Source organism: Excalfactoria chinensis, chromosome 1 (genome assembly GCF_039878825.1).
Source record: "Excalfactoria chinensis isolate bCotChi1 chromosome 1, bCotChi1.hap2, whole genome shotgun sequence".
NCBI lineage: Eukaryota > Metazoa > Chordata > Aves > Galliformes > Phasianidae > Excalfactoria > Excalfactoria chinensis.
In genome coordinates this window covers 54,840,094-54,984,272 of record NC_092825.1, presented here as the reverse complement: position 1 = coordinate 54,984,272, position 144,179 = coordinate 54,840,094, and the positions used below count along the sequence as shown (strand labels likewise).

At 37.1% G+C, this 144,179-nt stretch overlaps 1 protein-coding gene and 1 long non-coding RNA gene across 3 annotated transcripts; one reads left to right on the top strand and one right to left on the bottom strand.

Annotated features, from left to right (window-relative positions):
* Positions 1-28,869: 28,869 nt before the first annotated feature.
* On the bottom strand, positions 28,870-45,940 carry LOC140264040 (uncharacterized). Its single transcript, XR_011905992.1, has 3 exons — positions 45,524-45,940; positions 43,054-43,669; positions 28,870-30,731 (listed from the first exon to the last, which is right to left on the bottom strand). It is a non-coding gene; the product is annotated as an uncharacterized lncRNA (long non-coding RNA).
* On the top strand, positions 45,402-140,205 carry CHRM2 (cholinergic receptor muscarinic 2). 2 transcript variants are annotated; one of them, XM_072359474.1, is made up of 4 exons: positions 45,402-45,565; positions 46,024-46,176; positions 133,055-134,490; positions 139,355-140,205. In XM_072359474.1, exons 3-4 carry the CDS (start codon positions 133,094-133,096, stop codon positions 139,374-139,376), a joined length of 1,419 nt encoding a protein of 472 aa, XP_072215575.1. In that variant the 5' UTR covers positions 45,402-45,565; positions 46,024-46,176; positions 133,055-133,093; the 3' UTR covers positions 139,377-140,205. The 2 variants fall into 2 exon arrangements, with proteins under 2 accessions (XP_072215575.1, XP_072215583.1); XM_072359482.1 differs by lacking the exon at positions 139,355-140,205 and having other exon boundaries at positions 133,055-137,858.
* The last annotated feature ends 3,974 nt before the right edge of the window (positions 140,206-144,179 follow it).

Below are 144,179 nucleotides of genomic sequence, written 5' to 3'. Positions count from 1 at the left end.
GAAACTCATACACTGAGTATGATGACACTGGGTTCTACCATCTCTGTGTTTTGTTTACATTCAAAGTAGCAGTTTGTCCTTCTAATTATTTCTGTATTTGTACACAAATGTGGGTCAAAGAAAGTCACTACCTTGCAAATGAGTAAACAAGCTTGGTAGTTACTTGCATCAGATGTAAATATGCATGATCACATGATCTTCTTTCTGTACCAGCAACAGAGTCAATGACTCTCTTGCCACATACAAATAAAGTGGAATTTAATGACACTGCCCTCCTTGGAGAGGAGCTGCATTTGTAATAGCTTTGGAAGAAAGCAAGAAGGGTCTCTGAAATAACTGAACCACCATCACTCTGAATCAGATGCTGGAACAAAAATTTAATGCACTGAAAAACAGGAGAAAACACCCAAATGGATGGCTTGAACTTTTAGGAAGCAAGAAGTCACAACGAAGTTGCAAAAATGAATGTAAAAAGACAAACTATTAATAGATCTGAGAAAGACTGCATGCTCTGGTAAAGGCCTATGGCACATAGTTTTGAGATTTTGACATAGGTTGCCAAGAACAAGAAAGAAAATTGTTTCATTCTTTGAACGATGACAACCACAAACTGTTTCAAACAAATAACACGTTACTACCGCTATACTTCTGATATGTTTAGAGCAGATTTAGGAAGAAAGACCTTGTGGAACCATACTGCTCTCATTCTCTCATCTTGAGTTATCATTATAACTGGAGTGTGAGAATGTCAGTGGCTGTCTGTTGCTGAAGAAAGACCATCTGAATTCACATTGTTACATGACAGAGCACAGTATTTAAAGTGTTATTAGTATTATTATTATTATCATTATTATTATTTTCAAAGTGAAGCTGGTAGTCTGAGAAGAATATGCATGGTAGTGTTAATTTTTGTCAAATTCTACTCATAAATAACTGCCATACTGTGAATAAAAGCTTGGATGTCATCCAAGTATTAGAGATCAATAACAGTAATTATGCCAAGTGAGCAGAAATCCTGATACTGATTTAAATAAGGCAGAGATGTTATACATGACCGGAAGTAACAGTTTAGGAAGGACCTTTTTATACACACACATTCTACTGTATTGTAATCTTTCTTTTATGAAAGAACTCTTCATACATCACTACACTTTCTCAGTAAGGAAAGGACAGTACTTCAGGGTAAAGACACCATAGAAACCTAGTCCTCAAGCTAGGTGAGTTTTCATTATTTGCTGTTGAACAACATTATTTCATTCTTAATTTGATGACTTGTACTGATTCTCATTCCTCTATGTTGTAGAGTTATTTGAGGTCTGTTTGAACCTTTCTGCTTCTAACCATAGCTCAGCAACAAATATGAAAAACCTGGAAAATTAAGGAACCCCTACTATCAAAAAAGTATATGGTGTGCACTAACTAAATCTGAAGAAAAAAAATGAGTATGCCTTTCAATTTCAATAATAAATGTATTTTTGTAAAAAGAATGGGCCTGCCTGTGGGAGTATTCCACATGCCTTGCAGGATTGCTACACATATAATCTTATGACTATCTTATGTTAGACTATGAAAAAAAAAACTGTAGGCCTTATTATGTTACCCCTGTGATATAAAATAAAATTATGTAGTTTTAAAACTATTGTTGCTAATAAACATAAACTCCAGAGGGATCACAGATTATGTTGTTATTATACATAGCTGGATAGTTGGTTTCTCAGTCTATTCCAGTTTCTTATATTTGTCTTTGAGGAAATGCAAAGAGACAGTCACTCATGACATAAATCTTTGTTCTGAAAGACAGTAAATTTTCACAAAAGTCTGTACTACCCTGTGATCTTCCCATTTTCTTTCTCAAAGGGAAATACTGCAAAAGTAAATGATATTGCTCTCTTCCAAGATTTAAAAGTCCAGAACAAGACAGCAACCTGGCACGATGTTTAGCATACTAACCCTTTAGAAACCTGAGTATAAGCTGGTATCTATTAATCTTCTATATTTTGCTATTCTAAAATTGAATTATCCAAAATTTAAGGATGCCCTTCTAAATGTCTTCCCAAAACAGAGAGAGAGTTACAAATGAAATATTTCCTAGGCATTAGGTGTGGTCACATTTTCTGAGAAAGCAAATTGACATAATCTGTAAACAAATTTCAAACTGTTTTAAGACATTCTTTACCTCCATCACCTCCCATTCCTGCAGGATATTTCATTAGCAATCCATGCCCAGCTGAATATCTTAAGAATCATATACTGCAGTGCCAGTGCTACATTTCCCCAGAGAGGTAGTGAAATGAATGCAGATTCCAGATGCAATGGCATACAAAAATTGTATAGCTCACTCCCTTAAGGGCAAAGTTTGCTCACTTTTAAACACTTTTAGCTGAATCTGATTATTTATGAAAGAATAGGAATCAGTTACACATTTAGACAACAGAACTATAATCCCTAATATGTCAACTATGGGTTCCAAAATGCATCCTACCATTTCTTAAAAAAGCTGAATGCAATTAGTTCATTCCTGATCAAAATAACTTTCTGCTAAGACATCTGAGGGCAAACAAACACAAGGACAAAATATGCCAGCAAAATGGTTCAGAATTTATTTTTACCTTTTCACATTCTGCAGATGAAGGGCACCAAGTATCTTATCACCCTCCAGTAATAATCTTGAGACCTTGCTGACTCAATACTATTGCCATTCAATGGCAACTGAGCGACAGCTCATGAATAATGACATCCCATCAGCAGTTTACAAATATCCCACAAAGCAAACCACTGAATTCAGAGAGCATCAGGTATGCCTTCAGTCTTGGAAAATAATGTTCTTCCAAAAAATCTTGTGCATGTTTGCAATTCTTCTGATAATTAGTAATATGCTACGTAGAGACTGGAGGATATAGAATTAAGAACGTGGAAGTGTAGCTGACTTCAGCAAAATGATCATCTCCAAAATAAAAAATCTTATGAACAAAAGGTAGAGATATGAAATCATTGAAAATCCCATAATAAAATAAAATAAAATAAAATAAAATAAAATAAAATAAAATAAAATAAAATAAAATAAAATAAAATAAAATAAAAGTATTGTTAATAACGCTTTTTACACTAATGCTCTGCACATACAGCAAGCAACACCATGCTGCCTTAAAATCAGTCTGCAGAACCTGGTGATAAAATTCAGTTCACTTAATTCTTCATTACTGGATTCTACTGTCCTTTATAAACCATTTTCATCTTCTAAACTGTAAACTCAGTGATTTGCACTTTTGCCATCTCATGATCAGTTTTTACACTGGGTATATGCACTATACATTTATTTGATCTTGAGTCTGGTATCACTATTTTCTTCAAAAAACAGTGAGTTCTGGTGGATGTTCCAAACACCTCTGCACATATTTATTCAGTATGTAAGCTTGGCACAGTTTGATATCTTCCTGCAGTAAAATCAGAAGGTCCAGAAAGCCAAAGAATTCAGCTGCATGCAATCTAGTTACATATTAAAATATATGTATATATTGACCAGAGAAATAACAGTCCAGCAAGAGGGGGATTCAATTCCCTGGGCCAGTCCTCTGACCAACTTTACAATGTCCATGCCCTCCAAGAGTCTTCTGTGCAGTAGGTCATGGCTTTTTCCATGTTGGGGTAAAACTCAGTGGCTTTAAATCCTTTACAGCTGTGAGCCTTTGGTAATCTGTATGTTATATATGTACTTCCTAGAACAGACTTTTCAGAAAATGTCTTATCCCAAATAAACACAAATACTTGTACATATATTATTGTTGCTAACAAATTATTTTCTATTTATTCTCTTAAGAAAACTCCTTTTTCTTTCTACAGCATCTTCTTGACAAGCAAGGTGGGATAAGGATCTGCCCACAAATTGTCCCTAAATATTGTTTTTACACAACCAGTTATTACTAGTCCTTGGTTCTGCTAAAAGATATTTTGCAGAAAGCTCACAGAGAAATGTTGCCATATACTTTTGACATTCAAAGTAGTCCCTGACCTCTATAGAGAACACACATTTAGGAACAGAGCAAGGACACAAGGAGACAGGAACACTCAGGCACATTCCCATGTAGATCTGATTTTGTGTGGTGTCCTCCAACTGAAAGAAGGCCTGCTTTATAAAAGCATGATGTTCTTACCCAAAGTTTCATCCTGGTCTCTTTGTTGCAGTGGACTGTAGTTTGAAGGAAAAGGTCTACTTGGGGAGAACTTAAACAAGTATGATTCAGCTTAACTCTAGTTGTATCAGTGGTGCTGCATCAGCTCCTGGGGGATTATTTGAATTGGCTGGTTCTTTTCACTGGTAAATGGATGGAATAATCAATTATTTATGTTAACATGGCTTAATATTAACAGCTCTTCAAGAGACAAAAGTCTCCAAAGCTGACTCTGGCTTTGTTCAAAGAGGATATAGTTATGTGGACTCTGGAGGATGACTATGGTTGAACACAAAGGGGAAATCATCTTTTGCGAGGAAAACTTGTTTGTTTGTTTTTTTCCTCTTGAATAACTTCCATCTTATCCCTTGCAAAAACAGAAAAACATAATAAAAAATATTGTTTCATAATATTTCCCTCATATTTCATTCATTTCATATTTCCCTCACTTGACCCTGCAGACCCTGTAGCTAGTATGTAATTGACTACAGAAATAACTATTTTACTATTATGAAAAATATCACCAAACATCCTGTAAAAAGTTGTTTTGTAATCCAGGTTGTTCTGTGTATTTTTTATTTATTTGTATTATTTATTTATTTGTATCATTTATTTATTTATTAAGTTGTATTGCCTTTTGGCAGGCTGAGCTGTTCACCTGCCTTGCTGCTATTCTCTCTGTTCACTTCTCTCCATTCTTCTGTTCCACATATGCTATCAATTGCAAAGAGCTGGCATTATTTCATGGTTCTTGCTGGGCAGTACATCTTGTTAGCTTTTGCTTCAAATCACTTCTTGTATTGTTTCTCTTACACAATGCATGCAAACCACAGTGTCAAAGACAATTACATCACAGACTTAATAATAATGTTACGGTATTGGAGAGGGCAGTGATCCTTTTTTCCCTTGGATACAAAGTATTTGGCTTTGTCAACTTTTCTATTTAGAAGTTGGATTAGTATCCATAGAGGAGCTCCCTTGGGCCCTTCTCACTTAAGTATAGCTTACAGATGCTGAAAGTAATTCTACACAGAGCTCTGCAGTCATGTCAGCCATCTCTTACTGCTTCTCTTGTACAGAATTCAAAGCATTCATTCTATGTAGGAAGTCACAGTCATTCTGCAAATATGAAACCTGAGAAATTAAGAGATTAAATGACCTATTCTAGTGCATGAAGAATTTGTACAGTAGAAAACATAGTATGTTAGTCTTGGACATGGCCTATGGACTGCTGTCCATGGGCATGGCATGTGGTCCATGGACTTGGGCTCTGTACATGGTAGGTGGTGAGTGCAAATGAACATGGCACATGCTTTGTGGCTCATGGCCTATGGATGCGGCACATGGTCTGTGGTCATGAAGCACAGTCTGTGCACTTGGAAGTAATCTGCAGATGTGGCCTGTGGACATGATCACACTCTGCTGTTGGTGATATCCTGTGTGTGATGTTAGAATGCTGCTGTTTCTTTTTTTCCTTTGGAACCCTAGAGGTGACGTATGACTCTTACAGAGATTGTTGTACTGTGTGAAAGACAGAATTGTCCTGATGTTGGATGAGATATTTTTTGGAGCAAATGGTTTACAAGGAGAGCTGTCTCTTTCTAAGTGTCTTTTAGTTTACTCTCAAAGTGGCAGTTACTAATATATTGGAGATCTTTCCTAGGTTGCAGTAGTCACCCTACACACCTTACTGTTTCTTCTTGATTTTAGCATCAAATTTCATCTCCTTTTTCACTCCTGAGTACAGCTTCTGAATGAATCCATGTTCTACTTCCTCATCAAACTTATTGTCCTTGCCCTAATGTTTTCCTTCCACAATATATTGTTAGTTTCTCATTCTTTTCTCTTTGTTTTTGTCTTATCTTGATTTCCATTTACATTTTAGTAAAATCACACATCCTTCCTTATAACATCTTAGTAGCACATAAATGTTAATTCATAGTAAGAGGGTTAAAAAAAAAAGTTCATCATATATTAGTACATGAGAATTTAGTATGAATACTTTGCCACTGAAGACTTAAATGATGACTTAAAAGGTGAACTACTTCTGAATTTTCTTATTTTTTCCCTGCTGAATTATTAAGAAGAGGAGACAAACACTTAAACAAGAATATTCTAAGATTAAGTAATGATGAACTTGAGTGTCAAAATGATGCTCGAGTAGTTTGCTATTCTCCACTGCTTTTAACATTCACGGTGGTAATTTGTCCATATTATAAAAAGTGAGAAATACAGTGAAATGAAAACAGGATTGCAGTTTCAAATTATGTTCTAACTAATACTGGTAGCAGGTAGCTGAAAAGTGGTCTACCTACAGCCATGCAAAAAAAATAAAATTAGAATAATTAACATTTTTACTTTAAAAAATAAATAAATTATTTTTCTACTTTGAATGCAGGATACCAGAGTACAGATGGTAAGACAAAAATGTCAATCAACATGTCCCATCCTAATCAGTGGGTTGCAAGAGATGTGAATCTTTGGCATCCCCTGAGTATGGCATTCTTGACAGGCAAAGATCAGTTTCATTCCTCTTCTGCCTGCAACAATAGAAAAAAACTCAGTCCTTATTTGAACAAGTTTTCAAAATGAAGAACCTTATCAATAAATCTTTTGAATGTTCAGTGGGCCTCCTTAGATAAAACCACCATCAAGTCCCTGGCTCACCTACTGTGGGCAGCATGACAGGTTTCCCAACTAGGCATTCTCTGGCTGGCAAGCAATAGACAGTGCTTCCTTCCTGACCGTATCTCACGTCTCTGAGGGAGAACCCTTTCCAGAATCTTTCCATTTTTTTCTCTAATAATTGCAAGCTGGGGAAGGGTAAGCCATCATCAATATTCTAGGGATTTCTTTACCCAGATCTATCCAGAGCTGACTCCTAGCTTATCCTGAATTCTTCCCTTGTGGTCTGAGTTATCTATTTTCTGCCTCCAGTCTCTTGACTACAGCTTCTCCCTATTGATTCCCTCCTGATATCACACACAATGGTTGTAAGTAGTTCTAGAGAAATTTACCCACAAGTGAGAGTAAATTCCTCTTGGGTGTGTACCACCTGCCTACCCAAAGCTAACAATACCCTCAGGCAATCCTGAGTATGGATAGCATAGAACTTTAAAGGGTCAGGAAGGCCCCTTATGAAAGGAGTAATTTGATCCAGGTCAACTTTCAATATCAGGGACAACTGGTGGTATGCTGGATGTCTGTCATAAATAAATTGAAGGCAAATTGCTTTCTGTGCATTTTATTTGGTCTAATCCTGAAGTGGGGATGGCCACTGGATCCCCTTTCTCAAGTGGTCTATCTTTCCATCACAATATACCATTGCTAATTTAGAAACCTGAATCTTCATGTATCTTCCACAGTCAGGAATACAACAGGACCCCAATATTTCTGAACTTCATTATCATTTAGCCTTATCTTACCTCCTTCAGTGAGTGAGACTCTCCACGCGTACTCAGTCCCTGATTCTCTAGGGAGTCAGTTTTACTTTTCTTTCACTTTTTCCAATTCAATTGCACTGTAAGGTATTTTGATACAACTTCTGGCCCATCCTCCGTTTCAATCAGTGGCTGAATTTGAGGAGCAATATTGTCTCTGTAATGTCATTTTGCTTTCTCCCCAAGGGTAATGACAAGCCACTTCCCTATCAATTAAATTCTTCTCCTTAGGCATACTGCTAAAACCACAACCACTCTCAAGGTCTTCCTGCTGCAGCTCAGCTGGTCCCAGCCACAAATCTCATTCCTTAACAAAAGCACTGTGCAACTTTCTCTGCAAAATGTTCATTGTTATTTCTGCACACAGCTGTTTTTTTTCTGTTCCACTTCTTGCTCTGTTTTTAAACTCTTAACTAACTCTTGCAACAACTCATTCATTTCCCTCTCTGTTTGGTCCATGACACATTTATTTTGCTGTGCTGCTATTACCACTGCCCTTAAGATGCCACAGACTATTGCATTCCCTTTTCCAGCCCTCAGCCTACTTTCTTTTGCCAATTCTTCATCTGCCCCACAGCAACTAAGAGAGACTGCCAATTTTCCTCAGCCCAAAACTATGCCCTTTTGGATCTGAGCATGTTTTATAGCTCTTCAGCAACTCTAATGAGAGAGAACAGTAAAAATTAGGTTGAACACAGGAAGTCATGACCATCTGCCAGAGAAACTGAACACAGACAATTAAATCTTGGCCAATATCCCCTCTATGTTCCTTTTGTCCTCTTATTTCAGGGGATCCTGTTCATGACACCAAAGCAATGTCTCACCTGACTAGGTGAGTGATGACAGGTGAATACTTGGAATCCCTCAGATAAGATGCTCTCTGCTCAGCAGGGTTTCAAGAGCAATGAAGTCATGACAGTGGATCAAAGCAATTTATTGATCTTTTTAAAAACAATCAAACAACTTTTTTGAGATAATATTAGTTAACTTTCTAACATCAATTAATAAGTGTTGTGGATAAGAAAACCTTGATGCAGATGTTATCTCCTTATCAACTATTTTAAGGCAAAATTAGGCAATGGCTAACAAAGAAAAGGAAGTAAAAGTAGATCAAGAGGAAAGATATAGTTTAGTTGGTCCCCTGTGTCTGTATGGTTTTGTGTTCTAGAAGATTCAGAAGCTTTTATCAAGGGTCCACAGTGATAATGCATTCCCTTAGTGAGTTGTCCAGAGTTTGACTGGTCAATTCATTCAAGTTTGAACTGATGTTTTTCAGTCACCAGAGTTATTCAAACTTCTAGAAGTAGATGCATAGTCATAAGAGGAAGTAGAGCAACCATAACTGGAAGCAGAGGAAGGCTGTTCACCACTCTGCCTCTGCAGAACTCTAGATGTTTTTCTCTTAGCTTGTTTGAGACATGATAGGTTTCTCCTAGCTTCCTTCTTGCAATGCCTACTCCTTGAGTTGTCTGATACAAGAGAAGTCAAGTCTCTTGTCAGTGTTAGCACATTCACAGTGAGAGCTTTCCTGTCTCTTTCCTTAGACTAGTATGATTTTTCATTGGGTCACTATAGCTTTATTATGGCTGAGAATGGCATAAGTGGTATTTTTCTCCACAAATAGCCCTTTTAACAAGAATTCTGTGCTTACATCAGAATAAATACCAAGTGCACTCTAAATGTAAGTGCAGTGTTTCATGGTAAATGAGGAGTGAGTAGCAGCAGATCTCGTTCACACAGTGACACTTGTAACCTCCGTATTAGTATGTGAATTGGGTGCTAATCACTTAAACTTACAGTAATGATTGGTTGTTTACTTCTGAATACATTTTGATAGCAGTGCTACTGACCATTTTCTGCTTCAGAAGCTGTATTAGCCAAATACAAATTCTTGTCTTTTTTTATATATTTTAATTTAGCATAAATTTATGCAGCTCGTTGATTCATTTTATTGACGATCTTCAAAGAATTTGCAACTATTTTGAGATGCTGAGGGCTTTTCTGTTTGTTTCACTTAACACATGAATTAGAACTTTAGTTTTTATTTTAGTTTCAATTTTAAAATTATTTTAATTTAGAAAAATTACAGGTTAGAGATCATAAAGAAATAAGCTATCTTACAGAGTAGTCTTTTTTTCTTCTGCAGCAAAAAAATCTTGCTCTGCAAACTCTGTCATTGATAAAATTTCAGTCAATTGCATTGTATACTAAAATACACTATTTATCTATAAAATACCGTGGAATACTCCTGGCAGCCACTCTGTAAACCTTCCTTAGAATCACAGAATCCTTAGAGTTGGAAGGGACCTTTAAAAGTCATGTAGACTGACTCCCTTGCAATGAACAGGAGCATGCTCAGCTAGATCAGGTCCCTGTTCATTGCTGAGGAGTGTCTAAAGTTCATCTGTATCTGAAATTACATTCATCCAGCTTGAAAGGCAAGGCTACCATTTGGAGAGTGTGGAGAATTTTGCTTCTCTAAAGGTACAGTTTACAGGAATGACTTTATCAGAACTCACTGGATGTAGCTATTTCACGTGCCATCCTCATTCTGCTTATCACAAGGCACAAACTGGCTTCCATTAGCAGATCATAGTCACATGACAAAAACATGGACTGTTGCCAAAATAATGTACAAATGTTTTATTTGAAGTGAACACCTGCAGTCTAAGAGCTGGCTTGCAACCAGTGATTCATTCCTCAGTTCAATTCAATTTAATAATATCTAATTGGCTTAATAAGCTGTGCAAGTGCAGACAAAGGATCAAGCAGGCAGATCTTTCAGACACCTGTTATAGGCTGGATCTAATATGCTCATATGGGAATTATGAAGAGGTTTGTTCTCCAATATGTATTTTGCTATTAGAGCCCACTCCAAATCTGACAGGAAATTCACTTATGTTTGTTTTCTTTAGGCAACTCTTTGAGCAGTCTTCCCTGATTTTGTGTTTGTGTTTAGATAGATAGACAGATAAATAGATAGATAGATAGATAGATAGATAGATAGATAGATAGATAGATAGATATAGATGTGTATGCTTTGTTTCTAACTTCAGTAAAATATTTGTCCCTCATGGTCTGAACTTTGCAATGGAATTCACATTTTTGTCTTCCCAGGGTTATTTTGTTTATAAAGTCTGTAAAACTGGGTTGATGCTGTAGGTTTCCCCAACTCTTTGGAGAAGTCATGGTCCAGCTATTCATATTCAGAAGAGTAGAATTTTAAAAAGGCCTTGCTTTATATGACGACTTCGAGACATAGTATTTCTCTAAATAGTGTGTAGCATCTATCTTCTAAGAAGATCATTCCAAAGGAAATTTATTTATGAAGAAATAAACCTTAAAATTACATAATATGATTTTCTTTTTCAGTGTCTTTTTCTGAAGTGAATACCAGTTGTGATGTTAGGCCAGAGTCACTTGTATTACGGTTAAAACAAACAAATAAGTAAGCAACCACATAAACAAACTGAAGCACAGTTAGGAATGCATGGATCATGTATAACGTCATATGGGTCAAATGTCATTTTATTTTCTTCTCAGTGACAACTATAATTTTGGAATACTGTTCAGCAAAAGAAAAAAGATGAATGTGCCAAGAGTGTCTACATTTACAAATATTTGCCCTAAACTATTTTTCCCTTTTTTCACCTTTATTTTGTCTCTGATTACTTCAGCCACTTCAGAGAACAAACAAAAAAACAAACAAACAAAAAAAAAGAGAGAGAGAAAAGCAAAAAGAAAAAAAAAAGAAAAAAGAAAAAAAAAAACCAAAAAACAAAAAACCACTACCAAGTACATTTCTTAGTCTTTCCTCATAATAAAATATAATAAAATAATTTACACACTGAGTCAAATGCTTCCATTTTCTAAGCAAGAGATAAACTGTCTAACCAAATTGAAAAAGAGAAAGCCTAAGTAATGCTAGACGAGGAGCAACTATTTGAAATGAGTGCAAGCATATAAATGTCACATCAAACAAACTAAAATGCACGAGTACCATCCTCGTAGGGACCAGTAATGATAATTTGGAAACATCAAGACTTGAAAGAGACATCACAGACTTTGATTGTTCCCCCTCAGACTACTGGATATGGCAAATATCTGCTTTATTAGCATTCTGATAATAACTCCTGCATCTGCCTTGATAAGTACTATAGAGAGGGGACAGCTGTAAGATCTTATTGTATGCTGCTAAAGTGAATACTAATGAGATTCCTGAAGCAGCATTCCTAACTCCAATTGAGAATATTAAAGATATGAAGCCTTCTCTTTAAAAATAAAAATAAGAAAAAGAAAAATATAGAAAGAAAAATCAAGCAAAAGTCTTATTTAACAATCTTCTGCTATGAATTGTTAATAACTGTTTCCCAAGGTTCTACACCACCTGAAGTCTAGTCTAGCTTCCTAAATAATGATTCTAATGGAAGAACTGGCGTTTGTGGAGATATAGATGCTATAGAACCACACTTAGTGCTCTGTAACTCATACTGTTTCATAGACAGAAGTGTAGTTTTAGTTGAAGAAAAGAAATGACCTTCACCCTTGTATAACCACTAATAGCAACATATGTCTTCCTGCACAGATCCTTAAGAGTCATTTGATCATTTTTTATCTAGCCATTCACCCTTTGAGCTATGCTGTTGGAATGCCAAGCCCATTTTTTAAATATGTACAGTGCTTTTACTTATTAGAAGAAAGAAAAATAAATAAATAAATAAAAGTAGAATTAGAAGATCACAGGCCTTTAATACTAAACTAGTTGTCCAACATTCCTACTCCAGAAAGCCCAGAAAGCTTTCTATTTGATTTATATTATTATAAAGCCTGATGATTTACAGCACTGTATCCAAGTGAAGGAGATGCAAACGATAGGTAAATAATCATTATTTGCTATAAATTAGTCTGTGAAGATATATCACTATGTTAATGATTTCCAGAAGCTCAGAAAACTTTGTCAAAAAGAAATTCTTTTTATCGGAAGTGTAATAAGGCTTCAAGAATCCTGTTTGCCTTGAAGATAGTTATTTTCTTGTTTGGTCTGTTGGTTCTGGCTTATTTTTGTTTCTGCATCATCCTATGTAATGTCCTACTTTCCTTAACACATCTAGGAAATGCAGGTTTCTCTTTTATGGTAACATGAACCTTTACCTGCTCTCTAGAATGTGATATGGTGGACTCGATCTGGGAAGAGAACTAATCCACAGCATCATATGAATGGAGAGGAAAAACAAAACAAAACAAAACAAAAACTGGCATAAAGTCTTTCCAAAAGAAGCATCTGAATTGGGAAACTGATGTCCAGCTTTCACTATGTTAACACGAACATGTGTTAAAATTAGAACCAAACAATAATAGACGAAGGCATTCAATGTGTTTAACACTGTCATTTTTGGGACAGGAAGTCATTGCTACCTTAGATAAAGAACACTGGAAGAGATCACCAAGGGGTCTGTGCTCATGAGACACCATGAACACCATGTTGGATAAAAACTCTTTTCAGAGACAAGGAATCATCTCTTACATCCATATGGATACTTGTCTCTTCTCATCATAGGCTCAGCAATTGCAAAAGTTACACTATCAGCAGAGCTGGGATTAACCTGTGACTCCATTAGATCTTGAGTTCTGACACAATAGAGATAACTATTCAACACTTTGCTGTCTTACAGAAGATTTTTTATAAATGTCCTTCAGGGTTGTTTTTCCCCTAATGAATTTTTCTGCTCCTCCTTTGGCCAGGACCAGTAAGATCTTCAGGAAACAAGGACAATATCTCTGCTGAAATTACCCTGTGTAAACCCTTTATGGCTGTTTAGCCGGTTATGGCATGCTATCTCCAAACTTTCCTGGGAAATTACTGAAGAATCTTTGGGAGTGCTAGGTCCTTTGATGCACACAAATGTTGGCTGAACTTTCTTCCATAGATTGTGTGGTGGCCAATACTCATTAGTAATAGGGAAGAAGTTCTCTATCCCGAATAACGAAAATTTCAGTAATTGCTCATTTTCACCTGAGAATTGAAAGCCATCAGTGATGGCTGTAAGCATTGTTGCCATCAGCCCAGATGAGTGTGTTGATTTTCTATTACTGTCTTCCACGTGGCCCTTAAAGTACAACTTCAATTTGCCACATAGGTCCAGGGCTAAGCAGCCTTCTGAGAGCATGGCTGCTGAACAAGGACTGGAGAAGCCAAAAACTGGGAAAGTAATAGCCTGCAGGTGCATTCGTCATTCTATTTGCATCTCTCTAGATCTCCATCTGAACACACGTGTTCATGAGCTCAGGCAGCCTAATTTTGCATTGGTCATATAATTTGTGCTCTGATAAAAGATTATATTTATTATATGAATGTCATTAACTTGAAGGATGCTTATCTTCAATACTACTGGCAGTCAGCCTGTCTCAGGTGGCACTAAGCCATACCCAGCAGATCTGGCTGAATTTATTGTCCACAACCACTATTTTTGTCAGGATTTATCACACCTCACTGTGATTATTAGCATCCTTAATTACCTCTTCATTTTCACTAGCTTGAAACACAGGTTTGATGCATGAGATCTCCAAAAGCAAGGACATCTGGTGAATTTAATGTATAAGACATCCTTTCCAAAGGCAATGCTGAACAGTACACAAACTGTCTATGTCACATCAGTTTTTTTAAATACTCAAATTTTGTGGTGAGATTTCTACTCAGGTATTTGAATTTAATTTTAAGAATACTGATTGCTTGTTATTCTGATGACTACCCTGCTCCATTTAGTGTCCATCATTATGTGCCTGTGTTATATCCTTGACTTAGGATTTGTTTCTAGAGTTAGTGGTGTCTAAGTTCTAGCAGGAAAGAAAGAAAAAAAATCAAGAGTTTTGCCCTCTCCAACTGCAACGAGTGAAAAAATGTTGATGAGTTTTTGAACTGCAGATTTTTTCTTTGGTCTGTCTAGATGACCAGATCCAGTACAAAAGTCATAAAGAAAAAAAAAAAATAATAATAAAAAATGAAATAAATAATAAAGGGAGCAGAAGCTTACCTAGAAGCCAGATAATCTACTAATGTTTTAGATAAATTCATGTAAACATCCATTCAATCTCTTATATTTTGAAATGCCTATTCAGAAACATCTGCATATCTACCCCACAATCCTCCATTAGATCCCAAGTGAGCGACAGAAAAAAAGGCAGGCTTGCTCTGGTATATTGAGGTGACCTTTTTATGAGTCTCATGCAACTTTGTATCAGGCCTTCCTTGTCTGTCCAAATTTACCTGTTGGCTTATGTAGAAGTCTGCAAAATTTATAGAAGTAAATAAAATATTTAGACAATAACGGGTAAAAAATGAATCCTGAGCCATAGCTACATTTTCTATATCCATAACTAACATGACTATTTCTTTAAAGCATACTGTGGAATAAAAAAATGTCTTTTACTTAACTTTTCTCCTCTAGGAGAGTGTATTCCTATTGCAGAAGGCAGCAAACTTTCTTTGAAAGACCCTGAGAGAGTGAGGGCTTCTCTTCTCTATCTGGTGCTCATGGCAAGTAAGATGTTTCATAAGACTCCTACAGGATTTGTATTTGGATATTTCTGTTCTTGGGGAGTGTGATTCATTTCACTGCTATGCAGTGAAAATAATTTGTAAATCTGCAAACCTCCTCTGGAGCTACCAGAGAAAACAGACATCTCAGTCCCATTGCCTCAAAGAACTTGTCTTCCTGTTCATCATACCAAAAATATCACAATGACAGCTACACCTTGAACTAGCTGTGAGCATGGCTGCATGCAGACACATAGGAGAATATGGAAGAAGCACATTTCCCATCACTTTGCATGAAACATTATTTGGGACAAGAGGCAGCATTAGCAGAGGGTACTGCCTTGGTAAATCCACCTCTGGTTTGTCCAGGACCATGTAAGAAGCAAAACCAGTGTAGACAGGACATGATTTATCTTCCTATTATTTTCTTTTGAGCTGTTCCTCTCCAAGTACAGTAAGAATCAAAGGTTAAATAACTGTTGTTTGAGAACACTATTTATCTATTACGTCAATGTATATTTGTATGTACATATATGTGCAAAAGCAATATGAATATGTGAATACATCAATTGCATTTCTCCGCTGAATGGACAGTCCTTTTGAAAGTATCTCTCAATTTCTCATCTTGTGTGAGAAAACACATATATACATAAAAAATGTATTCCTATACATCATTACTCCTTACTCATTAGCTACCTTCTAAAACCTCTTTCCTTTATTGAAAATTTTTGGGGAAACCTCATAGTTTGTGTTATACTTTCTGCAGACTTTCAGCAATCACCACACTTCCAGACCCCATCTATTTATTGTTAAAATTACTAATTAATCCCAGCCAAGCCTGCTAAAGAAACAGGCAACAGAGCCATCCAGTTCTTATCAAGCTTTTGTGGAAGACTGGAAGTCCAAAAATAGCACCTTAATTAATGGGAACATACTCTTTACCCTCAATGACCATCTGGAAATAGAGTTACAAAGCAGAATGCAATTGAAGTTAAGACTTATTTATATGTAAGGATCCTCAGAGTGTTTTCTTTATCATCAGTTTATATCAGTTTATATTCTTAAAGCTTTACCTCCAACATGTGAAATCATTTCACTGCCATTCTGGGTACACTGACTAGTTTTGTTCCATTTTTTCCTTCCTCTCCTGGCAGTTTCTTACGTATGTGCCTTCCCCATAACTATAAATAGTCACATGGAAGAAGGCTGTAATGGCCACTGCCCTGTCAGACAGAATAAAAATTACAGCTGATGGATAAGGAAAAGATTCAAACAACAAAATTGTAGTAATGAGTCCATCCAGTAGCTTGCATTGTTTTAGTTCTCTTGCCACTTGGATCTTAACAGCTACCAGACCACCTGCTTTCTGTCACTGCAGCTCAGCTGTTGTTCACAAATTTCAGATGTTTGTGCCAGTAATTAAATTGTGCCAGCAAAGCAATATTAAATTTATTTATTACAGAAAGGAGCTAAAATAATTGATCAGATCTCAATGTGTTTTTGAATATAATGAAAATGAGAATTGGGTCAGGAGGAGGAAGAGTAGACATCAATTTAAAAATATATCTATACTGGAGTCTCAAAAACCATTAACATTGATTTCAGTCCAGGGCACAGGGTCTGGCTGGAAAAAAGTGTGGAAGAATAATTAAAGAGTTTTTTCCCCCCTGTGGCACAATACAATAACAGATCTGCAAGAAGTCAAAGAAAATAGGATGTAATTACTCCACAGAGCTATAAAGTGTTATGAGAAGCTATTGATGCTACTGCTTTTGTTTGGTATCCTTTTTGATCTTTGTTTGTGTGTTTAAGGCTGTTTAATAGAAAATAATTCAGTCTTGGAGCTGGAATTCTTTCTGTCTCCTCAAGCCACTCTCTCTACAGGTTCTAAATCATGGTGAGTTCCTGTTCCTGAAGATGGTTCAGTAAGACAGGTTCTTCACAGCTGGACCCTGCTCACACAGGACTAACTTGGATTAACTTTAGTTTGATGTTTGCAACATCATTGACACGAGTAATGTAAATGTTCTATTCCTGAATCATATGTGTCACTTCTGAGTCAGCTCATTCCATGGAGACACTGATGTATTTCTTTCATGTTCATGCAAGTTAGCCTTTTTTCCCTGATGTTTACTTTCACATATGTATGGTCCCTTTTAATGACTCAAACAGGATAGACTTATTAGGTAAAAACTAGTCACAGAATTAACAGACATTCTTAAGAGCTTCATTGTAGATTGAATTCAACAAGACTGTTAGTTTGCTAGGCACTGCCATAGAATAATAGAATACTCCCCATTGTAAGGGACCCACAGGGATCATCCAGTCCAACTGTTGGCTTCACATAGGAGTACCTGAAAGTTTAGCTATATCACTGAGAACATTTTCCAAACATTCCTTGAACTCCAGCAGGCTTGGAGCTGTGACCACTTTGCTGGGGAGCCTGTTCCAGTGCCTGACCAATATCTAAGTGAAGAACTTTTCCTAAAATCTAATCTGACTCTCCCCTGACACAGGTTTTACGCTTGTGTAGCATTACCTTAGACATTAGACAGATGTTTGGGCACCATAACATAAGTTGGACATAAACCTATTAAAGACTGTCCAAAGCAGGGCTACAAAGATAGAGAAGAATCTGAAGGGGAAGATACATGAGGAGCAGTTGAGGTCTCTTGTTTTGTTCAGATCAGAGCAGAGGAGGCTGAGGGGAGACTTCATGGCGACCTACAGCTCCTCACATGGGGAGGGCAGGCTCAGTCTCTCTCCCTCTCTCTTTTTATTTATTTATAGATATATATTTTTATTTTTATTTTTATTTTGTGACAGTGACAGTGACAGGACACTGCATATATCTGTGAGTAACTTTCAAAATTACAGATACACCACTTCCAAGGTTATTTTTTTCAGTGAAACATGGGAGTAAGAGTGAAGTTGCATGATACAAAACCAAAATGCAACTCTACCTCCCGAAAAAAGGAAAACAGTTATTTTTCCTTCCCTCTCCTCATATCCTTGAACACATACAGCTCCTCTTTTCCCTTTTGTTGGATCTTTTCTGATCTGAATCAACTCATGGTCCTGCAGAAAACCCCCAAGCTTGAGAGATTTGCTTGCTTGTTAATTTGCAGTATTTTTATTTTATTTAGAAAAAAAATATTTTGTCTAATGAGTTGAAACAGATCACTGAGAAATCCAACAACTGCTGAGTTGCCACAATGAAGACAATGATGTAGAGAGGCAGTAACAAATGTTTACTTTGTCCCAGAGATACTGTGCAATGTCTTCTTTAGTATTTGTGGCACTCTTTCTGACAACTTCTTTGCCTTCCTTGCAAACAAAACAATTCCTTTCATAAATACCTCTGAGGAATTCTGCAAATACCCTCAAGGTAACTCATATTTTTATATTAAAAATGTGTTTGTTTCATCTTTTACTGCTGTGCATTCAGTTTTTGTTACAGAGTTTTTGGACAGTGCTTTCCAAAGTGCTTTAGATATCATACTAGTTTAATTATCTCTGTGGAATATAGACATTCAGATGGGAAGGAACACTGAGAGCAATACTGTGATTTGTTCAAAATTCCATAGATCCTCTGAATTCTTCTCCAGTGTGCTGACCTGTTCTGCTCAACAGTAGTTTCCTTGTATTTTCATCACTGTAACAGTCTCTCTCCCTCTGTAGGAATAGTTCTGAAAATAATGACCTCAGAATACATAATTCATGCTTCTAAAACATTTGTAGTCCCTCAGAAATAGTGTAGGCATCACTTAGGTCTTTTTATATGCCACTTTAAGATTCTAACTGAACTTTAATCCATGTATTGGAATTTACAGTGTTACCTGTAGAGTAAAATTTAAAAGGATTTCTATTCTTCTTGTTGCAAACTTAGTAGAAAGATTAGGACAAAATAAACCCTTATATTCTCTAAGAACTGCCTTGATTTGCACCTTGTTACCCTTAATTTCACTAGTTAATGTAAACTAGCTGTCCAAGTGCTCAGAGTATTATGTTCTCCACTCACAGAACAACACTTGAAGGTCTTGAGCTATACCAGGTACATAGTTTAGTTAGTCTGTGTGTGTCAAATCAATTAAACATAAGAACTTTTCTAGGCTTCTTTTCTAAAAAACTGTTTACTTTGTTCAGATGAAAAATGCAATTTAAAGAGTTGCTTCCTCATGTTAAAATCGGTTATTGGAAGACCTCCACGTCTTGATCAGAGATGCCATTGGTCTAAAACCTCAGAGCTTATGGTCAGATTACTTCTAGGGGTCATTTTAATTTCTTCCATTTGTTTCTGCATTTGCCTGCTAGAATCCCAAGTCAAACAGCATTTAAGAAATGCTTCAAGGCTTGTATCTCCTGCCAGAGTGCTGATTGTAGGTATGGGAAGTCAGCTAGTTGTTATTTTTATGTCTAGTTATTTCATATGTGCAGTGAGAAAAATATATCCTTAGATACACATTCAGGTCATTTAGAAGAAACACAATGAAAATGCATATATAATTCTGCAGTGTGAGCATTCCATGACATGTCCCGGGTGGATATATTTTCCCCTGTGTATTATTCAAAGTATTTTCCCACACATGCATAAATCCTGCATCAGATACCTACCATACCTTTACCAATTTTGCTTAAAATACATGGGAAAAAATGACACACACTACTAAACACTTGTTGTTTCTTCTCTTTACTGGATAAAAATCAAATGTTGTATCACTACTCTCTTAATAATGAGTCAGTCCGTAACATTTTGCATGTAACTGTTAGACACTGTTTGGAAGAGAAACTTAGTGTTTATAAAATGGAAAATTGCAGCATAAAGAGTAAAAGAAGGAAGAGACTTTCAAGACATTACCATATTCTGTCTGTCTCTTTGGAAATATAGATATATTATATCTATATTAATATATAATAATATATAGATACATTATATCTATATATTATATTAAATATAAATGCTATCTGAGACTTTGGTGTTCCTTGGCAGCAAGGAAAATGTTGTCTACGGTCTCGTACTTGTTGTACCAAAGCAACCAGTTCATATCCTTCTGTTTCCAGAGGAATCCCCAAGCCTCCCATTCATCTCAGGCACCAGCTGTGAAATGTCTGCCTATTCCAAATCTTCTACTCCTCTCCCCCTCTCCTCCCTCTGCTTACTTAACACCAGCTTCCTCTCTGTCCCTGTATATAATCTCTTGCAATCTGGAACAGAGTTCCAGTATCTCTGTCTCATCAGTTCTCCCTCTTTTTTGACCTCATCTGCAAACATCTCTTCATTTCCCTGCCTGCACTTCTTAATTTCTTTCTACCTCTATTCTCTTCTCTATTGGCCTTTTTTCTCTTTAATATATTCTTCAGGCAGCATCTTTGTGCCAGTTTGTTTGTAATTTACACAAAGTAATATCCATAGCCTTGTATTATTTAAACTTCTAAAGCATTTTGGGACACAGTTCACAAGAAAGAAGCCACGAAAAATGAAGTTGCATTGTGTTATTGCATTATTGATAGACAATTTAGCTGAGTGTGTGCTATAGTCATCTTTTGATTGGTTTTTTATTTCTTTTTTTTCTTTTTCCCCCTTTTTATTTATTTATTTATTTTAGTAACTGCCCAGGATAAATCGCTCCTCAAAATATAGCAAAATATATATAGACTCGCATACACTTTCAGATTTCAGCTCACTTGCAGAGAATGCAGATGTTAACAACTCCATTTCTAATCAAGAATATTCAGTTGATTCATACTCCCCAGATGCTCCTTGCTGTTTAGTCTGCTAAAGCCTATCAAACATTCTAGAAATGTATTTTATCAGAGTTTGCAGCATGTGCTTTCTAGTAGTTGAACAGCTGTGACTTGACACATCTGTCATTTGGTAGTCTGAAAGAAGTCCTGTCCTGGCTACCTCAAAGAAAAGATGAAGCCTTGAAACAGAAGTTACCAAAAGGAAACAGGAAAAAGAATTCTAAGTAATTCTGAGAGTTTTATGGCCTCCAGGAATCAAAGTGCATTGTCACACTGTTGGGCACAGGGAAAGAACACTTGGAGGCACTGACAGTAAGATTTCTTAACTTGAACATATAATTGGACTGTAAACAGGCATCAGTGAAAGATGAGGAGGAAAAGTCCATTCACTCTTCTCGAAGATCATATTTAGGGGAAGTAGGTGTCTCCAGTGTCCAGTTCCAGTATCTCTAAAACAAAGTTTTCTCTTGGAAGATTTTATGTCTAGACTGCTGGCCAAAGTTGTATGGTTCCATTGATGTCTACAGCAGCACACAGTGCCTAGGCTCTAATAAGTTGACAAAGGGCCTTACAAAAATGGAGAAGAGGCCAGGTGAGAATGAAACTTGAGAATGACTTTTGTCCTTCTTGACAATTGAACAACCCAACTGAGTAATTACAAAGCAACAGAAAAATCAGACAGGCAGAATAATTTAAATATATATCTTAAAATGACTCTTTTCATTTCCCTTCCAATTCTTTTTTTTTTTTTTTTTTTTTTTTTTAAATAAGTTGCATAAGTCATCAATTAGGATAGAGGATCTTCAAAGCCTTTCATCAAATTCTAATTTAAATCTCTGTTTTCATTTCACCTTTCTGTTTCTTTTGTGCTCTCTCTTCTTTTTTTTCTTCTCATTCTGCTTGCAGCTGCTTGCATGAAGCTTATTTATATTTTTAATTTACTTTATGATTACAGGTATGTTCTCATGCTCTAGTAATTATTGCTGGGAGAGAATGTGGTTGGCATACATAACAACGGTTTGTCTTAACGAGAGTCTGAAGTATTCTCTCTTTCCTGAGAAATTCTGTACAGCATTTATCTGAACTTCACACACACACACAGACACACACACAAAAACAAACAAACAAAAAAACAGGAGAAAGGTCACTTTAGTCCCATAGGCCAGCTGTTACTGGTGACTGTAAGTCAGGTAATTGGTTGAAACAAGTCATTATAACTTTGGATAACTCTGAGTTACAATACCTGAAGCTCTGCTCCCTTGTACAGTCTTTCCTGTACTGTTAATACTGCAGAATATTTTATGGACATTTTGATAGTCTGAAAGTAAATTAGATAGTCTGAGGTGTGCAGGGAAGTTAGAAAAATACATCTGTCATCAAGGTAACTTTTTATAAAGAGGAGAATGTAAGAGTAAAGGTTAAAAAGGGGCAAGTTACTGCCAAAAATAACATCTCAGGAAACCATGACCTGAGATTTATTATTTTAATGTAAAGTGAGTCAAGAATTTCCCAGCTATTAAAAGTGGCTCCTTAGCTAAGGGTTGTTTAGTGAGTAGTAGCTGTACTACTTGTTACTAAGAGAGCAACATGAGAGGAGGGGCAGGGAGACAGAGAAGAAAGAGTCTGATATTTTGGAGCATGGGGTTTGCATCTCAAATCCAAACTCATCCAATTTAAGAGAGATGTCTTCATGAAGTGGTCAGTACTGGATCCAGATGTGTATAAGCAGACAGCCCAACAGAATTTCAAGTTGGGAAAACCATCTTCAGTAAAATCAGGTGTTTTTTTGTTTGTTTGTTTTTGTTGATGTTGTTTTGTTTTGTTTTGTTTTTGTGGTTTTTGTTTTGTTTTGCTTTGCTGTTTTTCCCAGTAAGGAATTATGTTTAGTAAATGACAGAATTGTAAGGGCAGGTGATCTGGGATTTGCATTAAAATTACTTGGGCAGTGGTGAAATAGATTGAGGAAGGCTCTTGTCTATACTTCCAAACAAAGCACAGCCTAACCAGCACTACACTGTCTGAGTTCGCATTCAAGTACACAGATGATGGTTCTTTTTTTAACAGTTCTTTAACAGAAGTAGTGATGCAACCAATAAGAAATAAGCTACACAATTGCTTATTATAGATGAACTACAGTGAGGACAAATTATTAGATGACATTTAACCTATGATGACAATTTTGTTTGCCCTTAGAACATCACATAATTAAATGTGTATTTATTCTGACAAGCCAGATGGTTCTGTGGTTAACGCACGGGAGTCGTGACATACCAGATGTATTCCCAGCTCTGCCATTCCATGGCCTCTGCAAATCACTTAACCTCTCCACACCTCCAAATTCCCCTTGTGATACGAGAAGAATAATGTGTTTTTCACGATGCAGAGGTTTTCTACAGTTCAGTGCATTAAGATCTCTAGCTGTTCTATACTTAATGAGAGGACAGCAGATTTAAGCTTGTAGAACTACATAATCAGCTGACATTAACTGGTCCACTTCTCCTGACTTAAATGGACTCTGACTAATTCTTTCTGTCTGAGGAATTGCCTTATTTTGTTAGTTTGAATAATTCATTAGTTACATTTTTTCCATTAAGGTCCTGCTTTTTATGGTTTTGTTAATAAATAATCTCTTAATAGTTTCTTAAGGGTTAATAAATTGCTGTGAAATTGAAATCATAAAAGTCAATAACTTACTTATTATCATTGCTAACAGAGTCCTCAAAATCCAGTAGTGTGTTTCCAAGTTGTTCCATTAAAAACTCTTGCTGCTGTGTCAATGCCCATCATATGCCCTTAAAATGCTTTAGAAAACAACACACATATTTTTACTAAAATATATGGACCTGAACCCTAATATGACTCTTGGATTAAAATTTTGCTGATATTCCACATGTAATTACTTTTAGTTAATAATTTACATTAACATTCACGTTGACTATATTGCTACATGTAATGTAGTTTGTTTTTAATCCCAGCAGAAGAAAAATCTCATACTGGCAAGGATTTTATTTAAAATTCTCCACTATTCAATTGTTCATAAAATGAACAGTGATCATTTGGAAATGAATAACACTTTAAAAAATGTGTTATTTCTAGTGAGAAGTTTTTCAGCTTGATGCCTTATTTTTTTTAATAATAACTTATGTTTTTCAAATTGAAGTAATTTTATTTTAATCCCATCCTTTTCATGAGGTGTATATATACCTTTTAAACTTATTTTTGCACTGGTGTTGTTGGTTTGGTTTGTTGTTTTTTGTTTGTTTGTTTGTTTGTTTTTGGTTGGTTTTTTGTTTGTTTGTTTGTGTTTGGTTGGTTTTTTGTTTGTTTGTTTGTTTGTTTGTTTGTTTGTTTGTTTTTGTTTTTGCTTCCATATTTGAGAGATTTCCCTTTCCAATCTGGGACATTTATCAGAACCAAGATAACATCAGAGCCGTTCCTTACACAGGTCACATAGTGTATTTTCCAAGAAACTTACTGACAAAATGAGTAAATTATATGTTGAGTGACAAACTATAGGTAATATAATCAGTATTTACTGAAAGCAAAATGTGCAAAGTAAATTTTTTTTTTTTTGAAGAAAATCTGAATGCAAAGCTATAGAAATTAAATTGTTCACGAACAGCATTTGACTTGAAAGTTCTCCTCATTTCTTCATTATCTGCTTTCTCTCGAACCACGGCCTCAGATATATTCCTCTGGTTTATATTAAATTAATCTTTCCAAATACGTGAAGTAACTACGCAAATAAATCAGAATTTATGGACTTTCAATCATCTCTACTTCTCTTATCTTCCTGTCTTGTATTTTTGTAATTTTTATATATTTCATAATTATGTTGCACATTTATAAATTATTCCTCTATTCCACAATTTTTAACAAATGACGAATCACCACCCCAGGAATAGATAAGTCTCTCAAAGTAATCTGTGTTTATTCATGAGCAGCCCTTCTGACAAAAATATATATAGACTGCAAAGTCAAGGCAACTCTTTTTTTTTTTTTTTTTTTTTTTTCCTCATGTTTTGCTGATGTTGGAAGCTTTTATTGTAAATTTAAAAAATAATAATTTTCAGATTTAATTATTGTCTTATATAGAGTCACAGAAAGGCCTGGGTTTCAAAGGACCTCAATGATCATTTAATTTCACACCCCTTTCTATTTGCAGGGTTGCCAGCCACTAGACCACTAGACACTTTCTATACATTTCCCTCTTTTCCCTCAGTTTAAGCTGCAGGTCCTTGTATGGCCCTGATGGTTGCCTGCTTTCTCCTCTTGACTTGTTCTCAGAAGGGTGTCCTTAGAGAGCTGCCAGCTCTGTTCTGTACTGATGCCCTTAAGGACAGTTTCCCACGGGATCCCACTCAGAAGTTCCTTGAGCAGCTGGAAGGTTGCTCTCCTAAAGCACAGGGTTCCTAGCTTTGTTTTTTGCCTGGCCCACATTCTTCAAGATCACAAAATCCACCAAGGCATGGTCACTACAGCCCAGGCTGCTTCCAGTCTTAACCTCTCTAATACTCTCCTCTGCATTAGTGACCAGTAGGTCCAGTAAGAAAATAGCTCAGTTTATAGTACATTGCATTGTAATTAGTTATTGGAACTTAAATTACATATAAATTGGCAGGACCAGTATTAGATTAGATGTTTCTATTGAAAACTTCTGTGCTTCATCAAGTGGACAGATGGTTGCATGTCTGCATGGGTCTAAGATTTACAACAGAGTATTAGTAATACCCCCAGGAATCCCAGTTTTAACAGACTGATTTAAAACTCTTGGAAGCAAGTCATTCCATCAACAGAACTTGGGCTTTCAATCAGTATGTGCATAGCTGTAGTAAGCCTTCGTTTACCCTGGGCATACTAATAATAATGAATCACTACACTAGATCACTGGCACTGAGCCTAGACGTTTGACTCTAGAACCAAATGTTGCACAGACTGTGGATGAGTAGATCTTGTGTTCTGACATGGACTCTTACTTGTTATTTCATTTCTTTTTATCTCTTAACTGAGATTTAAAATGACTGTAAGATAGCAATCCCATGATCTCCGTTCTTTTCATCAGCAACACTATAGAAGACTGTTCTAGTAACATAATGATGCTCCTTCTAGCATGTGACTTCTCCAACCCAACAGTCATACGGACTCCTGTTCCTTCAGAATTATGGGCATTACCCAACTTTATGCTTTTTGACAGCATTCTTCTGGCCTCTCAGAAGTCATTCTCAAGAGTTTCCTTTTTACAAGAAACATCCTTGAGGTTATAATATGTTTCTATTTTTTCTATATTGATGGTGACAGCCATTTTTCCTCCGGAAAATCATTGGGATTTATATGAAAGGTGTGGATTAAACTCTTGCATGCACCTGACAAGAAAACAAGTGATATATTGATGTAGTTAAACAAGTGACTGTTGATGTAGTCCATCTATACTTCAGCAAAGTCTTTGGCACTGTCTCCCACAGCATTCTCCTGGCAACCCATGGCTTAGACAGGTACAGGTACACTCTTTGCTGGGTAAAGAACTAGCTGGATGGCTGGGCCCAGAGTGTGATGGTGAATGGAGTTAAATCCAGCCAGTGACTGGTCACAAGTGGTGTTTCCCAAGGGTCAACAATGGAGCCTGTCCGGTTCAATATCTTTACTGATTATCTGGTTGAGGGGTTTGAGTGCATCCTCAGTAAATTTGCAGATGACAAAAAGTCAGGAGAAAGTATCAGTCTGCCTGGGATCTGGAAAGGCTGGATAGCTGGATTAAGATCAGAGGCTAAGCGCTGGGTCCTGAGCTTTGGCCACAACAACCTCAGGCAATGCTAGTTTTGAAGCAGAGTGGATGGAAGATTGTATAAGAGGAAATGGTCCTGAGGGTGTTGGTCAATGCTTGTCTGAACATGAGCCAGCAGTGTGTCCAGGTGGCCAAGAAGGCCAATGGCATCCTGGCTAGCATAACAAATAGTGTCACCAGCAGGTGTACAGAGGTGTACCTCTGTATTTAGGGCCACACCTCAAATACTGACCCTTCACTGCAGGAGAGACACTGAGGCCCTGGTGCATATTCATAGAAGGGCAGTGAAGCTGGTGAGGGGTCTGGAGTACAAGCCTTATGGGGAGCAGCTGAGGGAACTGAGATTAGTCTGAAGAAGAGGATGCTCAGGGAAGACATTATCACTCTCTACAGCTACCTGAAGGGAGGCTGTGGTGAGGTGAGGGGTTGGCCTCCTCTCCCATGAAACTAGCAATAAGACTAAAGGGAATGTCCTCAAGTTGTATCAGGAGAGATTTAGGCTCAACCTTAGGAAGATCTTCATCTCTGAAACAGTGGCCAGGTGCTGGAATGGGCTGCCTGGGAAGGCAGTGGATCCCTGGAGGTGTTCTAGTAACATTTAGATGTTGTACTGATGGACACTGTTTAGTGGGAAATAATGGTGATAGGCTGATTGCTGGACTGACGGTCTTTCCAATCCTGGTGATTCTATGATTCTATTAAAAAATACAACTACGTATGATGATGTCATATACTAGAATTTACTGATAGAAACTACTTGATGAGTGCTGCAATTAATAGGCAGTTGCAGTCTGCTTCCTAGACAGACCCAGGAGTAACTTCAATAAAATGAATACGGTTGATCAGTTTTTGTCATATTACACCCAGATTTACAAGAAATTATTTTCCCTTAGAAAGTTTCTCTGGAAATCTGAATTAGAGATTGAGACATTGCACTGAACAAATAAGAATAAAAATGTTGATATTGAAAAAATTTTATAAATGTTTAGACCACCAAATATGAATGATGTTCTCTGAGATTAGAGACAAATTGTTTGTTTTTGTTATATTTCAAAATATATTTATACAAAACAAAGGAACAAAAATACTACTGAGCTCACCTTAGTTTGAAAGAAAAACTATTTCCTCTGTTTGGAAACAGAATAAAAGTTAATCTTACTTTGAAACATAAAAATGAAGTGTCTTTTCCATGACTGTGGACCTAACCAAAGGTATGACACTTTCAAAATTCTCATTAACTTAGCCAGGATTTGACCTTAGGACCACAAGTCACAAACGTGTGTTGCAGATCTGTCATTGTTGCTGTATGGTATTTTTTTTTCTTTTACATTCAATATAAAAGAAAACAAACAACAACAACAAGCAAGAAAAAAGTCATATTAATTTTTTAGCATTTAAAATCTCTGGTTTTTCTCTGTCTCTGAACAGAACACCTTTTCTCTTTAGTTTCATTTCTGGACATGTTTTGAACATGAGTGAGATTCATTTCTCCCTATGAAAATGCAAAGTGAAAGAATTTTTGGGTGGGTAAATATAAAATTTCATTGTACTATACTGGATGCTAGATATTATTTTTGTGAACCTGCATAAAATGTTTAAGTTTGGCAAGAACATTCTTGCAAATCAAAGTAACAGTGGATACAATTAAGGAGAATCTAAAATGGAACAAAGTATGTCCTAGAAATTTGTTTGAACAGAGATAAAATATTTTGTATGGCAAGTATTCTGCACTTATTACAGTCTTGTCAGAATGAAGACTGTGATTCTTCCTTCATTTGTATTAATTATAATTGAAAATAATTTCTTTGAAATAAGTGGAGTTTCCTGGTGCAAAACCAATGTGATTAGCAGAGAAATCAAGTTGCATATATTTGTCTTCATTCCTTGATAATAAAACTGCTGTATTTTATTTCAAAGTTTTAGAATAAAATGACCTAAAACATTTCCTCAGACATTTGGATATGTGCTTCTTAATTTGATATACCCTTTGATACAAACTTCAGAAGCATTATCCTCATTCTCAACAAGACTTTGGGAATATTCAATAGCTATCTCAAACAAATTAATCCTTGGGGAGATAAGAATCTAATGGATTAGAAATAATTAAAATTTAAAATAAATAAATAAATAATCTTTCTCCACTACTTTCGTTCTCTGAGTAAGTTTATTTACAAAGGAGCTGCCCTTTAACCTGTTGCATTTTGGGTAATACGTTAGTGTATTTTCTGGTATTCCCAGGAAACTTCTTTAACTTTATGGAACAGTTAGTTCTAGTGCAACCTAATCACAGTTATGTGTGCTCATGTCAGGATTAATTAAGAAGGCACAGTGGGTACGAACAGCATCTTTATTCCTCTTAAACAACAAACCATTTTCAAATTCCCTCCTATTGCTTCTGCATGAGGTGTCATGGAATTTTCTACTGGTATACCTAATTAAGTGAAGTAAATACCATTTAAAACCCCTCTGGCTCCCTGAAATTAAAGCACATTTTTCCTAGGGAAAAGGCCACAAAAGATTTCCCTGATCCAGTCATGACTGTGGTTGCTGTGTTCAAGAAACTTCCCACATGCCTTTGGTCATCATAAGCAAAAGCAAAGTTTTCTGAACTGATGTAAGATTTACTGTCATTGAAATTATAGTTGTTGATACAGTTTTCTCAAGCAAAGATTTTAGGTGTATACTGGCTGGAACCATTAATTTCCAAATAGAAACTATTATATCTGTTTCATGGCCTGGAGATGCTCTGAGAGTCTGGGTGTTACCATGCTTCCCAGAAGGTCTTTGTACCCATTCACCAATGCCAGCAGTCAATCCATCAAGAATATGCTCGTGGGAACAGCAGTCCTCCAGAAGAACTTGTGCCTGATTGACTGATATATTTTCTTTTCTAAGGGTTGACTTCTTGACCTAATAAATTACTGTTTACACTTCAGCATTTTCAAAACACTTGCTAACACAAAGGATGAAGGCAGTAGGTCATGAAGCTCTATTAAATAGTATACTTTCAGTGCTCTACCACAAATGAAAGTAAAGATGATACATCAGATATGGAAACCACTTTCCTCTTCAGTTACTCATCTTTCATGCTTTTCCCTCACTGTAAGAGGCTATATCTTGTATTTTAGAAATATGCAAGAAAATAATTAATGTTTATTAGATGCAATTAAGCACTACCCAAATCCATACTTGTTCCAGTGAGTAAGAGCATCATACTAGGTAAGAATGGACTCTCTTAATGCTTTCTGAGTCTTCTTAGAAGATGAGAAGGCAAGACCTGGCTGGCAGTTGAAGAGGCATTGCTATTAGGAATACATTTTTGTCTTTCCTCTTCACTCATCTGAGTTGCTATAGTATCTGAATTAGATACTGCACAAAGAAAACTTAACCTAGAAATATCTAATATGCCAAGTTGAATATTTGAACAGCAAGAACATGTTCATAAGAGCCAGAGAAAATATGCCACTGCTATGACAGCATTCCAGTCACTGTGTGCCCTGGCAACTTCTTCCTCTCACCTGAAGAAGGAAATTAGTACAGTCTGCACTGCTGTCCCATAGATATTTTACCATTCTTTTGAAATTCAAAAGGCAATTTTAGACAAGGTCCAACTTTAGAATCATCTGCTGAAATGTTGAAAGCAATTCAGAAAAAGAAGTGTGTAGAAGACCTTAAGACATAAAATACACTTACTATTAGATGAAAATAGAGAGAGAGGAATGGATGATAGATCAATCTCTCCTTCCACATGCAGACACCTTAAGTTATACATGCATGCACAGACAGATTCTCCAATGATTTTACCCAAAGACCCCTCAGTTTGTCCATTTGCTCTTTTTAGTTTCCATTGAGGTGCAGTCATACTTAATCTTCTAGTGTCAACTCTTTCTGAAAAACAAATGCAAGTGATACTTTTATATATACAACATTTGCTAAAACATGAACAATAAAAACAGTCTTTTTCACAAATCTCTTCCACCTTGACAAAAGGGCATCTTCTGAGGGTGAGACAGTCACTGAATTATTTCTCAGCTGCTATTATCCTCTTGAGATCTATAAATCTGGAAAATAAATAAATAAATAAATGGATTACTATATGCTACATTAATCAAATGTAGTTTTTCAAACATTTAAAATGTTACATGTACAGCTGGGTGAAATATACGCTTTAAATTTCTTAAGGAAGTGCTGTAATGTAGACCAGACTTTTTCTTAAAATTCTGAGTCCTGAAGGGCTCCTTTTACCCTTTAATAAGAAAAAGGATTGTATATATTGTGCTACTGTTCACTGTCTACCTTGAGACATTGAGATTTGCTCCTGACATCTAAAAAAACTCTTATTACAAAAATAGTGTTTCTCTCTCTTTTAGTTGCATGTCAGACTGCATCCGTTCTCTTCTCCAAGATATGTTCTGCAGCAGTAATCTTATGTACAAGCAACCAGAACAGTCTTCTCAGATTCAAAAATCTCCTGCTCATTTAATATGCAAAATTTTCTTGACTATACAATTAAGGTACAGAAAAATCATCTTTTTTCCTCTGTTTTCCAGCTGCTGGTCCACAGCCCCCTGGAGATACTTTGGAGATACTCTTTCTAAAGAATTCAGAAATTAGGGCTATGAAGAACTAATCTGTTCTCACTAGTCTTATATTTGCAGTTCCATTAGGATTTTTATTTGGTTATTTATTTAGAATATATAAAATGCAAAAGGTCAAAAACTTTTGTACTAGGATCTTATTGTCTAGACACTAGGCATTAGGCATTCAGTAATACATGGAAAGAAGACAAGCTACAAGGGAAAGTGTTCTGTTTGATAGTGTATAAATAGAACTGGCAGAGAACATAACTATAGCTCTGTTGCTGCTCTCCCAGAGCTGAACTAATCCTAATAAAAACAATGGGTGATTGTTTCTTGCTGTCTTTCACTGTATATGAGAGAAAGCCATTGTAATGATACTGCCTATTAAAGAGGATGTAACTCAGGGAGGTAAACAGTAATTATACAACAAGAAAAGCAGACTGAATAGGTCTGAACATGTTCACAAATAGACTTTCTCTGTTGGAAAGCAGTGGTGAGCTCTGCCTCTGCCCCCCAAATACTCACATAGAAGCACAGAGTGCTTTATCACTGCGATTACTGCTATGTGTTGTGCTGCTGTTCCCAGAATTACCACTTTCTTTCAGCAGTGTTTGTGGGAATGATATCCTTGCTCAGTGTATCAGTAGTTAGAGGTTTTGACTCTGAATTGCCTTGTAGTTCTTTTCTAAGCATTGCATGGCTTGTCTAGCAGTGGTAAAAGGCGGTACACTCAGCATTAACAAGGTCAAGGACATAGTACAGTCATTAGCTAAAGCACCAGTCATCTGCCTGTTGACCATGGTTCCCAGAGCAAATGTATTTGCTATTTTGAGAAGTTTTATGGCCTAGTGGATTAAAGTTAGGAACAAATATTACTCACCTGGTTTCCACATCCAGTACAGTGGAGATGCAAATAACAGTTATCTGTTATTGAACTAAAAAAGGATAAATTCACTCTAGCACAGTTCTTTAAAACCATGCTTGAACCTACTTTTGAGAATATATCTTCTAGGAACTTGAGACTCTAACAATATCTTTGACGAAGTTATCTTGATTGATGTGTTTGATTAGAGATGTCCTCATATCATGGATGATCTGCCTAAATAAAGGCTACCCAGACAAAAGTACTACTCAGCAAAGGGGTCATTCAAACTCATTGCATGTAGTTTCATCATGCAGTGTAAGAGGAACTGAACCTTCATATGAGAAGATTATTTAACATACTCTGTGACCTCAGGGCCAAAGAAGCTGAAACAATGTCATTTAGCTGATCATGGTAAAATTAAGGAGAGCAAACACTCCACTTTCAGTTTAAGCTAATGAGTATTTTCTTTCTCCTGGAAACAAATTATGTCAAAATAGCAACTGTTCTTGATCTTTCTTTTCTGGGGTATTAATTACCCATATCTATGGAGTCAAGAACAAAGATAATGCATTTTCATATTGTGGTAATTACTCTGATTACACCATGCAGGGGACCAAGCAACAGGTAATATTTGTATGGTTTAGTGAAGGCAAATATTTATCTTCTATAGAGATGCTGTGGTTAAGCAGGTCATATGCTTTTTACACAAATCCCATTTCATGTCCACTTCTTGATCTACCATTTCACTTGCTATGGAATCAGAGTGCCAATTCTGAGAATCAGTTTCTAATTTGTTTAAGTAGGTAGTACTAAAATACCTACATTTATATACTCATGCATGTATGCATCAGAATTTATATATATATATCATTTATATATATTCATCAGATTTATACAACTGAAGATCAATAACAATACGAATTACTACAATTTTTCATTTCTTCACCCCTTTTTTTTTTTTTTTTTACTGTCCTTATCTATGTCTACTATTTAGACTCAGGGGATGTATTGTGTACTGGATACATACTGAAGAGCATGTTTATTTGTGTGCGTTTTCAAGGTAGATGGTTTTGAGAACTTAATTTCCCTTATCACTATTGATCAGAGTGAAAAGCCTTCCTCCTCCTCCCCCAGAATGGCTGATTTCTTAGAATCACAGTTGATGTTTTGACATAGATCTCTCAAAATAAGAAACCTACAGTGTCATCACCTTTCCAATGCAAAACAAAAATAAGTGATGGAACACTGATAGTACTCACCAAGCAAAATTGGCATTCTCTAGCCTGCTCTAATTTCCACAGTTGTCTCACAGATGAGAGTCACTTAGGTCTTTCTGAACACATCTGACTGTGACTCTCAACATAGTTCTTATGTCATGAACTGTCACAAACTGTTAGTTTCTCCTCAAATGGCTTCAATGAGGTTTACCTTCAGATATTTTGTCCAAGAGAAAGATAGCCCTTATTTAACTTTGTTTTCTCCAGTGGTAGCATCTTTGGATGAACAACGCTCTCTAATAACAACTTCAATTTTGCTAGATTCTGATAAATATATAAACATGAACATATATACAATAACACAGAGGAATAACTGAATTCAGACACTTTCCTGCTCATAGTCATTTCTACTTAAAAAAACTCAAGTCCCCTATGCAAAGTCTGGATGATCTGAAACCAGGGTATGAAGCACAGCACCAAATAGTTAAAGTTCAGTTGTTCCCCTCTGCATGGTGTTCACTACATCTAGAGTAGTTACTAATCACATAGATATAATCAGGAGTGATCTGCCAAAAGCACCAAATCCTTTCCCATAGACACACACAGACGTTGAAGCCTAATCTAGAGGTATAAAAATAACCAGAAAGATCAGGCACAATGTGTCATTATTCCTCTGTTTGTTTGTTGTTTGTTTTGTTTTGTTTTGTTTTGTTTTGCTTTAATGAAATTTACAGCTGCCCAAAGACTGAGCTATCTTCTGTGAATTTTATGTCTTAGGTTTCTACAAAAAGACTCAGAGCCATGAATTCTACAAGACAATATGGAACAAAATAAGTTTTGTAGGATTAGACCTTCCAGGTTATCCTTCAAAAGTCCGGAAGATGGTTTAGGATGATGAAATTTCTGTTCTGTCTATTCTGTAAATGCATATATATATATATGCATATGAACATACATAGTTTCCTTTATTATTATTATTATTATTATTATTATTATTATTATTATTATTATTATTATTATTATTATTATTATTATCTGGCATTGAAGAGAGTTTGGTCTTAGTTCTCCAACATATTATGTTAATTGTAGTGCAGATAAAAGACTGTTTTTATAAAGAACACTTAAAATAGAATAGTTCCAGTGCAAGGACACTTCAGAAATCTTTTGGTCCAATTGCCTGACCATCAGAGCTAACCAAACGTTAAAACATATTATTGAGGTTATTGCCCAAACATCTATTAAACATGGACAGTTTTGAGACACCAACCACCTCTGTAGAAAACCTCTTCCAAAACTTAACCATCCTCACTGTAAAGAATTTTTTCCTAATGTCCATTCTGGACTTCCAGTGGCTCAGCTTTTCTTCATGTCTTTGATTACCAAGAAGAGTCTGACACTTTCTTCTCCCCTTCAGGAAGAGGAATGTTGTAGCAAGTTTGCCTCTCAGCCTTCTCTTTTCCAGAATAGACAACCAAAATGTCCTCAACCTCTCCGTATAAAATGTACCTTCCAGCCCTTTTATCAACTTTGATGCCCTCCCCTTTACATTTTCAAGGATTTTTATTTCCTTTGCGTGTTGTGGAGACCAAAACTGTATTCAAGGTGAGCCTGTAGTAATGTTAAATATAATAGGATAATCAGCTCCTCTGACCAGCTGGCTATGCTGTGTTTAATGCATCCCATTTAATGCTGATTCATGTTGAGCCTATTGTCACCAGCATCCCCAGATTCCTTTCTGCAGAGCTGTTCTTAAAGCTACACATCACAGTTTGTAGCTGTGTCTGTCATTGATCTGTCCCAATTACAGTATACAGTATTTTCCTTTGTTGAACCTCATGGAACTGATGTTTGCCCAATACTCTAATATGTCTTGGAGGGATCCCCCTCCAAGGCCTTTTGTTCATCCAAGGAATCAAGAGCATCTCCCAGTTTACTGCCATCAGCAAAGTAGATGATTATGCATTACATCCCTGTTTCCAAATCGTTGCTGAAAAGTGGCCACAAACTGGAGCCTAGGGAAAACCTGACAGTGACCATCCGCTAGCAAGATGTAGTCCTATTAACTAGAATAGACTGAGCTCTGCTTTTGGGCCAGTTCATCACATAGCATAGTGTGAACCCGTTTGTCTCACAAATTGACAATTTGTCCAGAATGATGCCATGTAGATGATGATAGCAAAGACCTTTCTAAAATCCAGAAAGTTGATATCTACTACCTTCCATTTACCCTCCAATCAGGTGACCTTATCAAAGAAAGAGATCAGATAACTAAGATAGGACTTTATCTTGATGAACTCATGCTGACTACATCTGATAAGATCTTATTCTTTAACTAACTTTCAATAATCCCTAGGAAAGCCCTTTCGCTAATTTTTCTAGGAACTGAGATTAGGCTAAGAGATCTGTAGTTTCCTGAGTCTTCTCTAATTCTGTTTTGTAGATGGCTGTAACATTTGCTACCTTCTAGTCAGCAGGAAACTCACCATACTCCCACAGTCTTTGGTAAATTGGAGTTGAAGAGTCCCCAAAGTGTCTCTCTTTCTCCATAGAGACAACAAACACATAAGCAAAAAATACCCTTTACTTGCTACTCCTTTGAGGGCTTATATAAAGTTCCACTACATTTTCTGTAGGCTGTACAAATGGTGCAGTAAGAAATTGCTCTTAGTAAAGATCAGGAAATTGTATAAATTATGGTAATCTTATACTGCTGATAGAAAAGATTGTTTTATGAAAAGGCACTGTTTTTACCTAGCAGAATCCCACACTGACAACTTAGAAGGTGAAAGAACATATTTGAAGAAGTAGATTTTAGCTATTCCTCACTCTAAAAGTTCATACAAGAGAAAGGCACAATTAGATCAAGGTCTCCAACTCTGTATAAGATTAACACAGGTTTTGATCTGTAGTCTTGCTCAGTCACCAAACAATATTAAAAGTGTGCCTGAAACACACATTTCTAGAGTTCTTCAGAGCTTATTCAGTTTTCTTGGACACATAAGATTGATTGCTGTTAATAATCATTGCAGTAATGTAGTACTTCAGCTGAGACCTTGCCCCTTCTAATTTAAAAGGCATATTAGAGAGGTTGCTTATGCTTGATCTAACACTGACATGAACTACGAAGCCATTGTCATACCTTCTCAAGAGAGTTTATTCCTTTCAATGCAAAGTAATTCAGCCAATAGGTCACTGCACATAAATTTTGAAATAAGTAATTTCAAGAAGTATGTTATGCAAATTGTGCCAGAAGGTCAATACATAGATTGCTCTGGAAGTAATATCTACCTTTTTTTTTTTTTTTTTTTTTTTTTTTTTTTCCCCATGAAAATGACAACAGATACAAAGAGCATAAGAACATTATTTGATAAAGTAATTTCTCAGCTACTAAAAACCATTTTTCAACATAGTCATCACCATTTATTAAGCATATTTACCAGGGATGAACAAAAGTCTGCATGCGGTGCTGATAAAAAATCTTGGTTGTCCAGAACATGGCTTGTCTTTCACATCACTGTCATCACTGCTGGAACGCACTACCCACCACCTCACTGTGCTCAAATCCACTGTTTGGTATCCACAGATGTCCAAAAAATGTCAATGAATGTCACTGGGTGCCATTTTTTTCTGCACAGAGGAATTCAGTTACAATTTTTTCATAGAAGAAGAGAGAGAGAGAGAGAGAGAGAGAGAGAGAGACTAAAAAGAGTAAGAATAAAAAGAGTAAAGTTGTGAGTTGCAAAATATGTAAGAGTAACTTAATGATCTCATTATGATTCTTAAAGATTGAGAAGCTGTAGATACACAGATGATAAATGTCAATACAACTTCATTTCAAATGCTAGAAGCAAGGATGTCTGAATAACTGCATTTGGTGGAGGGGCTTTATTTATTTATTTATTTATTTACTTATTTAGTTTCAACAAATAAGTAGATAAAAAGAGGATTAATAATGTGCTAAAGGAAATATGAGTTAGAATACAGCACTTAACCATTAGGAATGAAAGTGTTTATAAATTAGTCCTGACAAAGGGGACTCAAAAGCAGTTTAGTGAATAGAGAAGAGGTTTTATGTTGGACTGAAAGCAATAGAAAAGGTAAGGAAAGGTGAATGCATTTAATAAGTTCAGTGGCTGAACAGCAGCACAGTAAATGAAGTTCGGTGATGATAAATACGTGGCAGTAGATGCTGGAAAAGGGGGGGAGGGGGGGGGGGGGGGAAATAATTTGCCGAAGATTTTCAGTTAAACACACCAGTGGCATGGATATAATTCCAGACAGGTTTGTGAGGATGTGCTTAGTGTTCAGTAGAGCAAAGGCAGTGGGAGCTTAAACAGTGAAGTCTACACTGATTTATAAAATAATATATGGCAATTATATTAGAACATAATACAAACCATCTATTTGTGTGGTGTGATTTCATCTGGAATTATGCATGCTATAAAATGACTTCATTTTGAGAAAGATGTTGAAGAAGTAGAGGAGGATCAGAGGGAAAAATAGCTGCCATGATACATTAATAATAATAATAATAATAATAATAGGAAAAAAAAAAAAAGAGAGAGAGAGAGAGAGTTCTTAATTTTAGAGAGAAAATGCATAGGAAATAATATGAATAAAGATCCAGTGAATAAACCCAATGTGTAGATGGAAAATTGTTCTTGCCTCTTGAGACACAAAAGCATGATGGAGGCCATCAAAGGTGAATTGAAAGGTATCAGCTTCAAAACTGATAAAAGAAAATACAGTTTTCACAAAGTTAATTGAACTGTAGAAGACATAATTGTACTGTAATTCTCAGGTCAAGGGTGACCTTGAGACTGAAAAATTCCATAAGGTAAAAGGAAGAACAGGACACTTCTAAGCACGCCAGAAATATTCTAAGTTGTAGTAATTAATGGTAAGACAAACAGTAGAAGAGATAAGAAAAACTGTGTAGGAGAACACACATCTGTAGTTCTCTGTTTAGAAGAAGACTTCATGGAGGAAGTAGATTATTTCACACTTACAGAAGCAACTACTTTGCTATTTCTATGGAAATACCTAATTCTGGCCATTATTGCCAGTCTACAGATTGGGAATTCTTTACTTCTCTACTTCTATTAGTATGAATAACACCAAAGACTTCAAAAGAAATTCCAACTGTAAAGCAGAAGAAGTAAACATTTTAGAGACAACAACTACGAAACTCAGTTTGAAGAGCAAAGGAAACAAATTTGAGATGTATTTCTAAAGCCACTTCTACAGAGAACAATGGAATGTGATGCAGAAATGTCCAGCTGACCCTTCGAGATATGACAGTGATTGGGGAGATACCAGTTCAGGTACTGAAAGCAGAGAGTTTCAACAGCCTCTGGAGGTTCAGGACTTTGTGCAGTGCAAAGCCCTGGCTAGTGTGTCATTTGTGTTATTACCAGTGGGTGAAGGGAGAAGCATAAGACAGAGCAGTATTGTTCCTGACCATGATGAGTGTTATCACTCACCCCAGCACACACAACAAATAGGATTTCTTTCATTCTGATTCAAATAAACAGTTCATTGGGCACTAAGAAGAAGGTGATATCCAGGATTATTAATGGATTGCTCTTGTTATATCTTCTTTAAAAGAAGTTTATTATTATTGTTACTATTTGAATACCCATCTCAGCTGAGTAGGCATCACAACCTTAAACCATTTAAACAGGCAATGAAGTTTCAAATTCTTCTCCTGTAACAGCCGCTGCTCCAGTAAGACACAAAGTAGAACAGTTTCAGGAGTAAAAAGTCAGAGAAAATGAGCATCCCAAGGCAAAACTGTCACTGGGAACACAGTGTGGACTGAAACTCCTGCACCCCCAGAAGGATTGTATTCATTTTCCTGTTTTAGCTGTCTGTCAGGATTGATTCAAGCTGCCTACAGAAGTAGAGTGATTTATACACACACAAACATATAGAGAGGGAATGAAATTTAGCAGTTCTGTATCAAGATTCCTATGCTTTGGAATACAGTTATTCACTATGTATGTGTGTTTAGGTAAGTAGTATCAGTACAAGAGTGACTTTGGACAAGCTTTATGGCAGAATTGCCAGTACCTAGGGAAAGTGCCTAGAGAGATACCCCAACGGAGTTCTTGGTTCATGGGCTTCAGTGCCTAAAGAGCACCCAAAGCCCTTGACTCCATACCTGATGAAGATGCATTCATGTACCTCTTCACAAAGTAATATTTGTGTGAAAACATTTCTCACAGAATGGTGGCCCTCTTTAAATCTCTCCACTAATCCAGCAGTCCTTGGTGCTCCTCTGGAGCCCCTAGAGCTCTGACAAGGATCTAGCTTCCCTGAGAAAAACTGACATTTGAAATGCCCCCAGTCATTTCCTAGGTAATTAAAATGAAAAGAAGCACATGATTTGCCTAACATCTGCCTTTCTATGACCAGACTTTAGCCCCATGTATAATGGGAGTGAAGTGAGTAGGTTTCTAGTGGCTGAGAATCTGTACAGAAAAGTTCCACAGACATTTTTGCAATAACATAGCCATTTGCTTGAAGCCTGGATGGAAATTACTTATTCATAATCCTGAGCTTCATATTACTCTATTCTTCAGGGTGTGTTCAAGCTTCCCTTACACTTTTAAAGGACATGACGAAATCTTCCTAATTTCAAGCCACTGACTCTGGTAAATGGGTATATGCAATGCACAGAACCAGCCCTCTCTGGCTTGCTGCAAACAGTCACCCTCCAAGGGGTGCATTAATAACAAAAGACATGGCCTCACAAAGAACAACACACCAGATGTGCAGTTGATTATTGGTTTCCGTTTACCTGAACAGCTGCAAGCAGGCACAAGAGCAACAACTTATGCTCACAGATGTATGTGTGAACTCACAGGCTTGTTAGTGAGCTCACCAACAAGCATACAAGCATACGAGCAAGCACAGACACACCAACAGATGCATCCAAAGGCGGGCCGGCTGCTCTCCAGGGTGCTGCATGGGGCTGCTCCGCGCTCCTCTGGAGGCTCCCTTAGATCTGCTTTATTTTGTTTTATTTTTTTCCCGATTAGAGGCACTTCAAACTAAAATGTCCAGAGATTTGGGTCAAGGATGTTATTTTCTTCTATGTTCAACGTTAAGAAAAGCTTTTCTGCAATAGAGCCCCCCTACACACATACAGAAACACTTTGTAGAAAATTTAATTCAACTCTTGGCCTTTTTAGAGCCTTACGTCACAGTTATAATACATATCTTTCTATAAGCATTATAGTACAGATGCTTGTTTCCTTTTTTTTTTTTTTTTTTTTTTTTTTCCACATTTTTTAACACCCAGATCACATAAACCAAGATCATATACCTTCAAGTACTTTCTTCTTTGCTTTCTCCTGAAAGTCACACTTCTGTCAGCACTCAGATGTATTTCTGTCAGCAGTGAACATATGCTCTACCGGGACCCTTCATTTTTAGTAGCTGCCTTTCCAAGACTGGACAAAGACTACAAAGGTTATCAGCAAATATATTTTGTAGATTGCTCTGAAACAGATTTCAGATCTGTCCCACTCTATAGTTACTCACTCACATGGAACCCCACAGCATTTGCAAATAACAATTAGTCCTACACACAGAAGTGCAGATCTGCATTTTCTGGGGCTTTATTGGTAGACAAACTATGTGCATGTTTGCATTAAAAATGCCTCCTCAGCTTTACAGTGCCGAGCAGGATGTTCTTCCAGATACTATGTTTATCCTTAATAAAAACAGGTTTGATTTTCTAGTTCACCACATACCGGCTTTGCACAAGAGGAGATCAGTTTGGCTTTGAACATTAGACTGATCCTCATCTCAGCCTGCTTGGAGTTTCAATTTCATCAGAGTGGTCTGTTTTAAATAATTTTTGTGTGACCCAGAAGACCCCATATTCATGTAGATCATAGGGAAAAAAAAAGTTAGTTAGTTTTCGTTGGTATGGCAGTGCTTAATGTTGCCGGCCAGTAAAAACAATGCTTGTCTTTGCTCTCTGTGTTGGAATGCTAAGAGATTTCACCAGGGAAAGAGAAATCAAGAAGTTCCTTTATCCCTAGCACTAGCAAGCTGGAAGCTGAGATATGTCAGTATTTCAGTGCCATCCCTCATCAGATTCTGTGTTTCATAATGCTCTTATGAACACACTACCCTGGGCACAGTTAAGTGATTACATGTCCTTTTCTGTTAAAGATTTGACCATCCTTTATTTTTTTATTTTTATTTTTAATTATTTAATGTCCACTGGTAAGTGGCGATTAATGATTTATTTGCATGGAGCCTTGTTCGCTGATGTCTTGGTTTGTATTTGTTACTTCTTCTCTTCTTACTCTGTGTTTCATACTGTTAGTATCGTTTTCTGGTTCATTGTCTCACTCACTCAGGTATTTTTCTGTCATCTGTCAAATGCCTGCCTCTCTCATGTGCAAAATCATTAAAATCATCTGTCTGGTGTAATGCTGGAGGTAAATGTGTGCAAAAGCCCCAGAGAGGACTAAATATCAGTGGAAGAGTGTGACAGATCCTCTCAGAGCAGTGGGGGCCCAAGGGGCAGGGTTTGGAACAGCATTTTCAGGGCCAGCACCCATCCCTGTCAGGAGTGATGTGCCCAGCTCTGCTAGGTGAGCCCTGGGTCCCCAGCTCTTGCTTCTCACCTTTACAAACTTTAGGGCAAATTCTCATTTTCAGAAACCTCCAACAGAGAGTTTAAGGCTTTTAATTTGTCTTCCCAAACCCATGGACCTAAAACAAGCTCAAAATCTTGAAGGAGAGAAATATCCTAAATACACATGGTGCTGGAATGGAAAGGAAGATAGCAGGAGGGATGCTTTCCTTTGCTCGTGTACCAGATGGATGTGAATTTCTCAAGAGACTGAAAAGGAAGCCTGAACTTTCTTCTGGGGCCTGCCCTTCCTTTATAACCCCTTATCCAACCCTCCAGAAAGGAGGTGAAGTAGGCATTGAGGTTGCTTATGAAGGGACTCCATGTTGTTTGAGAGCTGGGAGGACTTTTGTCTTGACATTTTATTCCAAGCCCTTGAAGGGACCTTTATCCCTACAGATGTTTCTATTGACTGTGGGTTCATGTGGGGGTTGAAAAGAAGAGGTACCACAACCCTGAGCATAATAGAAAAGCTCATCATGGAAGTGGTCCACAGGGACACCCCTCCTCCCTGTCTACCCTTTGACCACCCACGCTATGAAGCACTCAGGGCTTGTACTCTCAGGGCTCACCCCCAACAGGATAGCTCTATGCCAGAGGCAAGGAGATATCTGGGAGATGTGAAGATAAAAGCAGGACACAGTCTGTGGCTAAGTCTCACTACAGATCTGTTGGCAGCACTGGATATGGAAATAATTTCTTTTGGAAACCTCCTCTATGAAAGTTGTTATCTCAGCTTCCTTTCCCCTGGAGCATCTATCAATTCCTCTGCAAGGGGTGAAAATCATCGTTGGTAAATATTCTCATTCTCATGCATTTTTACTTTATTTTCTTATGAGCTAAGGGCTAAGTGTTTTTTTCTGTGATTTTCCCAATGGATTTGCCTATACAGATGCTTAGCCCACTGTAGATGCACATAAACGGGGTGGGGTGTGCATTTTAAATGTCTTCATCTTAGGAGCAACGTTTTTTTTCCCCCCTTAGGAGGTGTGTCTAACACGTAGTGATTTAAAGACAAGAGCTGCTAATAACAGAGTCTCTGTCAAACAAAAAAGCTCTGCTTACCACGGAGTTGCCGGGTGCCATCAAGATGTAGTGGCTGAGACAGATTACGAGCACGGCTATGCGGACACAGGGAGGCAGCTCTGCACACACAGCGCTTTTCCAGGAAAGCTGAAATTTCTCTTCTCCCCGGGAGGGCTGTAGACAAGGCAAGGGAGGGGGCTATTGTAGGCTTTCCATTATCGACCTCTTCTTTCCTTGGGAAATCACATTCCGGGAATACGTATGAGTAAGGGAGATGCTCCTCTGCGTGGAAGTCATGCTTGGGGGGAATGCCCTGCAGTCCTGCAGTCGAGATCCCATACGGTGCCGAGCAGCGCGGCATTGGGGAGCCCCCTGCAGCCGAGTAGAGCCGCGCCGAGCCACAGCCGCCTCCTGCCTGGCTGCGCCGTGGGAAGCAGCGAGCTTCTGGAGACTAGCAGGGCCGAGGCTTGAGCTCCTTTCCTGCCAAGGGAGGGATATCCCCAAAGGGTGCTGCCAGGGTGCTTGTGCTGCTGCCTAGTGATGTTGCACCCTCCCTCTTCCTCGCTTTGGGAAGGGCTGACCCATGCAGGATGTTACTGAGCTCTAATTAAATCTCTGGAAATCAGCATGCTCAGTCAAACACTCCACAGCGTTCCTGGGAGGGAAAAACAATAATAACAATAATAATAAGGGGAAGAGGGGGCAGGCATCGTCCCTTTTAAAGCTACTTTAAAGCCCTTTTAAATCTTGATTAATGAATGTTAAAATATTCATTCAAGTGCCAAGGTCTCGATCTTCATGGGAGGGTTGGCTTTGGGGTGGCTGTTCTCTGTCCCAGAGGAGCAGTACCCATGGCCACAGCATGCCCACAGCTTACTTCAGACCTTCCAGAGTCAAATCAGATATCCTTTTCTGGCAGTTCACCTGAGATGGACAGACAGCTAACTATTAAATCTGCTGTGAAACCCAGGAGAAATGTCCTGCATGTCCAGGAAAACAAACAAACAAATGAAAAGGTTCTCAGGCCAACTGACCTGATGCTCCTGAAGAGTTGCAGTTGCCCCAACAATTACACCTTGTGAAAGTACTCTCAGGTAAAGAAGCAGACTTGTATAGCACTGAAACATGAGTGCCTTCAAATCTCAGAGCTCCCTGCCTGTGGGTGAGTCCTACCACCCAGGGCAGGAAATGCACTGGGCCCAGCAGAGAATTCCAGAATCCTGGTACCCTAAAGGTACACCTCCCTTTTGGAGGCTAAAACCAATGGTGAGATCTATCCAGGAACAACAGCTTAGTATCTGCAAGTACTCTAGGCAGTTTCTCTGCTCAGAGCAAACCCATTACAAGAAATAACTTCTTCAAAGCGAAGGGGGGAGGTTGGAGAGGAGTTAGTGAGTAGTGCATCCAGTGGTCCTTCAAGAAGAGAGCTGGGTGAGAAAGACAGTTCATGCAGCACTCAGGCAGAAACTGGAGTCACCTTCATAGAGTGCTCCCTTCTTTCCTGTTTGTTCTGCACCTCTGTCCTCTCACTCTTCAGACTATAGATCAGATGAACTCCCTTCCTCTGTTTGCCACTCCAGCAGCCCTGAATCTTAGGGAAGAAAAACCACCATCCCAGCCCACAAATCCATTCTGGTCCAGATCGAAGATGAAACAAACCTGAAGATGTTTAGATCTAGATTACTTCCATGGAACCTGCAAGTTCCCTTAAGCAAAGTAAGTACTTTGCAGCCTAATGACTATTAATTAAAAGGGAGTGCTTTACATCCAAGGAGAATTAAGTGCTGTTCACAGAATGTATCTCTTCCTCCTAATTGTTTTGTCATTGTTCTGGGGAAGCAACATCCCATGAATATTTCAGCACAATAATCAGTTTAAAAAACTAAACTGGATTTAGTACATTTTCCCCACAGTGCACAGAGACTCCGGTGACTGAAATAATCTAAAACCCAGATCTCTTTTTTCTCCCATATATCAACTGAGAGAGACTTAGAGCCATCATGGAATAATAAAATAAAATAAAATAAAATAAAATAAAATAAAATAAAATAAAATAAAATAAAATAAAATAAAATAAAATAAAATAAAATAAAATAAAATAAAATAAAAATAATAATAAAAACAAATAAAGGGGGGGGGGGGGGTGAGCTGAAAAAAAATGGGGAAGAGGTAAAAAAAATCAGTTCAGATGTGCAAATTGTAGATAAAGACTTCTGATGAGGAAGAGGGGAGTGTCTGAAGAGGAAGAGTGTGTTGAAAGATAACAAGAATCAGTAATTTCTATTCAGCAAAGCCACCAAATCAGAGAGCAGTGTTGATCTTATTGGAGGAGAGCCTTCAACAGCAACTAATCCTGTCATATTGAAAGAAAATTGTAAATGTTCTCTGCAGAAATTGCCTGCCCATTGCAGCTAATCGAGCCCACTTGGCGCTCACACACCCACGCACAGCACACAGCACCCCACCCGGACCCACAGCCGCACAGCCACCAGCACTGTGAGATGCTTACCTGGGAGCCTGGATCCCCTCCTTGCTGCCAATCCTCATGAAGGTGGCAGCTTGTCCTCATTTCCTTAGGAGTACTGTGGGAAATACGAATTATAATCGGCTCACTTATGAGCCACAGTATCCTCTATTTTTAAATTCTCCAGTTTTGTCTAAACCTTTAAGCTACCTCTGATAGCTCTATGTATGTATGTGTGTATATTTATGTGTGTACATACATATATATGTATTTTAAAGCTGATCTTGGCTGAGCTGGAGCAGACTCCCAAGGGCCAGTGCCACGGAGAGAGTGCGGTGTGTGTGTGTGTGTATGTGTGTGTGTGCCTGCGCATGTGGGAGGGAGAGAGCGAGAGAGGGAGAGACAAAAACTCCATCAACCCGGACAATGCCACCTCTCGTTTAATGCTTTCCAACTGTTATTCTTTCCCCTCATTATCACGGCACCAAGTAATCTGTCTTCTCCCCCCCACCCCCCCTCCTAACCTCCCTCCCTCCTCTTGGAAGATATGGAAGAGAAAGATAAAGCGGCTGCCTGCGGGCGCTGATGCGCGCAGCTCGCATGCCTCTGCCGCCAGAGCCGGGGCCACTCCGCAGCCGCCGCTCTCAAAGAGCCGCTTGCAGCGGGATGGGATGCAACTTCTGGTGATTGGATCACAGGTAAGAAAGCTTCGCTTTTTCATTGATGTTTCCTCTCTCTCTCTCTCCCTCTCTCTCTCTCTTTATTTATTTTTTTTTTTATTCCCTTCCTCTTCCTTTTTTTTTTCTTGTTCTTTCAGTCTTTATTTTGGTATTTTTCCCCCCACCCTTTTCTTTCTCGCCTTCTACCCTCCTCCCCTTCCTCGCCGCACCTACAGTTTCATCTGCTGCCGTCATAGGAAAGCTCCCGCCAAGAAAATAATGTTCAAGAAACAACCTTACGTTTTGCTTCCTAATAGAAGGAGCAGATCAAAACATGGGAAAACTTTTGCTGAAAGGGTTCATCGCAGTGCGGTCATCGGGGGCTGGGAGCGAGGGGAGAGGAGGCAAAGCCCCAGCAGAGATTTCCTCTGCTGAGTTACAGCTGTGATACTCATCCCGGAACCGAGGCTAAATGGTAAAGCCAGGAAGGAGAGACGCGGTAACCCGATTTAGGGAAATCCTCCCATTTACCAAGCTCTTCTCAAGTTGGCTTTTCTGTTTGTTTGTCAGTTTTTGTTTTAAATAATGTAAATGTTGCGTTCCAACAAAGGGACGTCTCCCGGGCTACCTGTCCCAAATCCCACTGTGACATGTTTGCCCGTGAGTCCTGCAAAATGTCCTCGGAAGCTGGGAGCGTAGCCTGCCCTAGGGGTGAGGAGGGCAGGGACGGAGAGAGCAATAGGAAAAGGAGACTTCTTCCATGCCAGTGCGGTCCCTCCTAGGGACCGTGCATCTGTTCAGGGTCAGCGCCCATCCCCGTGGCCTCAGGTCTCAAGGGGGGGGATGAGGGTACGGAGGTCGTAGGGAGGCTGGAGACCGGACATGGGGTACCGCCAGAGGGGAGGAAGGCAGGGGGTTTCCCCGGTTCCGACTTCACTTCTCTGGGTAGGTGCCCCCTGGGCTCCGGTCACAGGTGGATCCGGGGGAGGCGGTGAGGATGCTAAAGGGTCGGGCTCAGCGCTACCGGCTACCACGTTCCGACTGATCTCCTGGGGGGAGGGGGGTAAGCCTGTGCCGGCTGCTGCGGCCGGGAGGAGCGAGCCTCGAGAGGGAGCTGCTCAGGCAGCGGGAACAAGAACGCCTCCCGGACTGCCCCGGGAGCTGTGGTGTCGGTTACCCCCTCAAAGTCCAGCCATTTTCGGAACTCAGTAGGGCCAAAGTGCTGCCCTGCCCCACCAGCGAGTTTCTTCCAAACCCTCCTTCACTCTCGACTGGGAGCTGCCGTTCACCTGGGGTCTCCGCAGAGCCACCAGGCATGTAGGTCCTTTCTAGGCTCCTCGGGGTGATCACTGCACCCCGTGGGTGAATGGACAGGGGACTTTCACCACACTGCAGAAAAGCTCTTTTTATCCATATTCTTTTCAAGTGCTTACAGTTCCTTTAGGCAAACTCTTTTTTCTTCAACTGGTACAGGAGGATGGAGAGAGGGGTATCTCTTGCTGAAAATTCAGCCAGAGAAGTACATCTCCTCACTTATGTGTCAACCAGTGTGGTTGCACATTTTTCTTTTGAGAAAAAGGTGAGAGGAAATAAAAATGAGGGTGAGTTTTAGCAGGGTTGTTGTTGTTATTTGTGGAGGTTTTTAAAGAGACTGTCAATGAGGAAGGTTAATAAGGGAGATTAGGAGTAGGCACTCTGTCTGCTTTTATGGTATTGCATTGCCTGCAATCCTAGCTCTGTCTAAATACGTGCCAGCCTCAATTACATAGTTTATGACACCAGCCGTTTTCAATGACTCGTCTATAAACTGTGTTATGCTGTGCAGAGCATACTCTCTCCTTTAGGCTCTTTTTGATTATAACTTTGGTCGAGCTTCCCCTTTGCAGGACCTCTGGATTGCAAAAGCAACCCTGTTTGCTCTTGCATCTGGAGAGTGAGAAGTCGTACCACAGGTTTGCCAGCTTGTCGAGCCCACAATCTTCTCTAATACAAAACCAAGATATTAGGAAATAACCGATCCACTTGTAACTGTGAACTTGGCCAGAGCTTGGGGAGATCTGAATAACCCATGGTCAGGGTGTCGTAAGGAGATGGAAGAGGTGGCAGTCATGCTGTTCCATTTCATTGCCTCAGAAGGAGGCCAAGTTGCAGAAAGGGAAAAATCAGCCACCGCTGAATAACTGCATCTATGAGTGAAAGTGTATTTTGTTTATTTGTTTTTGCCTGCATGCACCATTGTCATTTAGGTTTTTCTTTCCACCACTGAGCAGAGTTTCTGTGTATGTTTCATGGCTGTTAGTTGCTCCACATGCTTGGATCTTTCACCCATCATGTCTCCAGTTCAGTAGTCTTGTAAAGTGATCAACTACGAAATCCCCCACTGTTGTCAGTATAGTCCCAGATAATTACTCTGCCCCATTTTACTTCTGTAACCCACTCACCTATTCACCCAGGCTTCCTCTGCTCCAGTAATATCATGACCTACATGCAAAAGAGTTATGTTCTGGTCCTGTTTCCATAGCAATACAACATGGGAAATGCACACAAACAAGTAATAATGAAGCCGATTCCCTTCTTCTGAAATCAAAACCTCCTTGAAAGTTGAATGCCATTTAAAGGGAAGTAGGGATCTGCGAAGTGTTGGATTTCCATTCAAAGCCCAGATTTCTGCGCCCTCTAGTGCTAGAGGCAGGCAAAAGAGAGCATCTCCAGGCAGGAGGGATGTGAAGCATGGTGAAGAATAACAGAGGACAGAGAAAAAGAAATGACACAAAACAGGGGCATTTCACCCAATGTCTATTTCCAGCCTTTTATTCCATCTTCTAAGTTGCAACATCCATAATTAAATAATTAAATAATTAAATAAATAAATAAATAAATGGAAAGGCATGTTGGTGTACAGCTGACCCTGGTTCTATCATACCCAGCCTAACACTGAAGGTTCCACAGGGAGGGTTAAACTATAGAGGATTGGATAGGAAGAAGTTAGGGCCAAAACCATTAATTCACATATTTTGGACTGTTCTGAGTTTGATCTTCACAGCTTGCAGCAACTTGCAGCTAATGGTTGGAGAACTGAAGGCATGGAAAAGAATTACTCACTTGTGAAAGTACTGCCCTGACCTTGTATGGGCTCTTCGGATAGGTGGATGAGTGAGTAACTGTAATCAGTCTAAGAAAAGCTGAAGGGGCTTAAATCCAGCTCATATGAATGACAGGGATATTTTTTTTACAAATGCTTGTAGCCTTAAAAATGCTTACACTGGATGGTAGCATTTCAAGCCCTGTTAAATCTGAGTCTGGATTCCCTCCTCTAGGAGCCAAGCTACACAGAGGACCAAGCACAGAGAACTACAAAAAAAAGCTGTCACTAAATGAGACAATTAGCACCCTCCACCTCTGTCTTCAGCAGTTCAAATATTTTGACAGTGTTCAGTTTTGCCAGGATCTTCATAGTATTTTCTGAGTTCAATCTGCCCAAGATAAGCTGGGAGTTATCTACTTGCCTGTCCTTGTCCCACTAGCTGAATGCCAATCCCTTGTGCCTAGTAGGTTGCATTTCCAGTTCATACCAAACAGAATGAGGATTCACTTATCTCACTGACTTTCTATATCTCCCTAAAACAATGTGAAGAATTAAAAGATGAAGGCATTCTGAAATTGTATTAAAAGGCTGCATCCTTCTCCCATGGCCTCAGAGCTTGTTTCCACTTAAATGCTTTTAGACTGTGGAGCTACTGATTATTCTAACTTTAAAACTATATCATTACCTGTATCTAACACTGTCAATTCCCTGTGCAGAAAGATATGTATCAGCAGATGTTTCAAAGGGACATCTCTCATGTAATGCAATTTTAAATCCCAAGAGGGTGGGACAGAGTGAAGTGAGTTTTACCTCATTTTTATCAAACACTTCCCAATGAGTACCTGTCACTGAGACTTAAATACACAGTGGGATTTCAGCAGTTCATGTGCTTCATGTACTCATTTTTAAGAAAATGATAATGACAAAATGAAGAGTATCATCATTTGGGCCAGCTAATTAGCTGAGTGCCTTCTGCCTATTTTCTTTTTGACAAGAAGGTCTTTGGATCCTGGGCTTTCTGGAGTCTTGTTTGACTTCTTGGGCTAGATTCTGATCACGTTTATAGCCTTGCAAATCAAAGGTGGTTGCCTTAGCTCTAATTACTTTTGTTTTATGCTAGCACAACAGAGCTCAGAATTTAACTTTCATAGAAACATAGTAAATGTTGTAATTAGAATATGCCAATGTTTTGACATCTGTTCATACAGTTTGTGAGTTGTCAGACTCTGCTGAAAGGGAAATGCAGTGTGATAATGGACACTGGGAATAGGGTGGAACACCTCTGAAAATGTTGACAATTTAGATCTCCAGTATAAGCCACAACACAGAGAGGTGAGAATTTATGTAAACCTTGCATCTCCCAAGGTTTTCCCCACCCTCTTAAAAAGCAATGAACAAACTGTGGGCATGTGTAGGATTTTCTTTCTTTCTTTGTTTTTAGAGAGACCTTTCTTCTAAACCATTGCAAAAATTATTGTTGGAAACCAAGAAGCTAAAATAAACTTAGTCATGTAAAATAATTGTCTTTCTAATTTCTCTGGCTTAGGTAGTTTGGACATGTAAAGCTCTTTTGCTGTGATCTGCAAAACACAAAGATCAGTCCCTTCATTTTTAGAATTCACTCCAGCCTGGAAGAAAAAAACATAGCACAATTTATCCGTAAGAAATGAGTTTCTGTTGCAGTCAGCAGTTGCATTTTCACAGTTACTTGAGAAATTTTCCCTTAGCATTGCAATAATACGTAGATTGAAGTCTATTTTATACTCATCTATCTCATATTTAGACAATTAGAAACTAGAAAGGTCATATATTGAAAATGATACACAAATTTTTTCGTGAATAATGGCCACAAGCTCTTTCCACTCTGATTTCTGGGATCATTTTGTTCAAGCGGGTAACCAATGATTTATTCATGGAAATATTCATACATCTCAAAAGTTTCATGAACATTAGCATGAATAATTAATGGAGTTGAGTTATTTGTTATCATTACTTATTTTTGTTCTATTCAAAAATGCATCAGTCATTCAGTCAAAGAATATTAGAACATAATCATTTCAGTGTTGGATCAGGTAGGTGTTTTGTCTTGTCCAGTATTATGTCTCTGTCATGCCCTTTACCACATGTTTCAGAGCAAGACACAGAAAAAGCCACCCTAGATACATTTCCTGTCCTTAAGTTAAATGCTTTTTTAATACCTACCAATTTGTGGTTGCTTGCTGCTCAGAAACTGCTTCCAAATTAAAACTGATACCCACATTCCCCATCAAATGGAAGTCTCTACTAGTTCCAGACAAAGTGCAGATATTCTCACCAGACAAATGAACAGTTAATACAGTTTAATCTCCCAGTAAGCTTGCTACCTCAGTGATAGCATGCAGGAGTGAGTTCAGTAGGTTAATTGCTTGCTTACTTGGGAAAATCACACTCTAAGTAAATTTTGATCTATTTAAATTAGTTGTCCTTCAGTGCTATCATTACCTCTCTGTTATACAACGTTAAAATGCCAATCAGAGAACTCAGTTCATTGTTTAAGTGCCATTAATTTTCTCAGCCATGAATCTTCTAGCTCTTTTCTTCTCGCACTTAAACAGTTCCAAGCTTCCCAGTCACTTTGCATGTCTTAAAACTACCAGTTCTTCCATCTCCTTTTTCAGTGATGGATTAGCCAATGTGGGCATTGTTTTCCAGATCAGGACTATGCACTCACAGTTTTCATATTGGCATTTTTTACTCCATTTGTTTTTATTTGTTGACTTTTTGCCTTTTTTGACTGCTGCCATCAGTAAACAGATTTTGTCAGTGAGGTGTTCAAAGTTATGTCAGGATCCTTCCTTAAGTGATCAGAAAGTTTCTTGGTGTTTTACTCTACCCAAGACTGTTTTGAATCAGTCAATACTTATTTCTATCTGCTATCAGAATGACCAAGCTCACCCAGCTTAATTGGTGTACTCTGAATTGCTTCAGTCCTTACTTTATCTAACAGCAACAGTTTCAGTAAACATGATATGCTTGGTACAAAATCATGGACAGCCCATCTTCTAAAATCTATTGGAGTGAAAAATTAAAATACATATGTAGTTTCTCCTAGATGGTTTCTAAGTTGTAATAATAAACTACTAACTTTATAATAACTTAATTCCTTCAAAGGAAATTTCTGAAATAATTTAAGAAGGAATATATTCACATATATATTTATTTATTAGGTTGTATTTCCTTGTCTGTTCACTTGTTGTTTCAAAGAATGTACAGAAGATGCAATGTCTTATTGGAAACAAGCTAATATTTTCCTCTCCTGTATGTAATTCCAGTTTTTATTAGTTTCAGTAAATCTATCTGGGATTGAAATAAGACTTTTCATTATATAATACCTAGGATTTCTTGTCCTAAAGATAGGTGTGCTAGTTGATACACTCTAAACCTTCTGTAGCATATCTTTCTTCAAGGACAACTTGCATATTTGTGCTATCAGCTAATCCACTCCATTTTCAAATGCCTTCCAAACCTTTACATATATAACCATGAGATCCTTGTGGCATGCAGCTGTTTAGTTTATCAGTTTGTTCTCCTTTCAACATTTCACATTCTGACAGCTGATGTCCTTTTTTGTCTTAAAAAAAAAGTCCAGAGTGTACATTTGCACAGCACTGTTGGTGTGGAAGCTTATCCAAACTGATCATTTAGAATTTCTATAATGTCTTTTTGACCATTATATCTTCCCATTACCTCCTGAATTCCCAATAGAGTCCTTTGGCTCCCTCCCAAACTCAGTGAATTTAAGATCCTTCAGAAATGCCCTGCAGTTTTCCCCCTCTGCTAACTGTTGTCAATGCATCCTTAGACCTCTTCACTTACAGATGACATTTTGTTCATTTTTCATTATAATTTCTCTCTCTTTCTTATATGGGGACTCCACTAGAGCTGAAGGAAAACTATTTGCTTTGTTCAAACAACACCATAGATCTAAATATTTTATAATATTTTTTCCTTCTCTTGTCTTTCAGTTTGCTTTCAGCAAGACTTCCTTGAATCAGTAATTGGTTGTTAATTTCTGTGCTGATTTGAAACCATAGATTTTACTTTTCCATACTTTTCTTTTGTCTTTTTCCTTTCTTTCTATTTTGTTTTTGCCTTCAGTGCTCTTTTAAGTCATCCACTAATTATAATCAGTTTTAATGTCACTGTTAATATACTAATAAGTACATTACTATTTGGTGGCCTGACTGTATCATTTCTCCAGCTATTTAAGACTAATATAAGAATATTTACTATTAAGTACTGCAGCTATTCTAGAAATCACCTATAGATTTTTATTTTTTTATTTTTTTTTCTAATCTATTTGTACCAGTTGACCTACCTTGGTACAAATGAGTGAAGTCATCCATGATTACTACTTTATTGGACTTAGCTTCCTTTTTGATTTCTCTCCATAAATATCCCAGGCATATCCAGGAGAAAGTGTAATTATGCCTTGTGCAGGCATCAGAATTTATTTATTTGTTGTTGTTTGTTTTTTTTTTTTTTTAAAAAAAAGATATTTTATGTTTGTTTTTTTAATGAAATTTTAAGCATAGCACACTGGACTGAGACCAAGTCAACTGCCTGAGCTATGATATATTTCTATGGCCTGACACAAAGCCTATTCAAGTCAAAGATCAACTCTTACTTTGTGTAGACTTTGTCTCAGCTTCTTGCAGTGTGGAAAATAAGTCTTACTGGTTTCATGACAGTATTATGAGGATTCATTTGCTGAAGTCAGGTACAGAGGTTAGGTACTGATACATGAAAATTGAAGGAGATGCACAACATTCATATTCTTTGCTCTGAGATGTTAGAAAGTTAAACTTACAGGAGTTGATTGCCCAAAAGGTTTCTTGTCAGAACAGAGGACAAAGTAAAATGTTGAAAATCTTTAAAATAAAAACATCCTGAATACCCTAAGTTCATAGTATCATAGTATCATAGTATTGTGCGAGTTGGAAGGGACCTTAGAGATCACCGAGTCCAACTCCCGGGATTCGAGCCCTCTGTGTAGCAGAGCGGCACTTCTACCCCCTGCTCCACAGGGGGGGATTCGAACCCGGGCCCCCTGGTGTTGCAAACGGGAATTCTACCGCTGCGCCACCGGAGGCACACAAGTTCTTCAGATTTTGGTGAGAAGGAAAAGGATAAAATAACTAACAAGTTCAATTTTATGGTTGTATTTGTAGGAGAGAATGGGGAGAGAAAAAGAGAGAGTGAGACTGAGCCTGAAGGATCTGGGTCAGGGACTTTGCTCAGTTGTGTTTTCAACATAGTTGGTGTTTAAGTAAGGGTAAAATTGCCTAAGACAGAAATGCAATTATTATTTATATCATTTACTACAACAAAGTTGTTCACAAAAGCAATGTAGACCTGCTGGTTCTCTTTATACCCCTTAGCTCAATGTACATTTCTGTCATAAAATAGAGTTATTGGACTTTGAGACAGAACAAGTAGACTGAGCAACGTATGTATGAGGACAGAGGGGTGACACTTTTCTCCTCCACATAAGGTCCTTGAAAACTTTCATCTTCATTGGTGTGGTAGATTAAGAGCATTTCAACACACTTATGTCTAGGCCATACAATGTCTTAAAAACATTTGTGTCAAACTGTCACTTTTCAATGTTTCTAGCAGCATTCTTCCGTGGTGGACAATCCAGTTTACTCCATTTGATGCATAATATGGCATGACTGCAAATTAATATATGTGTGGAAAATGAAGGAAAGTGAAGGCTGGTGCTAGAAAACTCAGAGAGGATCTTGCTTTGGAGTAAGCATATGGACTATGTGACTCTCATTGAACTATGGAACTATTCAACATGAATGATGAGGGTGATACCTGTCCAGAAATTCAGGGCTGTCGACAATTAATCTAAATGCCTCAGCAGAGATTTTGGAAAGTTTTTGTTCCTAGATAAGGACAGTTGGATCCTAAAAAGAAGAGAGTAAGCACTCCACCAGCTTTGAGCCGGAGGTAAACTGTATCCTGAGCGGGTTGATAAGAGTGCCAAAACAAGTTAAAGTGCTAATTAAAAACTTAGCTAACAGTCATAGTTTTAGTAAATAAGTTTCTGAGCATATATGGGGCCTGGCTTATGTAACACATACCTTTTGCCTGGTTACAACCACCAGAGACCCCTCACCAAAACCCCAAATTAACACAGCAGAGTAGGATGATATTTTAGTGTGTATAGCAATTCTAGGGATAGGAAAGAACTTCATAGAAATTGTATGAATATTCATAGGTTAAAATTTATGAAATCTGTGTGCTTCCAATTGTGGGTGTACATGCTGGGAGGGAAGGATCCCCCATGCACCCAGCACTGCAGTAAAATAATGTCAGTTTTTTAACCTGTCATTTGGGTTGGTGAGCTTTATTCCCAAATTTTAGTGGCAAGCGAATTTTGGATTTTAGGGGAGGGGGGCTAGCAGTTAGAGGTCTTCTCTGCTATTTGCTTTTCCATGCTGATACTAAGCTGAAAAGTGATCTCCTGATTTGTTGCTGGCGTCTTTCACCCACAGTAATTTTACTTTTCTAACAATGAATTCTCAGCTGATGAAAGCTGTCAGAATATGAGTGACATGAAGAGAGACCATCATCAAGCAAAGTGCTATATTTAACCTGGCAATTCCATGACTACTCATATTGACCTTGAGCCCTATCAGTGAAGCTATGAACAGGGCACATTAGTTCTAAAGTTTCTTTCGTTAACTAAACATAAAAGGCTCTTAAATATATGGAAAAGTGGATAATAAAGAAGGTAACACTAGTTACCCTTCTGTTTTTTACATTTATGATAGCCAGTATACTTAGCTGTCACCAGAAGAAAAGAACATATGAAGGGCTCACTGCTAAATTCTCATTAAAAATGTCTGTTTGATGTTTGCAAGCCATTTTCACAATCTTATCCACTGGGAGTAAATGTAGAGATCTTTACTGAAAGATTTTGACATCAGAAACAGTTCCCTGCAAGGAGTATCTCAGTGTTATTATTCATTTTGCAATGCAACTCTGTAAAGTGGAAAAAAAAGAAAAAAAAAAAAAAGAAGAAGAAGAAAAAGCCCTTATATATACATATATACAATTAGAAAAAAGCAGGAAAGTAAAAAGAACAAAGATGAAGAAAACCATTTGGCCTTTTTGGCTGAGGAAAGCTTTTAACTTTCCTCCTTTAGCATGGAGGCTTTCTTTGGAGCACAGGGAAATGCAAAATATCTGGCTTCTTTTGAATGGCCAAACTGACAATAAATAGCCCACATTGTTTTCTTTATAGTCTCTTTTACAATTAAAGTGAGGAGTGTGAATGACACATAACAAGAAAGAGGAGGAGCAATTTTGTTGTTATATCTTTTTGGCAATGGTGACAATGCTGAATTCTTAGCTTCACTGTGGGTTGCTGATGTGGCCATGGACAAAGCCAGCAACCTTCTGTGCCTCAGATACTCAGGTGGAAATTGTATAAAATGACATCCACATTCTCCCATGTTTTGTCTGCCTTTCTTTAGACTTGTTTAATTTGGCAGCACTTATGTAATAGCATGCACTGGGGAACTTTACCCAAATCTGAGCATTCATAGAAATAATCTAAAGATAACACCTCTTTCAAACATTTTATTTCTTATCATCACTTAAAAATCATAAGCTTATAACACAGATCTAATATTCCTCTTCTGTGTGTAGCAAGATCCTTTCCACTCACACCCGCTGGTTCTTGGTACAAATAACTACACATGGAATATCCCTCTGCAGCCTCCATCTGGAGTGAGTACATAAATGATCACTTTAAACTCCTCAAGAGAAAAATTTTGCCCATTATACTGTCACAGGAGTACAGAGGAACTTGGTAAAATACACAGGAAGGTGGTACACATGAGAATTATTAGCCTTCAAAGATAAATTCAATAGACCAGGTCTTGTCATCCCAGAAATAATGTGACTGCCAAGAAACACGTAGGTCTAAGCATTTGTGAAAATAATGGAGAAGCTGAGTAAGGGACTGTTAAGCCTCTTTCACAGTACAAGACCCAGAACTCTCAGGTATAACTTAACAGGTGTGAGTTTAAAAATCAATGTGGTTGACCTGCAGTATTTTTCATCTTAAATTATTTTACAGATTTCTAAAATATGTGTTTAAAAAAAAAAAAAAAAAAAAAAAAAAAAAAAAAAGACTGGACAGGATACTGAAAAACACACCGCCATTATCAACTGCTTTGTGTGTGATGCAAATAAACCCAAACGATTGACAATTGTTTCAACTCAAATAAAGTATGCTGTAGTGGTTCCACTGTATGCTTTTTCCTTTCACAGGCTCTTTGCTGCTGGCCAGTTTTGAGAGGACATCGAGAAAGATGGCTTAGTGACAGCTGCTCTTGCATTCAAAGAATCACATCAAGTTTTCAGAGTAGATGTCTCCATTGGACAGTTCTCAAACTGTTTTACTTGTGCTGCTCACTAGAAATTCATTGCCTTTCTTGGCTAGGCACTTATCAAAACAAATACAAGACACAAGGAAGATTAGTTTAATTGACTCCTGGATACCTAGAAATACCTCTTACAAAAAAAAATAAAATAAATAAAAATTCAAAGACTTTTTTTTATTTGTCCATTGTAACAGCTGGAGAATTTTAATATACACATTGTTTCCAGGCAGATCTGAATGCTAGTTACAGAATGTGTTTTCCTACCCCACTGTCTGTAACTCTGATATAACAGACTGAGATCAATTTTTTGCAGACTCGATTCTTTCAGCTTAATGTCTTTGTTTTCCCTTTACACAGATTGCCTTTATAGGGGAACAGTGGGTTAGTAAAGGGAAAATGTGTTACAGCTCAGCTGATAATCTCTCTTCTCAATCACTTTTCAGTTTCCAGTAAGTAATCTGGAACAAACAGCTTTTCACACACCAAAAATTATAAAGGAAGTGATAAGCATAGAGACTTTTGCATCCATTTATACATAATAGGAGAATGTCTCCTTTGGCAATTGCATGTATATAGTTTTTTACTTCATTAGAGAAGGTGTAATGCCTCCCAAATGCCAAAAGAGAAATTATTTCTTCCTGTAATTTTTCACTTGAAAGATCCAAAATGAGCCTTCTCAAAACTCTGCATCGTGCTCTATGTTTTATCAACATTTAGACAATCATTTTTAATGAGAAAGTTTAAAAAAAAAAATCACAAAGATCACGGAACAGAAAATTAAGGCTATTGATGAAGGTGGTACTTCCTGAAGATGATCTCTCCTTTACTGTTATCTTCTATATATGAAAAAACAATAGGTCAGGGCTTTATTGCAAAAGTCTCTAGATTAGAGTTTTGTAACTATGGTCATGGTCCTGTGGGAATGAAAACACTACTCTTCTGCCTATATGGGCTTGCTCCATACTGCAACTAAGTGCCAGTTTAAAGGCATGAAATTAAAGGTGAGCTGAACAGCTTTGAAATGGGCAGAGAAGCCAAGATTTCTTTTTATGAAGAAACCCACAGAAACAGGCTTAAAATTAGATTTCCAAGCTCATAATAGCTTAGACCCCCACATTTGTCATTAAACAACTGTAAAAAATATTTCTGCATGCTTTACTAACTTAAAAATCAAGCTGTTACTGTGTGGTTTTGGCTATAGCTTTAGAAATCCGAGTTTAGGTACAATATTTTTAACTTTAAGCCAAAATCTTTAACAAGCAAAACAAAATAAATCTCTTAAGAAAAGCGTGGGCTTGGTTCCATTCTGGAACTGAATTTATTTTCTTGCTGCCCACAAGACTATAAAATACTGTAGCTCTGCTTGGGCTATGTTTCAGAGCTGTTTTATATACATAGAGATGACTGAAAAACACTGAAGGCAAAACACTGAGAGCTGGGCCCACACCACACAAATTAGCATTGCATTTTGTTCTGAAGGAAGTTTTTGTGAGTTTTAGAAGCTCATGGGCAACTTTATAGGCAGAAAACATATAACGCTACAGCAAGCTTCAGTGAGTTGGAATTTTTTTCTCTGGATGAATATTCCAACAGCATTCTCCACATCATTCTGAAAAAAAAAAAAAAAAAAAAAAAAAAAAAAAAAAAAAAAAAAAAGTTAGGCCTGGGGATATGCATCATTATTTTTCCAGACCTTGTTGGGGAAAACACCGCTTCTAGCAATTTAACACTGCTAAGCAATCTTTCCTTTCTGAAAGTTGACTGTGTCCATTATCTACCATCAAATCTAATTTATTTTTTTTTTTACTTTTCCTAACCTATTTCAGTTTTTGATTTCCTCAGCATACTTGTCGATAAGTTTATAAATCAAATCACTAATGTAAACCAATATACAATGAAGGTCAGCTTATGATAAATTCCCTCACAGTACAGCTAGTTTGCACAAGTGATGTTGAGATAGTTTTTTTTGCAGAAAGAAAGGAGATAGAAGAGAAAAAGGGAAACCTTAACTTATGTGGTGGCCAAGTTTCTCTAGCGTTCAGCAAACAAGACCAGTTGAAGATGTAATGATTCTGTGATGATAGGAAAACACATACCTACAGCACTACAGCAAACAAGAAATGCATTTCCTGAATTTTCTGATAGGTTTTAAATGCTTTGTTAAGTTTGACAGTGAGGGAGAACTAAAAATTCCTGATTGCAGATTCAGTTATGGTAGATAGAGCAACCACAGAAACTTCTTTATCCCTTTCCTTCAAGGGTAAATGTGGTTGTCATAGGGATTGCTTACTAACTCCATGACAAAGTTGTTAACACAGGAATGAAAACAAAGAGGAAAACACATAAATGCACTCTTGTTTTTGCTGATATTGTTGTTTGGTTTTCTTAAATTATTATATGTTTATTTCACAACAAGACCTCAGTATCAGTGCTCAATGTATTATATTCTACTGCTTCAGAAACCAAGAAAAAAACAAAAATGACATCCAGGAAAGAAGAAATGTTTGTATCTGAATATACAGTAGGAAAACATAGTAATTAAATAAAGATGAAGCAGTTTTACTATTTTGAAGGTCAATTGGGACTTCTGTGATAGGAATTGCACCAATTTTTTCATTTTTGTTGCATTTGCAAGCATCTCATCCCTTCAGCATATTGCTCTCTGCTACGAAGCTAGATCCTGCAGTGCAGCATTAAGAAATAATTATTGCCCTTTACTATGTAATGATTAGTTATTGCACAGGCCACATAGAAGACTTCTGCAGTTGTCATGCCAACTCCCTCCTGCATCCTGGTTTAACCCATTCTACCCTGCTGCAATGATCAGCCACAGGAATGTGTAGGGCAGACATTCAGTGTGCACATTCCACTCTAATTTAACTGCATTATGGTTACTAAAAGAGTGCATAGTTTCTTCTTGTGCATGCAGGCAAAAGCAATTTAAAGATAGTTATCTTTTGCTCAACCCGAACTTCCCTGCCGTGATCTGAGAGGATTAACATGCATCCTGAGTGCAAACCTCCTGTTGCTCTGGAGTGAACCCCTCTGGGTGCTTAAAGTGCAGCCTCAGGAGTCTAATCCAGTCCTTGTCAGTTGGCAACATGTTTCCTCTGATAGCAGGGCTTTGCAAGCTGGGTCTTAATGGATAGTTAGGAGAGATACATGAAAGGAGGGAGAAGAGAGGTGTTAGAACAAGACAGCTTCTCATCAGGAACCCATCTGCACTCAGTTGCTCCGGTATGATCTGATCACAGAATCATAGACTCCTTAGAGTTGGAAGGGACCTTTACAGGTCTTCTAGTCTAACTCCTATGCAATGAACACCATGGCTAGATCAGGTTGCCTAGGGCCTGATCCAGCCTTGACTTGTAAGTCATCAGAAACAGGGCATCGAACACATCTCTGGGCAACCTGTTTCAGTGCCTCACCAGCCCCACTGTAAAAGATTTTTTCCTTATGTCTAATCCAAATCTCCTCTCCTTAAGCCTGAAGCCATTTCCTCCTGTTCTATCACAACAGACCCTGCTAAAGAGTCTACCTTCTTCTTTCCTGTAGCTCCCCTTTAGATACTGAAAGGTCACTATTTGGGCTCCTCACAGACTAATCTCCAGGCTGAACAGCCCCAGGTCTCAGCCTGTCCTCACTGGGGTGGTGTTTCATCCCTGGGATCATTTTTGTGACCCCCCTCTAGACACACTCCAATGATTCTATGTCTCTCCCGTACTGAGGACTCCACATCTGGACACAGTACTCCAGGTGAAGTCTCACCAGTGCAGAACAGAGAGGCGGGATCACCTCCCTTTCCCTGCTGGCCATGCTTCTTTTGATGCAGCCAGGATGTGGTTGGCTTTCTGGCTCATGCCCAGCTTGCCATCCACCAGTACTCCCAGGTCTTTTTCAGTAGGGGTGTGCTGAAACTTTCTATCTTAAGACTTCTTTCTTGTATGTTAATCTTTTTTTTTTTTCTTTTTTTTTTCTTTTTTTTTTTCTTTTTTTTTTTAATTTTCTTCTCCATTCAGAATGAATCTGAAAATAAAGTGCTATTCTTCATTTCAGTTCTTGCTTTCTTTTTTACTGCTTCCTCTTCCATGCACTTCTTCTTTTCAATACGAACTTATCCTCATTCTTTGAAAAGGGACAGCCCAGACAAATCATCTGTTGCTCAGATCTTTGAGTCATTGGTTTAGAAGATCACCTGAAAATCCCAGTCACACTCAGAGGTACTGTTTTGCTCCTTGACAACCATTCTTGAGGCTATGCCCCCATACCACTCATCTCTGCTGTCACAAGTGCTCAGGCAACTGACAGGCAGGGCCGTGGAAACACTGGTGATGCTGTGGAATGGGTACCGAGATCTTCTGCCAGCAGCCCCACAGCACAACGCAACTAAGTCCTTATTCAGTGATCCAAGTCCTGCATATATGAGCGACTGGAGTCCAGGCAAAAGCCCACTCTGAACTCTGCTGGCAACCAAATTTTTATAGTGAAGGTCAGTGAGATTGCAGTCATTTCTCACTGATGTCACAGTCCCTTTGCCAGTGGTCTCACAGTCCATTGCTTTACATATTTGGGCACTAGCCCAAGCCTCCATCACCCTCTATCATTCAGTGGCTTTCCTTAGCAAAAATGATATATTTGAGAAAATAAAAATTGCATGTTTACTATTCCCACAGTAATCCATCTTCCATTAACTGTTTACACTTTCTGAAACTTAGAGAGACACTTTTTTGATTGTACCGATTTGGATGCACTGAGAAATCAGTGGCAACCTCTATGTCAGGCTTACTTTTTATACCAAGTGCTCACAATGAATTGTTGCAAACACAAGTTTTCCTGTGCAGCCTTACTCTAGGTGATCTACTTAAGCAGGATGCTGGACTAAACAATCTCCAGATGTCCCTTCCAACCACAATATTTTTGGGATTCTTTTGATCTGTAGTGAAGGAATCTGTTTGCAAGCAACTAATGCGATCAGGCTTGGTATGATGGAATGTAATGTCAAAATAAATGGTTTGTATGGGGACATAATTGGTAGGATTCTACATGGGAAAATGGAGGTAAATGATTGATTCCCATTTAACTGAAATATGGAGGGATGTTTTTAACTTCAAAACAGACAAGCTTTTCTGAGAACAGCTATTCTCTCTGTCCAAAGTGATAAGTGGACACTGCTACCATCAAATAGTTCATGGTGTCTTTTGTTTTCAGATCACTGGAAAGAAAAAAGAAAAAAAAAAAAAAAAAAAAAAAAAAAAAGGAAAAAAAAATATAAAACAATACTGAGCAATCTCTTAATTGTCAATAATTAGTCCAATGTATATTTTTCCCTTGTGTTTTGAATTGTCCATCTGCAAGTGTGCTAAATTTATCAGTCTGATTAATAGATTGAATGTGCATATCAAGGTCAAGAGAGTCTGTTAAGTATTTTGTGTTTGGCACTGAGAATTTAGTACCTTTGCATGGGCTTACTTTACTTAACTCATGTGACATATCTTCCCACCTTTAATTTTAATGATTTGGTATTTATGAGAAAAAGCCAGAGGTGCTCTAGATGGTGGGACAGGCAGATAAGCTGAACAAAAAATGATCCCTTCTGCACAAGAAAAAGCATAAGTGTGGCATAGTTGAAAGAACAGATAACAGGCCAGAAAGACCTTGGAGAAAGGAAAAAGCAAACAAACATAATAATGGGCTCTTAGCAGATGATGTATTTATTGTCCCTTTTTCTAAATCAGATAATTATTACAAACCTTTGATGTTCATATCTCAGCTTATTCTTGATGATGACTTGAAACAGGATGTTTGGTTTAGTTCTCTCTGTACATAATGCTAACATCATGTTAAAGGCTAGAGAGGCTTTATTTCACATCATGCACATCTTTTTTTTTTTTTTTTTTTTTTTTTAAATAAATCAGTTAAGGTAAATGCAGGTCTAAATGCAGGTCTAAGCTATAGCTGTCTCTTGTGCAATGGTGGTCAGTACTAGAAATTACTTTTGGAGATATTTTCATTGCTTACACCAGGAGTGCCGTGACTATCAGATAGAAGCTGTTCCATGCTGACTGCAGGTTCAGCCTTCTCCAGAAGTCCAGCCCTATGTGCAATTCTAAGACAATATGTCTGATCCCCAAACAACCCTTGCTTCCCTAGGACAATAGTTTCTGTCTCATGGTTTCTTTCATGTAAACATCTGTTGACTCCATCATTCTCCTTCTTGAATGATTTGCACCTGAAATGTGAGCAAAAGGGATTACCACCTCATGGCATTTCTGCTGTTTTAGCACCACTTTTTACACACACCCTCTGTCTCCTTGGTTTATTGCAGGCCAGATGCTACTGTTCTTATATTCATATTGAGTAGTAGATACTATTAAAGAAATGTCCAGAAATATTTGCCAAATCAGTTCCCATATCCTGTGATTGCAGGTCCTCAGATATGGTACAAAACACTGACAGAATGAAGCAGAATCCAGTCCGAGCAAAGACTGATCTATCTCTTGTGATCTATACTATCCACATTTTTTTAACAGTTCTCTCAAACGTGACATTTATTCACATATACTGAAAATACAGGACAGTACATTTGAAAATGTGTGCAGGGAATATTTTCCTGTTGCCAGATGGAAGATTATGTGTCGTTACTGAGCTAAGCAACATTATGTTTTTTTTTAAGAAGCACTGGTCAGCCACATGGAAATAAATTTCTCCTCCAGGTGTACTAATTTTTATGCACTCTGTGATTAAAACTCCTGCTGGTATCAGTACCTATGTGCTTGGCTTTACAATAATTATCAAGTCAGAGTTCAAAGAGGTATCCTTCTGCCTAAGACAGCTGATTAATAGGCCAAGTTCCTGATTTTCCCTTGAAGTATCAAATATAAATAATTATTGTATGTCAGCATGTATAAATACTACACTCACAGATAAGGGCATCAGTGATCTCTGTCTTCGTGAATACATGTGTTTTAAAATGTCTCAAACTTATAAATGAATGACTAAAAGGAGCATGGGATACACATGGGCCACCACTGACCTGTAAATTGACAGAAGAGATTCACAGCTATCACAATTAGGGAAATTCTGATTGAGACATCACTTTTAAACTGTCCATTCTTTAGTTGGCAAGCTTTGTTTGCAAAGCAGATATTATCAGAATTTACATCATCGTATCAGAGAGCATAAGGAAGAAAAAATATCTACTGTCTGGTCTCATGTTTATGCCACATGGATCAGAGCCTAGATGTCCCAACTCTAAATTCAGCACCATACTCTGCATATTGGACCATAATTTTCAATGAAGATTAATAACAATTATTATTAGTAATAATAACAACAATTCATTAGTAGTATTGGTAGCTCATGTTAGTTGGAACTGAAAGAGAAATATTTTGTAGAATTGCAGAGCCACACAGGCTAAACTACTACCTATCAGAATTATTTAATCTCTGATACTATTCTTTTTACTCACCTTTGTGTCAGTGCAGTTTCTCTCTACTTCAAATCCTTAGCTGTCAGGATGTGCAATAGCCAAAGCAGTATAAATCAAAGCCTAGAATTGGGAAAATTAGAATAGATTGGAAGTGCCAGCTCCTCAAGAGGGAAAAGAAAGAAACATGACTGTGGGACATCAGAAAAGTGATTGTAGCTTCATTACGAGGGCCATTGTGTCATCAGAACAGGTTATTGCCTGTCACAGGCTGGTTTTATTTTCCAGATCCTGACTGATGCAGAGCTTGATCTGAAATAAATACCACCTATCCACTTCCTTTATAAATCTCCTCACTGAACTTGCATTTAACATTTACAGTTCCTCACATTTTTCAAATAAAATGTAATTTTACAGTTGTTGTATCTTTACTGTAAATCAGCAACTGAAAGGTTGTGGGCTGCACAGGAGTCCTTACTGACACATATGGGGGTGGGAACAAACTCAAGTGCTCCAAAAGCCAGGATAAACTCTGGTGCAGTCTTCCATGTAGTGAGATCTCAGAATAAACTGCCTCTTTGTTTTGTCACATTTTCAGAGTAGCAAATCATATGAGTGGTCCAAACATTGCACTTCTGAATGTTTAACAGCTATCTTTCATCAACTAACTTAGCAGTTGAAAAAAATAGCTTCCCCCCCCCCCCCCCCCCGGCAATTCCCTGATATTATTTTTTCATAGCTGAAAGATTTCAACAGCGGATTGTTGTGAGCTTAGATTTCAAGACAGAAGTAACAAAATACATGGAGCAAAAGAGCTGTTTTTTGTTGTTGTTTTGTTTTGTTTTGTGTGCTTTTTAAATGGTGGCTGCCTCTTGATACTTATGTCCAAAACAATATTTTATATGCGTATTAGTAATGGTTATAATTGTTAGGCATGCTGCTTGTATGGCTAGCACAGTATACTTGTGTGTGTTATTTAAAAGCTGTGTTTGGTAATAACTGTAGCAACATTTGCAGTATAGCTCACAAATTAGTGTGATAGTTTATTCTCCCTATGCTCTGAAAAGTACAAAATGCTTCTGGTTATACTTATTGAGTAGCTGTAGTCTTTAGGGCAGCTTCGACATCCTTAGCCTGAAATACAGTGGTTATTTTTCTCCTGCTGAAAATTTTTACCATAATTCTCACAAGGGTTTCATGAATGTCAGCAGGAGACCTGCAAGAGTTTGCTTAAGCATTTGTTTAAGTGAGGACTGCAAAATTGGGCACCATATCTGGGAATGGAACTTCTTTTTATTAACAGTGACTACCTCCAAATGTCAAGGGGATGTTGCCGTGACCAAAAAACACACTTTTGTGGAGGAAGGCTGCAAATGACATTGCACAGAAATGTGTAGAAAATGTATAATCTTAGTGTGTGTGCATAAACATGAGAAAATCAACTAGTATTGATATTAGTTCACCGTAAAAATGGATAATGAGCAGACAAGCTAAGTTAGTTACATACTGCTGTGATGGCACTGTGGTTAACAGAGCTGTACTGTCTTACACTGATTCTGAAGTTTTGCGCTCTGGCCCCATTAGCCACAAGGTATTTACTCCATAGCTATTCTTTGAAGACAAATGTTAATTTTATATTTCAAAATAATAATAATAATATTAATTAAAATCAAAATGATTGTGTGAGATGAAAACAGTCTAATTTTGATACTTTAAGGCAGTGATACAGTGTTACTTCAGGACAATATGGCATTGACCTGGTAGTTGTTCTGAATGGATCCATCTAACCTCAGAGCTCATGGCAACCATCAATGGCAGCCAAAAAAATCATCAGGTTTTGTGCAAGTAATGTATGTCTTCTCACCCTCTCCATGGAAATAAAAAGTAAAGTATAAGACATGCTTATCACTGTTGAGTTTCCAGATTTTTAATTATGTTTTGTCACTGTAGTTCATTTTTTTATCCCTTTCTCTTTTTACTCTGATTCATTTTTAAGAATCTACACCAGTGATGCAGTGGTAAGGAGATTCTCACTTCAAATTCAGTTCTTTGTAAACAGCCAGTCTCCCTCTTTTTCAGACATTATAGTTTTTCTTTACACATTGCACTTACTTATTATTGTATGCATAATAGAATTATCGCTGTCTCTAATGAAAGAAAGTGTTTCAAAGCAAAGACACTTTATTTCCTTTCAGATATATTATTTTTTTATATATTAACACTAGACAGCACTTAAGAGGAAGATAAAAATTAAACAGACAATAACTTACTTATTTGTATAAGTAAACAATAAATGGTGTAAATACAGAAGTACAGAAAAGCGATTCCTTAATTTATTTTTAAAGACTTTTCAATAATATATTTCATTTTCTATTAGTTAAAAAATTGCAGTAGAAAATAACTGCCTTGATTTAAAAAAAATACGTATATTATGAATTGAAAGCAATGCTTTCTCTCATTCTTTGCCTTCTCACTACAGCTGTTTGATTTTAATTTCTCTACTTTTTTAACATTTTAAAATTAATGCTAATATTCTTAACATCATTTTGAGAAATGAATGTCAGCTTGAAAACATACTAGCTGTATGTGTAGACAACAAAAACATTGAAAGAACAAATGAGTAGAGGAAAGACAGAAGATAATAAAGTCATAGATGTTTTATTAGTAGTGGTAATTTTTTAAAATGTGTTCATTAGTACTATGATATAGCCCATTAAAGAGTAAGATTATGATCCAAACCCCTAATACGTTGATGAATAAAACACCCATTTTATTTGTCTGGATTAATTTACATCTAAAATTTAATTTCCTATGCAGTAGGTAATTTCCTTTTGTGTATGTGCTTGTATGAATAGGCCAATATGGAAATTAACTAGAACATACTGGACTGACTTGCTAAAATGATACTTCCTGAACCTGAAAATTGCGTCTTTAGCTTTGAACATTTTTTCAGTCTTCCATGGGGCAAACTCGATGTGCGGAAAACAAATGGTTTTAGCAAGCTATGCTCATAGATTAGGAATGGAACAAGTGCTTTAGGTCAGCATCTGATTTGCCTATAAAGCTCTGTTTAGATGCTAGACATTCTCTCTTCAGTTGTCTTCCTGTCTTTTCTTTCTCTAAAATAGTCCACACTTTTGGTTGGGATTCATATGCAAATTGCATGTGCTACCTAGATTATACTTCAGGTTGCCTTCTTTATTTTTATTCTTTCTTCTCTCACATTTCTGTTTTCTGTTTCTTTTCCATTCTTTTTTTCATTTTTCAGGAACTAGGATAGCCAAAAATACCTTAGGAGTGTTTATTTTTATTCCAGATTATTACCCTGAGATTGCTTGCAATCTTTTACCTGTTTGACATCAAGATGCTAAATATTAACAAACTCTGCAATGCACTTCTAGGAACTAATGTCACAGTGGTGGAAACTGTGAATCTTTCACTTTTATGTTACTGAAAACCAAAGCTGAGCTGTTCACAAAGTTTTTTGGTGATAAGATACATATTTCCAGGTCGTTCTACCCAATTACTTATGATATGCACAGGAGCATGTTCCAAAAACACTATATTCCTTGGGAGTGTCAGAAGTCAGAGAAGAAATACAGTTTTCATCCAGCTAGGGAACTTAGTTATCTTAAAATAATACTTCAACTGGAAGAAAGAATAATCATTTTCTGGAATCAAAAAATAATAAACTGTTTCTTCTTCCAGAGTTGTTTTAAATAGTTTCTTTTTAGTAGTTACTTTTTAATAGTTTATTTTACTTTTTGCTTTTTAGTCCTGCAACATGAGTCCTTTAATGCATTCTTTTACTCCATTTTAGTCAGCTATCCTCTAACTATCCCTCTAAAGTTCCTCTTCTGTCTGTCTTTTCCTTTTATCTTTAGAGAAAATTATTAAAAAATAGGAAAACTAAAAGAAAAACATTGCAAACCCAAGTTGGATTTCCAATTAAGGCCCCAGACAATTCTGACACTAAATGAGATCTCACAGGAGATTATTTAAAGAGCAAATTTCCCTTTTCGTGTTTCCTTTTCTATTTAGTGTGTATAGTACCACTAATGAGAAAATATCTTATTCAATAGATCCATTTTTCATTCCATGTCTTCTGTAGTAAGCAGCATATTGTTATTACTTAATAGGACAACTGTCCCTTGGTGTATTGGTTTTCTCCTAGTTAAGATGGTACCCTCTGTTTCTGAAGTGTTCTCTTTGCCACCTGTCAGAAATGATATATAGCATACTTAGAGACTTTAGGAGATTTTAGACATTGGTGAAGCAGCATGACCTCCTGCAAATTGACTTATTCCCTAATCTTGGCTAAACAGGAAATTCACAAGACTGTGACAAAACAGGCAGAGATGTGCTTTCTTACCTTCCTATCACTTTCACCAGTTTATTTCAGGCATCATGCCCTTTTGCACTGTTATAAATAAATAAATAAACAACAACAATAATAGTAGTAAAAAATAATCTAACTTCAAAAGTAGGGAAAAAAAAGATCAAATATCATTAATTTCATTAAGTCTTTCTAATATTCTTTAAGTTCTCTTTCTATGGATACATCTGGTGAGCAAAAGTTTCATAATAGTGCAGGTTTTATAATACATCTCAGCCTGGATAAGATTATTTCACACTTCCTTTTCCTCTTGTTTTCTATCACAGCGTTGCCATATATCTGCTTGGTTTCATAAGACAATTAAAACAATTACACCAAACAAATTATCTTTTCAGTATTGGTTATAACCGTTTGATGGAAGAGGTCATGTAGCATTATTTGGGCCAAGCAGTTTGCATGGTCAAGTTTTGTTATTGAAATGTCAAATTAGTATCTGAAATGATGACTTGCATTGTCACTTAAAAAGTGTTTAGTAGCATGTTGATCTCTATTGCTCTTTGGGAAAATGCTGTACCTTAGAAAAATCCTTTTATTTTTGATAAACTTCAAAAACTATGACTCATCATAGAGAAATGCCCTCTGAATACTATAACCATCAGCAACTATTCATTAGTTCAATAGTACGCACTACACGCTTTTCATTTGCTAAATTCTGGCTAGCTTTACTCTTCTGGGATCTGGATAAGCTTCACAAATGGACCCATGGGAACCTACTGAGATTCAACAAGGTCAAGTGTAAGGTGTTACAACTGGGTTGGGGCAATGCCAGGGTTGTTTATAGAATGGGAGAACACCTTGAGATCAACCCTGTGGAGAAGGACTTGGAGACTCCGGTGTGTCTAAAGCTTGACAAGAAATAGTAGCACATGCTTGTAGTCCAGAAGACCAACTGTATTCTGGGCTGCATCCAAAGAGGGGTGGCCAGCAGGGCAAGGGAGGTGATTGTTCCCCTCTGCTCTGCCCCCGTGAGGCCACACCTGGATTACTGCATCCAAGTCTGGGGCCACCAGCAGAAGACAGATGTGAAGCTGTTGGAGTGGATCCAGATGATGGCCACAGGATGTTCAAAGGGCTGGGGTACGTCTCTTGTGAAGAAAGCCTGAGGGGGCTGGACTCGTTCATCCTGGAGAAAACATAGCCAGGAGACTTCATTGTGCCATCTCACGACTTAAAGGGAGCTTACAAAAAGGAGGGAAACTGACGTTTTACACAGGCTGATAGTGACAAGATAGGGAGAAATGGTTTTAAACTTAATGAGGAGGATTTTAGGTTAGATATTAAGAATACTTTTTTTTACTCAAAGGGAAGAGGGGCACTGGCACAAGCTGCCTGGAGATGATGTAGATTCTCAGTCCCTGGAGGCATTCAAGGCCAGATAGGATGAAGCCCTGGTCAACCTAATCTAGTGGCTCTCAACCCTGCCCATGACAGTGGGGATGGAACTAAACGAACTTTAAGACCACTTCCAACCTTCCTTCTATGATTAAGATAGAAATCTCAGGTCAGAAACAACTTCCATAGGTGAAATCTTTTTTCCATACAGGTCAAAGCAGATCTTATTGTAATTCTGGTGGTCACAAGGTCTTCATCTAATGCATGTTTAGACAGATGATATTAGATATGTATTAGAGAACTCCAATATAAAATGAACAAGTAAAGAAACACATACAGAGATACTACAAGATATGGGATTTTTTCCCTGTTGTGAGGAGACTGTATTTTTATATTTTCATCAAGTTCCCCACAGAAATCAATGGAAAATCTTTAATATAGTTGACTAACTCAAATTCTACTCCAGCAAACAATTTAAAAAATTTATAATTTCCTTGAAGAGTCTCTGGGACTTGTTACTGTGAATAAGCAGGAAATGTTTTGACCTGGAGGGACTTTTTCACTTTGCATACATAAATTTCACAATGTAACTTACTCTTCTGGAGTGATAAAAAACAAAACAAAACAAAAAACAAAAACAAAAAAACAAAAACAAAAACAAAACACTACTATCCAAGAACTTCTTTTGTATTGTCTGTTTTTCATTCCCTCATATTACTAGCAATGATTAGAAAAAAGTCTTCAAAGCAGTATTTTAAGAAAGCATATGAGGTCAGTTTTCTGAGATTTGGGGAGTATCTTGATTTCATAGCCTTCACTTGGAGCTGTTAGAGCTCAACACTTCTCAAAACTCCATTATATTTTCTATTATGTTTAGTAGGGTGTTTCTGGGAATGGCTTACATGTTTATGCTTTACCCTAAGCAAATAATCAAATATATTATTCGTTGATTTGGACTGTGATATTTTTGAAACTCTCTGTTGCCTTTTATGCAGTAGACTTTTGGATTGAAAAGTGCTAGCTGGTCCAGAGTATGTAGAAAAATTAAGTTTTATCAAAGGATAGAAAACAGAACATGGTATCCCAGTGCAATATCAGGTAGAATTTAAAATATTAGAATTTAAATACCCAAGTTGTATTAGAGTAGCAATTCTCTATCTCCTTTAATTCAACAATTCAATCTCCTTTAATCCAGCAACTATCATTTGAGAGAAGAGACTTCTGAGTAGAGCACAGTTGTTAGTAATTAACTGCTGGTGATACTAGCTGTCTCTGGGGGCAGTTTTATTCAGTCTTTGTAGTGTTAGAAGAGAAAGACTCAAAACAGAACCATTTAAAAGAATAAGAAAGGCATAAAAAACCTACTTTGAAGGTCTTTCACATCACTTCAATTTCTGAAATGCTTTGCAATTACATAGTCTTCTGCAGACAAAAACATTTTGCAGCAGTGCAACAGTATACCTTAACATTCTACTTTGAAAGAGAAACCACTATCAGAATGCATATATTTTGAAAGAAGAAACTGTATTAAAATCATATTCATCTCCTGAGAAGGGGCATCCAGAATCTATTTTATCTTATGAGACCTACAAAAGATCTTTGACCCCTTCTTCATAACAGCAAATTCTGCAAAATTTGAGACAGACATCAATCAGTCAGCCAGAATTTGCTATACATAATTAGAAATGCTGAAGAAATTTTGTAGCAAAATTCCAGCCAGAATGTTTGACACGAGCAGAAATGAAATATAAATATTTTCCCTCACCTCTTTTGTTGACAGTCAGAAAATTCTTAACAAACTTTCTCTGGTGTTTCACTGGAATTTATGATTTTAGTGATAAAATTGTAAGAGAGAGTAACTGAATGCAAGAACCATTACCTTCCTTCCTTCAGGACTATAGTATCTTACTGTCAGTCATCACTGCAGTGTATTTGAAATATAGGTTTACAGTACTACAAGAGCAGTGAGGGAGGCAGAAGATCTAAGTGAAAATGAAAAGAGAACTGGAAAGTGGGAGCACAAATTCGATTTTTATATCTTACACTTTCTATTCATTAAAGATTTTCTCAGACCAAGTTCTTTATGAAAAAACAATGGTCATGCTTGCTGGAAATAGAACAGAGAAAAACAAACCTACAGTGCCATTGTATAATCAGTTGATCAAGAAACTGCTAATGCTTTATAGGAAACTTTTGGAAACTCGCAATGTGGTAGTAATTTAGTTGATCTACCAGATAGTGTTTTTTATTTGTTTGTTTTGTTTTGTTTTGTTTTTTGTTTGTTTTAACCATGCAGTCTGATTCTGTTACATTTTCTTTTTTCAGAGAAATACTCTTCTTCACATTAGATTCCCATATATTTTGGGGTTTACTTGACAGAAATCCATATATTCCTCTTGAGGAGTAATGTCTTAGCAAGAAGAAAACCCGTGTATTTCTGTACAGCAGCTCAGGAAGTAAAGTACTATTTAGTATATAAACTAAGTATACGTCATCACCATGACTGGAATTACTACGTATATATTTCCTTAAGGTTACTACTGAAATGTGAATAAAGACAAGAAATAAGAGTTTGTTCTCTGTGCTTATACAAGTTGTTTGCTTCTGTTCTGCAGCTGAAGTTAATGTCAAAAATAGCATTGTTATTTCAAATAAGAATAAGCAGCTAGAAAAATGCTACCCTAAAACCCTTATTTTTTTCTCACATAATTTGTCTTAGGCAAGTATTCATTGCAGCAAATTATCAAAGAAAATAAATTTCAAACACATCCATTGTAGATATGAAATATTTCTTCAAATCAAATACATTGCAACATTCATGTGAGACATCTTCAGAGCAATGCAGTGCAAGATGCAGCACTAATTTCTTTATTTAAAGTAGTACTTTCTTGATGCAGTGTAGTTTTCAGTGGTGTTTGTTTTGTTCTATATTTTTTGTTGCATTTAGTGTATTATCATTACTAAATGTTAGACCTTGGGTTTTTTGGTTTGTTTGTTTGTGTTGTGGGCTTTTTTGTTTGTTTGTTTGTTTTTCTGTAATTATAACACAACTCCCTTTTTATAGTTCTAGGGAAAAGAAAAAAGGAAAAAAAAAAAAAAAAGAGTAACTTTTGCTATGATGTTGATCAGGATTCTAAATAAGAGCAATATTTCCTCTTAACCTTTCCTGAGTTTTCCAATCTTTTGTAGAGTGATCTGGCTGTCTGTGTTTCTTTCTTATGACATGTTCATGTAAGGAATCTTGTCTCCACTACTCTACCCACTAGAAAAGCTGCCATGCTGTCTTTATGTATCAATAGTGAAAGATGAGTTCTTTGTTCACCACAAAGAGGGAAAAAAAAAAAAAAAAAAAAAAAAAAAAAAAAAAAAAAAAAAAAAAAAGATTATTAAGGTCAAAATCATGAATAGCAGATCTATCTGACCTCTAGGTATAAGGGCTTCCCAATAGTGCCTCATTTTCTCAATGTGTATTTGACTATTTTGAGCACAATTTTTTCTAAGCCTTTCTCTCAGGGTCTATCTCTGCAGACATGCATCCATAACTTCAGAATGAATCTGTGAGGCATGGTGTATCCAGGAACTATACCTTGGGGTAATATTATGGATAATATCAACCATAAGAAAACAGAAAATCCCTGTGTAAATCAATTAGTTTTGCAAAGAGTCTGAAAAAATTAGGAAACTTAGGCTGCAGATCAGTTGGGTAATAAGTTCTAAAGCAGATAACTGTCTGTTCAAAATGTCCTGCTATCTCTCCCCAGTGGAGCAAGTTAAAGGTTCTTGCCAAGAGTAGTATATCTCCACAAAATTTAATCAACATTGGTCACTTATTTGCATAAAAAAATAATGTGGCATTTAGTCTCTCTGTGAACCTCATTGTACCAATCTGTAAAATGCATAGCATGTTGTAAAATTCATATAATTCTTTGCAGGGGTTTTCTAAAGCTAAGCTAATTAATGTCAAGCAGTCAGCTAAAATTTGCTCTTTCAATGGAGTTAATTTATCTAAACCTTTACAGGAAGAAGATTTCTTAATATTTTTTTATAAAGCTCATATAGCCATCATGCTGCTTATTTATTACTTATACATCAAAACCAATCAGTAGGAAAGAAATGGGAAAGACTGAAAGCTGGAAAATAATAGCCATAGCTTGGGAAAGAGGTCTCATTAGAGACACAAAGACTGAATACAGAAAGCAGAACCAAAGAACAATTTGTGATTCTGTTCCTTTACATTGGGAAATGATAGGAAATGATACTGGACAACCATCATCACTTTGCCATAGAATCTGATCTTCTTAGGAAATAAATACATGATTTGCGTTTAGAAAGACTCTTACACAGCACAAAGGCAGGCACTCCAGAATCTGACAATCTCTGAGACAAACTATGAAGTCTCCTTCTTTTCTAAAGACTTCTTGCCCAACCAAGGACACCGCACATTATTTTTTCCTACTTTCTTCATCAACCCTGTAAAATAGAGCAGTCATCCTACAAGTTTAATCTGAGATGGTTAAGAAGTGAAAAGAATCAGAGATTTTGCAGTTTCTTCTGAGGGTCTCTGCCTTGATTTTCCAAACGACAGAGAAGCTAATGAGTATGGAAGGTGCAAAGTGATTACTACTCATTATATGCTAAAATGAAAGGCATATGTCACCTCTTGTCCATGTAAATTAAACTGTACAATGATTGAAGAGTTAGTAATAGAACCAAAGGATCTTGCCTGTCATGGAAGAAATGGAAAGGGATTCAGCAAGTCCTGGACTGTTTATCACAATGAGGATGAAGAGGAGCTCCCACACCCACTGGAGGCAGTGCTGTCTTCATAAGTTCATGGTTCGACACCATGGATCTCCAGGTGGGTCAAGATTATAGAGATACACCAACCTGGAGGACTCCATGCTGTTGAGCTGTTCACAAGCAGCGGAAGCCAATAACACCTCAGCTACCAGGTTATTTTCCCTGTATACCTCTGAAGCAGTTCTGTCTGCATTGTTTGCACTCACTTTGGAAGAAATTACTCATGGAGAAAAATAAAAGTCTTCCACAACTGTCAAGAAGGATCAAACCATCTCACTGTTGAGGACTAATGTACAATCAATATACATATACAGCTGATATACAGCTAAAGGAATTTCCAAGATGTTAGCAAGTGTGTGTATGTATATGTGCCAATGTGAACTTGCTGAACTTGCTTCTGCTATAGATTTTCTTTTTTTTATTATTATTATTTTTTTCTGTGAGTGCTGTAAATCTCCATTTGCTGTCAAAGGAAGAAGCTAAATGGGCAAACAACATCCTTTGTGACAAAATTATAATATAATGTGGATAGTTATCTAAAGCAAACTAAACAGGCATGTTCCAAAAGGGTATGCCTACACTATCAAAAAGTAATAGATACAAAACCTATTCTCAAACCCATACCTGCCTTCCATCCACAGAGATTAATCTTAAGGATGGTAGGGGCTCTTGATTGAGAATGATCAATGATTTTAGGTTTATCGTGGATTTAGACTGATTTATTAATGACTCAAAGCCCACTCCCAGATGCTGCACAGACTCAACTCTTGTTTAAGTGACATGGACAGACTAGGCTGTGGTGAGACCAAGCATACTACACTCCTACATCATCATCAGATGAATGAAGTACTGTTTTTTCCATGGATAATGTAGACCTCAGAGCTATAAAACCCAGTGTGAATGGAAAGCTTTGAAATTATGGGTATCTTTACATTCACTTTTGAAACTTCTTTTCACCTGGCTGTGTAGACATACCTATGAAGGATCATGTCTTCTGCTTGATAGCAACTATTTATCTGCATTGATATAATTTAATATTGATTCCTAGTTTGTACATTTGGGTAAAGGAAATTGTTTTTTTGGAAGAATGGAATTAGTTAAGAACAGAAGACAGCTGTTGAGTTAATCACATGTTGTGACTGGGGGCACTAAGTCACTTCAAGGAGGCTGACAGTGAACCTTAGCCAATCACTATTTCTCTCAGGAATGGTCATTGGTAAAACCTAAGCCCTGCTTACTGGATTTATTTACGTTTTGTATTCATTTTATGGCATTTCTATCTGAGGGGTTGAGTAGGAGGTTGCAGGAGAATAAACATGAGCAAGAAACCTATAATGCAGCATGTATTATTGCATACTCTGAACAGACCTGCAATTTAAGCATATCTGGGTTGCCACTGACAAACAATATAAAAGCAACGGATTTTTAACAGATTTCTTTTGCTTTCCATGAGGTTACTCTCTTATCCTTATGGAAACAAACAAAACAAACAAAACAAAACTGAAAGGGGGTTGGGGGGTGGAAGAGAGGAGCAAGCAAGAAGAAGAAAAATAAATGAAAGAAAAAATGACTTTTACAAGTGAACAGTGCATATACAATATATGATACTCACTGTGACATGGTTGTGAATTATACTGAATTGTAAGCTGCCTTGCTCTCTGTTTTCCTAAGGCTATTCCTTGTGTTATATATTGGTATGTGACCCACAATGGAGTGGCCATTTCTTTTATTCTTCTACCTGAGCCCTTAAGGCTCTTGGTGGTGTTTGTAAAGAGGAAGGAGCTGATAACCAGGGAGATGGAGACAGCATATTTCTCACTATCAAGTGTCATATTAGCATACCGCTGAGTTAACAGAGGGTTAAGATCCCTCTCCAAAGCAATCTCAAGTAGTTCCACTTGCCAGTGGCAGATGGAGAGCAAAAAAGCACACAGAGAATCGTGTTTTTGCTGGTGACCTCATGTCATAAAGTAAACATAGGCTCCAAAGTGGCTGGCAGTCTCTAGATTATTGTTATTAAGTAAAGTTTTGTTGTTTTTTTTTTTTAATCAAAAACAAAGTGCTCACATTTATTCAAAAGAACATTGTGTCGAGCATATTAAATTCTGACTGTATGAATGGGTTATGATCAAGTAGATCCCTGATGCTTTGAAAATAATGTTCATGCGCTATGTTTCTTTCACTGTTCTCAGATCTCTTCAGAGAAGAGTATGATCTTATTGAGGCAGAGGGGCTCAGGTCTGTCCGTATCTCTCTGTACAGATCTGTTAAAGAGTGAGCAAAGATTATTTTTCTCTTGCCTTCTAAAGAAGAAAATGCACTCCTTTAAGAAACTGCTCTAACGTTCATGGGCTAAGGTCTTTTATTTCCTCTTATTTATGGTTTTTATTTTTAGACAGATTGGTTGTGAATTACAATACACTGTGACAGCTGATATTCACTTGTTATAGCTGTAGCTTTAGCTCCAGTTGTTCTCCATTTCATTTCAACAATCTCTTAAAAGTTGTCATACTTAAAAAAGTAGTTACATTTTGATCCAAAGTGGAAAAAAGACAACTATTTTCATTGTTTATGAGATATTGTAGCATATGGGTATTTGACAGCAAGCTATACAGCTCCAGCTGGTGTGTTTATTTTGCTAAGTGTGAGGCATACTAAAAAATGACTAATCAAGTTGCCCTTTTCAACTTGCTGATCTTATAAAGTTTATAAATCCATCCTTTCCATTCTGATATTGCTGAATAAACAATATACTAACAGTTTGAAACTGGTACAAAACTGGCTGGCTACACCAAATACTAAAAATGATCTGTCAGACTGTCAGTTCAATATGGCAAGAGGAAAGCTCCTAAATCTTTTCAGAATAATGAATCTTAATAGAGGTTAGAATTCCCTTTTTCTCTTCTTTCTTTTTCTTGTAGAAGGACGTAGAGATGACTGAAATCTTGTCATCTTCTAGCATGTAAGGTAAAGGTTTTAAGTTATGCCACAGGAATGTTTGGTAACTTTCTTCTCTAGATATTTACCTAATGATGCTTTTTTAATTCCTCTTTACAAACATAAATATAAAAACAGCTTTTCCTCAGTCCCAGGAGCCTCTCAGAATCATTCTTGAAGTTGATCCCTCACCAAGGGATTTTAAAATAAAACATTTTGGTTCTTCTTATTTCCTACCAGATGTTGGAATGCTTTGAAATAGCAGGATGTACGGGAAATATTCTTTCAAAATATTAAATGCTATTATTAACTAATTACAGAACCGGGGTTTGAAGAGTGGGGTAAGGGAAGAGTGAGTATATGTGAGTATATGTGAATATACGTGAGTGAATATATGACTCACGTTAGAATTGCAAAATCTGAAAGTACTAGATTGTGCATCTGATTTATAAAGATTTATTTATCTATTTATTTATTTTTCTTGCTGTATTATTATTATCGTTTTTAGAAGGGAAAGGAAAAATATAAATACAGATGACTTCTCAGTAATGACTTCTTCCAGCAGACAAATCTCTTGAGAAGATTAAAATTCTATTTGTTGCTCAATATTGCTTTATTGGATGAGATAATTAATAGTTTTTTTGAAGGGGTTCAGTAAGACGAAATGTCAGTTTTCAATAGGAATGGAATACATTCACAAGGTAGATTAATACTCTGCCTTTCTTTCTATAGTTTCATGAGAGATGTAACCATTTCTTTGCACTCTCAGCATTTTCTTCTCATAGAACAACTGTAATCATTATGCATGTTCCTTTCTACTTCATGTTGTTGCATCCATGACACAAATCATTCTTTTGAAGGTTGGGTGACAGGAGAGATCCTACACTAAATTCACCCTCTGAGATTATACCTGTCCATTCACATTTACTGCCTTCCTGAAGTTGTACAGGAGAAGGTTTCTTGCTTCCTTGTTTCAAAGATTTTATTATAATGATTCCCCAGTGCTTTTGATATGCTGTGATGAAGCAGTACCATTACCAGTAGATAGCACAAGTCAACACAGTTAAAATTTTCTAAAGTGTGAAAAAGGCATTTTTTGATCCTTGTTATGTAAATGTCCTTGAAGATATCTGCTTCATGTACTGACCAAACCAAGATTTTCTATTGTTAGCAATGCAGAGCTATTGCAATCTGAAAGAATGAGCTATGTTCTGTTCTGATGCATGCATCATCAGCAAAATTGTCAGCTACTTCTTAGTCATTGCACTTCTATTATGGGAACTTTTAGAAGCGAGGCTGGGTTTGCAGGGCTTGCAGACACTCAGACCGTCTTTTTACTTGTATGCTGAGCAGGCATGGCATGCAAATACACATAAACCAGCAAACACTGAATAGAACTCTCCTCATGTTACTTTTATAGTACGAATCTTGTAGTTATTACCAACCTTTGGAATGAGGAGGAAAGGTCCCATTATTACTTTGCTTTGTTTCCAGAGATGTCTGCCATTTCATTTCTGTTGCGCATACATAATCCTTTGCTTGAAAGCTTTCTAATCGCAGGCTTTGAGGATCGACATTTTACATGATAATGGCCAAGTAAATCTGTGTGCTATAAGAACCTTTGCTAACGTAAAAGAAAATGAATAATATATTTACTGTTTAATAAGTGCCAAGACTTTCATAACACAATTGTGTTATGATTGTAGTGTCTCTTGATGTTGTCTCCTGATTTTAGTGCGAAGCCTCACAATCGAAAGCTAATTGGTTCGTGGATAGCCTGACTGCCTGGGGCTTTCTAATGTAAGGAAATAACAGGACCTGCATCCCTGTAACTTTATTAGGTTATTGTTTCCAAATAACTGTCCCTGCTGACACCTGAAAGTGATTTCCTTGCTTCAGAAAACTATGAATATTGAGAGGAGTGGAGAAGAAAAATAGTTTACTTCCAAAAACCTTTTATTTTTCACCTTAGAGATGTCAGTGCACACTGACTGAGTGGACAAAGTAAACTGGAGTATGCATCATAGGAATTTTATTGCCAAGTAGCTGTGAGATGTTTCTCTTACACTGATATTAACATAAAGCAGTACCCAGCTACGTGACGCACATGGGTTCCTGAGGAAGATTTGTTCTGCCTATCTGCTTAGATTCTCAGAAGGAACTGTATTCTACACAGAAAAGAAGGACTATTAGAAACAAGTGAGGATGAGCACTTTCTACTGTATCTTAAAGTAGGTATGTTTGTTTCAATAGGATATTGTCAGAGAAACAGTTGTTCTGGTGAAGGATATACACCTGTCCCTTAGTAACTAGTGTGGAGATATCATTCTGGCTTATCTCTCTCGCCACCTGGAGACTTTAGATTGTTCAGTTGAAGTTTTTTGGAGGTGATTTGTTGATTTCAACAGGAGTTCTATCAACAAGGCGAGGTGTATCTGCAAAGAACTTTTATGCTTTTGCACAGTGGAAAGCATTTCAGTAACTTCTGCTTTTGAAAGTGTCTATGACCTGGGGCAGTGATTGTGGAAAACATCCAAACCCTCTGCACAACTCTATCTCAGCTGTGAGACACAGAGCAAGGTGCTTATTTGTATTAATTTTTGTTTGTTAATGTTCCATTTGAAGTTCCAACAAAAAATTCCCATGTACTAGATGCTGAACTGATAGTTCCAGCTCAGCTCCAGACAGCTTGATTGCCTGGACATTAAAAATCCACATGGAAATTACTTTCAGAAATAAGCAGATAACTGATGTCCCACTGAGACAGTGCTGTTGGTGAACTTGGTCCTCCTTTCTAACTTAATGGTCCCTGTGTCTCTGAGATGTTTAACGTGGAAACTGATCTCCAGAGATGGAAGAAGTGGTGATGCTGGTGATTTTTTTTACTTCTTTCCTAACTCATAATTTTATAAAATGAAATATGATGCATTGCATTTGCATTTTTTATCAGGTATAATTATAGTTACCTATGTATAAAATTCACACATGTTAAAAAAGACTACTTTTCCCAACAGAGGAGTTATTTTTCAAATTATTAAGTATCATATGATGATTTCATTTATGTATTAATTTTAAAATAAAATCAAGAACAAGATTTCTACTTTTTTTTTTTTTTTTCTTTCCTGATAACAGGCACTAAATGAGTCATGAGAAAATGACTTCTGAAATTTACAGATTTTTAAAAAATACTATTGATTTGGGCCAGTAGTCTGCATAGCTCCATTTTTATCAATTCCTCCTCTTGAGATAGCTAAAGCTCACCTCAGTACTAAGACTTCAGGCCATGTTGTCTCCATGTGGATTTAGGTTATAGTACTAAAGAATACTAAAGAATTACTATAGCTTACAAAATGATTTTTCTCCATAATTCACAACAGGTGAGTTCTGTCCTACAAAGTCAGACAGATGTGATTCTATAGTGCAGTTAATTTTCCATACTGACAGTTTCTGGAGTTCATAGTTTTTCTCCTGCTCTAAAGATTGTTTTGAATTTTTAATGTTCCCTATAGCCTACCCAAAAAGGGTATATATTTGAATGTAATGCCCATATGCATATGGTTTTAGATGTTCTATCAGCAAAAATTTGAATTCTATCAGCAAAAAAAGAAATTACTGGTGGATTTCGCTTTAGCCTGAAGTCATTCATTTTGTCATGTCCTATGGCATTTTGCAAGTATTGGAATTGGCATTTGGCTTTGGATTCCAAAGATCTATGCAGGAAGATTTAGACTGTTTTCTTCACCCTTTAACTCTCTAAGCTCTATATTTTATACTGGCAAAAATATTAAGGGATCCAAGTAAAAGTACAAAGGAACTTGATTTAAAACCATAAGTAAATGAATGCCTGTACTTCTAGATTTTATGTAAAGATAAATGACCAAAAGGAGAAATAATGTTAAGTCAAAAGACATTATGTATTCAGCCAGACCTAATGTTGATCTCAGGAACTGTTACGTGACATAGTTTCATACAATCAGTAGAATGATGATTTGCTGCAGTCAAGATACTACCATAACATTTTTAGCAGATCAGAAACTACAGGAACCCCTGCACAGACTTTTTTTCAGTGACATCAAGTCATTGTAGTTAATTTTTAGGAGATGAAAATGGTGCAACAACTAACTTCCCCAAAATACTTCAACATGAATATCAAACTTGATCATACCCACACAATATTTTGTCACCGTTCTCCTCGCTTTTATAGATGCCACCATCAACACATATAAACAGAACAAAATTAATCTTTTCATGCGGCAGCTTTTTAGTTCTTACTAATATCCAGATCTTCTCTGTCACTAAACCATTACTCTCTATTTTCTATTTTCATTTCCTCTGTGTAACACTTCTTTCTTGTCTTTATTAAATCTTACCTTATTGATTTCAGATTTTTTTCAGCCTATTGGATCTTTTAAATTCTGATTCTTATTCTAAGTGCTGATTATTGTTACACAAATTGCAAACATTGTTAAACACTGTAAATGATCTTTCACCTCATAAAACACTAAACAAAAATTTTAAATACATCCCAAGTAGCTTCTGTTTCATACGCCCTTCCTGGTTTGGTAAGAGGCTGCTCTAAGAATACATAGTTTCCAATTCTCTTTGTTTCATCCCATTCCCTCAGTTTAGTCATACTAGTCCATTCCTTGGTATGTGCAGGACGAGTTCAATTTTATCATATAGATATCATCCTAGTCATCTAGGATTATGAAGCAGGTATGATTAATTCTTTGTAATAGTTAGATGAAAAGAATGCCACCACAAATGTATATTAATATGCATTGATGCAGACATCTTTTTACTTCTTTCTTTTAGTAATGAATATCTGACTACTGTCATGAACAACTCCAGGATTGTGGGGTAGAGACATAGCCATTTTCAATAATTTTTCTCCATCCATTCCTCTGAGAGAAATTCACCAGTTCATGTGGTGTTTTTTCTCACAGTAGTGTGGGAGGACTAATACTGATTTTTCCTTGGTAAATCATCTTTCTAAGGAGAGTGTTAAATCACACTGTTCCTTGATATCTATACTACAGTGCAGTATACTATGCCAGTAAGTTTGCTGACTGATCAAACCCCTCCTAATACATTCTTTTCCTCCTCTTCATTGTGCCTTTGTATTCCAACTACTTTTCTTCAGATTTGAACACTGATACAGTTTTTCTCGTCTTCTTCCAAATCTCTTGAGAACCCAACTAATGAAAGTAGCCCACCAAAAAAAAGTGTTTAAATAGATGTTTAATAGTAATCTCAAGATTGAAGTCTAAATTACAGCATCATATTTCACAGCTAATAGGAAAGTAGCTCCACCCATCCCCTCACTCCTTTGCATGCACGAGGAGACTTGACAAAACACTGTAATAACAGAAATGTTATCCTCAATTGCAGTCTTTTGTTTTTGTGTAGTCCATTTTCAAGTGATCATATTTAATTCAGATGGAGCTTCTGGAGAGAAAAATATTTCATAGGAATCTGCTTTGGGTACTTTAGCAACATCTGCCTTCACTTTGGAGAATTGTTTGATATTATCTCTCCTAGAGCATTACATGCAAAATTAATGTGTAGATAGAGCATTTGATATGAATGGAAATAAGAAAAATGTTATATATCTTTCATTTACCTTTCAGTACCTGTAGAAACACTAAAGTTCTCACACAACTGGCAAAACATAGCATCCTAGTAGCATTGATGTGATGTGCTCTAGAAGGCTGGGAATGTGCCGTCAGCGTCATTCCAGACTAAACATCAGAAGCTACCTCTCAGCTCAGGCTATGGAGGTGATAAGACAGCATACCAGGTCTATTTTTAACTGTAACCTTTAGAGCATTATTTTCAGAACTAAGCTAAACATGATAACACCATCAGGCTACATCTCAGTGCTGGGGTGGTGATGTAGCACAGTGACACAGTGGTGTGGTATAACGCCATGCTCTCATGTCATATGCTGGCTCGTATCAGTTACAGACAGTAAACAATACCACTAAGTGCTCTAGGGGAATGATGCAGTCTCCTCTTAGAGTTAATATCTGATATTAAATTGATACTACACTCAATTGTATTTAAAAGCATCAGGATGAGAAGAAACATCCTGAAGCACAGTGAGAAAGTAAGTTTTTAATGGTATTTCATTCTTCCATCACTACCTTCTATCAAGATCTACTGTCTATTTTTCCTGAGGTAGAGCTGATGTTGATCGGATGAAAGTGTAGATGACAGAGCTCAGTTGTTTGTGTACCTGCAACAGAAATTTTTGTCTTTAATTTTTGTTATTTTGAAAAAAGGCAAAGGAAAAAAAAAATCATTAGATTTCTATCAAAGGGTGGAAGGCTTTCTTCCCACACATGAGAAGAACAAGGATTTTCACTAATCATAGACTGCTTCCAGCAATTGTATTGCCAGAAATGAACTGAAACTTTTAAACATGGGATAAATTACCAACTGCAATTGCTGTATAAATCCTCCAGGAAAAAACTGTGCTAATGATATAAAAGCTACAGAACATCTCATTTTCCAGTTTTCCTAATTTTTAACTTTTCTCACCATTTTCTCATGTATTTCATCCTCTTCTTTTTTCCTCCCTTTTTCTATATTCCTTCTCTCCTTTTTTTTCTTTTTTTTTTTTCTTTTTCTTTTTTTTTTTTTTTTTCTTTTCTCAGTTCTCTGTTAGCACACAATGTCCGTTGCCTTCACTCTTTCGTGTGAAAGCTTCTGTTCTTTGACAGTAACGGAGTATATGCTCTCAATAGAAGGTACTCAAAACATCTTAGACATCCAGCATACTACATGGCAAAATCATTCAGTTGTCAGTATCCAGTCAGAACAGGTGCGCTACTCACTGCAGTTCAGTACCCATGCCCCCAGAGACCCTCAGGGACTTCAGTACATGTACCTGTGGTGGGAACCAATCAAGATGCAATCAGAGACCTTATCAGATTGCACTTAATTCTTCATAGAAACTTCCTGAGATGTTTTTACTAAATGAAGTTCCACCTGTTGGAGGAAACTATGTGTTCAAACCTGACAGGAGCTAGAGAAAGTTTTCAACAAGAGTGTTTTTATGCTGCAAGTAGATTTGTATTCATTACATAGCTCTGGGACCACAGGTCCACACTAATAAGTGTTTTGATAAAAGAGATCATGACACCAAAGGTTGTCTGATTGCAATGTATCACTTATCCTATGAAAGACGGCTACAATAGGCACTGATTATCTTCTAATGTTCTTAAGGTGACTTTTAACTTTTTTTTTTAACTAAAGAAAAGACATTTCTCCAAGGTTGTTCAGTGCTTATAGAATTTGTTAGACTGCTGACTGAAGAACAGTTGTTGTGTATGTACTGTCATTGTAAAGAGATTTTGCATGCTTAGCAACACTTTGTGACAGCAATGGTTCAAATCCTGCCCAGACACAGTACTCAAATCTGAGGGCAATATAACTTCTGGTTCTTCTAATCCAGATAATATAAGGATTCACTGCCACGATGCTGCATATACTTGCAGTCCATGAACTCCGAATAGCTTTTTAAATAATCATGTCTTTCTGTTTCGATTCTCTTTGCAGAAAGGATGCAAACATGTTTGTTAGCTATGTTGAATATCCCCATCAGTAAGCAGACAACCTATCTTTAAGCACAGACTGAAGGACAGCCTTCCTTAGCAATCCTAATCAAATAAACATTTATCAAGGAAACAAGCTTTTAATTGAGTTGCTGTCTAGAAGCATCCTTTCAAGTTTGAGTGAGTAATATAAGTCAGTTAGTGCAAGGGTCATACAGCTGATTCAAAGTGATAAACCTGGTATGTTTGTCTTGAGCTAGACAGATTAAAAGAGAGTCTCTTCAGAAACATTGGCCTGATGCTGTCAGTAAGAAAGGAAGGGCTGAAACATAAGAGAACACTGTATACAGGAGACATATAAGGATTGCTCAAAAAATAATGCCTCCTATTTTATGATGTTGGATCAAAACATCAGAGATGGATGTTGATTTGTGGCAGAGGAAGCTGAGCCTTCCCACCAATATTCCATTACATTTTGTTGCCATGCAACAGATGGCAGCAGAAGGGCAGTCTGACAAAATGGCATCTGGCATAGTAATGCATCTAAAGCAAAAGTGTGTAACCAAATTCCACCTTGCAGAAAATAAATAAATAAATAAATAAATAAAATAAAATTGCAGTCTTTTTCATCACTGTTGAAAATGCACATCTCATGGTGATAACTATGTTGAAAAAAGGTGTTCTATAGATTAGAATTTGCTCTATCAAATAGAGCTATTGTGCTCTTCATATCTGCTGTGGTTTCCACAGATATAAACAGAAGCATTACTTTTGGAGTAATCTACTTTATCGTTAAATGAGTATTGTTATTCCAGACACCATCTTACTGGTGACACTAGGCTTGCAGAAGGTGCCATGCCATTTACTGACACTAAGAGAGGCCTCATCACAGTCCTGCAGCCAGAAATTTCAAAGTACCTTTGAAAAGACCAAGTCCAGATTTCCCTGCAACAAAGCTTAGCTTCACATCTGCCAACACTGCTAAAATTTTATTGCTTATTTCCATCCCTCTCCTTTTAGATGACATAATGAAATAAAAGTGTAGGAGAAGAGGCTCCTAGACTGTATCTTCTTGAAGATGTCTCCTTAGGTTTGCAGACACTCAACTTCTTTATTGCATTTTGATATTGAAAAAGATTATACTGCTAAATGATTAATTTGCTTAGTGGTACAGATGAAATTATTGCTGACATTTCAGCTGAATTTAACACAGAAATTTTTATTTCAACATATGTGGACCTAATAGAAGGACTTCTTTCTCATGCATACAGCATTTCTGCTTTTAAGAAGGACATTTTCAAAATCTTAGCACAATAGCTAATGTTTCCCTCCCTCTCCCTCTGGAAAGGTCTCCTTTTCCAGTCCTAGTTCAAGAAATTAAAAGTTTTGCACCCTTTTTTTCCTCCTGACTATCTATAATAGGCAAAAGATTTTAAAACTAACTAAAACAGCAATTTTATTTCTAGTGCTGTACTTTGATAACCTTCCTCACCCTAGGCAAACCTCTGAAATTGCAATTACATCTGTTTATGACTGGGGATTATGATCCAAGCTTTCTGCTCATACAACCCATGGATTTCTCCAGCTGCATAATGGAATTTTGCCAAAAGAAGATTTGGCAGAGAGTCAGGTTGCTTCATCTAGAGAGAAGTCATAATGGAATTTAAAAAAAAAACAAAACAAAAACAGAAACAAAAACTTCTCTTGTATTTATTGTCAGAGAAGAGGGGAGGAGAAAAATATATGCTATAAGATTCAATTTCATCTCACTCACAATCTCTCAGATGAAAACCTAAACTTATTTCCTTTCTGAGAATCAATTTCCCAAGAAAGGGCAATGCAAATTCCACATCCAGCTCATCCTACCAACCTTTTACCTTGAATTTCATGTCGCCTTGAAGCAATGACATTGGTGGTGAAGAGAATTTGCAGCATACTAGTTACTGCTAAGATATTTTGTTCCCTGTGCTTTCACAGTAGCATCTTAGATTCACCCACCTCATTCTTAACCCACAGCTTACAATCAGTTTGTCACTCACATCACATCTACCTGCCTCTGGCAAGAGGAAAGAATGTTTTCTTTCAAAAAATTCTACAGAACTGATGCCAAATTTAAATTAGCTGGGACAGACATTCTTCATTTCCTTAAACAAATTAGTCTTCTAATGTCAGGTCAGGGCATACTGACTAAGCATATGGAAAACAATGTAATTAGATATTTAATCACCCAGATTTCCTGAGAAAGGAACCTGTGACCACAAACATTAGGCTCAGTTATGATGCAGTAGAAGGCATTTACTCAGGGAATACCTAAAAGCCACCTTATCTATGTGTTGTTATTCATTAAAAATGAAAGTTTTTGCTCTCTTTAGTGCTTGTATTAATTGCAGTCACAATTTCTTTGATGACTTTGAATACACCTAAGGGGAAGGAGTGGACTAACTACTTATAATGAAGCCTAATCTTTGAAATGCTCTTTCTTTATCTTTATGTAAGACATACGTACTGCAGCATAAATACTGTTTTGTCACCTGAGGTTTAGTGTGCAGGGATTTGCACAGAGGTAGCCTTCAGTCTCCTACATGAGGACAAGAAGGCTGAGTGTCTCAGATGCAGCCCATCTGCATATTACAGCTGGGATAAGCTGTCAAGATTATACTAGAATCTGTAAGATAAACTTGGTTTGAAACATTCTAACCTGGTCAAATTTAATGATTTTAGGAACAAGTTAGTAATTGAAAAGGATGCACACAAACAAAGTGTGTTGGACCATAACCACAAAAGAATCACTGAGTATCACATGTTCCCACATCAATCTATTTGTTGTCATCCTCTGTAGCACAAAGCACAAAGAATAAATTGTACCTGATTTCTTCCTTGGTTTCAGTATACAACTTCAACCTAGTAAACCACTGCATGAGTTTAGTACATGACAGTTAAAAATGAGGCTTTTAGTATTGGAAAAATAGCCTTCACAAGATACATTATGTATCCTTACAACTCTTTATTATACATATATTATCTGGAAGGAGGTTCCTGATACCCAGGCCTAAAACAACAAACTGACGTCAACATCTTGCATTAGGGAAAAATATATAAATAAAATAATAATTCAATTTACATCAAATTCTGATTTTCCTCTGAAGTTTTGCTTTGTATGGTCAATTTTCTTTTCAAATACATATATATATTTCAAAATAGAAAGATTGGGTTTGTTGGGAAGTTATTTTTTGTTTGCTTTTTAATGAGGTATTGGTATGATAATTCTGTTAATTCTTACACATATTTAAAACATTAAATTAAACTCTCTAATAATTCCTAAATGAAAATGACTTCAAAGTATTTTCTGATTTTTCAGATAAATTTGTCATAGTATAATACAGGTTTTTATTTTTTTCTTCTTTTATTCCTATGTTCTTTGATCTTTAATATCCAATGATTATTTTGGACAGTCATTTATTGCAAGATAGTAATCCTTCTAAAATGAACATAAATTATGCAAAAATTTCAATAATTATATTCATTTTTTCTGAAGACAAGACAACCTGCAAAATATCTCTTAAGTAGCTGCAGGCACGTAATTATTTCAAATGTTAAAGTTTTTTCCATTTGGAAACAAATTGGAAGTTTGCTGTGAATAATGAGATTAACATGAATGCATCAATGATATGGGATGCATGCAACTTCTCAATTTCTCTAATGCTGACAAGGATCAAAGAAATATATTTTCTACCAGATACACTGTCCGACACTGAACTGATTTTTATAATTCAAATTATTTTGGCCAGTTCCCTATAAGCACAGTACTGACCATAAATAGTGTTAAGAAATTGTCTTCAAGAAATCCAAGAGTATGAAAGAGTGGCTAAGTATTTTGCATCTTGAATAATCAGTATAATGGCATGGAAACACTTTTGGCTAATAAAATAGCTTTTAGTTTGGTGCCATAAAGCTTCTTATGAGTGAAGGTATGCCCTTGGGTGATTTAAAGTGTAAGCCTTATGTAGGAGGTTATGTCCTTCCACTGTGTTAGATTCAAAGTTTTGTTAGTACCATGTTGCATCGTAAAATATAATTTTTGTACTGAATATATAATGCAGAGAGTCTAAACTTTTATTCTTATTCTCTGATTGTACTCGACAGTTTCCTAATTTTAAAAAGCAGATAGACTTTTAAGTGTCTATGCAAGTAATGTTTATTATCGACAAACAATGATGGTAATTAACTCTGGCATTGTCCCATGCCTCTAAGTGTAGAATTTTCTCTGAGCAGATTATAGATGAATCATCCAACCAACCTCACTTAATCAGTTCTCTTTAACATCCTTTGTAATTATATCACCTGTGCTGCTGAGCTTGGGAATTTCCATTTTTCTTTCTGTCCTCTTTATTTCTCCCCAGGGGAGTGGCAGTTTAACAGAGATTTCCAATGATTCATGTAGTTGAAACAGGCAGTGCCACAGGGTTATCTTTCATTGCAATTACTCCAGAGTGGTGACATGTTCTTCTTGGGAGGAATTCATCTTCCAAACTAAGCTATTTGGGAACAGTGGAAGAACTCATCCCTTCCCTGCAAATATGAATCAGAAGGTTGTCCAGGGAGGTACATGGCTTGTGCTTCTTTCTGTGTTCATCTGGTGGACCCAACCTGTCCTTCAGAAAGTTCAGCATCAGGACTGCTCAACAGATGGTAGAATGTATCCAGAATATTGCTCCTGGTTATGCAGGCCATAAGCCCTCAAATGCTTTGATTTTGAAATTTCCAAGTCTCTGCTGATCTTTTAAAGGGAACGTTGCAAATCAGAAACTCCAATTTTACAAGGAATATCTGCACATGGTTCAGGTAGTCTGACAAAATAGTGTTGCAGTTCTCGTAGTCGTCAACACTTGAAAAGAAGTACCTTGTTTTTTATCTCTGAGTCCACATATTATCCCCCATAGTTTCATTAACTGAGATTATAATAGAAAAAAAAAAAAAATAGTTAACGTGTTTAGAAGGCTTCCTGAATCAAATGTATCCAGCTTTGATAATAGATATTTAGCACTGTTTCATTTTTATAGGAATGTCTTAAGAGCCTTAGTTTGGTTTCAGTGCAGAATAAGAGACAGTACTGAGACCTTCAAAACTGCCCTCGGACAGAAATATTTTCATCTGACAGTTGTAAAATAACATGCCTGGCACAAGCCATATGAACAGTAAATGAAAGCAAGTAAACTAAAATTCAGAAAGAGTGAAGAATACATTTATCAATTACTGAAGTGAGATTATTGGATGACTGGAGTCAGTGACTGAAAGTAGAGGGGAAAAGAGAAGGCGAGAAGAAATTTAAAAGAGGAAATATAGAGAAGAGGCAAAGTCCTTTAAATATAAAGAGACAAAACCAACCAAGAGATTAATAAAAACTATTATGCAGTGGAATTAAAATCTATGTCCCTGTGCTCTCAACTGAAGAAAAGCTACAATGAAGAATATCAGTATGCAAAGGCAACAGTAACTAAAAAATCTCTAAATGTGTTATGGATTTTTTTCTTGCAACATCTGGTTCTTTTACTCTAGTTGATTCTGACTGACAAAATGTTCTCAGGTGTTTTTTGATTTTGAAGTAAACTTTCTGGGAAATTAAATGTTACTCCCATAGTCAAGATCAAAGACATAAGAAATACAACAAAGAGGAAGTCCAATTACATGTCAGGAGTGTTAGATTCAAGTTTAAAATGATGTTCAAATCTGTACTCTTTCATCAACTTCATATGTTTTTCTTTGGAAAAAGAACTTGAGTGAAGTTTTCTTATTTTTATTTCACTTCACACCACCAGTTTTAAAGACATGTGTCCTTGCTTCTCATGCCCCAAGGGAATTCGTCAGTGTAAATTAACTGCAATGGGATTTTGCATCTGTCACCTTCCTTCTCCACTTCAAGGAGAAAGTACAGACAACATATGTCTTTTATGCCAGCCTTCCGGCCACAGAAAGTCCTCTAGGACACTCCAAGTGCAAGAACTAAAATACAACTTGTCTGTGAATGATCATGTAAATTAGTGTACTATAATCATCTCCCTTCCATTTTCAGCAACAGTCCCACAGAGAATTCATGGTGAAGAGGAAAATCTTTCACTGTAGAACTTTATCCCTTACCTACTTGCAATTGGCAAGGTATATTATGTACAGTTAGTTACATTTTTACTTTCTTCCACCTCAGGGAGATGAAAGCAATGGAAGATATGGAGCAGATTGCTTAGAGTTGTGGAAAAGTGCAAATATCCTCTTTGGAGATATTCAATGTCTGGACATGTTCCTGGGCAACCTGTTCCACCAGACCCTTGAATAGAGAGTGATCTCTAGAATTTGCTCAGGAACTGTAATGAGGTTAAAGACAGAAAGAAATACATAGAGATACTGGAGCAGGTACAGAGAAGGGCAACGAGGCTCGTGAAGGGCTTGGAGAATCAGCCCTACGAGGAGAGGCTAAGGAAGCTGGGTCTGCTTAGTCTGGGGAAGAGGAGGCTGAGGGGAGACCTTATCTCCCTCTTCCAGTACCTGAAAGGTGCCTACAGTGAGAGTGGGACAAGTCTCTTAGATTGGATATTAGGAAGCACTTCTTTACAGAAGGGGTAGTTAAGTACTGGAATAGGCTCCCCAGGGAGGTGGTTGAATTGCCATCCCTGGATGTGTCTAAGAGCCGTTTGGATGTGGTGCTCAGGGATATGATTTAGCAGAGGGATTTTAGAGTTAGGGTACTATGGTTAGGCTGTGGTTGGACTTGATGATCTTCAAGGTCTTTTCCAACCTGGGTAATTCTATGATTGTATGATTCTATGATTCTATACTGCTTTATATTAGCTGATGATTTTGTCTTGCAGATCTTAAAGGTTGGCTATTTTGTTTCTTTAGACATCCTTTTCCTACTGGATCTCTTATCCCAAAGAGAGGAAGGGAATACCTGCCCTGAAACTGATTTTAGATGTAACACCATCACCTTAGACAAGCAATATGTTGAAAACTGCCCTCTCCTGATTCTTGATGTGTTTAATATAATCTTCTGCAGTTAACCTACAATTCTTCACCTTGTTGCTTTCCATTATGTTCTGAAAAGGTAATAACACTTCCAGTACAATCATGAAGTTTCTAGACATGTCAGTTCCTGTGCTTTTCCCCTACCTTGCTTCACTTTTGAAACAAGATTACTGTTGATATGCATTGAAGATTTAATTTAAACTCTCACTAGAATCATTGTTTAGCTTTGAGCTGTATTACCTGTGGGTAACTGAGATTTGTATAAAGTTGTGATTGTGAATGCAGGAGAATGCTAATGAACTGCAATTCCTTCTCAATCTCCAACAAATAATTACAAAAAAGACTCTCTGAGAAGTAACTCTTACTGAGGAAAAAGCTCAAATTCAGATTAGGCTTTGGCTCAGGCTAAGATCAGTGTTTGATTAGTAGAAATAAGCTGTTTAACTAAAATGAGAAATGACCTTAATATTAACCTGAAGCTCAAACTAAATCCATTTTCAATTATGACAAAAAAATTGGTTTGTGTGTACATTTGTCCTTTGGGCATGTACACATACATAAAAACATTCACAGAGCAAAACAATGGCTGTTCTCTCCAGAAATTATTTTAAACAAGTCTTAGAAATGAGAAAAAGTAGTTAAAATTTCAAAGAATAAAGTCAGTACCATTTCAAATTGTGTTAAACAAAAAGAAAAGCTACTCAGTAAATGAATTTGGTTTATAGTAATAATGAAAGAAATTTTCATGAGATTTTCTGTAGGGTTTGTTTTCCAGCATTCAAATACCTTTGATTTCTATTTAGGAATAATTCTGAACACTTGGATGTTTGTTTAAATGTGGTTAAGCACTCTGAGGGTAACCTGAAAATTCAGCTCAAAACAAGTGTTCAAATGGGTCACCTGCTCTGCATGACCTTACTTGAACAGGATGGGTGGACCAGATGACCTCCAAAGGTCCCTCCCAGTCTCTAGAATTCTGTGATACAATGTTTATGGTTTTTAAAACTAGTACCCTAAGCTCTCAACAGTCTTACAAAAAACAAAAAACAAAACAACAGCAACAAAAAAACCATAAACAACAACAAAAACAAACAAAAAAAAGCAAACAAATGAAGAAATAAATAAACCAAAAGAGAAGGGAAAAAATAAAAAATAAAATAAAATAAAAGCAACCGTATTTTATCTTTTTTGTTCAGATGTGAGCATCAAAAATTAAAGAACTTGATCCACTTATCTGGCACCTTTCCAGGTGATACATATGTCAAATATGAAAATAATTACACTCAACCTAAAAGAGAGGAAGATAGGGGAAAAATATTATGGTGTCATCTCAAACAAATGGACCCAACAGAGTAAAAACAATTAAAAATATTTTATAATGGGATTGTGCAAGGTTTAACATCAGCATATTTTTTTCTCCCACATAAAGTATTCCAAATCAAAAAACATAAAATAATGCATAAAATCAAAGACAAATACATAAAGATGCTTGTATGTATTCACATACTAACATACCTGAAGGGCAGATATGACTGTGTTGAGTTAAAAAGTATGAAGTCTGGCTCACCAGTGTTTCGTTACAGCATTATGCTGCTGAAACATAATCTATTTTCGTGAAGATATATCACTATAAAAGCAGGTTAGTATAAATAATGTGTATTTGTTATATGCCATAGATGCAAAGACAGACTATGGCTGTAGTAGAGTTCTCTTCTGGAATCTGAATATCTTAATATCTGTCTCTGGATTTTTTGTTAGGAATTTGGAGTGACAGGGACACTCATGGAACTGACAGACCTCCACAACACATATCACAGCACTGGTCAGGGCTAGGAGGCAGGATCACTGTACCTACTGTAAGCTTAGACTGTAGACAATGGGAGCAGCATAAATTTGTTTTCAGTATGGCCCTTGACTAAAGACAGTTCAGATATTGAAGTACGTTATTTAGAATTAGGAATCTGTATTGCTCTCTCCTTAATCAAGATGAGACACAAGACACTTCATTGGACGCTGCAGTAGTTTCTCATTTACATAGCAGAAAACTCAAGAGCTTAGTAAAGAATTTTAATCAAACTTCTTAATCTGAATAACTGCTGAAGAGAAACTGCAGTAATAGAGTTAGACGATAGAACTGCTGCCAGAAAAATGTAAACAGGTTTTAAAAAGAGCAATACTAGGAGCAGAAAGACATCTATGGAGGGAACTATATTGTACCAGCCTTCCTTTGTGGGATTTTAGCAATTCAATTAGACATTCTTACAAGTTTAGTACTTGTTGTTTGAAATACACCTCCATCCTCCAATGTCTGCTGTTGATTCTTAACATCTGATTTAGTATAATTAGACTTTCTCTGTGGCTCTGTGAGACTCTGTGAGTCTCTCACATCTGCTGAAGAGAACTTGAGGTTTAAAAAGTGGAGCAAGTATAACATGTGAGAGTGAAATGATGAAAATCAGCATCTACTCCTAGTAGGGAAAAAGAGAAGAAAAACAAATGTGCATTGGAGGTAAAACTGAAGGGCCTGCCTCCAAATAAACTGCCCCCTCGGGGCATACTTTTGAATTTCTGTGTATAGGTTGTCTCAGAACTTTCTTAGCCTTTGTCGTGCAATATGTGGAACTGTAGGAAAGTAAGACAGAAGGAGACAGTGGGAGAGGCAGAGGCTTGGAAATTAAATAGTTGCACAGTCCAACAGATGGCCAACTTGCAATGTTTTTCATCAAGCAAAGGAAATATTCCATAAAGGAAAATTTACCCTGAGTTTTAATCGTAATAAAAAGTATAAGTGCATTCCTGATTCAGAGAGCTGGAGTACATTACTTGTTTCTAATGTATCCAGAGCTTTTATCTGTGCTGCTGAAGTTGAAAATTCTCTGGTGACAAATCTCTCAGAGATATGATTATTTATCAGAAAGGAGTTGCAAATAACAAGAATTTGGGACTTGGGACTTGAGAGTTGATGAAGTTTTCAATGGCAATCCACAGTAATCTTGTCAGTTTGCATTTAATCTGACTTTGATTCTGAATGTTAAAGTTAAATATCCTAGAATATCTGTTTTCACTGGAAAGCATACGTTGTTTGGAACAAGTTCCAAATTTGCCAAAAAGAGATATGAGAGATAATGGGTAGGAAACCATCTTCAAATATCCTATGAAACTTGAAGTCAGAGGTATGCTGCATGGGTAGAGTTTTGCAGAGAAATGCTTACGCTGTTGTGGAAAATATTTTTCTAACCCATTCTGGGATGCCATAACTTTCACCAACTCCCATAACATAGCTGCAGAATGTGTAATTTTAAACAAATCTGTCCCACACAATTAGAGAAGAACTTTTAGAACTGATATTTGTGAAAGGCAATTGTATACAAGTGATTTTCTAAACCACAATATATAGCAATATTCTACCTAGTCAGCAGTAAGAACAACAAAGACTGAACCTCAAAAGTACCACTGTACTTATTCTCTTCAATTACACAAATAATGGAGGATGATGGAAAGAAGGCAAATGTGTAACAAGATAAACCTGTAATATTGGGCTGGATAACCCAAGAGAATGGAAAAGAGAGTGAAAGACCAAGGCCAACTTTAAAATGAAAAGTCTCCTTAATGGTCTTCCCCTCTGCAAACTGGTAACATCTAAAAGTGAAGTAACTGCAGTAGAAGGAAAGAGAGAAAGAGAGAGAGAGAGAAGGAGGACGAGGAAGAGAGGAAGAAGGCAAGACAAGGCAAGGCAGGAAGGCAGGAAGGAAGAAAGGAAGGAGGGAAGAAAAGAAGAAAGGAAGGAAGGTTGCCAAATTCTTCAGTTACATGTGATCTTTTTACCCTAATCTGACATTTTATAATTTCTTCACAACAAACTGAAAAACAATACCTTTTCATTATGTCAGAGGGCTCCATTGACTCAATAGTGTGGAGTAATCCTCGTGCCTCATGCCTGGTGCTTTTAATTCCAGTATTAGGTATCAGCATAAAACTGCTGCTTCAAAGATAAGTGAAAAATTGCAGACCCCTCAGGAACATTTACAGAACATATTTAGAGGAGGTAAAAAGATTGGAGGTAAAATTTCTTAAAGTATTATTTTTTGTTATATGCATATGGTTAGTGAAATTAAACCAGAACATATACATTTGTACCCACTGCTGGTATCAAACACCAAATCACAGGGAGAAAGTCTATCACTTCTTGGTCAAGAAGACACATGACATGTCTTCCAAAACCCTACTTTCTGTTTTGTGTGAGCACAATGTCCAAAGAAAGCATTTGTAGTGGATTTGGCTGGCTATTCCTCTTAATGGCATGTGATCAAAGACTCAGAGTAAGCGTGCATAATTTATACGCTCAAAGCCACATCTCAGAGGCTTCCCTTTCACTATGTCTAAAGAATACCACAGCAATGAGCCAGATAAATCATGTGTCACAAACTGAAAAAAAAGAATCTCCCTCCTCCCCTTCCACGTCTCTTTGCTTATATACCATCGTATTTTCTCAGGGAACATTGCTAGTGCAGGGTTAACTCAGGTTACTAAAGATGGAGATATGCAATTAAAAGCAATAAAATCTCTGTGCCTTATTGAGTTATAGCTCATCAACTGATTGGAGGCAACTTGTTAAGTCTCAATAACTCAATTGACTCCAGTCATGTGACCTTAGCCTTACTGGCAGCTTGATTCCTTTGGAGCTGACCGCCCTTGGGCAGATATGGTTATGTTGCAATCACTGAAGCTGTAAAGAGACAGTGTCTAGTGACATCCTCTGTTCAGGGATTAACCGCAAAATGTTGGATTCCCCCTCAGTTCTTTGAAATTAAGCATTACTCAGCTTTTTGCCTAGGCCTGCACTAAACCAGCTTTCAACTCTGATGCAGTACAGCAGACTACAAGTCAGCAAGTAGCAAGCCACTACATCTAGATATGCAAGACACCAGACACTACATTTGGTATACTGGTACAGATGCAAAACACAATAAAGAAATTCTAATCACTTCTTAATTCAAGCAAGGGACTGCTGTTTGTGTGCAGGAGTTCAGCCAGTAACAATGCTAGAGTTATGCCTTATTCTAACACTTCAATGATGAGAAGCTCTCTTCAGAGAAAGTTTGAACTGCAGTGACATACAGCATCTTGACTATTGAATGAGAATGCTTGCATAATTTTAATGCACATAAATGTACACTGTTAGCTGATTCAGTTTGCCTTTGGTACATGCCTCCAGGCCTGAAGTGAAGCGTTAGTGCATGATGAGCTACATGCCTGCAGTGGCCAAGATGAGAGAAATACCTCTTGAAATTTGGACTGTGGCATGTATTTTGCCACAGAACTCTCCCACTTAGGTAAACCAATGTAATCAGAACAAACAAATTCTGTTTGTTTGTTTTCTTGCTTTTTAATCCTTCGCTTGTTTTTTGTTTTTGTTTCAAAATATTGCAGATATTTACCTGAACTCAAAACCAAAATTTAATTTCAATTACCAGGATAATAGACTCCATTTCCAAATCTAAACACAATTTTCTTCTCAGTTAATCCCCCAACATTAAATTAACAACAACAACAACAAATAAAGACAGCACCATCATAATTTAACTGAAGTATTTTAATGAAAATGAAAACTAGGTACAGTTAAGGAAAACTGCCATCAATAATCCTTAGTCTAAGATGAATAACTAAATGAAATTAAGGGAATTTATGAGTTAACGTCGAAAGATACTGTACTTCTCTGTAATGGACATCATCTCTTTAAAATACCCCTACCCTGGCACACTGAAAGAACTTTGCTTGCAGGAATGTGTTATATACTAGCAGGAAACCAAGTGAGAGTCCTCTCTAAGAAGTTTCTTTCTCTTTATTTCTGCTAGGAAAGAAAAAAAAAAAAAAAAAAAAAAAAAAAAAAAAAAAAAAAAAGGAGAAGAAAAAAGAAAAGATAAGAAAAATAGAAGGGGGGTCGATGGGGTTGAGGGTGTGGTGTGTGTGAAAGAATTTTTTCCCTTAAAAATTATTGAATATCAAAGAAAAAAAAAAAAGAAAAAAATATATTTTCCTATAACAACAATTGTAGGACTTTTCCAGAACATTTCAAATAAATCTTGCATACAACCAAATTAAATAATAATAATAATAATAACAATTTTTTAAAAAATGGTATTTCAAGCATTGGTGCTTTCATTTATCAGAAATGTTGTATATATTTTCAAATATCAAATATATCAAGATTTTGAGATTAATATTCTTCTATTTGATAAAAAAACTAAACATTTTGCAGTGCAATATTTATAAATTTAGATTGTTTTCAGAGTTCTTTTATGTGAAAATAGTTAAGATGTCAAAATTTCATCAGTGTGGGTTGAAAACACGTTGTAAATATTCCCCACAGGATGGCAATTTAATTTTCCTTATTTCTTTGTCTGAGAAGTTATTCAGGCTACTGTGTGGTTTTACAGCATTCATTCTTTAGAGTACTAAAGTATCTGCACATCATATTAAGACTTGATTTATGCATGTCCTGGATAAACAGAGGACTTTTAGTATCCATTCTTCAGCTCTCCTTAGTGCTCATTCTTGCAATGAAAATATGGCCTAAAGAGACAGGAAGCCAGCAGAAATAACATACTGTCAAAACTATAAGTAAGGTTGGACTCATAAGTGGACTGCCACCTGGATCAGTTGCTCTTAGTTACAGCTATTAGCAACCAAAAAATCAATAGGCTAGACAGAAGTGTTGAGTTTGCAAAATTATCAAATGACAATGATTAGATTACCTAAGACAGTATATGTAGGATTACGAGGTACTCCAAATGAATTGTATTGTATTCCAGGATGGTAAATATACAGATTTGGAAAACAGGGTTATCTTTCTAGGAAAAACAAACAAACAAACAAACAAGTAAACAAATAAAAGACCCTGAAGGATCTCTAATTTATCTAGCAGGGAGCAAAACTGGGAAGAAGGAGGAAATAAATAAATTTTAATGTGAAGTGTTTCAACAACAGCAGTTTTGGCCCTATCATTTCTGCTTTCAGCTTTCTTAGGGAAGAAAATATAGTAGTAGGAAACATTACTATGGTCACGTGCTTCTCTTCTCGTTTCCTGGCAGATTGCAGGGCTTTGTGGCAACAGGGAGTTTGGATCAGCATTTTCTCGCCCCATGCAGCCCCCTCCTGCATTGGGACAGGGTCAGTGTGGAATAGTATGAGCAGTTTTATTTGCTTGCTCAGGCTTTTTACAATCCCTCTGTAGATGACCAGGCTCCCCACAATTGTAGCACACTATCATGTCGTAAATCAAGCATGCTATCACGTCGGGGTCACCACTTGACGTATTGACCAATTAACCCAACTTATCCCAGAACATTGACTGTCCGGGGGAGAGACACAAACATGGATGCCATGATGTCTTCTCTCAATTTATTGCTGCGTCACATTCCTTATATATCCCGCGCAGACATGTACACCCACTGTGCAAAACCCGATGCACATGAGAGAACCTGTACACACACCTACCTAAACCCCCCGCCTACTAACTCTTAACCTACAGGCCTAACTCAGCTATTCTAAAACACTCCATCTACTCAGAACTACTGTATGCACTCATAGATCCTTACAAAGACAACTTAGTACCCCAGCAACTATCTAGAGTCTAAGGTCACTGTGGGAACATGACAGTTTAAGAAGGAAGTGAAGAGGCTGGGAGAGATGAGTCTAAAAGGAAAGAGCTGAATCAGTCATTGCCAGTATTATAAAAGCAAATGAACTGCCTAGAGGACACCAAAGAGATGTCTGTTTACCTTGAGTTCAATAATACACAATGCATTAATAGGCAGCAAATGTACAACAGGGAAAAAGAAATATAGTTTTATGCAGTATTTAATTAAATTGAAGCTTCTCACTGCAGGGAGTTTTAATGATTCTAAAAGCTTGGCAAGATTTAAAAAAGGATTCTATTTGCACGAATTGCGTGTGGTGTCCATTCCTATTTTGGAAACTCACCAATTGCAGAAAGTATATTATTGTTGAAAAAGATACCATGGTGGAAACCTAGGGCATGATCCTATTATCCGCAGAGTGTGTGGAGAGCTTTTAGGGTGGCAAGATTTTCATTCCACTGTCCCACCATGACTGCACTACAATAAATGCCAAGAGTATTTTGTTATAGACTTTAAATGGCAACAGAATAAATCAAATTCAAAGTACTTTTTGGAAGTGCCTTATTTAATTCCCATTCTGAGGTATTCAGTGCCACCTAAGGTGGCAAACAAGCTGTTGACCTTTTCCAGCACACACCAAAGACTAGTTAAATGCTTCTTATCTTTATTCCTTCAATGGAATTCACTTTAGCAGTATCAGAACTCCACAGTCTACAACATAAATTGCAAATAAAATAAAATAAAATAAAATAAAATAAAATAAAATAAAACACAATATTGTTCAAATTGCATACATCAGTTTGCTACCAGGGATTGTAACAGGACATACCATGATGTACTGTTAGGAGATTAAAAAGTATCACTTGTATAATAGCACAACTTTGCAGTGGAAATACAGTAGCTCTTACAACCTTCTGCAAGTGCTATTTCGTGCCACGCAACAAAAATGATTGTAGAATCATAGAATCATGAAAAAGCATCTGAATTTAGAGAGCTTGCATTCAACCCAAATAAGGTTGATTTATAACAAAACACTTTAATTTTGTCAGAAGCCACGTTTCTCCATTCTTAATCCATATCATGTGACTTTCAATTTTGTCTTCAGATGCTTGTCCTTTAGAAATGCATTTTGTGGAAGATGGGGAGGGATATCTAGAGAATATCTATCAATGGAAAGTTTTTCTGCAATGATGTAAGAGTCCAGTTTAACCTCAAACAATGAATGTCTTCCCTGTGATCACTACATCCATTCCATTTTTTCTTCAAATTAATAAGTGTTGTCTCTGATCTCTCACTCGGTCAAACAAAATAAATAAATAAATAAATTAGTGGATATAAAAGAGGTGTAAGAAATTTCAATATGAAATGTTTAGGGAGAAAAATATTAACAGTGTGGCCAATGTGTAGCTTTTAAACAATTTCTTAGAGTACTTAGTAGTGAATATTTTGATGAAGCTTTTTTCCTTCTTGTGAAATTAGTTATTCTCTTATTTAATCACTAAATTTTGAGTTAGTGAACACCATAATTCAAAAGAAGTTTGAAATGTAAGCTGCACTTGAATCTTTCATGATTCAACAGACAAACAAGAAGCAGAAAAACATATTCTGTAGTAAAGAGGAAAAACTTCTACCTGCTATTGTGTCAGGATTAGAAAATGTAGATATCATGATGTTTCAGAAATATATGCTTTAGAATTTGAGATTAGGCAGATGATTTGATTTGGGTTTCTGAAATATATTCACAAGAAAGGTTTATTAACTTTAGTAGAAGTTGTCAACTGGAGGGCAGTTTTTTCTTCATGTCATAAGATGGTAAAGGGCAAATTCACTTTGCTGCTGATGGTAATAGATACTGAACTTGTATCATGGCAGCCATCACTCTTTATACTGTCTTTTGCCTCAGTTTGACTCAGGATGAGAACTTGAATGTTTACTTTCTTAGAAACTTCCAATATTATCCTCTAAAGTGTTGTGCTTTTCTCATTTCATTGTTCCTCCACTTCTCACAAAGCACATGAACATATGTTTCTCCCTCCCAGGTGAAAGTTATCATCCTACTGAAGTACCAGCAAATGTACTCTGCTCTCTTTAGCAGTGACACTTTTCCCCATGTCTATCATTAACTATGTTACCGCTGCACAATGTTTAGATATTACCACAGTTTTTATTTCTTACCAAGTCCCCCTGCTATTGTTCTACCATCTGAAGCATCTGCCTGACATGACCAGGCAATGCATCAAAAGAACATCTAGTTGAAATTGTCTTTTCTGGAGCAACAAAATCAAAAATTGGAAGAATAAGTTACAGAGAACCTGTTATGGTTTAACAACTGTGTATCTGTGATGAGTTGGACACTGCTAGGCCTCTTAAATCCCAACAGAGCATGGGTGCTTGCAGATTTGATTTGTAACCCAGCACAAGACTGGGCTGCATTAGGGAAACAATACTTGCAACTGAGCATAATAAAAACCATTTCACAAGGGAAGCTTTCTGGCCAGGCTCATTGTCATGCAGTTTACTTCACTCATTCCAAAATATTTATGACATACCTGATTGACTGTCTGTTTTCTCTACACAAGGTTGCACATTAAGCTGTGAAGTAGAGATGAGACAAAGATGAGATACTGAAATACTCTCTAGAATTAAAATGGATAGCAGAGATTAGACAACACGGTTGTTTTTTGTTGTTTTTTGTTTTGTTTTGTTTTGTTTTTTGTTTTTTCTGGTTTTTCTGGTTTTGTTACAGTAGAGATTCATGTTTTTGATCCAGGCACACCCAGCTGAGATCCTTGGGTTAGGAACATAAGACAGTGGAGACAAGGACTTTAAAGGCTGACTATTCTGAAGAAACAAATCACTGTGAAAGGACCTCTCTATCTTCAATCATTATTAAGCTGAAGATAAGGCTGCTAACTTCAGTACCATAAATAAACATCAGTCAGTTTTGGTATGAAACTTCTCTCTTTCACTTTTCTTTTGTTCCGCAGTAACTAACTGACAGCTATTGCTGGCAGACAGATATTGAACAGCATACTGGCATATTAGTATTAGTTTTAGAGAAAAAGTGTAACAATTTGGTTTTCAGGCAGCAGTCAAATAGTTTTAGAATATGTAATATAAAATCATGATTGTCCGAAGCAAATCTTGAAACCCTAAAAATATATCAAAGCTGTGAACAAGCTTAGTATGAACAGGACCACAGTCTCTTCAAGGTAAAGAGCACAATGAAGAGACAATCTGGTTCAAATCCTTCTCACTTACCAAGTAGTAAAAAAACAAAAGGTAAACAGTGAATGTATTGAGGACTTTCATCTAGTAGACTTCCGACACAGTCTAGCAGTCCGGTGAGTAATAAATAGAAGAAGAGCAAGGGATGGTAGGGGCCCTGCTTATACAATACCTGAAAGGCCTACAGAGGAGTAAAGAGGAAAACCTGGGGTTTTCTATCAAATATGTGGCAAAGATTTAATGGAGTGGGGCAGTGATCAGAGAACAATATTTTTACTGCTGAGTGCTGCTGCCATGTGCTCACAGATTATTTAGAATTAGAAGTGTTTGATTTCCTCAGATATCTGGTGCTCAGTTTACGTGTTTCAGTAAAAGATGGAGAGTGTTTGAATAGGACTGGCATGATGACAAATGCTCTCAAACCAGAGAACCCAAGACATTTGACAAAACAATTCTTAAACATCTTCTAAGCACCACAGTTATTCAAGTCTCAAAACTGTCCTTTTCATTTCCTGAATATCTAAGAAATTGGAAGTAGAGACTCAGAGAAAAAGCAAATATCAGGCAGAATGTGCTTCAGAAGTTTGCTCCAGAAAGATTTTTCTTGTAAGTAGGAAAGTGTCAATGAAAAATAAAACAAAACAAAACAACAACAAGTGTAGAATATTACTTTAAAAGTAGCCCTGTGGAGTCTTCAAATCCTAAATGAGATATCCAGGGAGGACGGCAAATGACAGAACAGTGAGAGACGGTGCACAGCTTGGTGGGTACAAAGGAAGGAAAACACTGTCATGTGTATAAAACAATCTGTAGGGAAGCAAATGCTTTTGGAATATTTTCAGCAGTTTTCTTTCTAACAACATCAGAGGATCAGTTATGAAAATGGATGAATCAATGGGTGAGAAAGTATAGAGATTCATGGGAGTTTTTTCTGTGACGTGATTCCTTGCAGGATTTTAAAAAGAAAAAGAGAGGTGTTTATGATGACAGTCTAGCTGGTATTCATGTTAAAAAGTACTAAACAATTGATGTCAAAATATATTACAGTTGATCAAGAAGAGCAGAAATACTTTGATATATATTTTTGTTCTCCTTCTACGTGGTGCTTTATGCTTTTCAGTATCTTCTAAAAAGGACAGCAAATGTTGTGAATGAATAATGATCCTTCTTCACTGCAAGCATCATACTTTATATGGTACTGGAGCTTTGCTACATGAAGACCAGATATTGTCTCAGTACGAATTCCTTCACACTTACATTTTGACCTCTTGAGATTACTCTGTTCCTCAGTGTGAACATACAGGAAATCTACATGAAACAGTATCACTGTCTATGTAAAGTCTGATTTGACGGCATGTAGGTAGATTTTATTGCAGACATTCTTGACTTATTTAATTAACATTGCAATCTTGATCATCATAACACAGTTTAAGGGTTTGGGATTAAATTTAAAATTAAAAAAAAAAAAAAAATTGCAAAGAGATAGTAAACATTTACTCACATTTACTCATCTTTGCAACTACCATCTACTACCCTTACTATAATCAGAAACAGCAGCATATCTTTCTTGCTGTACAACCTGACCATGAAGCACTAACAGTTTAAAAATCTGGGTCACAGCTTTGTCTCACTCTATATCCTCTTCCCTACCTATCTCCTCTGTTCTGTGTATCACAAGGTCCTCCTCTGTTTTTTAGCTCTAATTTACTGGGCTTTTCCTTCCATTTCTTTTCCTTCTTTCATTTCTTTGTCTTCTTCTATATTTCTACTTCTGTTCTGCTCTCCAACATTTCCTTACCATTTCTTTCATCTTTTGTCTAAAGACAATTGTGCTTTACCTCTTTACCATACCTGTGCTCCCCTCCTCCAGAAAGTTCAGACTCTTAGGTGCAGATCTGGTAGTGAATCATACAAAACCTCTCTCTGTGCCATGGAGGCATAATCATTCTTCACATTCCTTCCAGCAGGTTTTTATGTCCAACTTTTGTGCCAGTCTTTGATCACCAATGACTGCTTGACACATACAGTATGCATATTGTCTAAAGACTTAATTTTGTCAGGAAGAAAGTGAAAGAACAAACATGAGTTAAAAAAAAAAATTTCAGTATACACTAGACCACTCCCACCAAATATGTTTTATGAGCAACCAATTCAGTGATAAAAAGTACAGCATTGTGTGCCCCGGTGGCGCAGCGGTAGAATTGCCGCTTGCAACACCAAAGGGCCCGGGTTCGAATCCCCCCTGTGGCGTAAGGGGTAGAAGTGCCGCTCTGCTACACAGAGGGCTCGAATCCCGGGAGTTGGACTCGATGATCTCTAAGGTCCCTTCCAACTCACACAATACTATGATACTATGATACTATGATCAAGACAAGCAAAATGTGTACAAGATGCTGTAGGAAAGCAAATTACCAGTACAAGCCATGGTTGTAGATAATACCTAAGGTCATAGAAAGACACTTTTTTCCACAGAAGCTGCCCTGCACAGACTACCTTCTCAAAATAAATGAGACCTGGTAAATCTGAGATAGTGTAGCAAATGGCAAGATTGATTTTTTGAAGTGCAAAGTCTGTAAGCCTCCTGTGGTATGTGGGGGAGAATGGCATGATACACGCATATCATGGCTGATGACAGAAGCCGCCCTTATACATTGCTGTCTACCTTAGAAAGAGTGCAGTTCTTCCGGAAGTAATGACCTTTACCTTTCTTCAGAACTGGAATAAAACATTAGATTTTCTTAACTGGAACATTCAAACTGCACTTGCACAGTTCTTCAGTGAAAAATTACAGGCACTGTCATTTTATGGAAAGATTGTTCGCATGCTCTTGGTATAAATATCCATCACCTGCCTTGATGCTTTTCTTTTTTCTTGTTCATATTAATACCCCATGCAATTTTTAAACTCTTTAGTGAAATATGAGATTTAGCTAGAAACATATTAGCAATTTTGACAAGGACTGGAAGTGTAATGGAAAGACTTTTAGAAGAAACTGCATTTTAAAACATCACACAGAGTTACTGGTGAATATGTAATTAAAAATTATTTAAATCCTTGTTTTCATCAATGCTACCTTTTAGAGCATTCATGAAAATAGTATCAGAAAGGCACAAAGTTATGAGGACTTTTGGTAAAACAGGAGCTGACCTCCTAAAACAGTCTGAGATGTGCCATCATCAGAGAACAAAATCTTCTCTGGATTTGTTAGTACAATAGTATTCCAGTGGCCCTCATAATGAATTTTTAATAATTATGTAGCCTAATTCTGCAAATGCTTAGAAGTAATCATTTCTCAGCATTCAGAAGTTGAATACTAATATTTTTTTGCATGATCTGCAGTTTAAAGAGTTAAAATACTAAAAAAGACAATTAAACCAACAATATGCAGTTATGTGTACAAGCCTTTAGTTAGAATCTGAACAGAAAAAGGAGGAAAAGTTTCCAGTCTGTTTTTATCCATAACATCCTCCTTGTGATATTTCCCGGCATTTATTGACTGGAAGATACTGATCCAGAAAACTTCCAGTTTACACTTTAGTATATACTAGTTTACACAAGTCCAGCGGGACCATCTGAGCTCCAACTTTGCTCATAAGCAGTCCTGTGTTTGTTTTCAGGCTTAAGCACTGTGTTTGTTTTCAGGCTTAGCACCAGGTATTATTTAATTACTCGTATGTCTAAAGGTGTATGCTGTCTTTTAATGATGCTTGCAAAAATACCTAAGCAGGATAGGCATCTAACACAGAAAAGCTAAGAGATACTAAAATCTGGCTCTGGGACAGACGTTCATCTTTAAAAGCAGAACTTGATGAGATTCCATATTCCAGCGAATTAATCACTCATGTCACTGGCCTAGTTTTGCCCTCACAAGAGAGGAAAGAGACAACCCTGCAGGAGGCTAAGTTCCTTTTGTTGTGATTCATCAGGAATTAAATTTCTTCAGAAGTTACAAAGCTGTATATTGGCTGAGGGTGCAAGGGTGCTTAATGAGGCTACAGAGAACATCAGCGTTAGTCCATTTATCAAAGTACTAGTGGCTCCAGTGTCATGACAGATGAGGCAATAATAAATAAACTAAAGAGAGAAAGGTGATGGCTGCTGGAGGCTTCTTGGACTTTGTTGCTTTTCTTTTTGGAAAAACACTGCAAACCTGTCAGGCCCTTGCCAATTCTTGTTAGTACAGCTGGAGCTCAACACTTCCTTCTTCAGTGTTTCACTGAACACAGCAATATGGAATAAGGGTTAACTTACATTCAGTTCATAAAGATGAAGGAGAGTAGGAATGATATGCAAGAAGCATTTATTATTTAAGCCTTATTTGGGACAGTTCTGCGAGGCTCACATTAACTTCATGGTATCATTTCAAGACTTTGATCCAGGTTTTGTCTCAGCTCCATTGCATTCAATGAATCTTCTTATCTTCTTTTACAGCCTTCTCAAGCCTTGATTTTTCATTTCTTTTTGAGCATTGTTCTTGCCTTCCCTTAGTGTCTATGTGTACAGAAATATCTGCCATGAGTGACATGCTCAAAAATCTCACCAGATCTCAGCAAGAACAGGCTCTGTGTACCACAGAGCTAGAAATAAAACCAGTCTATGTACATTTCACTGCATGTTCTGTCTGAAAGCAAACTAGAATGCAAAACTGCATGCAGTGCAGTTTTGTACTTTCTATAGTGTCTATTCTTCCTGGCTTTGTGCAACTTTGAGTGAGATACTCCTCATGCCTTGTTGCAAGAGAAACTTGGAGCAGAAGCAACAGATAAAATGTAAAGATAGAAGAATGTAATAGAAAAACAGGTTGTCATAACCTTTACTATTTGGGCGACACGTGTACATTTGTTGTTGGGCGTGATGTGTTGCACCTGCATTTTTCAGAATCAGAAATTGAGTCCAAATCCAAATTCAATTGTCTTTGATTTTTACTGTAAAACTCTTTTTCCTTCAAAGTTTTATGTCACTGTCTGTAATGGCATCACCCCTCTAGTATAGTGTTTCTGCCCTGATGCATCCTGCAAGTTCTTTCATATGCAAGTATTCTGCAAGTTATACTTGGTCCACTTCTGGAGGTAACTATTTACTGGATATCAGTATTATTTTTTGGACTACAATTTAAATTGAGTGAATTGTTACTCCATCATACAATTCAATTATAAATGAAAATTGGGAGCACTACGTTGACAGCTCGCATCATAGTACAAACCTAGCTATTTTCCTGTAAGCCTCTCTGGTTAAACTCTAGCCAGTGTTTCTGATGATTATGTACTGACTTTTTATACTGGAAAATGGAACTAAGCATAATGACTATTGCAGACTACATTCATGTAAATGCCGTTCTACTTAATGTGGAAAAAGCTGATACTTCAAGTCCTGTATGATTGAGATCAGAGATGAGCAGCTGTCATTGCTACTGGTAAAAGCAAAGAGGAGGGAAGGGAAAACATGCACATCATACAATACAGATGGAGAGGTTTGCCTCCATGTGATGCCATTAACTAGCATTCTATGTGTCGGCTAGAACTGCTAATATACCTATTTCTCCAGCTTATATGTAAGCTAGTGCTTGTTTGGAAGATTAAGTAGAGTGTGGGATCTTCTTATTTGCTTTATTACAGTAGTTATGTTAATCTGTGGTAGGTCAAAGAAAGAAGATAGGGCTAAGGGCAAACCTGTGGCCATAATAAACTGTTTAAAAAATCTTTTACTCTATTGCAATCTGAGAGTTTACCTGGAGAAACACGCTTATGGTTGATTATCAACAGCACACAGCTTCACTTCCATCACAGATATCCTGCTCATATTACGCTTTGAAAATTGGAAGTGGGACAGATCTGTGAGTCTGATCAGTGCTCCATAAAATCACACTCCATGGGCCTTTCCATCTATCCTTGGGGTTCCACTCTTTCAGACTGGTCACAATAGGTAACTGGTGATCAACCACAGATCAGGGCTAAGGAAATGAGGACACAGGCATTCTTTCTGATCTTATGGGGGAATCTCTTAGTTCCAGGCCTGAGGAACTAGTATACATTCTGTAATGGAGGCTACAGGCCAGTGAATCCCCCTGAGTAAATCTGATGGCAATTTGTTCATACACAGTCCAAATGCTATGGAAGCCTTAACTTCTATAGATTCCTTCTGAGTAAGAAGCCGAGGATCTGCATTACGCTGATTCCTTTTTCTCACTAGCATGCTTTCATCAGACTCCCAAACTACTTTATGCACAATCATGTAGGTTTTGTTCGTATTAACTAACATCTTATTACTAAGAGAAAATGTGTTCCTGCTTCCCTGACCCTTAGTAACAGTGAATTTCAAGGCATATACTAGCATCACATAACTGCAGAAGCTCCAAATAGTTCAAACAGAAGGAGTCTGCAAATATCTCTGTTCCAACTTCCTCTTCAAAGAAACTCAGTGTCAAGTTCAGAGCAGATGCTCGTTTAAGCTTGAAAAACTCCAAGAATGGAGGCTTTAAAACACCTCTGAACAACCTGATACACTGCTTTACGTTCCACATGTTGAAATAATTTCTCCTTAAATCTCATCAAAACCATATCCTGTTTTCTTTCGACACTCCACCATGTACCACTGTGAGAAGTCTGTCTCCATCTTATCTGTAACTTCCCTGAAGGAGGGCAGGCTGCTGTCAGGTCATCATAAAGCCACCTCTCCTCCAGGCCAATCAAACACATTACCCTTAATCTCCCCACACAGGCAATGTACTTGAGGATATCTAATGGACTCATGACTTGCTCTCAGATTGCTTTCCAAGATGAATCCATCTCTAGACAAAAGCATTTTTGGATTTCAGATCTCTTCTAGATTACAGATATTTCTGCTTTGCTGAGTATAGCACTCCCTGGACATAATGTCTGTCTCATAGCTGATGGGAAATAAAGAGGTATTGAAAGTTACTGCCCATTGAACAGGTGTCTAATTGCAGCCCCCAACACTGCAGTGATAACTCCCCTAAAGTTGTACAGAACAGTGTGAGCTGAAGGAAGAAACACCAGATTTCTCCCAGTGGTGATTTTTTTCCCTCTGCACCTTTCAGAGTGCTGGTGCCACTGAGAATACTGCATTATATCTTCCACTCCGTGTGTGTTCAGCGACTGAACTGTAAAAACCAATCTCTAATTCATCAGGTGTCTTTAAAATTTCCTGTAGTTTCCATTGATTTTTTTTGGAGAAAGAGTGAAACACAGAACTCCCCTTTGCTTTTCCTTTTACACAGAGAGGTCTTTAATTAGTGCCCTTTGTGTTAAACTATTAGAAGTGGCCACCTGTGGAGCCTTGAAGTTAATCACATTTTTAAGTGTTTTTAAATGTTGAGTCTAAGCCACCCAGAGATTTTTCAGCAGGGAGAGAATATTTAGTTTCCTGGTAGCTTTTCTATTACCTTTTTCCACAGAATTGGCATAAGGGAGCTAAAGATGACTCAGAATCTTGTACTAAGGTTTCTGCAAGGGCTGCTTTGAAAGTAATTCCTTCTGTTTTATTATGTTGGACTATGACATCAAAGGCAGATGGTGGTGGTATGGCGGTAGAACCTTCCTGGGAATATTCTGTTACATTTTGCTGCCTTGTGATAGATGGCAGCAGAGGGGCAGTCTGATAAACGGTGCCTGTTGTGGAAGTGCATATGAATCATAGAATGGCTTAGATTGAAGGGGACTTTAAACATCATTTTGTTCCAACTCTCTTGCCATGGGCAGGGTTACCAAACACTAGATCAGGCTTCCCTGGGTCCCATCCAATTTGACCTTGAATGCTTCCAGGGATGTGGCATCTATAGCATCTTTAGGCAGTCCATATCTATCCTCTTCTAGTTTGAAGCCACTTTCCCTTGTTCTATCACTATCAGACCATGTAAAAATTTGTCCCCCTGCTTGTAAGCTTCAAGTGCTGTGAGCCTGCAATGAGATCTCCCCAGTGATTTCTCCAGGCTAAACAGGTCCGGCTCCTTCAACCTTTCTCCATGAGAGGTGTTCCAGCCCTTTGAACATCTTTGTGGCTCTTCTCCAGATCCACTCCAGCAGCTTTATGTCTGTCTTGTACTGCAGGCCCCAGGCCTGGATGCAATACTACAGATGGGGCTTCACAAGGGCTGAATAGAAGGGGAGCTCCCTCACCCTGTAGGATGCTACAGGATACTGTTGGCCTTCTGGGCTGTACGTGCCCACTGCTGGCTCATGTCAGGCTTTTCACCCACCAGAATCTCCAAGTGCTTCTCAACAGGACTGCCCTCAACGACTTCTTCTCCCAGTCTATACTCATATCTGGGATTGCACCTACCCACGTGCAGCATCTTTCACTTGGCATTAGTAAACCTCATTAATTTCTTGTGTAAGTACTTTTTGAGTCTTTCAGGTCCATTTGGATGGCATCCCTCCCTTCTATTGTGTCAACTGCATCACTCGCCTTCATGTCATCTGCAAGCTTGTTGAGAGTAAACTCAATCCCACTAACTATGTTGCTGATAAAGATGTTGAAGAGATAATGAAGCGAAGCAAAGATGAGGAACTGAATTCCTCCAGATGGAAAGAATTTCACCCACCAAAATTCATTCATACTTGCTGAACTATTATGGAGATCACAAACATCTTTTATGGGTGGTGCAGTTCAGCAGGGGTGGCAGTGACAGTGGATCACCTCTGCTGGTGCAAATTTTTACAAGTACAGCATGAAGGTTCTTGTTCATTACTGTCAAAAAATGCACAAGTAATGGTGGTAACTATGTCCAAAAATAGTGTTTTATGGCTGTGAATTTGCTCTATCAAATAGTTTCATTGCACTCTTTGCAACTGTTATACTTTCCATGGAAATAAATAGGAGGCATTACTTTTGGAACAACCTCCATATTACAGGAAATAATTATTTACCTTATTTTGGAGGTATCAGGGGGCTTGAAAGAGGGTGTGCAGCAGTTCAATGCATTTTTCTCTTGTTTATTATTTTGCCCAATTCACCCAGTATCAAGAGATGAATAGGTATGATGATGATGATTTGCATTTATTTAGTTTTTTTATTTATTTTTTAATTCAGGGAAACACCCATGGTAGGCATATCATTTCTTTCCTCTCCTTCCATTTGCAGTATGATGACCCTGTCTCACCGTGACATCCTCTGTTTCATTCCAGTAGCTGCTATTTCCTCAGTTTTAATTTCCAGATTATAAAGGAATGTCTGTTATCTCTATCTTCTCCATAGAAAAGATGAATGATAAAGATGATATTTTATGCTTTAGTTGTTTTGCTGCTTATCGTGAGTGTTCATGTTCTTATTACTATGTCCTTTGTTATGAAGTTTTTTTATTCTCTGTCATTCACGAAGGGTTTTTATCAGCTAAAGATCCCACTTTATGACTTAAACTAACTATTATACAGGGATCCAGAAATCTATTTGACTATAAACAAAATGCAGTTGACTGATGGGTGATCTGCAGCAGGTGCTCAAAAGCAGGGAAGCACTGAGAAAACAAAACCTACAACAGACTGCATCTCCATATTTGGGCTATACAGGAGCACATTAGAGCCCAAATATAATCTCAGTATTCTATTTTGCAGATTTGTTTAGCATGAAGTTATGTGTGACAGCTGCTTGGCAATGGTCATAGCCCTAGGTAGGTTTGCATGACCTTATGTAAAGGAGAGAAAAAGGAGTTCAGTCTTTTGGAAGAAGGAAACGCTTGGTTAGACACAATGAATTTTACAAAGGGGCTACTAGAGAAAGACTTTCCCCCTGAGTGATGAATAGCAAACACAGTCCTGGGACATTTTACAGCAAGGTACACAGAAATATAATTATGTATCCAAAACAACAACAACAACAAACAACAAAACCAAACCAAACCAAAACAAAACCAATGAACCTTTTATTTCCTTTTCTTTTTTTCTCTTATTTCCTTTTCTTTTTTTCTCTTATTTCCTTTTCTTTCCTTTTCAGTAAAGTTGTGAACATACCAAGAGCAACAGAAGTTTTGTCATTGGTGTATGCAGAGCTTTTGACCTATCAATTATTTTCAGAGCAATTTACCACAGGACTTTAGACTCTGAAATTGGAGTTCAGATGAGTAATGTAGCCTACACTGTAGACCCCTGCTCTCAGCACTCTGTGAGGGAGACTTCATTGCCTACACAGATGTGTGGAAATTCACAATTCACTTTGTGAAAATTAAGTAACATCTTCCTTGTGACTGCTGGTTTCATGAGTACTCTCATATTTAATTCATTCTTAAGAACATGAACCTGCACAAAAGTGGTATGTTTGCAGGTTAGATTAAATGAATATAATGCAAGCAAATAGTACCTGTTCATTTTTGTCTGCTGGGTACAAACAAAACTCAGATTAATTATGTGAATCTGAAAAACAAACAACACAGAGAAACAGACATCGGAGATGCTGCAACAGGCATGCATTTTCTAAAGGGAACACTGGTTATTGTTAATTAGCCTGTATCATTTGTACCATATTGGATTTACTGTTGTTTGTCTAATATTCAGCATTCTGTCCAAGTTTTATCATATACATAATGACAAGAAGATAAATGCTAATACAATTCATTACAGATAAACTTTATCAAGAAATATATCCAGTAAAGGACAAAAAAGATGGGAAATGTTGCAACAAAAATATGCATTCCACACATGCACTGATAGACAGATCATATTTTGGGTTTCTGATTTTCAATCTGTTGCAGAATAAGTTTTCATAAGGAAGCAGGAAAAAATAATTGTTTGAATAGCAATAAGCTCTAAATGCCTTTACTATATTCTGGGGTAGCTATTGCCAGTATTGGTGTTATAAAAGCTCCTTGAATAAAAATATAAAGATAAGACAACAGAATAGGAAAATATAAGAAGTTGTAAAAAGGGAGGAAAAGAGGGAAGGATGGAGAGAGGAAGTGAAGGGAAAAAAAAAAAAAAAAAAAAAAAAAAAAAAAAAAAAAAAAAGGGAAGGGATCCCAGCTGAAACTCACTCATAAACTGAATAAAACTGCAGTGGCCCATATCACATATTGATTCATGTTAAGAGCTAGCAAGTATGGATGCCACAGTTCAGAAGGATGCCACAGTCCAGAAGATGCCTATTGGCTCCAAAGTTTGTGACAAACCATGTTAATGCTAAAAGAGATGGAACAAAACCTCTAAAATTCAGTAGATGGAGCACAGGAGACTATATCGTTAGTGTGGCCTTCCTCAAGACTCTTTACAGAGTACCTAGGACAAAAATCTATGACCTCAAGCACTTCTCTATATATAGCCTCAAGAGGTGAGCTGATGAGGGGAGTCTGTGTCTGGATTGCAGGTAGGTGTAGACTGATGATCACTTCAGCATGATTTTCATGGAAACAAAGGAGAGGGTTTCTGGTGCACAGAAGTCCCTTCAAGGTGACTGCCAGGAACTTTGTTAGTGCTCCTGTTAGCTCCAGCATGGGAAATAGAAAGGTCTCCTACAAATAAGGAAAATGTCAGCAGCAAGCACTTACCTTGTATCACCAGTGTCTCACACTGAAGGAAATAGTCCTGTCAGAGTAAGAACATGCTTAACCACTCAGACTGGTAAGACAAAATAATGTGGGCTGATTCTTTCATAGCCAAAAAAAAAGAATTTAGAAAAAAATCTTCCAAAAATTCAAAACACTTCTTAAACTTCAATCTTCATTTTAACTTGCCTGGACAGGGGGAGATAAATATACGTTATTCATGACAAGCTATAATTCAAGTTGTTCTTTGATGTTCTGGATGAAATAAAATTTTCATCTAGCTTTTCTCCTAGGGCACTTTCCACTGTTCTTTCCTGAGCTCCAAGCAGAAGCCCTAAAGAGTGTGTTTTGGTTGTCCACAAGGAAGAAATGCCATATTCCTATGAGAGGTCTTGAATGCATAGGCTTAAGACAGCCATACACGAGCATTCTAACTATGAACTGTTCATAAGAAAAATGAAACACTAAACTTTTTGGTATTAATCATTATTAATACTAATACCCTTGTCAGTTTGCTTGTAAGTCTCAAAAATGTTGTGACCTCCATTTTCAGAAAGAGTAAAATCTCAATTACCTCTTGCCACTTCCTGTAATCATCTCTGTAAAACAAAGTCTTCTGCCCCACCCATCCACATTCACAGTATGAGCTTGAATTTTATACTGATAATAACAAATGCAGGTAGATTGAACCATTTTCTGACCACAGAAGATTGCAAAAGATGGAAAGTATGAGTTTTTCCTCTTTCTACTATGTTGTCTAATCTTAGCCAAATACCAGTACGCTCGTTTCATCAGAATACACTGGATCACTATTTACTTGGTCTCCCAAATCACCCTGTTTCCCAGTGTTTAATGAACAGAATGTATTGCAAGCTGTGGGCAACAGCGCTATGACAAATTCCAAAGAATGTCCAAAACTCAAATTTCTATTTGTGTTTGAAGTCCGTGTGTATTTACACGGGAGTTTAAAGAACACTGGCTCTACTTCATTCAGGATAAATTGCATCAGTTTCTTGGTATCTAGAGAATCAATTCAGTGAATTGATGTAAAGTGTCAAACCTCCTTCAGCTGTGAAGACAACAAGGAAGTGAGGAGAGATTCTCCCAGGAATAACGTAAGAGTTAATTCTATTCATGTCTTTGCCAAATTGGTAGCTGAAAATAATCATGATTTCTGTTACTATGTTTGGTTTCAGATTGTGCGGAAGTAGCAAAAGCTTAGGCTACAAACATAGTAAATGACAAGACCGCTGAGGAGTAGCTACAAAATACATTTATCTTATTAGTAGGAATAATAATGTTATTTTGAGAGACACTTTTTGGATGTGTGACCTTATCTAAGTAGGTAATGCAATAAATATATGATATCTTTGATCTAAATGGATTACTTATTTGTAATACCTGCCTTGAACAGAATGAATGCACTTCTGTGTAATATGTAAGTAAGTAATTGTGCTGTTTTTTCCACATCCTTTACATTATTTGTCCGCTGTTTCCAGCTGATTCAAATAAAAAGAAAGCCCTAGGTCCCCAAGAGGCTTTTCATTCCTGTGTTAAGGAACATTTCATTCTTGTAAGAAGGAATGTGAGAATTATGAAGTTATCTGGTAGTTGTTGGTGTGGGTTTTTTTTCACCTCGTTATTCTGCCTTTCTCTGCTGATGACAATAGTCATCCTGGACAGTAAGCTGGAAACCTGAGTCAGGGTGTTAGATACTATACTGATAAATGCTTTCTTGCCATCCATTCCTAGAGGGTCTATCCTTATCACATATTTAAAACAATATTGTTTTCATGTTTCTGTTGCAACTATTTATAATAACAGCAGTCCCTCACAATATCCCCCACAAAAAATAAAAATAAAAATAAAGAAAAATAGTAAAAAATTCTAAGCCTGCTCTTCCAAACATCTGAGAAAATGATATGACAGGTGCCACCAAAGATATTTTGTACCTTATGTAGAATCCACATTAAGTTACTTTCTTAGATTTCTATTTTTCAAAGCATTTATAAGAATATAATTTGAGCTAATCTTAGACCTTTTTATTATTATTTTTTTTAAATTTTTTTTCCTTGAATAATTAATTTCATGGGACAATGTAGCACATTCCTAAACAGCTACTGAGATTTGTACTACTTGTTTTACTAAAAAACTCATCATATAGCTGAAAAGCCATCATATGTTAAGATCTGAATTATTTCTGTTTTCTAACATATGGAGGGGTAAAGGAGAAAGTACATTATCCCTTGGACTACACGGTCTGAGGTATGCAAACCTCAAACAATTAAGGGAATAAATGATTCTCTCAGTGGCACTGTGGCTGTGTGGTATTTACCTAGAATGACCAGCATCATTACGAGTGGTACAAAATTATTATAGATGTCTGTGAAGAGGGATGACTGACATTTTGAAATGCTCATTTGTGAAACAGTAAATGTAAAGAAGCAGATAATTAAGTTTAAAGGGCATTTTCCAACCACAACATTAGAAAGACTAAGAGGTTAAACATTAACCTGACTGTAAACCTCTCCATTATGACTCCGTACAAACAAGAGTGTCTGTGTTTTAACTGTTCAGTGTCATTCTGTACATCAACCATTTGATGTCATGGTATTGTATATCACAGACTAGAACAAAAACAAACTCAAAACTTGATTAAAAACATTAGAAAATCTAATCCTACTGTATGTAGGATTACATACCTACCTCCAGCCTAAGTGATACACTTCAGACACTTCATGAAAGTCACCCACTAGGACCTCTGCATGGAGATCATCAGTATTTCAGATAACATCTTTACAAACTTAAAATTGACTGAACTTAGGACTGAACCTCATTTGTACCCGTATTAGTGATGTCACCTATAGGCTGACCTACCATCACAGACTTTTCTCAATTATTTTATGTTTGGATATGCAGCAGGGAGAAGGACACGCTTTTTTGTATACCACTATTGAGAGACCTTATATGAAAAAGCCTGGGAGTCACTATTTTGGATGTCATCCCAGCTTGACCATAGGAGACCTCTTGGAAGGGGATACTTACCTATCTGTACTTTGAGAAGTCCAACTTCAGCTTGTGGATTGGGATCACTCAGCTCTTTTTTCCCTGTCAATTTCTTTTTGAGTTCTTTTTAAAGTAAGAAAATTTTTTTAAAAACAAACAAACAAACAAAAAACCTACTGAGTAACAGTTATACAAAGGTATCCTAAGCCTGTTATATAATGGACCAGAGGGGAAAAAAAGATAGAGGGGAGGGAAGATACAAGCAGAAAATCTTTCTCTTTTTTTCTCCAAACATTTCCTTTCAGACGTCCCTTTGAAGTCACGGGCTTATACTGTGAGCAACTGAGAGAAGCTGTGAAATGTGCCTTTGAGCCACAGTCTTCTCAAAGATTATCACGAGGCATATATGACTGTGGAACATGACATCTGCAAATCAGCATGGCATTACTGAGGCTTTGTTCAGCCTCAGACTCTGAGAGCAGCATAGAACCAAAAACTTCTGCAAGGAAAAATTAGATAGAGACATTCCTCTCATTCTTCCTATTCAGACAGTGCCCTCCCACCTGGGAGTCTCACTGCTAACAAGGACAGCAGTTGTGTTAGCATAACTTGCTTTTGAGGATACTGCTGAACACACACACACACACTCTATATAAAATAATTACTTATTATTTATACATAAATTAGGTGAGGTTACCACCTTATGTTCCTTTCAGCCCAGTCACTATATATCTTTCTATGCTCCACTCACAGATCTTCTGTATTTCTCATCCTGGCAATTTTTTGCTCTTTACAATAACCAGAAAGGAGGCTGTAGTGCGGTGGGGGATGACTCCTCCTTCCAGGTAACAGCAATAGGGTGAGAGGGAATGGCCCGAAGTTGTGCCATGGGTGGTTCAGGCTGGATGCTAGGAAACATTTCTGCTCAGAAAAAGTGATGATGTACTGCAACAGGCTCCTAAGGAGGTGGTGGAATCACCATCCCTGGAGGTGTTAAAGAAACTCGTGGATGTGGCACTCAGGGACATGGTTTAGTGAGCAATATTGGTGGTAGGACGAAGGTTGGACTAGATGATCTTAGTGGTCTTTTCCAATCATAACGATTCTATGCTTCTTACAAAAAGGATATTGTATATAGGATACTGTGCCCTAATGCTAATGTGAAATAGGTACTTGCAATTTTGGAATAAACAGTGTTGAAATTTCTTATGAACTTTGAAGAAAAGTTCATCAAGATTAGGATAGTTTCTGTAAGCTAAATGGTTCAACTATCATTCAGCACTCATCTTGAGTGAAAGGGCAGCACTGTGGCATTCAGTCTCAGGTTCACTTCCTGCTAGACACCTCTATGAGGTTACTATAGAGTGCATGAAAGATTTTTTATGCATTTGAAAGTGTTCATAGAAATGGGAGCTGAGCTCTGGGAAGAAAACAGGGAAAGATGAGAATATGAGGAAAACAGTCTAACTTAAGAAAACATGATAGCAAAGAAGCTGATCTGAGCAGCAAGAGACTGCAGAACTAGATGAGAAAGGCAATAGAGGTTAAAGGTGCTTCACTAGGCAGAAAGGAAAAAGAAAAGGAAAGCCAGCAGGAGTGATGTGCGCCTATCTCAGTCCATAAGCCACAGTTCAGATCTGAGGGAGGGGTGTTGTTAAGGAGAAGAGATGCATTGGCAGCAGTTAGTAGTACAGCAAGGAGGGAAGAGTGCTGAGGAAGACACAATGACAACTGAAATCCCCAGGATGTGATTCCACAGAAAGCTGCAGCTGTTCCATGGTGTTGAACTGTGCCTCTGCCAACTCATCTGATATATCAGGGACTTGATGTTCCAGACTCTAGGCTACAGGGATCCCAGGAGTTCGGATACACTTCCCTTATGCTGTTTACTTTTTCCCATTGTAGTTTTGTACAATTTACCAGGGATCACAGGCAAAGATACAGAAATCCTAAGAGAAATGCAATTTGTGATGGTTTCAGATCCTATGAAACAGGCTTTATCTGGACATAAATATCTGAATCCCTCTTGATTATCTGAATCTCACGCCTTTTAGAGACAGTCCTATCAAAGAACTGATTGCCAAAGGTTCCAAATCCAAGATCACGACTTTGCTGATGAACCGAGTAAGAAAAGAATGACAGGGCAAGAGGGAAATAGGTTCATATCCATGCCATAAATAGCAGCAAAGGAAACAGCAACATAAATTTGCAGAGGAAAAATTCATCTCTATAGAAAAAAAAAAAAAATATATATATATATATATACTGATATATATATATATATATATATATATACTGGAATGAATAATAACTTCCAAAAATCATTTCAACTTCCTTCACCAATGAGGTTATGGAGGCCATATCTCAATAGATCACAACAGGATTGAAGAAAATAAATGTTTGAATGACACTTGGAGGTTAGATTTTGAATCTGCAAATCACTCAATGCTTTGAGACTTTATTCAGTATGCAAGAAACATAAGGGACTGCTAGCCAGTGTCTCCATGGGCTGTCATGGAAAAACATAGGCACTGAAAATAGACTCAGTAAGGAATTTCTTATGAAAGCAGAGAATAAGAGACAGAAATTAAAGTAAACCATTTTTTAATCTACAAAACAATTTTTATAAAGGTTCTTGCTATTTTTCTGAAGTGTTCCACTGTTTCAAAGAAACAGCTCAAAATAAATTGTAAATTGACCTAATTTAACAGACAAAACTGAAGGGATTTTGTTTAGGAGGTTTTGATCCTATGTTTGTTTGTTAGAATGGACACCGGTGTTCAAAAACATCTGTAGAAATATTCACCTCATTGCAAAATTCACTTCTAGCAAAACAGATGAAAATTGTTTATTTGAAAAACAGGAAATGTCAGGAGAACTGAAAAACATAAAATCCCATTTAATCCAGGTTGCTGAAATACATTTGTACATTTTCATGGAGAATTCATGGTGAATGCTCTTTCATAACTCTACGTTACTCTTGCAGTCACTTTTCCTTAGTTCTCCTCGTTTAGTTCCTTCTTTCTTCACTCACGTCTGTTTTTTTGTCTGGTTTTTTGATTTTGTTTTGTTTTGTTTTGTTTTGTTTTTTCTTTCTATAATTTCTTCTTGCTTTCAACTCATTTATTTTCTCTTTTCTCTTCCTCAGCATCTCCTGATGGGCCTTTCTTTAGGTATGTGCTGGTGCCCATCAGATAGGTTTGTGCTACACAGAGGCACGTTGCAATGCAGCAGTTGCTGCTGAGAGATTCTGCTGTGGCACAGCAGAGTGGGAGGGATTTAATCTCAGGCATGACAACCAAGAGACTCTGCAGTTTGATGGAGAAGATTGTTCCCAAAGTACTTTACTAGATGGCACTCCTATCTAGATAGTATTTCACCTCTCATCAGCTTGCTTTACCATCAAATATCAATTTAAAGTTGTTTGGTTTTTTTGGTTGTTTTTGTTTGTTTGTTTGTTTGTTTTTGTTTTGTTTTGTTTTGTTTTGTTTTTGTAAAGAAGGAACTAGGTTGAGAGAACTGGGCCCTGTAAGTGACATTGTAGAAGATGAGGACAAACTAAACGTCAGAAAACAGAAGTTAGTAGTAGTCTTCCACAGATATGTTTGCTGTAGTCTGAGGTAAGGAAGCAGAGATCACAAGCACGTAAAAAAACGACAACAGATAAGCCTGCCAAATGAAGGGAGTGAATAATCTACAGCACAATTATGAAATTTCAGGAAAATAGTAAAACAGTATCAGAAATGAGATAAAAGCTGACTTGATACAAGACAAGTCATTCTAGCAACAGCCTTGGTGAAGCTGATATAGTGATTCTGTCATGAAAGTAAAATATGCAGTAAAATGCAACAGTGTTTGAATCTCAAAATCAAATCATTTGTGTCAGAAGATTTTGTGTGTGTGTGTTTGTTTGTTTTTTAACTCATTTTAGAATCAGAATGAAATTTTAAAGGGACATAATATATTTATCACGACTCTTTGGCAGCTTTGTATCTCATAGTCCTCCTTGTAGAAGTGATAAGAGCAATTTGCAATTCCTATGCGGAAAAGCAGCATTTTTTTTCTACATATTTGTTTTCAAACAGTTCCTGTGAAAAGAGGTTAGAGTGTAACCTATGCTTAGCAGTCATTGACTGATGCTTCCTATGACAGAGAGGATGACCTGAAGCCATGGCACCTAGGAACATTTTCTTCTGTAGCCTTTTCATGCTTTACAGTACAAATCTATTTATAAAATAATTGCTATATTTTTTTCTATACCATATCAGTATTAATCCTCAGGCCTTTAACAGTTTTGATTTCAAATAATCCCATTTAGCATGCTTAAAAGCTTGCATTTCAAACATTCCTTTTTTCCTTTTTTTCTTTTTAGATTTTACAAGCATGCAAGAGAGGTCAGAGTATGAAGTGTTCAAGCTCTGAAACATCTCATCTCTCTAAAACTCAAAATAAATAGAAAGCTTGAAATTATTTGCTTATACTCTACAGTCTTACTGGCCTAGTGATGTTAAATATAATTCTAATAGAAGGTACACGGTCAGAGACAAGTTCCCCAGTTTCCTGCTATTAAGTTCACCTTATTAAATGTTGTATTATTGTTTAACATAGGATAGGGGTTTCTCTTAATGCCATGATGAATTATTCATAGGCTAAGCTAAGCTATTTTACCTTGTTCAGTGTAACTGCAGTGTGTTGAGACCAATATCTGGAGCTATGCATCAGAGACAGAATTAGACATGGATTTCTTAAACCTGCAGTGGAATAAAAATTATATTAGTTTGCTACTACAGCTTCTGCAATTAAAGTAGGCAACAGACATTCCGTGAAATGTGACAGTCAGGTTTAGAGAGCCCATTATAATGTACCAGTTGTATATAAATGCCTCAGAAATAATATTGCTAGATAAACATTTTCTGCCTTGTCAAGGAATATGCAATCTTCAAGATTCTCTGTCCATGAAAGGGGAGATGATTGTGTACTTACTGTAAACATATGTAGCTGTAATTAATTACGCTTGTAATTAGCTATAGAAAGCACTTTTCTGAGATTTTAAAACATCTTAAAAGTGTGAGTATTGCTAACACCTTTCCAGAAAAACAGAGAACACAAACTTGTCTATGTTTTGGATCTTATATCCATCCTTTGAAAAAAAAAGAGAAAATATTTCAGACTTCAAAATGGGCATGGAAATGAAGATTTTGTTCCAGGTATTTAGGTACCATTCTTTTCTAGTAAGGTAAAGAACTAAGTTCTTTCACTATTTCTTTACAATTACCTTAGATTGGTCTGCAGAAATAACGACATAAAGAAAGATTTTGTTACCCTCTTAGAAACAAATGTGAACTTGGGCATCACATATGCTTAACTTCTTGCAAAGAATTAGGGCCAAATCCTTTTTTATATGAGTCAGTTTTCTTCTCTATGCTTCTAATCTGTGTCTAAGGCAAGTGATTATGAAAAAAGGAAGATGTGTAAAAATTGCCCCAGATTAGTGGACACAGAAATGGAAGGGTTCCAATTTTAAAGCCCTAAAGGATTTCATGCAAGAGTGACCACAATGGGCTGATAAGATAAATATTTACTGAGTAAAGATGCCTTCCAATTTGAGTGTGCTAGATCATAAGTGAGTCAATAAGGAAATCTTTGATAAAAGGCAGTGGGCTAGCACATATTCCAATCAAGGAAAAAGGAAAGACTTTTGTTTTTAACTACAATAAGAGTCTTTTTGGGCCTACAGTTTATTAATTTTTCTGTCAGCAACACTGCTGTATGTTACAAAATCTCCGAGGAGCAATGAGAGCCTCCATAGACTTATTCAGGGTCCCACAAGGACAACCACAACTTGAAGGGATTTGCAGAGATTCACTGAAATGTCACAGAGTCTTTACCGGTCTCATTGTCAGGAAGAGGGACTTAGTAGATCCTTGCAAGATCCCCTGTACTGTTGTATAGCCCTTTACTATTATTTCATCAACAATATTCTCACTCGCCTTGTCAGAAAAACAGAAATCAAACTAGGAAAAAATATAAGTAATGTGCAAGTTTTCTTTTATTACATTTTAAGTCTACAAGTATGTATCTTAAATAAGAGATGTATTAATTCCAGGTATTCAGAAAAAATTACAAGCTGGTTTCACTCAGCCTTCTGAATGCCCTCCTCTTTCCCCAGCTTTATCACCTGTCACCTGGAGACTATGAGTAGCTCTTAAAAGGTTTTTCTATTTAATAGCACAGGCATGATGGCTGATATGAGGATAATGAAGTGCTGTGCCTCTGATTCAAACTGGGCTGCAGAAGGAGTACTTACCTATCACAGCTCTGTTCCTTCAGATAATATATCCTGGAATCTAATGATCTTCAATTCAGTCTTAACAGAAGCTTAAATAACTCTTCTGCTGAGGGAACATTTATCAGGGCGGCAGATATATATAATTTTAGACTCAGTTCTGGGATGGATATTTTAACAAAGTGCTTGAAGAAGATAGCTGGAGTCAGATAAAACTTATCTTGTTCAGGTAGACTTGTGTGATGAACTTCAGTCAGCTTCCAACTACAGCGGCACATTACAGGGTAGGGAAAGGAAGCAACTTGCTGAAATCTGTTGTTTTGATCTCCTTTTGCCAGCAAGCCTCTGCAAGTGGAAATAAGCATAGGCCCAATGATGAAATGTGTGTGAGGTGTAAGGAGGGCCCTAGCTCTGTTGCCTTTTGACAACACCAGTCACTCTTCTGACCCTTTTACAACTTACTCTGCGACAATAATTTGAGTTGAAACATAAGCAAAATGATGAGGAAACAGAACTGCTTGCTCAGACGTGCAGTGAATATCACAGTCTAAATATACCGCAGTAGTCAGCCTGTTTGCTACTAATAAATCAAAATCTAATCATTTACCAATTTAATCAAATTATAGTTATGCTCCTTAATTATAATTACACGTAAATTTTAATAAAATGTAAATTATAATAAAATGTGGAGTTCTTCCACCTAAATGGTGCTTCAGCTGCAAGCAAATCTCCAGTGTGTTTTTGAGGCCGTTCTATCTCTGGGAATGTCTGTTTTGAGTGGTAACTGCCATTGTATGCCTCTAGGTGGAGATCCTACCCATTTAGTTCAGCCTTCCACAGGGTGGAAGTGACTGAGTAGGATGATTCAGAAGATGTGTGGTTCTCTTCATGCACTGGATAGAATATTAAGGCACTCGCTTCAAAACAAATTTGTCACAAATTACATGAGGAAAATGGATGGATTGCATTAAAAAATGTAACATTTTTCTAATATTTGCAAATGCTTATTGATATTTAACATTTATTGCACAATCCATCCATGTCAGAAATTTCTTTCCATGCTTGTGCGTAGTACATATTCTGCTCTATTTTATTCATATTTCCAGCTGAGCTTCTGTGGAACCCAAATACCCAGAACCTAGGAGTACAAAAGAGAAGAAGCCACTTAACAGCAGAGTGATTGCACGATTTCCACTCTAAGAGTTGGCTAATATGACCTATGATACACTGTCATATTTCTTAAATTTAGGCTTTTTTATTATGCTTTCATTTTTTTTCTTCCTTAGTCAGTGATTAAAGGGACAAGTGGTGACATCTTACTGCAAGGACACTGCAGGGTGCTAGTCTTGTTAGATGTTTCTAAATGGGTTATGAAGGAGCCATGACTATCATTGATGCTTTATTCATAAAATATACTTAGTTGGGTAACATTTTCTCAAATCTATATATTATTCCATCTGATAAATTAAGATGTCTGAAACCTCCTAAAATCTCTAAGATCTCTTAACTTGCATTGCTGATGTCTATTTCCCCATTTATTATAATAGGTATTGGACACCTAAGTCTCTGCAGAATATTTCAGTTTCAGCTCTATACTCCTTATACTTAACATTTGTATTAAAAAACTGTTACTGTCTGCAGAAACATTTTGAACACTGTCTTTAACTTGTGAACCGCGGTACTGTAGTTAATTGGCAGTGTGCACTGGGGATGTAGATTGGGCTATACATGGATATAATACAGACAGGGATTAAAAATAATTTTTAGGAATAGATCATTGTGATACAACAATATATCGTATTTTTCCGCAGACCAGTATTACATATTGTGAGATTTCCACAATATCTGTCCCATTCTCAGTTGACATGACATCTGGTAGCTCTCCAGGGGCTTCTGCTTCCCTATCTAACCTTCTAAAGGAGCTTGAAAACTAATATTTATAATGCTCCCAATTAGTTTCCCTATTCTTTCTCTTCATTTATGTTTTCATTCCTTACTCCACCTTTGACATGCACACAGGAGATGGACTGACATCCATTTGGATGCACTGAGGTGTCAGCCTCATTTTACAGGATCCAGTACTTTCAGCCGGTGTAAATGTCAGGTGAAATGCCACAGAAACCAGTCAATGTTGAGTACTTGAGAATAACAACAGTAACTTCTTCCTTTCCCCTTAATAACCACCTCCTTTTACATTTCATGTGCAATGATTTCATTCTCTCATTTCTGGGTTATAAAATTATATTGATTGTAGCAACTACATTTCTAGTCTCAACTCTGCAGCTTACTTGCAAAAGAAAACAAAAGGCTATTCTACCCTTGTTAGGTTTCCAAAGCTAAAAGGACTTGAGCTATTTACTGTCTTTGATATGCAGAGGTCAAATACTCTGTATTTTTCAATTGTCATTATGCAAATTCCCTCTAGTGTGTAAATATTCTTCCATGCTGAGCTGCAGAGTACTGTAGGTGGCACTTAAAGGGAATTACTATCCTATTTCATTCCTCTTACTATACCAGTGACTGTATTATACGTGAGTACTTTGCTATGGTTCCACCACAGTACAGATGAAAGCCTTGCCATATATTTGCAACACGTCTTGGTTACTTGCTTTTTTTGTGACCAAGGATTATTTATATAAAATCCTAGCAAAGATAAGGAGACACATGAGTGAAAGTATCTCTTCTAGTTCAGAAAGCAAAAATACCTTTTTTTCCCCAGTCAAAATCAGTTAGGTAACACTATGCCCATTAGGTATATTTTTCAAGTTTGCACAGCATATACAAAAGCAGAGTTTAAATTGGAGTGATGTCAGCTGCCCAAAAACAGAATACAAATACTCTCTGATAAGCCAGATCCTGAAAAACAAAGCTATATCTACAGTCAAAGCTACACATACAGAAAAACAAGAGTAATTATACTAGAGTCTATTGGCACAATAGTAAAAACAACAGTACCAATTTAGTAGAAATACATAATTATCCAAAACTTTGTGAAAAAACTACTTATTTTTGTTACCTGAAACAGGACAGATCAAATTTTTGTATATACTGCCTGTATTTTTCATTGTGAAATTCTGAATACAGGCTACTTGGGCTCCTAGTATATTCACCAGTTTTAGACTAAGGAAAAGTAGTGAATAAGATGTGTTTAAGAACAGTAGAAATCCTCAGATCCTAGGAATAGCTCTGGGGAAGTAATGCTGATGCCAACACAGTCATCTACTTACATACAATTCCCTGCTGCTTTTTTAATTATTATTATTGCTTTATTTCACTTGTTAATGGCACAGTGCTAGTTTGCTTTTGTTAATGCTCTCTGGCACCATTTCAAGATTTGTGCATGAACTGTTTATTTTGTCTTCAGATACTCCTAATGATGAGATGGGGAAAAGTAGATTTAGGCAGACCTGAAGAGTGTCATCTTTTGTACGGCCTGTTGATTAAGAAAAACAAACGTGTGTGAAAATAAGAAGACTGGACCACAAAGAAGCAGTAGCATTTTGCAGAGATGGTTTTAGTCTCAGATAAGTGACAGAAGATAACACATGCAGTAAAGATTTTAGTTTTCTCACATTTGAATTATTTTCTAAAATCTTTTATTTTTATTTTTTTATTTTTAATCAAAAGCCCAGAAAAGGTCTATCATCTTTCTTGATGCCTGTAATGAAATCTGACAAATGTGCAAAGTGTATTTGTCAGAGGCTTGGAGTTTTGGTTTTCCTCTTTTTTCACAGTACTGTATTAAATGGGGCCAGGAATGAATTTAGAATCAAAACCAGTTCTGTTCAGGATCAAATTCGATTTAGGAAAAAATATAATTTTATTCTTGCTACAGCAGAAATGAAATCCATTTTGAGTAGGTTTGTATTGGAGAGAGGAACAAAGACAAATAAAAGTTAGAAAAGTGTATCTTTGAGCACTGAAATCTGAAAAGTACTCAGAGTAGCTATGTGCATAGATTGCTGGGTATTCCTATTTAAATCACTGATATGAATTTCAGGTGTAGATTGTTTGCTTCCTCTTTCATGTCTTGACCTTTTTTATAGTTTCAGAGGATTGAAAGAAACCATTAAATCCCCACCACATTTAACTTGGCAATATATGCAGTACAAAGGAAGGATTTGTCTAACAAAATTTGACAGGCATAGCATATCAGTCCTTTTTTTTTTTTTTTTTTGTCATTGTAAAAATTTCCATAGTCTGTTTTGTGACAGATGTCAATGCTTTGTTCTCAGTACAAAAACTGTAATGATTTCTGAAGGGATCAGATCCTGTCAGGGCAAATGGAAAACAGAATCAGCAGAACATAATTGATAAATAACTTATGTTGGAAGATTATGATCCTGAGGTTGATATCCAGTCCTTACTACTTCCCCTAGCCCTCCTATTTCTAAGATGAGTACCCCCAGTTACATAACTTTGCTTTCTTACCCTCAAAATACTTCCACTTTCCGATGAAATGGTCCGCAGGAATAAACCTACACACCAGACCTCTGTTTTGCCATTTCCGATAACTTCTAGGAAGATACATGAAATATTGAGAAGCAGACTGGGGCTGCCAGCATGTTCTGTGAAAGTTCACTCCAGCCTTGATTGCGTTTCTCCTTGTGAGTGGTGGTAGGGGCTCAGATCAACCCACCAGTGCCCTGCTGCTGCCTGACCTGGCTACCACTCACTGCAAAAAGACTTGGCATCAAACCATGGCAAAAATTCACATACTGTGTAACCCAACTAATCTCCCTATTCTACCCCCAACGTCTACGGTCAACAGAAAGGTAAAGAATTATATTCAGCACTGTGAAGAGAGGAAAAACTACTGCACTGGAGATGTTTCTCAACCACTTACCAAAGATCAAGCAATGTTTTTTTAATATTATATTTATATTATATTTACATTTCTCAGACTTGTACGTTATCCACACAGTGATTATACTGTTTACATTTCACAAAGTCATATATTTTAAAATATATTTCAGAAAATGAACTCTGTTGTTTTTCAGGTTGCAGGAGAAATTTCTTACCTTTTCTGGCTATTCTCTGTTCAGCAGGAATGTTATTCATATACAAGGATAAATTATGGTAGCCCATGGGAGTCAGTGCCATATTGTGCAGCTCACACAAATACCCATGGGCTTGCAGAAGAGATCTCTGTTTTCTCAAGAGCAAGATCTGGTACTTCTCATAATGAGAGGTCATACTACCTTAAAATGCCTCTGTCCATAGATCTGTCTGATGAGTAACATCTGTTCCCATAACAACTGCCTCTCCAGAAAGAGAGATGGGCTCTGTGGCTTGACAAAAATAATAGTAGTTCACAGGCAACCTTGTTCTAATGAAGTAAGTGGTCCCAGTAAGGAAGAGAAAACTCCCTATGGGCATGAATCAAACCCTTCTGGGGTCAGCAGAAGACAGTATAGCAAATTCAGAATTCTCTGGATTACAAAGCAGGAATACTCCTATTTCTGCTCATATGTGTAAAATAGTAGTTCGATCAGCAGTAATGAGATACATCAATTTCAGTCAAACTTTTCTGCATTCCTGTACATTCTCATCAACACACACAGGAAAATGTTGTTGAGGTTGCAATCATTTTGATAAAAGAAAAGATTTTGATGGGGTATGTGACAGCAGAATTCTCCTGCATGTTTTTCTATACCTAGGAAAACCACAGTAGTTAAAATACTTTGCAATGCTGAACTATAAGCTTTCTCACAGCAGCAGAGCTTCATGCAAAGGGAAATCAGTGGGAAAGGGAGTCCTTTGCTTTCCTTCCATTCAAAAGAACACAGTGAAATCTTATTCCTATCAGTTAAAATTAGCTTTTTGGTTTGATTCAGCTCCCAGAACCCCAGATAATAAAATCGGGGAATGTCCAGTATTTCCACTGTAAAATGAAAAAAATAATCAGAAAATACTTAGGAATAAAGTTAGCTGGGAGGCAGTAATTCAGTTTCACAAGTTTCAAGGTTTTAAAATGAATTTTAGTTCTCTGGTGAAAAAACAGAAGTCTGAACATTTTGTCGCAAACAATGTCATTTTTGTACAGAAATGTCTGTTTTCTTAATATAAAGCATAAAGTTTTCCTGTCAGATTCTCTCTCACCCTCTTCCTTTCTTTTCCCAGTCTCTCTTGCCCCCTCTCTCCCTCTTTGTCACCAGACAAATGCTTTTCACATGATTTTTTTTTTTTTTAAATCCATACATCTTTGTGAGTTATTTCATTTCTTCTTCAAAAATTCATTCTGTCAAGAATGTTTATAACTCTACTTGGAGAAGCCCCAAAAATTTGATATCTTGCATACCTAGTTGGACAGTCAACTGCTCAGCTGGGATCCCTGGGAGAAAAGCACACCATGAATTGCTGAAATGACAGTCCAGTAGACTAAAGATTTCTGGGATAATCTCATATATATATATGTGTGTGTGTGTGTGTGTGTGTATATTTGTGTATATATGTATTTTTTAATATTTTTCACAAAATATAAAGCCTATTATATTTACTTTGACCTATTCTTGCCATACAAAACACATACTTAATTAAAGCATTTCTCATCACAGCTTTGTTTTCTTGAAACTCATACCAAGGATTTTAGGGATATACATGTGAAAAGCTAGTAAGAAACAATATCTGTCTAGTCTTACAATCCTTTGTTTATCCATGTGTGTACTTTGCCAGGGGAATGGCAAACAAGTATTTTAAAAGATGAGCCATATCTATTTCTTTAAGCATAAATTACAAAGTCACCTCAGACAGAGCCTTCAGCCTGGTTTAGCAACTTGATTTTTCCACAGAGACAAACTTGCTTATTTTTCTGGGAGTTCAGAAGGGCTTTTGCTGTTGCACTGACATTTGACATCACCTTCTTCCTTCTGCATCTGAAAGAAAATGGTACTAAAATGACAATGAAAATGCATTGCTCTGTTTAAGTGACATAGGTTTCTGTGCATCAACAGGTTTGTTATAGGAGTCAGAAGGATTCATTACCCTTGAAGTATAAAAAGTTTAAATATAACTGATTTTTTCTATGTTCACTTGCCTGAATCTCCAATTCTAGAAGCTCTGTCTTAAAGAAGTGGTGCCTTGTGAGTGGGAGAAAAAGAAAAGGAAAATATTCCAATTAGAAACAATCTAACTTCTCTGTCACATCTGGCCTTCATGCCTCAATAATCCCTTGAGCACAGCCCATAAATAATGAGAGCTCGGAGACTGGCTGTACAATTCCAGCACATTCTATTGATTTCCAAGGGATGCACAAAAGGATAGTACATATCCTTAAGGCAAAAGCATGTGCTGATTGTTGGTCTTTTAGCATATATATATTGCTAGTATTTTAATTAATGTTTATTGAGTATTGCCGATAGGTATACATAACAAAAAAGAGTTGCTGCATTTGAAAAGACGTTATTTTTATCTGTTTATTTTTTTATAGTTTCCCTGTTACCCATTTTCTACCTTGCATCATACTTGTATGCAATATAGATTAAAAATATCGTGATTTGAAAATAATTATTATGATGGAAGTACAAGCAAGTGAGCATCAAGAGAACACACCATGTTTAAAGAAAACATGAAACATACACACAAACAAAAAACCCAAACATTTTTCAGGCTCAAATAGACAACTGAACATATAAAATTGTTTTGATTTCACTGAAAAAAAAAAAAAAAAAAAAAAAAAAAAAAAAAAAAAAAGATTAATTTATATACATCTAACAAGAAAGCTACAGGCAGAGCTGAGGTGAGTCTACCAATTCTATTACCTTAAGGGCAAAATCTTTGCAAATGCTGACACACACACACACACACACACACAGTGTATAAATATATATATATGCAAGATATATATATATATATAGAAGCAGCAGTTTAAGACATAAGTCACTTTGTCATGATCCAGCTCATAATTAACTTCCTCACCTTGGGTTATAATAACAACATAGTCCCAAGAACCGATTGGTTTATTTGAAAATGTTAGAAGGGAAGGAATCAATGCACAGTCACTGGACAAAGCCAGAAATGAATAGGAGAAGATAAAAAATCCAAATTTGGATTCAAATGTAGTATCTTTATTGTGTGTTTAAGAGAATCTTATTGCTATGTTACTCGTAGGGGGATATTATGCATTTTAAGGGGATTTACATTAGCATGAATTGAATGATTCTTCTGCACTCAGTTTTCTACTTTTAAATTTTTTCCAAGAAGTCCTTTGGGAATCCATTTCATAAAAATAAAGGGACTAATTTCATAACGGTATATGTCTTTTCTTTCCTCTGCAGGCTTAAGTGATAACTGAGTATCTTGTTAGAAGCACAGAAATGAATAACTCAACGTACATAAACTCTTCCTCTGAAAATGTAATAGCTCTGGAGAGCCCCTATAAAACTATTGAAGTGGTCTTCATCGTCTTGGTGGCGGGGTCTCTCAGCTTAGTTACCATAATTGGGAACATCCTGGTCATGGTGTCAATCAAAGTCAACAGGCACCTGCAGACTGTCAACAACTATTTCCTGTTCAGCTTGGCCTGTGCTGACTTGATCATAGGCATCTTTTCCATGAACCTATATACTCTCTACACTGTGATAGGCTACTGGCCCTTGGGGCCTGTGGTATGTGACCTCTGGCTGGCTCTTGACTATGTGGTCAGCAACGCCTCTGTGATGAACCTCCTTATCATCAGCTTTGACAGATACTTTTGTGTCACCAAGCCTTTGACATACCCTGTAAAGCGGACCACTAAGATGGCAGGCATGATGATTGCAGCTGCATGGGTTCTCTCCTTCATACTGTGGGCCCCTGCAATTCTCTTCTGGCAGTTCATTGTAGGGGGGAGGACTGTTCCTGACAAGGATTGCTACATCCAGTTTCTTTCCAATCCTGCTGTCACATTTGGCACTGCCATTGCAGCTTTCTATTTACCTGTTGTAATCATGACTGTTCTTTACTGGCAAATCTCTCGAGCCAGCAAGAGTCGGATAAAGAAAGGGAAAAAGGAAGCTGCCCAAAACCAGGATCCAGTTTCCCCCAGCCTTGTCCAAGGTAAAATAGTGAAACCAAACAATAACAACATCCAAACTAGTTCAGATGGGCTGGAACATAACAAAATACAAAATGGAAAAACCACTGGAGATAGTGTGATGGAAAACTGTGTTCAAGGGGAGGAAAAGGACAGCTCAAATGACTCTACCTCAGTGAGTGTGGTCCCTTCCAATATAAAAGAGGATGAAGCTGCCAAAGATGCCAGCCAGACTTCTGCCTCCCAAGACCATCTCAAAGTGGAGAACTCCAAGCTGACTTGCATCAGGATAGCAACCAAGTCCCAAAAAGGTGACTGTTGTGCTCCCACCAACACTACTGTGGAGATTGTAGGCACCAATGGGGATGAGAAACAGAATATTGTAGCCCGGAAAATAGTCAAGATGACGAAGCAGCCAGCCAAAAAGAAACCACCACCTTCTAGAGAGAAAAAAGTGACAAGGACCATTCTAGCCATCCTCCTAGCCTTCATCATCACCTGGACCCCATACAATGTTATGGTGCTCATCAATAGCTTCTGTGCATCCTGCATCCCTGGTACTGTATGGACCATAGGTTACTGGCTTTGTTACATCAACAGCACCATCAACCCTGCTTGTTATGCGCTCTGCAATGCCACATTCAAGAAGACCTTTAAGCACCTTCTTCTGTGTCATTACAAGAATATAGGAGCAACAAGGTAAATAAATAAATAAATAAATAAGAAAATAAATGAAAACGCAAAGAAGTTCCAAACTAAATTTTAAAACAAACAAAAATGCCATAGCACTTTATGCTCTACTATGGAATGTGCAATCAAAGACATTAGAGGAAATACTGAGATGGAGCATCAACTCCACCCCTGTGAACTCCACTAAAGATTTTTTTATTATTATTATTTTTATTTTAATCACTGACAATAACTCCTGAGGACATGCGTAAGTTTAGAGGAGTTATTCAAGTATTTGGACTGGAGGCACAGTTCCTTACTTTCTGAGAGTATTCTGAAGAAGGGCTTTAGAATCTTTGTTTGTTGTGGGTTTTTTTGTCACTATATCTACCTTTTTTACCATTTTTTTTTATTTTTTTCTCTGTGTGTTTCAAATGTCTCCATCTAGGGAAGAACAATAAGGGAACTCTAAAAAATAATGAATGTGGAAGAGACATGGGGGCTTGAAAAATCTTTACATAATCCAATGATAGCAGGTTTCCATGGCTCAAGGTTGTCTAAAGCTTTTTGTTTGTGTAATGTGAGAAACATAATGTTATGTAAAACATGATGAAAATTATTTTATGTCATTTATAACACTCTCATTTCCAAAACCGCATCATTTATGGAAGTGTATTTTTACTCAACATGTAACCATGGGCTAACAATTATCAGTCTAAGTTCACCACTTAGCCCATTCTAGGGGCTTTTTTTTCCCACAATCCCCTCACAAAGTCAAAATAAAAGTGAAAAAAAAAAAAAAAAAAAAGATAGCCTTTTCCGCTTGCTACATCCCAGATTTGTTTCAGCATTCATGCAAGCCAAAGCTCTTGAGACAATTTGGTGTACTTTGTTCATCATATAAAATCTACCCATGAATTTGTTTTTTACTTCCACTCACCTTTTCTTCCCTTTTGTACCTTAGCTTTCTAAGGCACAAGGATTGAATATCAAAAGAAGTTGTAAATTCAAAGGTCTCATCAAATCAGCCACCATGGTGGCCAAATGAAGAGCCTCAGCTGAAAACTAGAAATGAGCTCATTACCAGGAAAATAGAGGTTATGCCCTTTTAAAGTTACAGTTGCCCTTTTAAAGTATACAGAAGAAGTAATATGCTGAATCACCACAGAAGAAATAATAGTTAATATTAAATGACTATGTTCTTAATCAGACAAAATTCTCAATTTACTAATTGAAGAAAAGCATGGGAGAAACTGATGTGCCCACATAGATCATGCTCTGTCTAAGCCCTTAGTGTGAAACAAGGGTCCTACCTAGATACATCTTTGACAAGATCTTTACATCCTGGAAAAGATTTTCAATACTTTTCATTTTGGGCTAGATAGGAGCAATATTTTCACTGTATGCCAAGAGATAACACTAATAAAAAGGCTGAGATGAAAACAATGATTACTCAAAACTGGATACCAAAATAGTCTAGACTAGGGGCTGGCAAGGCTCAAAGTTGAGTTATTATCTGTACCAGCTCAAATCCATATTATTTCTTCCTGGCAAAGAATTTACTGTTTCAATATTTCATATTTATTGTAGCACATCTGAGCACTGTGTGGATATAACAAAGAGTATCAGATTACCGAAAACTGAAATTGTCTGTGAGTTTTGCATATTACAGTTACCCCCTTTTTCATAACTCTTATGGGAGGTAAACCTACACATTTTATTACCAAAAAGCTGTTTGCTGCATAGTCTCTCGAGAGACTGTGTTCTGGAGTGAAAGCCACCTACCAAATAGGACACTAAACCACTCTATTATTTCATGTTTTTGTATTAGAGTCTTCCAAAATCCTCTTCAAAATAAAAGCCTTCAAAATTAAACCTACAGAATTAACTTTACTTTTGACAAGCTTATTGGAGAGGAGTGTCAAAGTACTATAGCAATATGACAATTTTCATGTTTCAAGGTACAAGTTTCAAGTAGAAAGGGGAAATGAGGATGATTAAACTGCAGTAAATTAAGGCCACATTAAATTTAGGATGATAATGTCTTACTATGCATTCACCGATTTTACATCTCTTGAGACTTCATCCCAATACATCAAAGTGTCTCCATGTAGCCACAAATCTAATTTGGCAAACCCCACTCATGGAACCATATTTACCACCGCTAGTTTCATCTTCCTGCTGAAAAGAAACAGTTACTCACTACTAAGTCTTGCAAAACTGACTGAGTCTTTCGAAGCTACATCCAACTAGTCATCTTGACAGGTCAGGGGACAGAGTTTCATGATCATTTCTAGGCAATTAGTTCTCCTAGAGTGTTAAAAGTAAATGCAGGCAAAAGAAAATTAAGAATAAAATGTTTTTTTCTAAATCTTACTCCTTTAGAAAAAGATGGTTAAAAGAAACATACCTGTTCCTTTCTTTCAGCATGTATTTTAGGTATCAATAGTACAGACATCCAAAATGAGTAAGAATGTATACCAGATGATTAGTGTCTTGCCATTGTGATGCTTGTCTACAAGAAGGGATGGAAGGAGGGTCTGGGGAACTAGAGGCCTGTCAGACTGACCTCAGTCTCACGGGAGGTCATGCAGCAAATCATCTTGAGTGCAATCATGTGACATTCAGAACAACCAGTGGATCAGACCTAGTCATCATGGGTTCATGAAAGGCAGGTCCTGCATGACCAGCCTCATCTCTATCTGTGACCAGGTGATCCACCTGGTGGATTAAGAAAAGGCTGTGGAAGAAGTCTTCCTAGACTTCAGCAAAGCCTTTGACTCTATCTCTGCGGTATTATCCTGCAATAGCTGGCAGACCATGGCTTGGATAGGTGTAATCTTCACTGGGTAAAAAACTGACTGGATGGCTTGGGTCAGAGTGGTGGTGAATGAAGTTAAATCCATTTGGCAACCAGTCACTAGTGGTATTCTTCAGGGGTCAGTGTTGGGCAGTGTTGTTTTCTTGTCGTTACTGTTCTGTTTAGTAACTTTGTTCATGATCTGGATGAGGGAATTGAGTGAACCCTCAGCAAGTTTTGAGATTACACCATGTTGAGAGGAAGTTTTGATTTGCCCAAGGATACGAAGGCCCTACGGAGGGATCAAGTCAGGCTGGATCTCTGAGCTGAGGCCAACAGGATGAGCTTCAGCAAGACCAGGTGCCAGGTTCTGCGCTTTGATCACAACAGTCCCATGCAGTGCTACAGGCTTGGGGAAGATTGGTTGGCAAACTGTGCAGACAAAAAAGATACAGGGATATTAGTCAACAGCCAGCTGAACATGAACAAGTATTCTGCTCAGGTGGCCAAGAAGTCAAATGATACCCTGGCTTATATGAGAAATAGCGTACTAACAAGGTGATTGTACCCCTGTACTTGGCACTGGTGAGGCCGAACCTCAAGTACAGTGTTTAGTTTTGGGTAAATAATTTTATGGCAAATAATGGCAAATAATTTTATACATTTTTGACACTTTGGCTGAACACAGTCTTTTGAACAATGAAAAATATGCAGCCTTGATTTCCATCTTGATAAAGGAATTTGAGAATAGGTTTCAAGACTGAAGAGAATATAATCAATTTTTATGTATATTTGGACTCCATTTTCAGTCAACAAATATATTACCTACAAATTTTCAAATGGAATGTATAGAGTTGCAGTCAGATACTGAACTCAAAAATTTGATCATGTCTTTTCACTAGACTTTTGTAAAACCTATCTTACCAGAGAAAACTATCCCTCACTTCACAATCACACCTTATATATGTCACCATGTTTTGGCACTATATACATTTGTGAGCAACTATCCTCAAGGATGAAGTGTAAGAGGAGCAAAATTTCATCAAAAAATAACTGATAAGCACCTTGAAAACTCAGCAAGAATTACAAACACTTCCATCAAACCGGACATTGATGCAGTAGTTTCACAAAAACAAGGTTAAATACCCTACTAGTTTTATGCTTTGTTTCTCTTTTTTTTTTTTTTTTTTTTTCTATTTCAGTAAAAAGGAAAATATATGCTACAAAAAAAAAAAAAAAAAAAAAAAAAAAAAGCCTAATTTTTGTTACCTATTTACATTAACTATATTTCATACTTTATGTGCAGCCCAAGATAATTCCTCTTCAGTCAGGTCGAGGGAAGACAAAAGGTTGGGCACCCAACCTTTATTCTGTTCTCTGAAGCTGTCACTTGTTCATAAATTATGAGTTCCTCCAATAGGTGAGGACATTCCTATATGTTAAGAAGTGTAAGTTATTGATTACAGTTATACTTTTTCATCATGTGATTTCATAACACTCAACATACCTTGAGGAAAGAATTTATTTTGGTGGCAGTATTAATGAAACAACTACAAATAACAAAACCAAAACCAAACAAAAACAGCCTTGTTTAAAGTTTTCTAGAACTGTTCCCTAAGTCACCTCCACTTTTGATCCTAAAAGACAAAATTATTTTTGGGGTGCAATTGCACAGTTAAGGGGTTTGCAAGAAACATAATCCTGTGTGTTTCTATCTTGTTCCACATATATCTATGTTCACAGCTGATAAAATAGGTGAAACAATGCACCTATGTATGTGCACACAAGAACACAAAGACACACACCAATATGGCTTATATATATGGAAAATAATCATCTAACATTCAAGATATTGTATGGGATTGTGTCTATGTTGTGCTAGCTGGCAGCTGGTGGGAGTTCAGAGACAATCTTTACTGGCCTGGAAGTAGAGAGAATGTCAGAGCCTGCCCTGAGACCCTGGGAACATCTCAGGTTTCTGGATCAGTAAGACAAAACATAGTACAATCTTTCATGGCCACACAAGAATTTGCTCTTTTGAACATCTCTCAAGCTCTCATTTCTTTGATTTGTGTTCCAAACAACATTTACCAGGTTTCACTCTCCTGAAAGATAGTTCTGCAAGATGTAGATGTTGATCTCGAAAAGCAACTCTCCGTGGATACCTCTTCTGGCTTCCCTGGCTGTCACCTGCGTCCCATCCATCCCATGGCCCCTGATGGCCCTGCTGCTGGTGCTGCCATGTCTTCACACAAGGCTTGGCCAGAGAATCTCAGCAACTATTCCATACGGTGTGTTGTACTACCCGCTTTGGTTTCACACAAAAGTTGAGAAAACTCTGGGTGAATCCTGAAAAAAACACCAAAAAAAACAACAAACAACAACAAATACTGCAGTGAGCACGTATCATCGCCTCTTCTTCCTCTTAATCATTTCCAGAAGTAGCTAAAACCAAAAAGGTTCACTCATTTAGAGTAGCCCTGCTGCAGCAGGACTATGCCATTAGCAGCATAAGTGGATGATTCACTCTCTCACAGGCCATCCTACTCTTCACTCTTTAAGGAGTGGAAAGCAGCTTGGTTATATGTCAGTCTGACTGGCACATTCCTGAGTATTAAAGATATCTGTGGTTAAATATGTATATATATAAATTATTATTATTTTAATTTAAGAAGAGAAAGAAAAAATCTGAAACAATATTCAGAAGTCTGTTTTCCATTTAGTACAAAATCGGAGGAAAACTTGTCAGTATTATGTTTGAAATTTTCATTTTATGTATCAGAAATCATGAGGGTTAATTTGGAGACAGGAGTGTTAGAACACTGCCTGATGAAAAATAGTCTAAAATCAACCAACACATATACGTGAGTCAAATTCCTTCCTTCCTTCCTTCCTTCCTTCCTTCCTTCCTTCCTTCCTTCCTTCCTTCCTTCCTTCCTTCCTTCCTTCCTTCCTTCCTTCCTTCCTTCCTTCCTTCCTTCCTTCCTTCCTTTCCTCCCTTCCTTCCTTCCTTCCTTCCTTCCTTCCTTCCTTCCTTCCTTCCTTCCTTCCTTCCTTCCTTCCTTCCTTCCTTCCTTCCTTCCTTCCTTCCTTCCTTCCTTCCTTCCTTCCTTCCTTCCTTCCTTCCTTCCTTCCTTCCTTCCTTCCTTTCCTCCCTTCCTCCCTTCCTCCCTTCCTCCCTTCCTCCCTTCCTCCCTTCCTCCCTTCCTCCCTTCCTCCCTTCCTTTCCTCCTTCTCCCTTTTTTCTCTTTCTTTAACTCTTTCTTTCCCTGTATCTTTCTTTCCTTTCTTCAGCCTCACAAATGTTCATGGGTATGAGAGTGTTCAAATGGACTCCAGGGATCAGTTGTGTGTCATCCAGAAAGTGTAAAGAAGTCAAAAGCAACAGCTAAATCCATCGACCCTCTGTTTTATGGCTGTTCACTCATTTTTGAGACCTCAGGGTGTACCAGTTGCTACCAGTCATCCCATACGTCCCAGCTGTAACAGAGGCAGAAGTAGATGCACCCTATTTTTTTGTTTGTTCATTTAATCTCCTCATGGATTTGAATGTTTTCCTTTGTCTTCTTTTCAGTGGGGCTTACTAGTAAACTCACAACCTCCTGCCCTAGAATTTATTAATTTTACCCCTACACTTCATTCCTGCTGACAGAGCACCTGAACTCTCCAGTGTTGCTAAGGTGGTACAATTAAAATCCTTTACCTCAGTTATCAGCACCTTGCCCTGCCACTTCTGCTACCCAAAACAATTGCTGGTACTGGCTCTGCAGGACTAAGTTGCTAAAGCATCCTTACAGCCACGTTATGCTGCAAGGATAGCATGATGCAGTTGGTGGAAGGCAGGAAACATGCTGCTAAGGTATGTTTTCCTTCCTTCCTCTTACAAAAATTCCTAAATATATTTACTTTTTACTAAACAAGGAGCTTCCTGTGTGAAGTCAAACTTAGGAAAGAAAACAAGAATGGGAAAAGAGCCTTTGGGTGCACGTATTTTCTGAAAGGAAGTAGGATCAGAATCCAGTAGCCTCCAGTATTCTTAAAGCCCTCCTCTTGGCTGGCTCTGTATTCACAAATGCCAGCAAGGCAATCATTTGTAGAAACTGAGCAGCTGAAAAGATGTAGGTCTTCTTCCCCCCTGCGTCTACAGATAGTTTGTAAAACTTATCTAGAGGCACTCACTGGAGACAACATCCCATTTATTTTTCCTACAAAATTGTGAACAGCTCTACAATTCTAAGAAAACTTTCTTTCTTAATTTATAGAAAATCTTTCCCTGAAAGAAGCTGATAGATGGTCCTTAATTTGATGTGGCTTCTTTTCTTGTTTCTCTGACTGTCTTTCCTCTTTTGTCACAGGCTTGACAAAAAGCTTTTTTCCTCCTTCACTTTAAGAATTATCTGTAACCTGTGTTTTAGCTACAGGTATGCAGTTTCTCTTGCTTTTCAGGCACTGTGAACATTGGTATTCAAAATACTTAAGTACACAGAAAATACTGTCTTCTCACCTCTGCTGAAGTCCAAAATACTGCATGGAGTAAGAAGTTTCATAAATCTATTCTTCAGTGGTTTTAATTTGGAACAAAGAAAATTCTTCATGTGAAATTAAATTAGTTTTCTTCTTCCCCAGTTTTATTCTGTCCACATGGGAAACAACAGTATATGATGGTAAAGAGTGAGTGTTCCTACAGGGGACTATCAAGCAGCAACATGTACACATTCATTTTATGTCATAGGCAATGGTAAGTCTTCCCTTCCCATGGTTGTCCTTTTTTTCCTAGTCTTACTATTATTCAGTGAAAACCTATGATAAAGAAAGTAATTGTAACAGGGTTGAGATGGACATCAATCATTCACCACAACCAATGTAATTATTTCTCTCTTTTTTTTTTTTTTTCTCTTCTTTTTTTTTTTTTTTTTTTTTTTTTTTTTTTTTTTTTTTTTTTGTTTCGTTCATTTCCTATGGCCTCTTTTTCTACATTATGGAACTAGCGGATCACATGAGCATATTAGTTCTCCCAGGCCTTCAGTATACTGGGTAGATTTGTTAGAGGTATTTTATTACATAAGTAATGGAATAAATGGCGAGAGGAAAGCACGTGTTTTTTCCCCTCCCAAAATTTTGCCTGAAAAAGTCCATTGGATTGCTACTTTTTTTCTCCATCTTCGTATTATATGTTAGGGTTGCTGTTTCTGATTGTTTTGTTTTGTTTTGTTTGTTCTTTTCTTTTGTGTGTTCCAGAGTACTTGCAAAAAAGCACACAGAAACACTATTAGGTGCCCCAAAGTGCTCTGACTCTCTGGGAAAACCAGCTATGGATAGTGTGTGAGGCAGGATGATTAAGGTATTTATTATCATAGTCTTTGAAATGAATTACTTTTTTGAGTGTTTAACCTTTGGTTTGGTTCATCTGGCAGCTCTGAAGAAAGCACAGGGGCATAGGATTAGCATGCCCTAACTTTGTAAAGGGAAGGACAGGTCGATGTTCAGTTGCCTTTTTTCTCCTCTTCTGGCTCATGTAGGCTGCTGGAGTAGGGGAGGAATTTCTTTCCCCACTAGTTCTGTCCCTGCACTTTTACTCCAAAGATAGCCATTCTTTGAAGTACAAAACAGTTGTAACAGTATTATTAATAAAAATGATATGGGGTATACCATGGTTGCCAATAAATGGACTTTTGAATAATTTCCCTTAATACTGGTGCCACTTTGTAGAGGTGGTTGGTAAATTAGAAATTAGCAGTTTGTAAATACCCTTAGATAGTGTGTTTTAACTTACCAGCAGTATATCTTGACTATGTACAGAAATAACACAGTATGTGTAGCGCTAAATTAAGTTATAATGTAAATATGTCTACAATGAATATCCAGTTATCTTCAAGCTCTATGTACAAGGAAGAACCTCATCTCTTCTTGAGACTTTTTCTAGTTTAACGGTATGGAAAATCTGTTATCCATTTATATATATATATATATGAAACCAATTGCATTCTTTTCTTCAAAATAAATTCTGAAAAAAAAAAAAAGGAAGGGAATGCATTACATGAATATGATATCAAAAATCCTATCTTAGGACTGAGAACTGTGGCTCTTACAAGTTGGGGACTGGTCAAATTCTTGATGCTGTAGATTTGATCTCATAAAGAAGATAAGCACAAGTTTATGGTTAGCATTGTAAAGCTGACCCATTTGATTATATATAAATTATAGATATATATTTATATATTCTGTATATGATATATACATATTATACACAATATTCATACAGTGAAAGTAAAGTTTGATAAAGTCATATTAACTGGGAATTTTGATGTAATGTTATATTCCATTTGGGAAAGAACACCTGTCATATTCAGCAACATTCAAAAATGTTATGCAGAATAAAGGAAGAAGGTGCTTCATGCGATGTGGGTTTGAAATTACACAAGTAAATTACATGCAATATATGTGTATGTACTTCTGCTAAGCTGTATCCCTAGTTAAAGCATTGCATTAAACAGCAAATTATAACAATAATAAAAGTGTTTTTCATATGTGGTATCTGTTTTTCTTTTCACCAAGTAAACTACTCTGTAAAATGTAAAACTGGGATAATAAGTTTTCTAACTTTCTTTTCACTGGCCTTCTTGGCAAGTGTGGAGATCAAGAGATATCTAGAGAACCACATAACTCATCCTTGTCTTGACCATACCTCCCTTTCCAACCTCAGTTCAATTCCTCTGATGATTTTGCTCACAGATTTTCACCTTTAACTGCAACACGCATGTCTGAGGATCCTTACTGTTTCTGTCTTCTTGGGACTTGACCTATCTTTGCCCTCTCTGTGTAAGACTTCCCATCACTGCCCTGTGTTCTACCATTCCTTCAGTCCATGTTCAACTATTTCGCCACCTTGCTCTTAATAACCTCTTTGCAATGAAAACCA

Bases quoted from the DNA above. Each gene is read 5' to 3' on its own strand.
- CHRM2 (XM_072359474.1), top strand. From the start codon at position 133,094: ATGAATAACTCAACGTACATAAACTCTTCCTCTGAAAATGTAATAGCT. The intron at 134,491-139,354 runs GTAAATAAATAA...AACATTTACCAG, and splicing joins AAGAATATAGGAGCAACAAG to GTTTCACTCTCCTGAAAGAT.